The sequence below is a fragment of the Pogona vitticeps genome, chromosome 5 (assembly GCF_051106095.1).
Source record: "Pogona vitticeps strain Pit_001003342236 chromosome 5, PviZW2.1, whole genome shotgun sequence".
NCBI lineage: Eukaryota > Metazoa > Chordata > Lepidosauria > Squamata > Agamidae > Pogona > Pogona vitticeps.
The window spans coordinates 112,953,763-113,085,331 of NC_135787.1; the positions used below are offsets into that span (position 1 = coordinate 112,953,763).

The window sequence follows — 131,569 nt, forward strand, 5'->3', positions numbered from 1 at the left end:
CAGGGGTCCAATTTCATGAGTTTGACCTTTAAACAAATGTGGGATATGTTAGGGGTCAAACCCCTCAGGACCTCAATTTATCATCCTCAGGCCAACGGCTTGGTAGAGAGGTTTAACCGCACCTTGAAAGGGATGCTGAGGAAGGTGGCATTGGAGCATCCCAAAAAATGGCATATGTTCGTTAACCCCTTAATGTTTGCAGTCAGAGAAGCCCCCCAGTCATCAACAGGCTTCTCACCATTTGAATTGTTATATGGGAGACAACCGCGGGGGATATTGGACCTGGTACGGGAAAAGTGGGAGGAAGGCGAAGACGCATCACGGAATGCCCTGCAGCAAATAGTAGAGATGAGAAACAATTTGAAAGTAGCGTGGGAGGTGGCGCAGGACAATCTGGCGAAGGCACAGGGGAAACAGAAGGAGCGCTACGATAAAAGGGTAAAACCTAGGGAATTTGAGAATGGGCAAAAGGTGTTGGTGTTACTGCCCACGGAAACATCTAAATTTTTAGCTAAGTGGCATGGGCTCTACGAAATAACTAGGAGGGTAAGCGAGGTCGATTATGAGGTAGAGACCCCTGACCGAAAAAGAAAAAGACAAATCTTCCACGTGAATCTACTAAAAGCCTGGGTAGACCGTGAATGCTTCTTCGATGGGGAGGCCGATGATGACTTGGGGCCCGAAATGGGGGAAATGCGGGAGGAAGATGACATCACAGTAGGGGAGGTTCTGAACCCCCTTCAAAGGAAACAAGCCCTCGCCCTGAAAACGGAATTTCCGCAGGTATTCTCTAAGATACCAGGACAAACCACCTTGGTAGAGTACTCCATTGAAACAGCCCCAGGAGTGGTGGTGAGGGAGAATGGGAGAACGTGGCCCCACCATGTGACGGCACTTATGGAAAAGGAAGTCGAAGACATGTTGAATATTGGGGTTATAGAACCGGCCAAAGGCCCCTGGCGGAGTTTTCCGGTAATAGTGCCCAAGCCTGACGGGTCTTTGAGGTTTTGCGTAGATTTCAGAAAGGTGAATGCAGTTTCAAAATTCGACGCCTATCCTATGCCCAAGGTAGGGGATTTATTGGATAAATTGGGAAACGCCAGGTATCTGAGCTCAATCGATTTAACAAAGGGATACTGGCAGATCCCGGTAAGGGCCCAGGATAGGGAAAAAACAGCCTTCTGCACCCCAAAGGGGCTTTTCCAATTCGTTAAGATGCCATTTGGGCTCCATGGGGCCGCCGCGACTTTTCAAAGACTCATGGACAGATTGCTAGAGTCCCAGAGGGGCTGGGCGTCAGCGTACATTGATGATATCATTGTTTTCAGCTCTAGCTGGGAAGAGCATCTCTCACACTTGAGGAAGGTGCTCTGTGAGTTGAAAAAGGCCGGGCTAACAGTTAACCCCAAGAAGTGCTGGATAGGGTTAGACAAAGTAGAGTATCTGGGGTTCAAAGTGGGACAGGGGGAGATACAACCACAGGAAGAGAAGGTAACCAAAATATCTAATTGGTACAGACCCAAGACCAAGAGAGAGGTGCAACAGTTTTTAGGATTGATCGGCTATTATCGACAGTTTATTCCCCAATTCGCCTCCATAGCAGCACCTCTCACCGATCTCACAAGGAAGAGGGCTTCGGTTAAGGTCAAGTGGGGTCCGGCCCAAGAAAAAGCCTTCAAAACTTTGAAGGGGATAATTTGTGAGTTACCTATTAGGTTCTCCCCTGATTTCAATCTTCCCTTCGTATTGTTCACCGATGCGTCGGATCGTGGCTTAGGAGCCGTGTTGTCCCAAGTAAGGGAAGGGACAGAATACCCTATATTGTACCTGAGTAGGAAACTGAAACCTAGGGAGGAGAAATATGCAGTAATAGAAAAGGAAGCTTTAGCAATACGATGGGCCACTCATGCTTTAAAATATTACCTGCAGGGAGCCCCTTTTACTTTGGTGACCGATCATGCTCCCCTTCAATGGTTAAACCGTATGAAAGAGACCAACCCCAGGCTCACCCGGTGGTACCTTGCTTTGCAACCCTTTTCTTTCACGGTCCAGTACTGTAAGGGCTTGGAGCACTCTAACGTAGATTATTTCTCCCGGCAGGGTCCGTGGGCGCGGAGCGAGGAGGAGCGAGCGGCACTCTTGGATGGGGGGGTATGTGAGGCTCCCAAGATGGAGGCCATGATAGGAGTGCCGTCGCTCCCAAAGAGCACCCATCACACACAGACATCTCCCCTGCCATCCCCACCGCGACGGGAAGAGAAAGGCGTGGAGACCCCTGATTGGGGGAAAGAAAGCGTCGGATCCCTTACCCTGAATAAGGGGGTAGACACCCATGATTTGGAGGAGGTCATGAAAGAGTTAAGAATCACCCGGGAACCGGGACGAGTTCGGGCGGGAAACCGAGGGGAGGAGATTGAGGCTGGGGTAGGAGATATAAGGGGAAAACCGAGGGATATTCCAGGTGGTTGGGAATGGGTATGGATGGAGGACCCCTGGACCCATAAGTGGGAACAGGTCAGGGTTCCTCATGAGGAAGCAGAGAAACGCCGGCAGTTGGGACTGAAACCCAGGCCCTCTTATTGGGGGGAAACGGAGGCTAAGGAGTGGAGGAGAAAGCTTCGCGAAGAGAGAGAAGCCGTTGCCCGTGAACTGGAAAGAAAGAAACAATGGCATATCACCGAGCTGAGGAAACTGGGGGGTTACCCGGCCTCTGGGGTACCGATGGGGGAGAGGGATCCTCCTGGGATGGCTGGAGCGGCGACAAAGAGACATTACCCTTAATTTCTTTAGAAGAAGCTTTGGACCCTGGGCTGGGATCTGTGCCACCTACAACAGGTCCCTGGAACCCAGAGACAACGAACCCATTTGTAAATAATTTATGGACACTGTTGAAACCAAGTCATGTTTTACAAGAATCCCTGAACCCCTTTGTAGGGGGAAATCCGGTTGGAGTTAATATGGAAATAAACACAGAACCTTTTGATCTACCTCCACTGCCTCGTCCATTTATTGGGGAGAAAACAGCCCTTCCAAACGAACCCTCACAAGTAAGATCTGTTAAACAGGAGAGCCCATTAATTCAGAAGGTGGTGGACTCTCCAGCATTAGAAGCTTTTTAAGCAGAGATTGGAGGAGCAGATATAATTTAGCTGTAGATTTTCTGGGATTGGAAGACATTACCCTTTTGCTCCCTTCTAGTGCTGCAATTCTGAGATTCTGTGGCACCATCAACTGATTGCCAAAAAAGGTTAACTCATTATCTCTTACTTTAGACAACAGCAATCACTCTGCCCACCATGCAATTTTTTATGTAGAATCTCAGATACTTATTAATGTAAATTGCCATAGGCATATCATTTTGTCTCATTAGCAATGGCTAGATTACAACATGAATAAAGTTACTTTAAATTGTACTCTTCAGTCATGTGTGGGCGTCGAGTTGGGCCAGTTTGTTCAGTTAATTTTTTTTCCAGCTTTCCAGACTGATTAGAGTTGATATATAAATTGAGCTTAGAAAAAAGGAAAGCGATAGAGACATGGAGAAAGATCTGAAAGAGATCTTGAAAAAGAATGGAAGGATATGTATAAATGAAAACACATTATATATATAAAAAAAGCTGACACCAGCATCTTAGAAAAGCTCTAGGAGACATTTTACAGAAGGAGAAATTTAATCCCTTTACGTGCAAAAGAAAATGTATTTATTTAGAAAACCAAATAAGAAATCCAATATCAAATAAAACAGTCTTTTAGAATAAGACGACCGCATCCTGACAAAATAGCAGTACTATCCTCCTACTTAATAATAACTACAGGAATAATATATATCTTGAGAGCTGCATTTTGTCACAGACCAGTTGACTGCTTTGGCCATATCCATGTATATGCATACACATATATTCCATTGATTTCAGTAGGATTTACTCATGAGTAAACATGCATTGGATTCACAAAGGCATTCAATCAATCATTTTCTTTAAAAAGCAGGGTAAAAATATCTTAAGCAAACAAACTAAACAAACAGATTGATGGAGATCCTCCACTTAATCCATTAGTTGATAATAATAGTACGGCAGACCTGGAAGGAACCCAATAGATCATCAAGTCCTGCCTCTATCAAGGAGGCGCTGTGGGGAATCAAAATCCCAACCTCTGGCTCTGCAGTCAGATGCCTAAACCACTACCACTTTTTGGTTTAAACCAAGTTCCTAGAGCTAATCTAAAGATATTACATGTCACCTAAGATGTTTAGAATCAGATTTCAGTGAGACCAAAAAAAGAAAATGAGGCACTGCCTCTACTGCCTGAATCTGGTGCATCCTAACACTGTTAAGAGAACAGCCTTGGTCAGTCTAACAGCCAAAAGCCATTGGAAGGCAGCTATACACTGAGATCACTGAAGTTTTGCCTTCCTTGATGTAAGTCATTGGACTCCCGTGCACTTACAGTGATTTTTCATGGAGAATTAAAAAAAATCAGCAGTGTATTCCAGGACTGATGTATCTGCTAAATTAATATTTTATGCTCATGTTGAACTTATACATTATTTTAATGCTGGGTATGCACTATCATTTTTCCTTCGTTATCGCTGAGCATTTTAAAAATCTAAATGTGGTGATTGAAATTGAAATTGCATATCCTCTACAAACCGTTCGTTCCACAGACTTTATATCCATTCCACACTCTCTTGGCAGCTTTTGAAACTAGAGTGCATGTCGTATCTTTACAAACCAAAGTCTTGGTGGTTTTCTATTTGTTCTTCTAGGAAAGCAAATATTTTGCTTGCTTTAGTAAGCATGATATCTTTTTCTCCTGCAAGGGTGCATTATGATTCAATGGTGCTTAAAGGCTGAAATTTGGGTCATAAATTTTGTCTACCACAAGGTAAAGAATGCAGTATTAGCAGCTTGCTGCCCTTTTAGCACAGCTGGTGATTTCTCAGAGTTCTTACTGGTGACTTGATGTTAAGGTTCATTACAGAACATTAACCCATCTCTGAGCAAAACAGCACTGCTGCCAGAAATGAGCAAGCACCCTGGAACAGATGTGACAGAATGATACATTCTGTGTATTCTGTAAGCTGCGGTTTTAAGCTCAAGTTTTTTCTGTTGACCTTATGAAGAAATCTGGGAATGTGAGGAAGTCTTAATCAAACCCAAACTGAATGATTTTTAAAATCATTCTTCATTTACAAAATTCACATAATGTACCTGCCCACCATGTAGCTAAAGAAAAGGGGGGGATGTGATGAATACGCAAAATATTCCTTGGTCTTGGCAGTGTTACAAGACATCGTGATGGAACTTCTCCCTGCACCAGTGAAACTTCCCAAGTCCTATGTCTTGTATTTCTCCATTTTTCAATAATCCTTTTACGCAAGGTGTTGCCAGTTCTGTGTGTCTCAGTGTCCTTTCTGGGGAGTCCTATGCAGGAAATAAAATAATGGTCTTCTTTTGTGTGGAGACAATGAACATGTACTTTCAAAAAAATCCTGCAAGATCCTGAAAATCTTGTGCAGAAAACTCTCACTGGAAGGAGAAAAGAGGGATTTTTCCCTTCATTTCTCACTGAAAGGGAGAGTTTGAGATTCACATTCCTAATTAAAATTGAGCAGGAATTCAGAAAATGAGAATTGACAACTCTGACCCATTGCGGAAAAGTTGAGTGTAGAGAGATTCAAAACCAGATTCTTAACAGCTAAACATTCAAAGCTTATTTCTCCCACATTCAAATCTTTTAAATCTCATTTTTTTAACGTTGAATTTATAAAGAAATGGTGGATTTTGGAAAATTCCAAGATTGAAACAGTTTTTTAGCCATCTATGTATTTACACACACACACACACACACACACACACACACACGCACACACACACACACACACACACACACACACACACACACGCACGCACGCACACACACACTCAGAACTCTGACCTTTACTGTTTATCTGTAGGCTCAGTGAAATACAATACAGTGGTGCCTCGCTAGACAGTTACCCCACATGACAGTTTTTTCGCTAGACATTGACTTTTTGCGATCGCTATAGTGATTTGCAAAACAGTGATTCCTATGGGGGAATTTCGCTGGACAATGTTTGGTCCCTGCTTCGCAAACCGATTTTCGCTAGACGACGATTTTGACAGCTCCCTCTGCGCTTGCAAAACAGATGTTTTCGGGACCTAAGCATCGCAAGACAGTGATTTAAACAGCTGATCAGCGGTTCGCAAAGCAGCTTTCCTATGGCCAATCTTCGCTAGACAATGACGATTCTTCCCCATTGGAACACATTAAAAAGGTTTCAATGCATTCCAATGGGGAAATGCTTTTTGCTAGACAATGATTTCGCTAAACAGCGATTTCAGTGGAATGGATTATCATTGTCTAGTGAGGCACCACTGTATATGCTTCCTAATGTGTCAACCCATTACAGAACACTAGAATTTGATGTGTAACACCTACAATACATCAGTTCTCTGATTTAAAGGGGGATACAGTATTACTTGCTTCTTCGTGGAACTTCTGATTACGGATAGAATTTATCAGTGCTTAACCAAAAACTTCTTTTGATCTGCACAAATTGCATCTTGGTCTCTCTTCAAGAGGTGTGTGTCTTTGTGGGATATTTTTCTTCTTCCTTTTCTCCACCACACTGCAAAGCAGTACCCATTTAAGAGAACTATCAATGTGTGGGCTTCCCTCTTGACCTCTTTTCCTCTGTGCTACAATTGCAGTCGCCTTTTAAGCTTCTTTCAATTAGGGCTAGACAAAAAAACACAGACATCTATGCAGATCAGCTCTCTGTAAATCATACCATTGAATTGATTGGTTCCATTCTTCTATAAATACACAGCAAACAGATGTTGCTCACAGCCCTGCTACAAGTCACATTCAGCTGGCCTGAATGCCATGCCTTTATTCACTTATAAATCTTCACTTATGTAGACAACCGCCCCATCCTAAACTTTCCTGGCTCAGATTGTGCCCTTCACCACCACTTGACATTTTGCATAGTCCAGTCTCTTACTGTATAACCATCCTGAAATGCAGTAACAGGCTATCTGTCTATCCATGGAGAATTCACTTGGATGGTGTTGCTCTTTTGAGCAAGAATAAAAAGACGGGTGATGCAACAAATACCTCTATGTGAAGAGTCCACATCCAGAGTGGGTGTGAGTAGAAAATCAACCAGGAAGCCTCTTGACAGTGTATGTACACTAAATAGGTATTTATTTATTTATTTATTTATTTATTTATTTATTTATTTATTTATTTATTTATTTATTTATTTATTTATTTAACTTATATGCCGCCCACTCTACCCAAAAGTCTCTGGACAAGTTATAGCAAGTTGACCCCATTTTAATGGTCATGGTTCTGTCCCATGGAATCCTGGGATTGGTAGTTTTTTTATGGTACCTCAAATTATCTTCTGGAGAGTTAGTGCTGTCCTATGAACCACAGCAGAACATTTTAAGCACCTTACCAAATCACAAATCCCAAGATTGTATAGGATGAGACAAAGGTACTTAACGTGGATTTGAACTGCCATGACTGAGTCATGTCCGACCCTAGTGGGTCGGCACTCATTCCGTTTTTCAAGCCGTAGAGCCAGCGTTTGTCCGAAGACAGTTTCCGTTGTCATGTGGCCAGCGTGACTAGGGAGCGCCGTTTTACCTTCCCACCGAGGTGGCACCTATTTATCTACTCACATTTGCATGCTTTCAAACTGCTAGGTTGGCAAGGAGCTGGGACAAAGCAACGGGAGCTCACTCCGTCGCGTGGATTTGATCTTACGACTGCTGGTCTTCTGACTCTGCAGCACAGGCTTCTGCGGTTTAGCCCACAGCGCCACCACGTCCCCACTGCTCTAAGTCTCCCGCTCTGTTTGTTCTGTACTATTTTGGTCAGGGCCAGCTCTCAACATTTGGCTGCCTGAGGCAAAGAACAAGAATGCCATCTCCCAATTTCCTGTAGAGAAATCAAATGGATTAGTAGCCAAACATTTCTTCAATGCTGCTGGGGAAACTGTGCCCTTCACCACATGAGGACAGCAGCCCAGGTTCAGACAACAGATGGAGGTGCACAGCTCAGTTCTGCAACACTTTGCTGCTATTTTCCAGCACCTTCCATCTCAATCGACCACCTCCCTTTGCCTTATCTGGCCATGAAGTGAAAATACACGTCTAAATATCCTTTACGTGAATAAATAACTCAATGGCAGTAAGTATAATGATTATTTTTGGAGAGGTTCGTGCATATTTGTAAAGTGTGGCTGCATGTTTATAACAATTAGAGATGGACACAAATGCTGCTGGTCCTTTGGATGAACATGTTTCAAGCCCCACCTCCTCCAGTGGATGCCCCCTCAGAGGCTTCCCCCTGGCGTCCCTGTCCTACCTCCTCTGGGCGCTGCCTCTGAGTGGGAAGCATCGAACACCAGTTTGTCTGAAGGTCGAATCACTAAACCAGCAGTCTGTGCCCATCTCTAATAATAATCCTAGAACTGCAAAGCTGGAAAGGATCCTATGGATCATCAGATCCGGTCCAGAAGCTTGGGGAGAAATTGAACTCCCAACCTCTGTCTCCACAGCCAGATTCCTAAACCACTGAACTATGCAACAGTTGGTTTAGCTTTTAAAAAAGTATTTTATGTTTAGAATAAAATGTCTGTTTGTGGATTATTCTTGATTACAGTTTCAGGTTAAATCATCTGTGGACTACCAGGGATATGATTCAGTTAAAAGATAACCTAGACATCCTGAAACAAACAAATACCATATTTTTCCATGTATACAATGACACTTTTTTCCTAAAACAATTAGAGAAAAAAATGAAGGTTGTTTTATACATGGAAGGCAGCAGGAGGAGGCAGAGCCACAGGGCTTTGCAAAGTCGCTTTGACAGCCACTTCTCCTTGCCTTTCATGAAGCCACAGGGCTTCGTAAAAAGGAAGGGAAAAGTGGCGGTCAAAGGGAGCCCTTTGATCCCTGCTTTTCCATTCCTTTTGTTAAACTTCATGGCTTAGCAAAAGGAAGGGAAAGGCAGGGATCAAATTTTCTAATTTGGAGTTAGAAAAGGGAGGGGTCATCTTATAAACGGAAAAATATGGTACCTCATATACATATATGAAGTACTGTCCACAGCAGGACAGAAGAGTTGTTTGAACCAAATTTTTGTTATATTTCTAGGGGAAACTGGAGATAACCGCTCCACACTCAGTTCTTGGCTTCTTAGTTTTTACAGAATTCTGAGTGTAGCCTGAGCCAGTGTGTGTCTGGTACTTTAAAATTTCATACAACTTCCAAGGCACATTAAAAAAATGTCCTAAGGAAGCCATATCCCTGGAATGGTAAAACTGTAAGTCCCTTCTCAACACCAGGAGCCAGCTGAAGTGTTTGGTCCTGTGAAACTCTGAGTTTCTAAAAAGTGATAGAAAAACATAAAGATCTGCCCAATGTGTGTCTAAATCCTAACCCCAAAGTGACTTATTAAATTTCAATTTAGTCATTTAAATTGCTATATTTTGTCCCAATAAACAGGAGGGGATTAATGGCCAGAGAGTGCTGCAAGCCCTCAAAGCTTCAAGCAGTGAAAAGTCTCAGCCTATTACAGTAATGCCAGCCTTTTGAATATAAGACATCTGTGTGGTCTTCCAGACAACTTTCGATACTTCAACGAACATTCGCAAAGTAAAAGTCCATAATGGTTTAAAGATGTGGTCTGTCCTTCTGATCAAGCAGCGTGTCTTTGGCTTTGTGTAACTGAGAAGGTCCTTGTTTATACATCAAATCACATGAACCAATTCTGTGAGAAGCCCTAATCAGAAAAAAAATAAAACAGAGACTTCTCTTATCATTCAGCTTTAAAATATGCTTGTAGTAACATATAAAGGCTTTACGCATAAAATTATACAGTTTATTAAGGATTAATTAATCTAAAATATTGAAGATCTCGTCTTATGCTTTGGAATTTTTAAATCAATATTTATCATAATCAAGTCTGAGATAATTCAAAGATCACCATCATGATCCAGAAAGCTTTGCTCAAAAGGCAAAACACTGTAAATCTATACATCTCGAGCCCTGAAGGAACACACAAAAAGCAGATTATTATTTGGGTTTAAAAACAACAGACATTTGCAAACATGTGTGGAAAGAACTGTGTGGATGCAGCTTGTTCAAGGAAGTCCCAATCTGATTTTTAACTCTGCCTCCACCCAGCTTTTCAAATATTCCAATAGTCTTCAAAATGCCCCCTACTATAGATGATGGGTGGTGTAACCCAGGCCATCCAGAGCACACCAGCTAGAGAAGATTGCTCTGACTTAAGACAGAAGATAGTAAGAATCAGAATGCTAGCCAAATATTATCACTATTTATTACTACATTGAATAATAATTAAGTATATTGGTGCTATGTCAGAAGTCATTAAAAGATGAAAGTAATATAAGAATAAGTCCCACTGAACGTATTTTTGAAAGTAAGGGCTTGGTTACACAGTTCATTTGATGTGGGTTGCTGTGGACACTTTGTCAAGGGTTGCTTGAGGTTGGGTAGAGATGTGTTAGGTCATGTGGGGTGATATTGGCATGCAAATAGCATACTTATGTCAAGTGACCCTATCTGGCCCACCTCCATTAAGAAAAAAGCAAAGGAAAGGGGGTGAATCCTTTTTCTTGCCCTTCCTGTCTTCTCCCACTTCTGGGTGTCCACCTCTTCTTGGCATGCACAATATTTTTTTTTTTTAAATGCTACCTTTTAAACCCATCTATGGAATCCCTTTTGTAATCAGAGTGCACGACTCCTTAAAGACTCATTCCATAGTGAGTCTTGTGGGCATGGTACAGGGCATGGGGACAGAAGGAAGCTTTCAATTAAAAAAAAATCCTAAAAGGTACAGTGCATTAGGGCTACCAAAAGATCTCCTGTATGGAAAATTAATGCAGGGAAAGAGCCCCAGAGGGACACCACAGTTCTGATACAAGGATATCTGCAAGTGGGATCTGAAGGCTTTAGGAATGGACCTCAACAGATGGAAAATCCTGACATCTGAGCATTCAGCCTGGAGGCAGGCGATGCATCATGGCCTCTCCCAATTTGAAGAGACACTCGTTCAGCAGGCTGAAGCAAAGAGGCAGTCCCAAAGCCAGCAAAATCAGGGAGCTGGGCAGGGGACAGATTGTATTTGTCTTCAGTATGGAGGGGATTATCACTCTCATATTGACCTTCTCAGCCACACTAGACGCTGTTCCAAGACATCTATTCAGAGCACGTTACCATAGCTTCTCGAGACTGAAGGATGCCTACACACAATCAGCTTTAAAAACACACACACAACTTTGCTTCCTCGGAGGATCAGGTGAAGGAAATTTTTGATTTCTTAATTTTCCAGTATCATTTAGTAGTTAAGCTGTCTGTTTAAACCACTTAATGACATTGAGAAATTGAAACAAGTTGGGAAATGAAAAGCAGGAGGCTCTGCCTTGGTATGATCCCAGTAATTACATGTGCTGGAAACAAACAAAAACAGAGCGAAACTACGTGCATCTAAAAAAATGGGTAACCCTTGACAAGGACCTAGAAAGGAGCAAGTAGGAATACTTTGGGACTGGGCTGATTTGCTCTAACAATTATATTGTCTGATCACTGGAAAAAGAGTGATCCCCCAGCAGAAAAACAGTGGACTAAATGCCCATGTAGTCACCCTCTAACTTACTTTCATGCGGCTAACTCCTGAGAGCAGGATTGCCAGAAAAAGAAATGAGAGCTAAACTGTAAGTACTGCAGAGAAAAATGCTGAACAAGCAATATCTATTCTTGAACATAAAATGATTTTTAAAAGTTGATCCTGCAATATCAGACCTTGTTCTTCCAAGACAGAATGAGTACAGAATCCCATCATTACCATTTGGATAATGATTCTATTTCCTGTTATTGTTGTTGCTGTTTAGATGTTTAGTCGTGTCCGACTCTTCGTGACCCCATGGACCAGAGCATGCCAGGCCCTCCTGTCTTCCACTACCTCCCAGAGTTGGGTCAAATTCATGTTCAGTGACACTGTCCAACCACCTCGTCCTCTGTCTCCCCTTCTCCTCCTGCTTTCACACTTTCCCAACATCAGGGTCTTTTCCAGGGAGTCTTCTCTTCTCATGAGATGGCCAAAGGATTGGAGCCTCAGCTTCAGGATCTGTCCTTCCAGTGAGCACTCAGGGTTTATTTCTCTCAAAAGGGATAGGTTTGTTCTCTTTGCAGTCCAGGGGACTCTCAAGAGTCTCCTCCAGCACCACAATTCAAAGGCATCAATTCTTCATTGGTCAGCCTTCTTTATGGTCCAACTCTCACTTCCATACATCGCTACTGGAAAAACCATAGCTGTGACTATGTGGACTTTTGTCAGCAAGGTGATGTCTCTGCTTTTTAAGATGCTGTCGAGGTTTGTCATTGGTTTCCTCCCAAGAAGCAGGCGTCTTTTAATTTCGGGGCTGCTGTCACCATCTACAGTGATCATGGAGCCCAAGAAAGTAAAATCTGCCACTTCCTCCATATCTCCCCCTTCTATTTGCCAGGAAGTGATGGGACCAGTGGCCATGATCTTAGTTTCTATTTCTAATCCTTCAATATGTGATATATAGTGCAATCTCAGATACTATAGGAGTTAATCCAAAGTTAACGTCTACAGAGTGCAAGAGTCTTAATCATGCAGCAATACAGGGGTGCCCCAAACCATTTTGCTGCTTGGATTAACAAATAGATAATGAGCCCTCCCATTCCATGAAACAAAATCAAATGAACTATAAGTAGAACTTTTCCCATTATTGACGTTTTTAAGCCTGAAGGCATGCAGGCCTTGCCCTAATGTCTTACCTCACAACAAAGTCAGGCAATTCTTCAGGTTTCCACTCTGAGGGTTTGCAGAAGTGCTTTTAAGTGGACTCACTGGGGCTCCCCATCATTGAAAACTTTACAATAAGAATGTGCCTTGCGGCTTCTTGCTGTCAACTTGTGGGGGGGGGGGGAATCCTGCTTTTCTTCTTACAGCAAGATTTCTCTGTGTCAGTTTGTTTTGGGATTTGTATGATGTTTCATGGTCATCTGAATGCCACCAAAGAAACACTAATTCACTTCGAATTACTCCAATTCCAGCAAAGAAATTATAAGGTTCCCTGGAAAGGGCATTGAATGGCACAGAATTTGAACAGTCTCTTGCCTTAAAATGAAGCAAAAATTTAAAAAGGGGAAAAACAAAGATTGGGGTGTCCTTTGAGGTAGGATCTTGTTACAAGAGGACAGGACATCTCACTGGTTCTGAGGGAGGTCCCTGCAAGGCATCTCAACATAGCACGTTTTGGAAAATCAGTGGGAACAAGCAACGCCTTAAGTATTCCCTACAATTCTGCCTTACAAGCCCTTCTGTAGATCTTTGCACTGAACATACAAAAGCCTGCCTGCCTTCTAGATGAAAAGTGTGTGTGTGTGTACATATACATGCACACACATACATACATATATACATATACATAAATACATATACAGAGATAGATAGATAGATAGAGAGAGAGATAGAGAGATAGAGAGATAGATAAATAGACAGACAGACAGACAGATAGATAGATAGATAGATAGATAGATAGATAGATAGATAGATAGATAGATAGATAGATAGATAGATAGATAGATAGATAGATAGATAGATAGATAGATAGATAGATAGATAGATAGATAGATAAAATAATTATAAATATAGATAGACAGACAGACACGCACGCACGCACGCACGCACGCATGCACGCACATACATACATACATACATACATACATACATACATACATACATACATACATACATACATACATACATACATACATACAGAGAGAGGGAGAGAGAGAGAGAGAGAGAGAGAGAGAGAGAAGTGGGGCACCTGTATATATAAATAATCTCCTGAGGGATTAAAACACCTGTGGAGCCTTACCTCAGCATGGTGTCCCAGACTCTTCTAGTCAAGGATATATATACAGTACTCCAGAACACGAGCTCATCTACCAGTTATGATGACACACAAAAAAGTCACTGTTTTCATAGCTGGAAGTGTAGTGGAATGAAAAATAACCATTTCGTTAAATGAAGTCTTGTGATATGTTAAGCTAATTTAATACATGAGGAAAAGCCCTATGGACTGCTCTGAAAAATGTGGCCTTGTGGTTGACTGTGTATCAGGGTCAAGGCCTTTGTTATTCTGCATTGCTGTCTCTCTTCTTAAATCTGTTTCTAATAATGTGCAGAAGGGTTTAAATGCTGTGTGTGATGTAAAGAGAAGCCATTCTTTGCAATGTAGGAATTCTAACATGAAACTTCCACAGGAATGATGTGACATGCTTTGAAAACAAACTTACAATTTGTAAAAACAGCAACACCTACAAATTTTCCCCCACCCCAGATCACATGTAGGCTAGATCAGATTCAGTCCTCTCCAAAAATCATCATACAATGCCTCACAAATTTCTGTAGAAACACTTTCACACAGTATGCATAATGAACCAGGCCCTTGCGGTGCTGGGGTCTTGTACACATTCCCTGAGTGGTATGGGAGATATTTGCATAGAAGTAACATGTTTGACTAGGATAATGTTTAAATGAGTCAGTCCTGTGTGTATATGATATTCACAAGAATGTTTTTGACTATGATGACAATTTAATGTTTAAAAAATTGTTGGTCTTTTCAGTTTATTTGATCTGTTTTAAACCTGCAGGTTAAAAGAAAAGGTTGCTTATTTCTGCATGGGTGGGGGGGGGAGTCTTACTTTTAAAAAATCATACCTTGAAAACCCTTTGCCCAAATGTCCCCATAATGTTACAGAGCATGAACAGACTGTCTGCTACATCTTTGCCAAATTTAGTGGTGGTCCGAGGTCCAGTTTCAGAGTAATATTTTTTTTCTGAGAATACAATATTTTTGTTTTGTTTTGGGTACCCCCATTTTTTTACTTGTATAATGTTGATTTGCTCTGCCACACAATATCATTTGCTGCACTCCCACACAGCAATAATATTGCTGGATTCCAGTTTTCGTTATTTTCTCCTAGTCTGCCCAAAAGTCAGGGACAAATTTCTTTCTAAGATGCATGAAGATGCTTGTGCACAACTCTGATCCACTCCACACAGTTTTCCTCCTCATCCTCCAGGCAGCCCCTTTGATTCTGGTTGCAACGGAATCCCCTGCGCACAGGGGGCGGTGGGTGCACACGGGGGAGGACACGTGCTCGAGAGAGGAGACGTCCCACCCAGTGGAGCTGAAAATTACAGGGTGCATTGGTCAGGGATGATAGAAATCACAAAGTGTCCTCATCCCTTATTTAGACAGTATTGCCCCTGCACTGAAGGTATGCATCATAGATGAGGGAAGGCTTGCAGATGCTGGCCCCACAAGAGACGTGGGTGGCCAATACATATTTTACCACACTCATCCATCTCTAGCGTGGAATCTGATCCATGGCAGGTAAGACGTAGCAGACATGGAAGCTCCAAAACACATTTCTGTGGTTCTGCATTTAAGATAACTGTGCCTTTTAAGATAACTGTGCCTAAAATACAACCAGACTGTGGATGTCTTTGAAGAGCAGGAGGAAGAGGCTTTTGCAGAGACAGATATTTCCCACTTAACATTTCATGGCAGGAAGGAAAATGTAAACCATTTTGAAACTACCTTATAAAAATGCCATTGTGAATAGTTCCCTGTGTCCCTTATTTTTAGGGATGTGTGAAGAATTCAGTGTTTACGACTTCTGATATAAACCTGATCTGTACTTCCTGGACTAATGCATGGATGAGAATTAGTTATCCACAGACTTTTACACTTCCCAAATGGCCCAGTGTAATTCTTTACTTAATAAAATAAAATAAAAATTGAGAGAAAATGTTACTGGAATGGAAATGCATATTTTGAGAGAAATCACATTTTAAAATATGTGTTTTACTCTGTATAAGAATATGAGTCCTAATGCAGATTTTTTTAAAAAAAATACAAAGTGATATAAACTGGAAACACACACAAACATACACACAAACATACACACAAACATACACACACACACACACACACAGACACACAAACATACACACACAGAGACACACACATACACACACACAGAGACACAGAGAGAGAGAAAGAGAGAGAGAGAGAGAGAGAGAGAGAGAGAGAGAGAGAGAGAGACTTGTGTTAGCCACAAGAAAAATTCCATAATCCATGTTTGTGTCATAAAAGGATGCACATAACCTTTGCTTTTAGCAGCTCCTAATGTATGGGTTCCAAAGCTAGAGAGCCTGTCTCCCTTGGGTGGCGGTAGGTTCTTTTGGATTCCAGAAACAATAAGCAGTGAGGAAAAGTTTAAAAACTTTATTTAAGAGACAATGAAGTAGGAAAACCCATAACAGAAATATTTTACAGAATGAATGGCTATAAGATAATACAATAGCCACAGGGGAAAAAGGGGGGGGGGAGCTTTTTTTACCTTGCCCATCTAGTAGCAAGGCCACTACTCTGGGTGACTTACAACATCACACCATAAATAAAAGTCAGCAATAAAAATCAAATTAAAACAGTGAACAAAGAAAACCAAACCCATTCTAACTATAAATACAAGGTAACAGGTACAAAATAAGGAGGTAGAAGAGAGACAATTATCCTGAAAATAACAGGAAGTAATAATAATATTTATTCATCTCTTCGGCTTTTATACCACCCATCTGTCTAGAAGGGCGTTATGGACAGTTTACACACAATGGAACAATGGCACATTAAAGTATAAAACATAGTCAAACAAATCAAACAAATATAGAACATAATTATATACAAAAATCAAACACAAAATCAAAATCAGAGTGAAAACATCATCATCATCATCATCATCAACAACAACAACAACAACAACAACAATGGATGAGGAATGGCAAGGAAAGGACTCTAGGAGCCTACCATATCTTTGATAATTTTGGTGCCTGCCTCATCCAATGGGAGCAGCAGCACTCGCTCTGACCCAGCTGCAGTACTAAAGTGTCAGAGTGAGAGACAGATGAAGCTCCAGGAGGAGCAAAGGAGTGGGACACCTGTATCTCCTGCCCAGCTTTACTGGCTATCCTTGTAGAGCCTTTGATCAGGGCCAGGACTCCTCCTGCCCTCTCACTTTGCAAGACCAGTACCCTCAGGATTCCCTGTGGCTTTAACAGAGGACCCTCTTGAATGGACATTCACTGGGGGATTAGCACAGGGAACTCCACCCTCCTTCGCCCAAAAAACTCCCTCAGGAAGTTAAAGATGGTGCTCCTGATTCTGTTGGCTCCCCAGTGGCAATAAAAATGCTTATTGGTTGTTCTCCCAACCATGGAATTATTACCGGGAGATTCATCTCCCAAAAGTATGACTGGGGGTGGGACCAGCGGTGCTCACATTCAGACTACCATTTGTCAGGTCACGCACGAGGACATAAGAAGAGAAGCAAATCTCTAGTAAGTGTAATGTCTGCACAAGACTGCTGAAAACCTTCATTCCTCCCGAGGCAGCAAGGGGAGGCACTGTCCTCACCACTGCTTTACCTCCACAGCCGTGCTGCAATAGTCAGAGAAGAGTAAGTGGAGGAGAAGGAGGGAAAGTAGCAGTGCTTTCTTTCTCTAAACTCTTGAAGCCCACTTGGTCCTGCAACAACACTGTTTCTTAGTTGGCTATGAGGATAATGACAAGCCTTGTTAATCCTTGGGTCCAAGGCATTAGACTATGAGGCAGCCAAAACAATTGGCTAGCACAGCCCCTAAGATCACTTGGGTTCAGGAATTATTTCTGTAGTGAGCTGAAAACTGGAGACTGTGGCTAGGAGAAAGAGACCAGAAAGGGTGGACTGCTCAGGTAGCAGTAAGTGGATAGTAATAGTGGCATATATATGATATTCTGCACCTTGGAGCAAAAGAAGAGCCCAAAAACAAGATACCCACCAGATTGGACCTTCTTGAGCCATCATCTTGTTTTCCACAGCAAACATCTATCAAAAGCCTAGAGCATATGCGGGGGAAAAACTCTCTCCTGCTCATGTTCTCCAGTGGATGGCATTCACAGGGATCCACTAGGTGATTCCTGCACAGTGAGGCAGCAACCTCAGAAGTCAGATGCTAGAGGTGGAGTTTAAATCAATGGCATGGCATTGGAGGACAAAGATATGTTGCCTAGGATAGCACACTTCCTTTCATTTCGACTTCCTGTGGTACTGTGGATATCTCTGTCCTATGACCAGCATTCAAATAAAAACACTGTCAGTGGGGTGGATCTTGTCCTTTCCCTCATGAAATGCTTTGTTTTGCTCCCTCTTGAGGCAGGATCTATGGTTTAAAGGCATCCAGAGAGTTAAATGTTATCAATGTAGGGCGGCAGTACAGTAAGTGGCAGACAATAGAAGAAGATAGCTACTGTAAGCATTACAGGACGGAGAGAGAGGTTTGTCAAGTGGCCTGCCCTGGAGCCTCAAAGCTATTCTGTTGCTCTCAGGTGCAACAGGGGGCATATATGCTAACTATCTCATGTAGTCTGACCCAGAATTAGTGGTTTTCAGCACATCTCATGACACCATTTTCATAGCTCTGCTATGTGCTGTGTGAATAATTTTCTCTGCTTTGATTTGCCATAAGCATTCATTTTTTATTTGCCAAAAGTCCTTCTAGTATTAACCAGTATAAAGAATAAACTTAAAACAAAAAAATTGAGGATACAATTCTCAGAAACCAGCATTCTGGGCTCATGAAAACATTTTGTATCCCCCCCCCCCCGAAGTCTTCAGATTAATTGTGGAATACACCAACTCTGGTTTTGTACCTTTATTCAGATCTATGTCTTATCAACACAGATAAAATACCCAACATGCCTGTAGCATATCTGCTGTAGTCCACCCCAGCTATTATCTATTTTCATGCTGTGATGTAGCACTTAATGACGGTACTTAACTCTATGGACTCCATTAACCCCACTGAATGTTCTTTTGTGGGGCTGTGTTCACATTATCAAAGAAAAGGGGGCCCATAATGTAGTTCTGCACTTTGCCCAACCCTGGTCTAGACTGAGCAGGCTGGCATGATTATTTAAACCAGTAATTCCCAACCTGGTGCTCTCCATGTGTTCTTTACCAGAACTCTTGGTATCTGCAGCTGTTATGCCCATTGGCGGTGCCGGCTGGCAGTGATGGGAATCAATAGTCCAGGACACCAAGGTGGTGCACCAAGTTGAGAAGGCTCCAGACCCATCACATTCTAATGACATTTTGGGGTTGGGGTGGCAGCTCAATTGAAATGTATTGTTCAACAGATCTATGGAGAACAAAACATACAATACATATGCTGCCTTCTTCCCTCTTCCCTGAAGCCTCCATGGCTGCTTTCCACTTGGAGAAATAGTCTGGTGGAGGGGGTTGCGCAGAACTCCATGGAAAGTTTGGTTGGGCCTTTATTGCTCCAAGCCGTTGTGTGACTAATCCATCATGAACTCATCAATGACAATTTAATTTTAATATTTGCAACTCCAAGCGTTTTATGTTTATGGAAGGAAAATATTTCCTGATGAGCAGGAATTGACGTTAAATTCTAGTAATCATTCCATTAAAAGAAGAGCAATGTTTGCTGAAACAGGCTGATGCAGTTACCCTCTGGAATTAATCACCCTGCGTTGATGCTCATCGGCTCTTGTCTGTTTCCTCTTTTGCTTTTTCTCTCTTCACACTTCTTTAGGTGCCAAAAATGAATAAACAAACTTCCCGGCTGCTTCAAGAATTCTTCATTAGATTTGACTCAGAAAATTAAAACTTCTGAAAGAGAAAGAGAAATGGTAAAATATAACTTTAAGCTTAATTTAGATTCTCTCTTAAGGGGCTGCTTTAATAGCATGAGGGGCAAACTGAACACGAGAAAAACAGATACCTAACAAGAGTGTGTGTATGTTAAAATTTTATGCAGTCGCAGAGTGCCCAAACTGGGTCACATTCATGGTACTGTGGGAGGGTTTTTTCCCCCCAGTTTTCAAGTGTATCAGTCCCTGCTTTCCGTATCAGCACAATCTGCTGGTTGGCTAATAAGGGAAAGCATATCTTTAGGTAGCCACATTGAAGACATGAGAATTCTAGAGTTTGGCACCATGCCTTTCTGCAAGTGTCTTACTACACTTTTACCATCAGTTCCATCACTGCTTATATGTCAAATGGCTGCGGGTGTGTAGGAAGGATATACTGTCAAGATCTTTACCTCAAAGAATAAAATAGAGCTAGCCATGAAGCCTCTCTAATTCCCATGAAGGACTTATCACCACTTATCTCCACATTGCTTCACCTGAGGAGTAAAATTGTGGAAGTGTGAGAAATATTTTGATGTAGGGGCTGCTTGATGTAGGAGCAGTGAGACCATGTGGAAACCAATTTGGAGGGAGAAGCCCTGGTGGCCCAGGGTTTGAGTAGAGGGGGGCTCACATTGCAGGATGAAGCACCTGCCACTTGGCCCATGGACCACCAATGGAGAGACGGCAAAGGTTCTAGACTGGCCTCTGCCAGTATTCTCCCCTTTGCTCAATTCTGTGTTGGGATAGTGCAGGGGTATGACTCTTACAGCCTCCCACACTTGGCAAGAAACTGAGGGAGGGGGAAAAACCTCCCTGTTCTCAAAGAGACAATTCTCTGTGTCTCCTCCCACCCCCCCAAATTGCATGAGATTTCTTAGATGTTGTGTATTCCCTTTTTTCAAGAAAGGAACAATAATCTGTGTAGAATGGTTACAATTCCTGAGCAGAATGGGATTGTTCCTGTGCAAGAGTCCCTAGAAAAGGCATCCAGCTGCACAGAAGCTAGCAGTTTCTGGTGTAAAGAAACAAAAATGAGACAAAGACAGACATAAAGAGAGAGCGCCAAGAAATCTCATTGTTGCAGAGAGAAGTCTTGGCATGAAAAGAAGAGTTGTTGAAAATGAGAAATGATTTGAATATTCATCACATCCCTAGTGAACTAGGCTTGCATCCATGGGAGGACAGGATTGTGCTGAAAATTTTAAATCTCCTTACCTTTGGATTTTATTAAGATATTTGCAAAATGATAGTTCAATAGTTGCATGAGGAATTTAATTATGTAAATAAACTAACTCTTGTCTGAGATGCCTAATATGGATTTTTTTAACAAGGGAAGAGCAATTTAGGAGTGGACAGCAAGAGAGTCACAAATGTGTCCTGGGAACACCTTTACTTTTCAGTGAGTGTATCTGGAAAGAAACCAGGGTTTATCAGATTTCTAGCTAAAACCACACATGATAGTCATTCACCCACAATAGTGAGTAGGAACACAATTCTGAACCATTTTTTTCTTCAAACAATAAAGCGGGGTATGGAGGATGTCTTGCCAGAGGATGGTGAGGATTTTGTTGTTGTTCATCATGGATAGATTTGTGAGACTGATTTTTTGCACATTTTTGTGAAATTGAAACATGTGGTGGGTTGTCTTTTTGCATGAATTATCAATGATAGCAGCATTGGATGGGTTTATGAGTTCTTTTGATTACTCAGCCTGTCTTGCTCTGCCTGTTGTGTGTGTGCTTAGGGAGAGGGCATTAGATTTTTGCTACTCCATTTTGCACAAAATACAGTAAACATGTTTGTTTCATTCTCATGGCTGCTGAAGAATCTATGCCAGGTTGTCTCACCTTGTCAAAAGGACTTATTTTCAACCAGAAATGAGACACTAGGATGATTTCATGATACCCTCAATAATTGCATCCACTATATTGTGTTTAAGTCTCGAAAAAAGCTGTTGTAAGATTTGTATTTTAGCACCTTTCTTGGAATCCAGCTAATACAGAGCTTGGAGAATTAAGGTTACTCATTGATACCCTGTCAGAGACACACCCTTATTGTTATTGGCCAAGTGTAACTTATTGCATTCTGAATCGCAAATACATTGCCGTTATTGTTCTCCATTCCTCTCCTCTGAAGAAACCTACGGGAAGCTGAAGTCACTCCTACTGCTGAGAACCGACCTCTGTTTCCCTCCTTGTTTCCTCTTTTGTTTTGGTTTTTAAACTCACATTGCTCCCAACCCCCACCCCATTGTTTGAGCACAAATACAACACGTGTGGCTCCTCTGATAAGTGGCAAGTGCTTGGGAAAGCCTCTTGAAAGTACCATTGACAACACTCCCAGAAGCACCCACCCCCCACTCTGCATCTCAATGAAGAGCTTATAGACTGGGACCAACCCACCCTATATTCTTTAGGAAACATTCTGACACCCCACCATCTCTGCCCACAGGTCTGTAACATTATCTGTATATTTTCAGATCACCATTTTTTTAAAAAATCCCACAAATTGGGGGGGGGACACACCTTAATTGTGTAATTGGGCCATTCAAATCTTGTGCAACAATAATCCTGCTACAATCATACACAGTCAATCCTAATAACTTAATATTTCAGTATAGAATAGTAAACTAAACTTTGTGACAGAACAAAGAAGAAAATTGAAAACACTAAACAGAAACATAAGTCTCTCTCTCTCTCTCTCTCTCTCAACTTCAGTTTAGGCCCTCCCTTGTGCTTATGTGGTTGGAGTCTTGAGCTTTATCAGTGGTGGGTCAGCTGCCACTCACCTTCTCCTTTGGTGCCTACACTTATTGAAATTTTTTTTTATTTCCCTGTTCCTCAGTTTAAATCAATAATCATCTTTTAAATCTTCAAATGCTGTGTAGCATTGTTGTGATGTTGCTCTGCCTTGGGTGTGAAACATGATTCCTTATTCTGTGCTGTAGTCACTTCAGAATTGCACACACACCCATGTTTGCGCATTTTCCCGGAAACAGCACACACCCCTGATCTATATACCACTTGAATGTATCCGTCCTATAACTGTATCAGCGATACAGTACTCGTATATGTTGCAACTGTAAGCTTTCTAATGCAACATTCGAGTCTCCTAAAGCTATAATTATAAACCTAATCCAATAGACCAAATGTCAATACAATTAAACTACATATTTATAACACATTAGCTCTGAGCTCAGAACTAATCCAGATGCAAAAAGGAAAAGTGCTTGTTCATATAATATGAACTGCATGTGAGAACTATAGTAGCTGTATCTGAAAACATCTTCCAAAAACCGTTTAATAGCAACTTTCTTCCTCCCTAATCCACAGCCCTTGAGTTTGGTTTCACATCGCTTCAGAGCTAAAGTGGACAAAAGGGGCATTCAGGAGAATTTGAACTTCCAAAGGCACCCATGAATGACTTGTGAGATCCATCAAAGAGGATTTTATGCCCCATGTTTCTGTGCCACAGGAATAGTTCAGAGGCCAAGGCGATATATCCAGCTCCAGTCACCTGACACCTGGCTCTCTGTTTGCTCAGTCCTTCTGCTGCCTATATCCATTTCCTCGGCACATTGCACACCAGTGATTAGAGGCAACCAGGAATGCTTTCCTATCAGTTGACTTCTCCACGTCCTAGATAACATTGCCTTTCTCTCATGGGGAGGAGACTGTGTGCATGAATGGCAAGTTGTTCCACACTTCGAGGAGGCAGGTGACCTGGAACACTGCACAGGTCAGCCTGCATCTGCTTGCCAAATACTCCAGCCATCTGTCTGAATGCACACATTATGCCGAGAGGACAGCTGGCCCAACTGCTGTCCAGGAAGCTTGTCTGCATGGGGGTTGGTTAGGTAAGCAACCCACAGAGGCATTTTAAAGGAACACTTGCATCTAACCCCGCGGGTCTCTCATGAACTTGTGGCAAACACACTTTCACACTCAACTGGTCATTAAAGACTCTTGGCCAAGCAGAAATATGCTTTTGAACCTCAAGTGAATGGGGAGACTTTTATCTTCTTGTAACATATGTGAGCAGTTAAGCCTTGGTTGCTGGTGTGTTATTGGCACAAATGATCACGAAAAACCAAGGGACCAGTGCAATAAGGAAAGCATAATCTGCATAGTTTTCAAAAATAATAAGGAACCTTTTGGTTTTAAGAACGTACTGTTCTTTTAGACATTAGGTGTGACAAAGAAGAAGCCTCAAAGATTTGGATGAGAAATAAACTGGATACAGTTTAGGAGCATTTGTTTTATTAGCTAATACACAAATGTGTTCTATATTCATATTAAGAGTTTATTTGTTTTTAATGATTCTATGGCTGAACTTGGTTTTTTAAAAATCTTTTATGAGGACTGTAAGTCTCCTGGAGGAGTACCAAGTAATGAAAAGGTACAGGAAAAATGCAATTGATGATGATGGCATGTGTTGTTAAGTTGTTTCCAGCTTATAGCAATCTTAAGAATTACTGATCACCAGTAGTTCCTGTCAGTAGCAGCCTTCCTCAGATCTTGCAAACTAAAGGTGGTGGATTCTTTTATGTCAACTCATCTCACACCAAGGTTTTCTCTTCTCCCACTGTCTATTACTTTCCTAGCACTGTGGTCTTTTCAGAAAATCTAACCTTCTCTTTACACATCCACAATATGATATGCCAACACCCCCCCCCCCAGTCAAATTGTACCCTGAGGCCTAGTTTGAGGCCTGGTGAGGTCTGGCTGCATAGAGAGGACAACAGCCATCTTCCCAGAATCTCCTTGGAGCATAGCATTTGCCTGATTGGCCTGGAGGATCTTGAATAGGTCAATCCTGAATGCAGGCTGAGGGATGCCTTGTTCAATCAGGGGCAAGCTAATTGAGCAGATTGGAACCAGACCAGAAAGGAGCAAACCTCAATCTGGTCCACCAGAGAGGTGTTATTAGAGGCTCCTTTATGATTACCTGGTCATTATTCACTGGGCTTTCACCTACTCAACTTTCCCTTAGGCATGTTGTTTTTGTTGTGGTCAGTGCATGGGAAGGATGGTGTATGTAATAGGTTCTTAATCTGTGGTCTGTGGATCCACAGAGGGCCGTGATGCCCTCACAGGGGGTCTGTGAAGACTTGAAGAAGTGTTACTTTTACTTTTTAAAAAAACTTTATTTAGACTTATAACCCGCCCCTCTAGACAAAGTCTACTCGGGGCAGCTTACAAAAAATGCTAAAATACAATAAAAATATACTTACTAAAAACATAATAATACAATCAACTAACAGGTGGATATATACATTATCAAGATGGGGAACTAAAGAAATGAAACAGTTAATTGACTGGATGAAGGCCTGCCTAAAGAGCCAAGTTTTTAAATGGCTTTTAAAAACACCCAGCAAAGGAGCCAGGCGGATTTCCGTTGGTAGAGTATTCCACAGCCGAGGGGCCACTGTCGAGAAGGCCCAGTTTCTTGTTCTTTCTTTCCGGGCCTCTCTCAGCATAAGGCCCCTCAGCTGTCCCTGCTGACTTTGTCGGGTGATTCGAGTAGACTTAGGTGGGAGAAGGCGATCTGCCGGGTATTGAGGTCCCAAACCTTTGCAGTGTTATGCTCCTTTGCAGTGAAAGAAAGAAAGAAAGAAAGAAAGAAACAGAAACATAGAGAAAAAATTAATTTCCCTTGCTTGTTTCTGTAAAACTTGGCTTTTCTAACCTACCGCCACCATTAAAAATGAACAAAAGTAAAAATCAGTTATGAAAATAACTGTTTGATAGGCAATAACTGTTTGATATTTCTGCACATTGTGGGAATATGCAAGTGAATGATGCTGAGTGGCTGAGAGACAGCACGTGACATTTCTTGCTATGCATAGAGAATCAGAAGCCACAGGAAGAAAGACTCAGAGTCAATCAGTGTCAGTGTGAGTGTGTGTTTGGACGGACTTCACGATTATGTTTCTTCTTCGATTTCTGCTAATAAAACTGTTTGGTTATTCTTAAGTAAAGTGACTTTTTGATATTATCACAGTGAATTTCATAACAATACATTTTGGCTCAGCCTCAGGATGGATTGCTGGCTGTATCTGAAATGTAAAGGAACTGATGATGTTGATGAGGGTGCATCCTGTTCAAAGCACAGTGAATGTCAGGGATTTTCCTCGCGGAATTTCCGTAGTTTCAGCAGAGTATATGGCGGTCTAGGCAGTCGAGCAATAAAGACACGCAGTCCGGCAGCATTTCGTGCAGCAAAATGTATTTACAGCAGCAGCATAACAGGCATATGTGATCTCCAACCCAGTGAAGATAATACTGACTGTACAAGTCTACATATATACATTTCACTAACCAATCATATAACAGATTACATCACTGCATTACTTCATCTTGGGTTACATCATTCTGGGTTGCATCATCCTTGCTGAGTCACCCTGACTCATTCCCAGCACACCTGACAGACATGGTTGCTCATTACAGCATTTGATTCTGGTCAGGCCTATAATTTATTCTTGACAGTGAAGCTTCTTTTGGTCATCTTAAAAAATGTGTCACTGTTATAGCAAGGAATATCTGTCGATGAAACTCTTAATGAGTTAAATAAATATTTGATGCACTTTAGAGTTTTAAATTTTGAGTTAAGTCTTGGTGGTCTGCATCTAGAAAATATATTTAAAGGTGGTCCATGGTAAAGAAAAGGTTAAGAACCACTGGTCTAAGTTGTAAGACTGAGTAATGTACTCGTGAGGTGGTATAAGTACTGTATATATTCTTCAGTCATGTCTTCATATGGTTGGAATGGGAAGTCATTGGAACCAGACTGAAGCCTGTTCCTTTCTGGTCCACAGATCATCACTGAGGGAGATGAGCTTTTGGACCTATCCCAGGCTTGAGATGTCCCCCTGGGGTGAGGAGCAAGGGGGCTGGCAAGGCTCTGCTCGGCTCACATGTGCCATTTCAGCCTCTTACAAGGATTCCAAGGGGTCCCCTCAATGGTCTTGTACTCTTGGGGTAAACCCAACTTGGGATACCCATTCTTGACTACCCAACAAGAATGGTAAAGGTGTGCATCAGCACGCAGGTGGATCACCCGTTTCTGGGGTCTGCACTTCATACTGCATCAATTCTATTCTGCCATAACCAATTGAAGTTGGGACCAATTTAACCACATAATTCACTGTCCAATAACATGTTGAAATATTGTGTTTATTTGTGTTCACAGAGCACAAGGCAAGTTCTCTTACGTGGGTCCACAATCTCAGTTTTGTTATTTGAGCTTCTAGTGAGAATTCAGACTTGATTAAATCTAGAACCCAATTATTTGTCTTTCTGGCCATTCATCTTGTCTATGAAGCTCTCCTCCAACCTCTTTATACTACATTTCAAATGAACTGATTGTTTCCTCAGTTTTATTTACTGACTAACATATCTAGAAGCAATCAGGAATAATATGGTATGGCTGATCTTGTCCTTCATCTCCAAGGAGAGATCTTTGCACTTGGGGATCTTTTCTGGTGTCTTCATAGCTGCACGCCCATGTTTGAATCTTTTTCTGATTTCTTGGCTACAGTCTCCATTTGGAATGATGACTGAACCAAGACACAGAAATTTTTTTCCAATTTTTATTTGTTCACTGTCAAGGAAAAGCTATGTAATAGTTCTATAGCCATAATATTTGTCTTCTTAATATTTAATTGCAGTTCAGTATTTGCAATATCTTCTTTAACAATATTGTTCAAGTCATTGCTGTTTTTGATTCATTGCTGTGTTCTGCCAGTAATATGGTGTCCTTATTTGAAATGATTGATGTTTCTTCTATCAGTTCTTATTCCTATTTCCTGTTAATCTAATTCAGCTTTCCATATGTATTATTTAAATGATGATGATGATTGGGACAGTGATGACGACGATGATGATAAGGTTCAGCATTTGTTTATTGCAACACAAATGTCATAGAATAGTAGAAATTTATGTAAGGCTTGGTCCCCTTTCCAAATCTGTTCCTCACTCATTTGGGAATGAGGTGGCTTACTCTTCTGCAGTACAGAAATATTTTGTTGAATTCTTTCTCGGAGGAGCCTTTCATTCTGTGATTTTCAGGAGAGAGAGAGAAAGGTAGAAGGGAAATATTAGCAACCTATTATTAGTATGCTAATTAATATTGTAAGTAACTTATCATTTCTTGCATGTTTATCATCTCTATTTTGTGAATGATCATTGCAGTTATTTTGCATATACCCATAGTGTCTTTGTTTCTTGCATTTCATTTCTCTCTACTTTCACTGCTAATACTTTGCATTCTTCTTCCTGTGCTCAAGTTCATATATACCTGCCAACTCAGAATCACATTCTATGCTTCTGATAAAAAGGACATGAAACTTAAGCTATAATAAAAGAGTCTTGAAGGTATTATATGGCACCCTATGTGGTAAATAGCTCAACCTACTGGTAACTATTTTGTGGTGTTTAATTAATGCATACTTGTGCTCTTGTACATTAGCAAATGATCAGACAAAAAAAATCTTGATGCAGATTTTATCACCTTTAACATGCTAACTTGCTATCTGTAGAGTTTATCAATGCACAAGAGCACATGAATGTCAATAAAAGACCAGATACATATTTCTTGATGCAAATGAATGATCTCACTAGCTTTTCCTGTGGTATCTTACCAATACATGCATGCTTAATGGTAACCTAAACAGCTGAATAAAGCAGACAAATCAAGTGAAAAAAAATGGAAAACTTTGGTAAATAGTATTGATTGATTGATTGATTGATTGATTGATTGATTGATTGATTGATTGATTGTATTTATATCCCACCTATCTGGTCAAACGACCACTCTAGATGGCTAGAGTAGTTGCACAATTGTCTATACAGCTTGTGGCAATTTAAAAAAAAAAGACAAGGTTATTGATGATTCTTAATACATTTTCTTCCCTTTGGAGAAATCATTCAGAACTTCTGAATCTGTGCAGAAGTTTGGTTAAGTAGCATTTTGGAGCATCCTTATCTGGAAAATCAAAACAAAATTAGGATCTTCTTTAATATTTGTGCTTGAAGTATAATGTTTGGATTTAGCTGATCCAAATAAAGAGCCTTTGATCTGCTCTTTCACTGCCTATTATTAGCTGTTTATCATGATGTTCTTTCCTCCTAATCTCAATTTCAGCAAAAACATGCATTCTGGGTTTTTTTTCTTTTATGTATGTGAGATGCTTCCACTGCATTTTATTTTCCCCAAATGGAAATTGCTTTTTACAAGAAAAAGTTGTGTCTCCCAATAAAAACCAGAACATAAAATATAAAAGAGACAAAATGTGCAAGTAGACACGCAGACATTTCAAATGTTTGTTTGTGATATTTTCTGATTTTTTCCCCCTGGATTCTAGCATGTCTTCTATTCCAAGCCATGTCTTGCCTTTTAAAGTGCATTGTTGAAAAGGAGCCCTTTCCTTAAGCTACTGAATGACACTTGTATATAAACAGCCCAGCTCAGTGCAGAAGCACACATGAAGGCGATGTGGCCAAATTGGATTATTCCCAACTTCCTTGGCCTTAGTACACAACAGGACAAATGTGAAATGCAGTGGGATGAGGATGGTAAGGAAGAACTTTACATCTTCTCTGCAGCTGATGCTCACCACCTATTTTAGCTTTAGTTCTGTTTAGAACTTCCAATCTCCACTTGATGAAAATGGCTGGGAAGAATCCATTTCTAGGAAGATATGGTCAGAGTTCAACTATCCTCTCCATACAACCATGCTATTCTTTAAGCAAATCCCTCATTTATTTCACTTTGGGCTTGTTCAGATGGGAAATTGCTCTGCTGTTCAGTGGATTGTGGGGGCAGATTGGCTTGGTCCTTTTTTCAGTGACTGCACAACATAATCGCTGGAGAAGAATAATTTGCTGCCAGAGCACCTCAACCCACCAATTTTGAACCCCTATCAGGAGCTTCTGCTTTTTAAATGTGGGTTGGTGTGCTCTAGTATAATCCATTCACAGCAGTTGCAATCACAGGGAGTGGACTACCATTGGGCTTTGCTGCTGTCAAAGCTGCCAAGGCTCCTTCTGGTGTCAATTTCCGGTGTCATGAAATGGCTTGATAAGCTAGCTACTTCAGGATATCAGCAAATTGAACTCTTCCCCATCTCCTGTGCAGAGAGGCAGGGGAAGTGATGTTATTATTTTCTCATTCTGCTAGGCCACCACTATTGCACTCACTTAGATTAAATTTATGGGACGTGGTGGCACTGCGGGTTAAACTGCAGAAGCCTCTGTGCTGCAAGGTCAGAAGACCTGCAGCTGTAAGATCAAATCCACATGATGGAGTGAGCCCCTGTTGCTTGTCCCAGCTCCCGCCAACCTAGCAGTTCGAAAGAATGCAAAATGCAAAATGCGAGTAGATAAATCGGTACCACCTCGGTGGGACGTTAACAGCATTCCATGTCTAGTTGCACTGGCCACGTGACCACAGAAGATTGTCTTCAGACAAATGCTAGCTCTATGGGTTGGAGACAGAGATGAGGACCACACCCTAGAATCAGACACGACTGGACAAATTGTCAAGGGGAAGCTTTACCTTTACCTTAGATTAATTTTTTTCTTTGTCTTTGTTTGATGTGCTGATCAAAACAGTGGTTGTGGCCAGTTTCTTGATCAGCATTATACACAAGGCCAAGAAAAAATCTTTTAAATTTAATCTAAGCAATTCAGTGCATCAGCAATGGTCTTGTGCAGGGTAATATGATTTTATTTCTCTTGCATCTCCACAGGATCAGGGGTTCATTTGACAATGGCAGGAGCCAGGGGGTTGCTTGAAGTCGATATGTCTTTTGGAGTCAAGGTTTGCATCAAAAGGCATATGATCCTCCCCCTGACTTCAAGTGCTCTTACTTAGACTGCCCTTGTCTGCATTAAAAGGCCAGTGTAGATGAGGCCTTAATACCAGGGTGATAAGCATTTGTCTCTGCAGAAGTTCTAGATGCCAGTGCACACAATCTCTTATCATAGGCTATACTGACGTTAGCTTCTGGAGCTGAAGTCCAACAAACAAAGCATCAAATGATCCCCACTTTTGTTTTAGATAAAAGCATTACTACCCCATATTTGGGCACACAAATTGTGCCACTCCAGTATTAAGCATGGTCATCAGTGAACTGGGCTCCAATCCAGTGCTGAACACAGGAACCACTATGTTCCAAAATGACAAGGCCTGTCATTAAGTAGAAGGATTTTATTTATGTATTTATTTATTTAACTTATATGCCACCCACTTTACCCAAATGTCTCTGGATGGCTTACAATGATTTTGTGACTTCTACTGTAGGGGGAAAAAAACCAATCCACCCTCAATCAAGGCAGCCAACTTTTTGCTACAAAAATCTTTACCCTCTGGAGTGGTGGAGAGACAATGTCAGCAAGGAGAAAATTGGATGTTTAGAGAAGGAAACAGGTTTCTGGGAAATCAATGAGGAAACCAGTGAGGAACGTTGAGGCTGCATCAACAGGGAAAGTGCAGCCTTACCGGTGACAGGTGTAACTAGTCAGAATAGGTTTGAATGACATCTTGGCTAGCCAGCATCCCATTAGACCAGTATTAAGTGAAGTGGAATTCTAAAAAGCTGATGCTTGCATCCCTTGCAGTAAACCAATTCACAATGATTGCAGAGCAATGAGGAACACAAACATCAGCTCCTCAGCTAATGACATTCTGCTGGTGAGATTTATACCACTTGACTTAAAGTCAGGATGCCCCCAGAAGAAGAGAATGGTACTTTATACCTAGAAAACCCTGAAAAGGGTCTCCATAGAATTAATTTGACTGCTCACAATTATGTAAGTAATAGAATTCTGGCCATTGCAACTTCTTTTACGAGGAGCCTTCTGTATATATTTATCCAGAAGGGTAGCACACTGATTAAATTTAGAGATGGAAATGAATCAGAAAAATAGTCATTCATTTTGATTTGTGATTCATCAAGGTCAACAAATCATGAATTACAAATGTACGTTTCTTCCTGCCAAATTGATTAATTGATTCATCAATTTGCTTTTTTACTTTAAAACCCTATAAAATGGCCTGCAAACACCTCAAGATAACAGGGAAGCTTTCCCTGACTCTCCTCTACAAGCTCTGCAAGATTGGTGAAGTTTGGGTTTGGGATGTCCGGATTATACACCCACAGGTGTATAATTCCCCAGGAAAGTTCCCCCACACACCCAGAGGTAAACAAAATCACAGGGAATCTTCTACTGATGCTCCTCTACAGGCTCTCCAAGTTTGGTTAAGACTGGGTTTCATACATCCAAGTTATACACCAACAAATTAGGTCTCCTCAGGAAAATGCCTTTAGTAGTAGGCGTGGAGAAACCCAATTTTCACCAAACTTGGAGGAATTGTAGAGGAGGGTCAGTAAAAGCTTCTCTGTATTTTGGTCTCTCTAGGTACCTGGGGGGCATTTATAGCTAAACAAATCAACAGATCAAGAATCATTAAAAATTCATTGATTCCTATTTGTTGGGGCACTGATTTGTATGAATATGAATCAACAAATTAGCCATTTTTGAATGAATTTGGTAATTCATTTTTTAAATTTGTTCCCATCTCTAATAAAATTAAGTAAGCAAGCCTGGCACTTGTGGCCTTTTGGGATTGCCTACTCTAATTTTAGCTTCCTAGTAGAATACCTTTTACCAATTGGATCAGTAGGATTCTCCCTAGCTGGCTGGGAACCTACTTTCAATATTTTAAAAAGCTATAATAGCTTTCTATTATCTATTTCTGTTTCACTGTGGCTTGTTCTGGTGAGGAGATAGAACGTATTCATCTCTTTAAACTGCAGGTGCTGCCTGTTCCATATGTGACAGACAAAGTGAGCCCTACTATTTCATTCAAAGCAAAGTCTCAAACTGAGTATAATATTTGTATTTTTTTCAGCGCAGTTGTTTGTTTTGATGACTTTTCTCAAAAAGAACTGCAGTGCATTTAAAAAGTGCTTGTAAAGTTTTCAGCAGCAGACAGAAATAGCAAACCAAGATAATAAAGCCTATTATCTGTGTTTCTCTTGCAGATTTCTCTCTCTCTCTCTCTCTGGCTTTATCATAAGCATAGAAGCAAAATTAGGATTCTGGTCTTGGAATGGTTATTCCCCTCAAGAAAGGATTCAGCTGAATGGGTTCTTTCACCACATCCCTATAATTAAAGGTAGGTAAGATGGACTGTTTAAAGAAACAGTTCATCATTTCAGTGTCAAGTTGTAGTGGATGTGTTGTCAGCTGCAGAGCTGCTGTTGTGAGGTTGCTAAGGCACTAGAATGCAAAGCTGAAGGTCCTTGTGTTGAATCAACTGCGATCACAAGTTGAGGACAAAGATAATAATGTGCTCTTTCAAGCATCTGCCTACTTTGACCTTGGACTCCCGGTACCCACAGGCAAAAATCAGTGTGGCTAATAAATAAAACAAAACAAAGCCCCATCCCATGGACCTGTTGCCAGATTTAGCTGGGTTCCATGAGTCTTCTGTACTTGGGGAGTAGTAGATGACATAATGTTCACTTTAAACTACATATATAAATTGTACATAAAACTAAAACAACAGGATGTTGAACTTAAACTTCAAGCAGTGCATCATTCCACTGAAATGTACCACTTACCCTACATTCAGAGACTAGAATTAACTGGTTAAAAATTAATTACTTGTACTTTTTCTTCTCCAATAACAAAAGTTTAAGTACTTTATTTTATGGTTATAAAGTAACATGCAAAACGTGATTTTTTTTGTGGTGTAACTTGTATAGGTATGGGATATGGTTTTGTTAAACAGTGGGAAAGGACTATCCCAGGTTTCAAGTGCAGGATTGCGCTGTGCCTCACGCTGCTGTCTCATATTTTGCTGGTGGTCCTGAGGCAATAACAAGGTGGACAGATAGAGAATTTGCTTTGGACTAAGGCTAATGGCTTGGAACATTCAGATAGGCTTTTAGATAGCTAACTTCTCAGAAATGGACATGTCACTTTTTAGAAGTATAATAATGGTAACTATGTTTTTCAGGGCCTTTGGAAATATACATGTAACCAATTACTATTAAAAGTAACCTTCTAAATTCTAGCTGCCTTTGAAATGGTACAACCCATGTCTGGCTAGGAGAATGAAGTATGTAGAGAGAGATTCTGACTGAAATCTCCCTTTTGCCATGAATCAATTTGTAGATCAACAAATATAGCCGTAATCTCCAGGAAAAAATTCATATTAATACAGACAACCAAGTTCAACTTTCAGCTCTTCAAGACACTGCCTGATACATTTGTGCTTTAAATGTCTCCTCTGTAATTCTTCGCCTCCTTAGCCAGTAGCACAAAGTGCACATGTGGTGAAAGCCACATATTCAAAACTTTGAATAATAGCTCTGATTCTATAGAAATCATATAAACTTCCCTAGTTGGCACTATAAAATTTGAGCTGCTTTTTGGATGAGTGAGTGAGAGAAGAAGAAAAAATGAGTGAGAGGAAAAGAAGAGAAAGAATATAAAGAAAGATCTTTGATTATGTCAGCATCAGTCTTTTTCTACACAGATTAATTCCCTGTCAGGAATCCCAGTGTTGTTGTTTCGATTTATATGCTGCCCCATTGAGCTAGAGCACTCTCTGGGAGGTTTACAACATAGTTATCCAAACAGCACTTTGCTCCTTCTAAGCGAAGCAGGTTGGTTAATCATTTTACTGACCTTGGAAGGATGGAAGGCTGAGTCAACCTTGAGCCAGCTACTTGAGCCCATTGCCATCAAACTCAGTTTGTGAGCAGAGGCTTGGCTTCAGTACTGCAGTTTAGCCAGTGTGCTACAGGGCATTCACTGTGTGGCAAGTGCTCAGTGTAATTCATAGTCCTACAAGTGTGCTCCACATAAGAAGCCATTATTCCTGGCTGTAGCTTTATTGCTACTTTATTGTATCTATTTTAAACACTGTCAAAATGAAATTATGTAGGATGTAAGGAAAAATTGAGAATGGTATTACTTTTAGACACATGGTGATACATTTTTGGTAATGTTTAGAAATTCCCCTTTGCCAGAGAGGAAGGAATATGTGCCCCTCCAGACTTGTTAGATTTCAACTCCCTAGCCAGCATAGCCAGTGATGGGGAATGACAGGAGCTGTTGGCTATTCTACATATTTCTGAACCCTGGCCCAAATCTGCAAAACAAACAAACAAACTCAAAATATAAGGTGGGAAATAATATCACAGTCCGGGTGTCAGTGGCCAGGTTGTCTGGGGAATTCTGGGACTTGTGGTAAAAAAAAAAGTAACCATTTCCATCTGCCCTTCTGAGAGAACTTGTGGCCCCAACATTGACACTCGCAGCCTGTTCACTAGGATGGATGACAACGGTGACCAGAAACAATACTGCAGCGTGAAGTATTCCTGTTTGCCTGGCACTCTTTCACAGTACTGTATCCTGCTCCTTTCTAACAGGCATCCAGCTATTTGGCGGCACTGGATGCCTGTTGGAAGGAACATCTTCTTTTAATACTTCTTCTGCCTAAGTTTTATATATATGCACTCCTAGAATTCCTCAGGCAAAAGAAAGTTTTAATCCAAAGATACTTCTGCACTCCTATGTGCGCGCACACACACACACACACACAGACACACAGACACACAGACACACAGACACAGACACACACACACACACACACACACACACACACACACACACACACACACACACACTTCTTCAAACCAAGCATTTGACCAGCTCCCTACTATGCATGAGTTGGGCCCTTTTGCCTTTTGCCTGCATTAAGGACTGGCATTTGGAGAATAAGCTTACTATTCTGAATGTTTCTCTGTTTCTTTTTCTCCCTCTGTATTTTTCCCCCTGCATTTTTCTCAGTAATTATGTTTCTGTATTTTCCCCCACCCCTTCTTCTCCTTCTTCGTCTCTCTAATCTTAGCTAACTCACTCACTTAGCTAAGTTCTTGTTTCAAAAGTAATTGCATTTGACTCATGTTATTCATTTAATTCGACTGTGGATATATATATATATATATATATATATATATATATATATATATATATATATTTGGTGCCCTCATCTTCATGGACAGCAGTGAGGCTCACCATCCTTAGCAACTAACAACTTCATTTGGCTACAACTATTTGCACGGGGAGCTAACAAGCCATGAGGGATTTGGTGCATGAGTGAAAGCATACCTTCTCACATCAAGCCCATGTTTTCCTACAGCTGGCTTGCTGTTGTAAGGTCAGAGGCTGTAAAGCTGTGGTTACTGAAAGAAATTAGTCATGAAAACAGCCGAGCCCAGTGGGGATTTATAAAGACACGAATCAATTCCACTTTCTGTTTGTTTAAACAATGTTGGCCTAGAAGAGTCTTAGTGGTACCATCCCTTTTTTTTAATTGTCCCTGCAAGATGTGTCATGCAGGCTAACTTTATAGCATCTGACAATCATAAATGTTCAAAGCAAATTTAAGAAAATGGAGATACTCCCTTAGAAATGGAAAGTTAGCTGCGAAAGCGCAAAAAATGGTCTGAAGCTCAACATCAAAAAAACTAAGATCATGGCCACCGGTCCCATCACCTCCTGGCAAACAGAAGGGGAAGACTGTCACCATCAGACGATCAAATGTTTAAAGATGGGACTTGCTGTAGCATCAGCTGGGTGAGCACTGGGCCCATTCAAGTGCTTGCTTTGCTGAATGAGCTTTCATTGGACACATGCTGAGAAGCTCAAATCCAAACCCCAAATCAGTGCAAGGGTACTCGTCATGTTACAACAGGGCTTGGACATTTGTGATCTTCCAGATATTGTTGGACTCCAGTTCCTAGCAACCTCTAACAACAGAATGCTTCAGAGCTGAGGATTAGCAGACAGTGGCCAAAATCCTGTTGTGCAGTTATGCAAATGATGTAACATTTTAGAGCCAAATTGCCACAAGTTAAGAAATCTCCATAGAGACTATCTGTTGCAAGCTGCATTTCATAACCCAGCATGCAATAAGGTATTGTCTACAGAGGTTTCTAAACTTACAGAGACATGCCTCTGAAAGTTGTGTAACCATGCAAGAGGATTTTGGCCAACGACTGTGGTCGCTTGCAATAATAGGCTAGAATTCGAGCTTGTCAGGAATGAAGCAGCATGTTGGTGCACGGTAGTCAGTCACTGCTGGTCCAAGTGGAAGTGGCTGAAAAAGAATTTAGAAATGTAAGTTTTCTGGACTGCAATCGTGGGAGTTACAGTCCAAAAAAGTTTTTCCCCCAAGCTCTGTTACTATGTGCTATCAAGTTGCCTCTGACTTATGATGACCCCATGAATGAGCGATCCCCAACATGTCCTGTCCTCAACAGCCTTGTTCAGCTCTTGCAGACTCAAGCCTGTGGCTTCCTTTAGCAAGTCAATCCATCTCCTATTTGGTCTTTTCCTTTTCCTTCTGCCATCTTTTCCAGCATGGTACTCTTTTCCAAAGAATCCTGCCTTCTCATGATGTGCCCAAAGTAGGACAGTGTCAATTTCAATATCTTTGCCTCCAAAGATAGTTCAGGCTTGATTTATCCTGATAGTCCAGGGTATCTGCAAAGCTCTCTTCTAGCATCACATTTCAAATGATTTTTTTCCCCGTCACCTTTCTTTTACTCTAGGCTGAACAAATGTTGGACCTTGCTTCTCTAGGGGCAGCTTGCTAGTTTGGACATTCTGATCAACAAAGCAAAGAGACAAGGTTGGTTATTTTTAAGCAACTCCCGCTTACTGTAGGAGCCCTCAGGCAATGTGAACCCATTTGCTCACTTGTTCCTGAAAATGTGTTGATCTGTGAAAATATCCCCAAAGCCAGTCAGTCCCATCCTGATGTCAGGTTTCAGCCCAACAAAGGTTCCTGTCTGTGGCAGTAATTATACCATATGTCAAAGGGTGCAACTATTTAGCTACCAGAAATGATTCCCAAATTGAAATGAAGCATGCCCCTGAGAGTGAAACAAGTTCCCCGGAGCTGACAGTAGGGTTGATTTATAAAGAGAGAGACAAGGTAGAAAATGTGTGAAGTGTTACCATATGATAACAAAGAGGAAAAGGAAAAATAAATAATAGTAGTTTAAAATGTGCTTAAGATACAGAAGAGGATAGTTTCTTGTCCCCAAACCCATGTTGTATGGAAGTTTTAACCAAACACATGTTGTTCTTACATTTTGTTTAAGCAATGCTTCTGTGAGCATTTGTCCTGGCTTACAATGTGTGCATATAACTTCAAGTGATGTACTGGAATTATTCATATCTATCAAAAGTTGATGTGTCTTCCCCATCATCTTTATAAAACCAACAAATCATAAGGAAAAAAAGTGTAGCTTTAGAAAGGAAAAAAATCCGGTACAAACAGATGTTAGAACCAAAACAAAACAGCATAAAAAACACACCCACCCACCCAAAGTCTAACCAGGAGACTCAAATGGCTGAACAGTAACCTGAATATTACAGCACATTATATCCGGCAAAGGCTCGATTTTAATTGCTTTTCCAACTAAATTCATTTTTCAGGTTTTCAGTAAAAACAAATATTTTCGACAAGAGTTCCTTTCAAAGTGGGCTTGTACAAGCCATTTTATTTGGTATCTGTGGTTATTCTTCTTCAGCCCAGTGCAAATAGCCTTGCACATATCAACCTTACACTGGCTGTTGCAACGTGCCATTCCATTCAAGGAAGCAGATCCATGTGTCTCCTTTCCGGCATGATGGCGCCTCCTATCTGAATAATTTACAGAGATGAAAGTACTGAAAGATCAAGAAAAACAATAAATGTGCAACAAATTTCATGATAATTATTTTCAAATGTATGGCGGTTTCTCTCTCTCTCTCTCTCTCTCTCTCTCTCTTGTCCTAGCAGTGCACAGAACTTGGAAAGTTTAACTTTTTTGGATGACGGCAAGCATTGTTGGGATTCTGGTAGTTATAATCTTTTTTAAAAAAATCCCAAGCAATGAGATAATATGGTTCCCTTATTGGTAACATCAAGGCAGTTTGGAGGCAAATGTCCAGGGTCGTAATTAGAAGATGAAGAGAACGAGGACCCCTAAAAACAGGTTTGACACATTTTAAAGCAAAGCAAAGCGTGCTGTTTATATACTGTACTGCCCCATAGTGCTTCAAGCATTCTCTGGGTGGTTTACAATTTAATTATGCAGGCTACACATTGCCTCCCCAGCGAGCTGGGTACTCATTTTACCGACCTCAGAAGGATAGAAGGCTGAGTCAACCTTGAGCCGGCTACCTGGGATTGAACCCCAGGTCGTGAGCACAGTTTAGCAAATGCAGAGTGTATGACTCTGCATGCTAAGGATTGCACAAAACAGCTATGTGTTGTTGTTGTTCTTTTTTAAGTCCGGCCTTTTTATCTTAGATGCTTCAGATAGGTTGTTTGCATCTTTCCCACCAATTAGATAGTTATGTGCTTGCTATACATGTGACTGGTTATATCGACAAAGGGAAAAGGCACTAGTCTGATGCAAAGATAGTTTGTGCAAAAGGAGAACATTCTGATGGATGAGGGGGAGAGAGATACTTGTCTTATTCTTGTGTTTGAGCAAGAAATAGGCATCTCTGAAGAAGAGAAAGTACCTAAACCTGGTATTTCTCTAAATGTACATAAGTAAAAACTATAGTCATTCAACAATCCCTGGCTCTCATTAATAGACTTTGCCCACCACCCTTCCCCAGTTATTTCTGTGGATGCCCTTGCTTCTAGCAACTCATGAATACTTGACAGGTTGTGATTGTTACATACAGCACTGATGTTACCTGTCTGTCATGGGTTTGGAGGGAAATTTCCATCCTATGGGGAGTGGAAGGCGGGACATCAGGAGGAGGGGCTGTACTGTATAAATATGTGATGCCTGTGTGGTGAGAGGGAGATGCTGAGAGACACTGGGTTGTGACGAAGCAGCAGCTGGGAAGAAGAAGCTGTTGTGGGAGTCTGTGTGTCAGACAGGGTACTTCTGTGTGTCAGAGTACCAACCTGATAGGTTCAGGTGTCTGTTGGTTAGCCAGAACTGATAGGTTCAGGGTCTGTGCTTCAAGTGGAGGGTTCTGGGTGAACCAAACTGTGTGTATGTATGAGTGAAACTAAGCCACGTTACTTTATCTATTCACCTGATTGTTTATTTTTCCCTGTGTGTATTTAAAATAAACCTTATTCTTTTTATTGTTTGAAAAATCCATCCCTGGTCTGTGTGACTTCTTAAAGGGAATGGTTGGTGGCAGCTTAGTGTAACTGTGTGACATATCCCAGTAGGTCTGGGTTTGTCACATTGATTGGTGTCCAGCGTGTGGGATACGACTGGTCCAGTTGTCCAGTGGTCCAGCAAAGCCTTGGCAAGTGTGCCCAGAGCAAGGGGGGTCTAGTCAGGGACAGTCTGAGGCGCGTAGGTAATCTTCTAGGTGTACCTCACGGGGAGGTGCGCTAGTAGAAGAACGTGCCAACTGGGGAGACTTAGATTAAGGTGCTCTGAGGCAGCCTAGTTTTGGCGGGAAAAAAGCTAAGGCAAAACTGCGTAGTAACAGTGATCTAGCTTGCCAGCTGAGAGGCCCAGCAGAGGGGGGTAGGCTCTGACTTGATACTGTTGCAAGTTAGTGCTGAAGAACAGCAGCAATCTCTAGGGAGAGCTGGTTCTGAGGCAAAAAGGAAAAAAGTGGTCGTTTTATTTTGAGGCTTGACTTTTTAAAGCAGCCTGTTCTGAGGGGGGGTTATGCCCTTGACTCGAAGCCAAGTAGCAGACATGAGTGAAGTGAAAGACCCCCAGATTGACCAAGGTTCTGAGGATGAATTTGGCTCAGTGCAGGGTGACAGCACAGGAGAGCAGAACCCAGAACTCAGAAAAATGCTCCTAGCCCAACAGCATGAACTGAGGGTGAGGGAAATGGAAATCAGAAGAAAAGAAAGAGCTGAAATCAGTCAGGCAGAGGCAGATGCCAAGAAAAGGGGAATGGACATGAGGATCAAACAGATGGAACTGAAACTCCAAATTAGAATGGTACAATTAGAATTGAAGTTCCTAAATAAGTTCATTAACAATTTATCAGTGGAAGAAATGTCAAAGAAAGAAAAGTATGAGGCTCAGGCCAGACAAAGGGAGCAAGATCTTGAAAAATATAATCAGCAAAAAGACATTAAATTAAAAGAAATCAGAGATAAGACGGAAGAAAAAGTAAAAGAGATAAAAGCTAGGGCTGAGGAAGAAATTTTACAGATCAGGGCTGAGTTTGAGGCCAAGCAAAAGGAGCTGGATTTGAGAATAAAAGGAAAAAGCCAGCAAGGGGGAGGGGCCCATGGTGAAGGGAAGCCCTCAGACATGAAACTAAGACCTCAGATTTTGGAGGGAAAACCAAAGCAAGATGAGAGAGAATCAAAATACACCAGAAAATGTTATTTCTGTCAGGGAAAGGGTCATCTAATCTCAGATTGTGAGAAATTAAAGCAGCTAAAAGGAATGGTGCCTCAGGAGTCTAGTGGAACCAAGCCAAAAGCTGTGTTCTGTGTCCAGAAAGAGCAAGGCTCAGTCTCACTGAAGGAGCCTGTTGCCATGGCTACTCAGTCTGGAACAGCTACCGCTGCTGATCAGGCTGAGGAAAATGGTCCTCTTATAGAGGTAAAGCGCTGCTTGCTGGTGAAAACAGATTCTCAGTTGTTTGAGACAGCAGGGGTGGACGTAGGAATACTTGACCGTCAGTATAGGGGGCTGCGGGACACTTGTTCCCAGGTAACCCTGTGCCATCCAGATATTATTCCTAGGGAGTTTATAATCCCAAATGAGAGCATGAAGGTGGCAGGGATTGAGGGGCAGGTAATCTCTCTGCCAGTAGCAGAGGTACCTGTCAACTTTCAAGGCTGGAGGGGAGATTGGCGGATAGCGATTTCATCGACTCTGCCAGCAGCCGTGCTCGTGGGAAATGACCTGGCTGAACATGTGAAACGGGTGCTAGTGATTACACGCTCACAAGCCACCACAGGGACAGTTCAGGGGGGTAATGATGAGCCAGAGGCGGAAGCAGAGGGGAGTTCAGAAGCTGTGGTGGAAACCTTAACCACAGACAGCAGATTTGGACAGGAGCAAAAGGCAGACGCCACTCTCCAAAAGTGTTTTGAACAGGTGACTGACGCCCAGCTAACACCTGAAACCCCAGTGAGATTTCTGGAGAAAAAGGGGATTTTATATAGAGAAACCCTGAGGAATATCTCAAAAGGGGGAGATGGGATCAGAAGTCAGCTGGTGGTACCTGAAAAGTATCGCCCCATGATCTTACAAAGGGGTCACTCTGACATGTTTGCTGCACACTTAAGGGTGAAAGGGCCCCTTGATTTGATCAAACAAAATTGGGAGCAGATCACCCAGGATGACCCACAAGACGTTGTGACATACATAGACACCTTGATGAATGACCTAAGGAGAAATCTAGAGCTGGCAGCAGAAAACCTGCAAGCTCAGAAGGTCAGACAGAAAACATGGTATGACCACAAAGCTAGAGAGAGGCACTTTGACCCAGGGGAGGAAGTGCTTTGGCTTAGGCCCTGCAGAGAGAATAAACTGCAGCTCAAATGGGCAGGACCATATAGGGTCATTTCCAAGATGTCAGACCTGAACTACCTAATAGAGCAGGAGGAGAACCAAGCAAGGAGGGTGGTTCATGTGAATGCCCTAAAACCCTACTACAGAGGGGAACAGAGGGTTTTATTCGCGATAAAAGCAGCTGAGAGTGAGGAAGCTGAATTACCCTTCTGGGAGGGTAGAGGGGAAGTAAAATACAACCCAGAGGAGGTAAAGATCAGTCCTGCACTCACCCAAGACCAGCAGCAAGAACTAAAAATGCTGCTTAGTAAATATCAACAGGTGTTTTCCAACAAGCCGGGGATAGTGAAGGGAGTGATGCATCGGATCCACACAGGGGATGCACCCCCGCAGGCAGTATCCCCATACCGAGTAACGGGACCCTATAGGGACAAGGTGCGGAAGGAGCTGGACGAGATGCTGAGGGAGAACATAATCGTCCCCTCTTCTAGTCCTTGGTCCTCTCCGATAGTCCTTGTGGACAAGCCTGATGGGAGCATTAGGTTTTGTGTTGATTACAGGAAATTAAACCGTGTAACCACTCCTGATGCCTACCCAATGCCCAGGCTAGACAACCTGATTGAAACCATAGGGGGTTGTCGGTTCATCTCATCATTGGACCTGGTAAAGGGATATTGGCAATTAAGAATTGATCCCAGGGATCAAGAAAAGACTGCCTTTTGCAGCCCTTTTGGTCTTTATGAATTTCGAGTCCTGAGCTTTGGTCTCAGAAATGCACCAGCCACATTCCAAAGGCTGATGGACCAGACCTTGGCAGGGCTCAGTGACTTTACAGTGGCCTACATTGACGACATAGGGATCTTCAGTAATACCTGGGAAGATCACCTATTACACCTGGAGTTAGTGCTGCAGAGGTTAAGTGCAGCAGGGCTAACAGTAAAGGCCAGCAAGTGTCAGCTGGGTAGCCCAGAAATAAAATACTTGGGTCACATGGTAGGGGGAGGAGTGATAAAACCCCTGGAGGCCAAAATAGAAGCTGTTCGTGATTGGCCCAGACCCAACACCAAGAAAAAAGTCAAATCATTTCTTGGGTTGGTGGGCTACTACAGAAAGTTCATCCCGAGGTTTAGCGAGATTGCGGCTCCGCTGACCGATCTGACGAGGAAGAAGGCTGATGACCGCATCCCGTGGACCAGCGACTGTGAGGCGGCGTTCCAGAGGTTGAAGGAGGCGTTAATCAACTATCCTGTCCTGCGTGCTCCAGACTTCGACCGGGAGTTCATCATCTACACCGATGCGTCTAACAGCGGGGTAGGAGCAGTTCTATGCCAGGAGGATGAGAATGGTGACCAGCATCCAGTATCCTACCTGAGTAGGAAACTTCAAAAAGGTGAGAGACATTTGGCAACCGTGGAGAAGGAGTGTTTGGCCATAGTCTACGCGATCCAGAAGGCCAAGCCTTACATCTGGGGAAGACATTTTATTCTGTGGACTGACCATTCACCATTGCAATGGTTAAAGACAATGAAAACCCACAATAGCAAACTTATGAGGTGGGCTTTAAACCTACAGGACTATGACTTTGAAGTGAAGGTGGTCAGAGGGTCAGTGAACTGTGTTGCTGACGCCTTATCAAGAAGACCTGAAGAATGAAGACGGCGAAAGAATATGGACTATGTGTATATAATGATGACAAAAAGTTAAATGTACCTGGTTTTGAATTTGGTTTGTATGAATAAAGGTAAATTGATGTAATGTATATGGTAAATGTTTAAATGCATAATTGCTATGGTTAACTTAGAGTGTAAGGTTAAGTAAGTATAATATGGTATGTATAACTGTTGTTGTGTATTTTACCTAGGTTGTTTTTTTGGTGAAAAGCACGTTAGCTTTCCCCCTACAAAACAACTTATAAAGAGGGGAGGTGTTACATACAGCACTGATGTTACCTGTCTGTCATGGGTTTGGAGGGAAATTTCCATCCTATGGGGAGTGGAAGGCGGGACATCAGGAGGAGGGGCTGTACTGTATAAATATGTGATGCCTGTGTGGTGAGAGGGAGATGCTGAGAGACACTGGGTTGTGACGAAGCAGCAGCTGGGAAGAAGAAGCTGTTGTGGGAGTCTGTGTGTCAGACAGGGTACTTCTGTGTGTCAGAGTACCAACCTGATAGGTTCAGGTGTCTGTTGGTTAGCCAGAACTGATAGGTTCAGGGTCTGTGCTTCAAGTGGAGGGTTCTGGGTGAACCAAACTGTGTGTATGTATGAGTGAAACTAAGCCACGTTACTTTATCTATTCACCTGATTGTTTATTTTTCCCTGTGTGTATTTAAAATAAACCTTATTCTTTTTATTGTTTGAAAAATCCATCCCTGGTCTGTGTGACTTCTTAAAGGGAATGGTTGGTGGCAGCTTAGTGTAACTGTGTGACATATCCCAGTAGGTCTGGGTTTGTCACAGTGATGACAAGAATAAGGAAATTAGTGAGGATTTCTTCACATCTCTAGTTTGTGCACATATGTGTTTGTGTGTGCATATGACCATTAAGTCCTGTGTCTCAAATGCCACCTAGGGTCCTCTTGAGGAGAAAGGTGGGGCAAAATATTTTGAATAAATAATAAATATTTTAAATAAGTAAATAATAAATGGACTAAATGTTCTCTTGGTTCATTTATTGGAGCAGCACGACAGTGGAACCAATTACCTCGAGAGGTGGTGAGTGCTCCAGCACCGGAGGCATTCAAGAGAAACTAAGAGAGATATCCTTTGATTTGTATTCCTGCATCAAGCAGGAGGTTGGACTTGATGGCCTTATAGGCCCCTCCCAACTTCACTATTCTATGATCCTAGATCTGCTAGATTGTGCTGTGATTGGTTTCTGTTTGGATTCATCCTTCCCAGAATTTACTCTGTCAGCAACTATTTAACCTACTGGACTAGTAAAAGAGGCGAGCTCATGAAGCTTCTTCGAGTAGCTTCTCTAGGGACTGCTGCTGCTCAGTTGCTCCAATCTCAAGCATGGTTTTAATTCCCTTATGTTAATTTTCATCACAGGACAATCTGAAACAGCATTGGTTACCTGAATGTCTTTATTTTTCTTCCCTTCAATTCCCTTAGTATTTTTGAATATTACTTTCTGGACTATAAGCCATTATGTTAACTGGTGAACCAAAGGCCCCAGCCATGGGTAACCATGGTCTGGAATACACTTGGGGCTATAATAATATTTTTTAAAAAAAATTCATACTGGGTGAGCACAATCCCCTTTCAGATCTTAGCATCGTACATCAAAGGGAGGTTTCAGGATTTAATGCAAGAGGATCCTTACTTTGCTTCGTCACGTAGCTGAAGTTAACACACCAGGTCCACATGTTTCATTCCAATGATAGCTTGGCTGAGCTTCTGTTAACGAAATACCTTCCAGATGCCCTCATGGCTGCTGCCGACCTCATCCGAGTTTAGACTACCTTAAATTGGAGGGAAAATTAGCCATTGTTTAAGGCTTGAGCTAATCATTTGGGATCAAATTTTAATGCCATGTGTTACAGATATGCTCACTTCTGTACTGAAATATAAAATATAGAAAGCTAAAAGCTGCCTTTATTGCTTTTTTATGACGCCTTGATATGTGTTTTCACTCTTCTATAATTTTAAAGGCCGTTACTCAGGAAGCTCAAATTCTGTAGTATAGATTTATTGGGCAGGGGAAAAAAATCCAGGTAAAGTATTTGGACTTTTAGGAAATGTATAGCTTTCTAATAAAAGGAGAGTACAGTATAGGGGATTTATTAAAGATATAACAAGAAATAGTATTTGGGCAGTATTCTTTCAGTTTTAAATTTGGTTTATTTAAAAAGCACTTCCAGGTAGGGTCTTTTAAAAAAATTGTATGCTTCTGTGATAAAATATAGACTAGAGGGATAATTAAAGATAGAAATAAGAAATACTGGAGTGTCAATCTTTCACTCCAACATTATGTGGTTCTTTTAAAATACATTTCCTTACTTTTCTTCCTAGTCATGAGATGCAGAACAAGCAGGCACTATTTTAAGGTGAGAGAGTCCCTGCTTATTTGGATGTCATGCTGTTGGGGCCTAGCAGGGTGTTTGGATAGCACAGGACGGCAGTTGCTTTCCCTCTCCAATGACATGGAGTCTGCTGAAACCATACCTGGTCTTTTCTTGCTGGAAAAAAGAAGGCATCGATGATGGTGCAATTCCAGGTGGAATCTGGTTGGACAGGCAGCTGGGAAGGGAGGGACCTCTGGCACCAGTTGTGAGGTGGACCTGAGTCATGCAATCTCCTCTCCGGTCTACCAGCACAGTATTAAAAAGAGCATCCAAATTGGCCCAAGGAGGTTAAGCATTAAACTCAAACAAATAAACCCAAATCAAAATATAAAATTGGCAGGGATCATTTTTAAGATTGGCCAGCAGAGAAGTCACACTCTTCAAGGGGCAGTGTGTAACCAAGTGGTCAATAAGGAGGATGCAAAAAAGCTAAATTATGTACAAACAGGCACAAATTAGTTAACATGTGATAAAGACTTGAAAAAAATATTTAGTATTGATTTTTTACTATTTAAAAAACCCTCTTAATCCCATTCAGATTTAATTATACATTTGACAGCATCACAAAATACAAATAAGCCACAAAACTACTCAGATTTAATTGAGTTAATTTCAAAAGAATAATTCTAATTCAGTTTGCCATTGAAACAACAGAGTTCTAAATAAGGATTGACTGTACCTCTGCTTAATTCATTAGTATGGCTTCATATAATAAAAATAATTCAACGTGGCATTTAAATCTGCTTGCACTGGTAACAGGACAGATTGTCGCCCTAAAAGCAGAAACAGCAGCCATTCCAGGGCTTTGCAATCCTTGGAAAACCTGTGTTGGAGCTAGGAAGAAAATTATTCTTTGTCTCCAGCAGGAAATTGGAGAATTACATTATTGCAGGAAGAGAAGCAGACTTGTGGTTTGCCATAGAAAGCTGTTCTGCCAATTTCTAGTGAAAGTTTTTTTTTCCTTTAGTTGAGTATTCCTCAGGGGTTTTTTGGGGGGGAGGGGAACAACCCAAAAGCTTGAGAAGCTCCATGAAACCTGCAGGCCACACTTTGCCCATCCGTTGAAATAAAACAACATTTTTTCCTACACTACATTGTCTTATCCTATAAAGGACCTGGCAAACTTCCTTAGCCTTGAGTTTCATATCTGTGATTCTTCTGCCTTACGGACATTCAGCCACTACCTTTATCCCATTTGGTGGAGCACTGAATATCATATAGTCTCTCAGGAATGTTGGTGGTAGCGATGGGGACTCAAGTCACAGGGATCACTGTATAGTCAGACTTAAGTCACACCGGTGACTTGACTCAGACTTGACTCGTTGGTTTTTTTTTCTCCCAGCACCTCAGACTCAACTTGCAACTTGGACCCTTTTTTTTCCAAGTTGTGTTTCCAAGTTCCTCTTCTTTTAATGAAGAACACCGTAAACTTAGAAGAAGCTTTGCGGCACTAACAAGAAGATACAGGAGAAGCAGGCGATCAGCGGCAGATGGCAGAGAAGGAGGTAGTGATGGGAGGGGGAGGGGGGAAGTTGCCTCAGCTTTTTTTCCTATTGGCCATGATTCTGAGCACAAGGGTGGGTGAGTTCACAAACCTTGGGCCTCTCCACAAACCTCCACAGTACCCCCCCCCTTCTTTCTTGTGGGCGGGAGCTTGTTTTAACAGGGACTTGGACATGGTGTCTGCACAGGACTTGATACCAAAGACTTAGGCTCGGATTTGGGACTCGGACCCAAAGCCTTGCCAACATCCCTGGTTGGTGCTCCCTTTTCCCCATATGGATGCTGCCTTGCAGGAACCGAAGCTGAAGCATCTGTCAAGTGTGCCTCTTGATGTACAATACTGATGGACTATATTGTTAAGCCTGAAGATTTTGGAAATTATTCTTATGCTGGTCAATGACTATAATAAAGACTTGTTTGTTTGGATATTATTCTGTTGCTACCAGGTGCATTTGATTGCAATAGCTTGTTTTTGCTGATGAAACAGGATTAAAGAGTCTCAGCCTGTCTTGCTCTAGTCTAGCCCTTTTGAGTGGAACATCTTTACTGCATAAGAGTTCTTGGAATGGTTTCAATGCTCTTTATTATTTAGCAGTATGAGGCCTGTTACAGCTAGCATCTTGTTCCTGTGAAGCCAAGCCAACATAGGTTTAGTGTAGAAGGAAAAATTAGGACTGTGGAGTTTAACTTTCATCCCATCAGCAGCCCATTGCTAAGGGTGTAGAATAATGGGCCAAAAAAGCAGGGTAGTGATCTGAAAATTTGGAGGCAACCTGCTTGATTGTGTGTCCTGTCACTCCCGTGACTTGATTGCATGTTCTGTCACTTTAGTGCTCTGGGGGAAGACAATGGGCTGAAGACAATGTGCTAAAACCATAGTTTGCTACAAAGTGCCAAAAGAAGACAGAAGAAAATGGTGGGTCACAATCTAAAATGCAACATTCAGGAATTCTAGATCTAGAGGGAAAAGTGTGTTTCATTTTATCAATAACCGTTCTGGGTGTTCTCTTGGGAAGTTCAGCAATTTAAAGAAAAAAATGGAGAATAGTCAGAAAACAGGACTTGTTACCCAGGTAGAAAAGTTGGTCCCTTTAGGTTGAGGACTATTTCGGAGGTCAAAGGAATAAATAGTTCAGGTGAGTTGCTATCATGCTGGAGAGATATAAGCCAAAAGTAACTTCCATTAGACCCAAAAGTAAAGGGGAGATGAAGGCTCAAGATGTCGTATACATTGGGTTTACTGCACTTTAAAAACTGTCTAGCTTGTTTTGACCCAATTAATATGTGGCATTCTTCAGTGGCTATTCTGAAAAAGCCAAGAGGAACAATTCATAAGTTATCATGGCAATATATTCAGAGGCCATTAAGACAAGCACATTAAAATCATTAATCCTGTATATTATATATAACTATCTAAAGTATCTTTTTTCATTCTTTACAGACCAAATCCCCTCCAAAAAGTTGATTACTAGAAATCATGCCTTCCTGGCTGTGGTGCCATCTTTCTGGAGTGGAGTCCCCATCCTGTTTCAAGGGGCGTTCAGGGACATCCTCCTTGAGGTTAAAAGTTAGCTATTTTCTGTGATCTCACAATTATTTGGGTTTTCTTTTTAATTACAGTGTAGGATTATTGTGGGTTATTGTGTCTTGGTTTGTTGTAAACTGCTTAGAGTAGTGCACAGTGGTATGTTCATGCATTAGACAGACAGACAGACAGACAGACAGACAGACAGACAGACAGACAGACAGACAGATAGATAGATAGATAGATAGATAGATAGATAGATAGATAGATAGATAGATAGATAGATAGATAGATAGATAGATAGATAGATAGATAGATAGATAGATAGATAGATAGATAGATAGATAGATAGATGGGACAAAGAAGCAAAATAGACATACTCATCCTTATTTTTAGTTACGTCTACATTGGCTTGGGCATATTGTGAGAATGGCTGATGGTTGGATTCCAAAAGATCTCCTGTATGGAGAATTAGTGTAGGGAAATTGGCCCAGAGGGAGACCACAGTTGTGACACAAGGATAACTGCAAGTGGGATCTGAAGGCCTTAGGAATGGACCTCAACAGATGGGAAATCTTGACGTCTGAGCGTTCAGCCTGGAGGCAGGTGGTGCATCATGGCCTCTCCCAATTTGAAGAGACTCTTGTCCAGCAGGCCGAGGCAAAGAGGCAGTTCCAAAACCAGCAAAACCAGTGAGCTGGACAGGGGACAGATTGTATTTGTCTTCAGTGTGGAAGGGATTGTCACTCTCAAATTGGCCTTCTCAGCCACACTAAACGCTGTTCCAAGACCTCCATACAGAGCATGTTACCACAGTCTCTCGAGACTGAAGGATGCCTACTACTATTTTTAGTTACAGTTCCCAGATGACGGACTGAATAGAACACTTGATGTTATTATGCAGGAATATCGACTCACCCTTACTAAAAACTTTGGGGACCAACGTCTCAAGGTCAGGCTGGCCTATGAGATGCATGAATACAAGAAAATTGTAGCCATGGCAGCATGCACCTTGCTACTTAAAAAATCCAGTCTTTTGTAAAGGAGACTGTATTAATGTCCCCTCTTCCCTTTATTCCCTTCCAGAAAATAGTAGTTGCACAGATGAGATGCTTGTTATATATCTTTTGAAAACAGTGCCAACGGGTATTACAATGTGATATAAAAATATAGTTAGGTATAGTTTGAATGTTAATATCCCCCCCCCCCCAATTATTCCAGTGCCATGCTGGGATAAAAACACATAGTCTTGCCCACACAGAACTAAAGTACTAAGTTCGTCTTTCAACTGGATGTGTTTGAGATTTGTTTGGCTGTTCAGCATCTTATGAGTAAATGACTATAGACCACACAAAGGCACTGTGCTAAAAGCCAGTGTCGCTGACATATCAATAAACAATGGCTGTGCTGAAAATCCGAATATCTTGACTATTGTAAATAAAGCAACAGAGTAAAGTACAGCGCAGCAGCCCATTTAGTCTTGTCCAGAGTTGGTAGTTAGAAGTGGTTATGTGAATGGCGGGGATCCTTATGAGGTCTCATTAGTCACATTTGTGTACACAAGAGAAAAGCCTTTCTTCCGCTGCTCCTTGTCAAATAGATTAATCTTGTAATCAGCTACATATTTTGTGCAGTCCAAACACTGGACAAACATGGCCAACCTTCCCTGTTTGCTTACTTCTTGAGTAAAATATTCCAGAGTGTTAGGCGATTATGGCTGACTCATGCCAAATGTCCCTGTAGTAAAGCACAACGTTGGAGAAAGTTACTTTGTTGGGCTTTCAGCTGGTATGGCTACTGCGTACAGTGGTCAGGAAAGTTTGGGAGTTGCACTGCGAAAGAAAAAGAAAGAAAGAAAGAAAGAAAGAAAGAAAGAAAGAAAGAAAGAAAGAAAGAAAGAAAGAAAGAAAGAAAGAAAGAAAGAAAGAAAGAAAGAAAGAAAGAAAGAAAGAAAGAAAGAAAGAAGGGCACACAAGAATACTTTCTAGTTTCAAACCAGCATTCTGTTTTGGATGGTGATTAACAGACACTTCCAGTCTTTTAGAAAGGTGCACTCTTCCAGTAAGGTTGAGCAGGTTTTCCCTCAACATCACTATACTTTCAGCAAGAACTTCTTCAGTGTTTGTTGATGACATCAGTGTGAATATGAAATTAGTGGCTCTATGTATGGCTAGGGTTCCTGCTGCTGTTGATTCACAGATGTCTCTTTCCATAGAAGATGGGAGATAAGCTTCCATGTTTTAGGATATGCAGTCTGCCTCACTTAACAGTTTTCAGACATTTTGAGTCATATCATTCCTAACAAATTAATGGATGGTGGGGGTTGTGCTCTGTCTAGAAAAGGTGTGAGATTAGAGGAGGTAATTTGAAAGTGACCAAAACAAAAGACAAAAAAAAAAAAAAAAACCCAAACTCACACAGTTTTGACGGAGCCACTAACAAATGGCTCCTTGAAAAGGAACAATATAAGTCCTATAATTTGTTCTGGAATGATTTAAATAATGAATTAATTGTTGTTGTTTAGTCATTTGGTCATGTCCGACTCTTTGTAACCCCATGAACCAGAGCACACCAGGCTTCCACTGTCCGTCTTGGATGTCCCTGCACGGCATAACCCATAGCTTCTCTGAGTTACTCAGGCCCCTTCTCCACGAGAAGGCAGCAATCCATGAAGAGCTTTGAATATTAATGAATTAGTATTAATGAATTGTTAATGAATTATTAATAATGAATTATTAATGAATAACAAATTCATTATTAATGAATTAATAACACTAATGAAATGAATTACGGTAAGCATTTCAAGTTTTAAATGCTAACAGCAACAAATTAATTTTCACCTTCTACCATTTAACACTAATGAATTAATTTTTAATACTAACTTTCCAATCTCTGGTATTATATAGTGGACTTTTAGTATCTCTTTAGACAATAATGCATATTGCTTCAGACACCTCGGGCTCATTGGGCAGGATCTTTAGATGGCAATGTCTATCTTTTGGGAGGCACTGTGTAAATGGCAATGTGTGTTACTTCAGTTACTTCAAATGGCCATTTGGGAAGTGCTGTGTAGATGGTACTGCATATTGCTTCAATTATGTTTTCAAATGGTCTTTTAGGTGGTCTCATTAAGATGGCGAAGTATATTACTTTGAATAGTCTTTTGGAAAGAAAGGCTCTTCCAGTGCTCATGTGTATTACTTCTCTTACTTCAAATAATCTTACCTCTGAGATGGCAATAGATAGAATTCCACTACATTCAAAATATGATAATGGGCTCTCCTTCCCTTTTTGTGTACTGGGTCCTGAGCCTTTGCCTGAAAGTCCTGTATTACTGGTACCACTGCCTACCCTCCATGAACTGTACAACAGTTTTTAAGGCCAGCCATGCCAACACCCACAATCATACTGTGGCAGTGAAATCCTTAACTTAATTAGGCAATCTATGAAGAAGTACTTTGTTTTCCTCCACTGAATTCATTGACAATAAATTTTATTGACTGAGCTAGAGTTCTGGCATTTAAGTGAGGAGAGCGATGTAATGTGGAACTGTCTGAAACTTGGCAAAGTCACGTCTCCTGTTCTAGTGTTAGAGATTCATTCCCATAACCTTAGTTCTTATTTGCCCTCCTATGGCAAGAGGAGTGTGAAATGATATTTTATCATGCTTTTTCCTCTTCTGGCAGAGGCAATGTTTTCCTGGTAATTCAGGGCTGGAACACAGTTATGTATCTCAGTTATACCAGGAAATCCCAATTAACTCTACTATATGTGAGAAATCACAGCCTAAGTAAGTGTAGATTTCATCACCATCACCACCACTGCCATCATCATAAAATGCCAGAGCTAGAAGGGACTCCATAGATCTAGCCCATATCAAGGAGCAATATGCATTGGGTTTCTGCAGGGTCTGTGTGTGTCAGGGGCCCTCAGCACCCAGAATCCCAAACTTAGTGTAGACAAATATGCTGTGTTGTAATAATACATTTTGCATGCATATTATGTTAACACACCACCACGCACCCCCTTCACAGACTGCTGCCTTGTCATGGCGAAGGGACTTGAGTAATTCAGAGACGCTATGGGCTATGCCGTGCAGGGACACCTAAGACGGACAGGTCATAGTGGAGAGTTCTGACTAAACGCGATCCACCTGGAGCAGGAACTGGCAAGCCACCCCAGTATTTTTGCCAAGAAAACCCCATGAAGAGAAACAAAAGGCTAAAAGATATGGTGCTGGAAAATGGGCCCCTCAGGTCAGAAAACCCAACAGTGGCCAGAGGATTGGAAAAGATCAGTTTCCATGTCAATCCCAAAGAAGGGCAGTGCCAAAGAAGGCTCCAATTACCATATAATTGAACTCATTTCACACTCTAGCAAGGTTATGCTCAAAAACCTCCACTGCAGGCTTCAGCAGTACAGTCAACCCTCGACTTACAAACTCTAGTTACAAGCATTTCGACATACAAACCTCTCTGACAGAAAAATATTGACTCGACTTGCAAACTTAGATTTGAGTTACGAACCAAAAAATGTGTGGGAGGCGGGGAAAGCGCAAAATATGAATTTTCAGTTAACTGTTGGCCATTGAAAAGGGTGCCTGTCTGCTTCCTCGCTCTTCCCAGCGTTTTGAGAGTGGATTTGGAGACAGTCTTCGGACTGCCTGGTATTGCCTGGCACAGTGCTATACAGACTGTATTTTTATTTTTTGGCTTTTTAAAAATTTTTGATTTTTGGATTTTTAAAAGGTGTTCCCTCCATCCTTTGCTGCCCCCCTTTCCCCCAAAAGGTGCTTGTATTGCCTTGTCTTGATTGAAAAGGTGCTTTTCAAGGTGTTCTGTTGAAAAGGTGTCTGTTTCCTCCTTCCCTCCCGCTTTTCTTTCCTCTTTTTTTAACCTAAGTCATCTTAGGTTAAAAGGAATAAAAGAAAAAAAATTCTGCCCCTACTGGTAGGAACATATTAACCGGCTTTGCATTAGTTCCTATGGGAACTAATGATTCGAGTTACAAACCGCTCCTCAACCTAAGAACCAAAAACAGACAGAACAGATTAATTGGTTTTCAGTGCCTTCCTATGGGAAATGCTTATTCAACTTACGAACTTTTCAATTTACAAACTTCCTTCCGGAACAGATTAAGTTTGTAAGTTGAAGGTTGACTGTATGTGGACCAATAACTCCCAGAAGTACAAGCTGGATTTTGAAGGGGCAGAGGAATTAGAGACCAGATTGCGAACATGTGCTGGATTATGGAGAAAGCCAGAGAGTTCCAGAAAAATATCTACTTCTGCTCCATTGACTATGCAAAAGCCTTTGACTATGTGGACCACAGCAAACTATGGCAAGTCCTTAAAGAAATGGGAGTGCCTGACCACCTTGTATATGTCATGAGAAATCTATACATGGGACAGAAAGCAACAGTTAGACCTGGACATGGAACAACTGATTAGTTCAGAATTGGAAACGAGTACAAGAGGCCGTATATTGTCCCCCAGCTTATTTAACTTACATGCAGAAGACTGGAGGAATCCCAAACCGTAATTATGATTACCAGAAGAAATAGCAACAACCTCCGATATGCAGATGATACCACTCTGATGACAGAAAGTGAGGAGGAATTAAAGAACCTCATAATGAGGGTGAAAGAGGAGAGCGCAAAAAATGGTCTGAAGCTCAATATTTTAAAAAACGGTAAAATCATGGCCACTGGTCCCATCACCTCCTGGCAAATAGAAGGGGAAGATATGGAGGCAGTATCAGATTTTACTTTCTTGGGCTCCATGATCACTGCAGATGGTGACAGCAGCCACAAAATTAAAAGATCCCTGCTTCTTCAGAGGAAAGTGATCACAAACCTAGACAGCATCTTAAAATGCAGAGACATCACCTTGCCGACAAAGGTCCGCATAGTCAAAGCTATGTTTTTTCCAGTAGCGATGTATGGAAGTGAGAGTTGGACCATAAAGAAAGCTGGCCGCCGAAGAATTGATGCTTTTGAATTGTGGTGCTGGAGGAGGCTCTTGAGAGTCACCTGGACTGCAAGGAGAATAAACCTATCCATTCTGAAGGAAATCAACCCTGTGTGCTCACTGGAAGGACAGATCCTGAAGCTGAGGCTCCAATACTTTGGCCATCTCATCAGAAGAGAAGACTCCCTGGAAAAGACCATGATGTTGGGAAAGTATGAGGGCAAGACGAGAAGGGGAAGATAGAGGATTAGATGGTTGGACAGTGTCATCAAAGCTACCAACATGAATCTGACCCAACTCCAGGAGGCAATGGAAGACAGGAGGGCCTGCCGTGCTCTGGTCTATTGGGTCACGAAGAGTCGGACACAACTAAATGACTAAACAACAACAAATGCACCTCCTCATCCCCCCAAAAATTCCTGCACACAGCCTTAGCAACAAGAGAAAATCTCAGTGTGGTCTCTGGAATAAGCATTTCTCATTTATAAGTGTCTACAATAATACATTGTTGGCAGTGAATACAGTCTCTTTATACAATGTGTATTTTATTAAGTATACCTACATAATTATATTTAACTGACACAATACATGACTAATTTATTATAATGATCTAAATAGCCTGTTTTATATTTATAAAAAAAATGTATAAATCTCTGGCTGGGGCTATCACTTAGGAAGAACAAGAGGGTCCTAGATCTCCCCAGTTTATTATAGATTTAGATTTATGATTATTCCTCAGTTATATCATAACACAAAAATATACAAGATATGTGGGTTTTTCATATCAATAGTTTTAAAATGGTGTTTTGTTTGTGTGCCCATTTAATCCTGCATAGTCCTAAAGCTTGTCCATTAGTGTGAAACTGACCCTTCTCATTTTGAAGTGAAAGTCAAAATGGCAGCTATGTCTGTTGGCAAATGCATTTATGTCTGCATTTTGGAGTGATCCAGTCTGCTATTTTTGGATCATACCTATTTTCCCATACTTGTTTAGACTCTTAACATCCATTTCAACGAGAACGCTGAGAAAATGGCCAAATTTACATGTCTTTATAAGACAGATTTGTGTCTGAGTCCTGCACTTTTCTGTAGGTTAGCACAGCATGTCATTTTGCCATATTATTAGTCATGTCTGGCTGTTCTGCAGACTGTGATGACATGCATATGAAAAAAAAAACATTTCCCAGCTGTTTCATACATGTGTTTTAGAAATATCAGCATGGAGATGTAATACGTGGGGAGTCTACCTACAGTAAATATTCTGAATAAATATTGAGGGACAAGCCTTGCTCATAGATTAAAGAAATGGTGGAATTATACCTGGCCTCAAAGTTTTGGGGCGGTCTTGAAATGCTAGACAGACAGAAGGGCTTCTGGCCAAGGTAGCTGCAGTCTGCAGAGCCAGGTCCCCTGTTTTCTTCTTTTCCTTCATTTTACCAGCTGCCGGGAGAAAACGCCACTCTCAGTGGTTGAAAAAGTGATTTCTAAGGCAGGTACAAGGGAGTGAAAGAGTGAAGGGCTTCAAAGGGCCATGCCAGTGGTCCCCTTTGATTTCTTTTTAAAAGGGCAATGGGGGAGAGACTATGTTTCCTTCTCACCATCTGGAATATCACCTCATTCTTGTCCCTTTCTCAACCCTCTCTTCTTCTGTCAAAACAAGGAAGTTTATTCAAGAAAAAAATAAGCTGTTTCTGATGAAAAAAAAGAAAAAAAAATATATCCCTCTCTCCCATTCTACCTCACCAGGATAAAGAGCAAACTACAGACAGCTTTTCCCTGATTCTTTTTATTTAAGGAACAACAGCGTCCATCTGGATACAGCTGAATATCTATCTTTTTCACATGCAGGGACACAGAATATGTTTGTGTGGAGCAAGCGAGTTACATTTCTTGTGTTGTTACTTAATGTACTCCATATTCTGTGTTCTTATTCTGTTCATTATCTTGCTACTAAGTCGTTTAATTTTAGTGAAAGCAAAGTGTGCTGCTTATATACTGGCCCATAGCACTTAAAGCACTTTCAGGGTGGTTTACAATTTAATTATTCAGGCTACACACTGCGCCTCCCTCCCCTGGCAGAGCTGGTTACTCAATTTTCCAGCCTTGGAAGGACAGAAGGTTTGGTGAATCTCAAGCTAGTTCCCTGGGATTGAACCCAGGTTGTGAACCGTGTTTTGGCTGCAATACTGCAGTTTAGCCACTGTACCATGATGTTCCAACAGAATCCACATTAATGAAAAGGGAGTTCAACTTTGGAAAACTGCTGCAACACCCCAACAACCTTAATCTGGCTGTACTGAGAGAGGAATCCTGGAAGTTCATCATACTAGCAGAAATAATGCTCCCTGCAGTGTAGCAATTCTATATCCATCTGTGTATGTTTAAAATCCATTCAGTATGTAACAACTAAGAAAAGTGTGATCGAAATTAGTCAATCAACTAATAAAGCAATTGGTCCAGAATTACTGGCAATTTCTAGAATCACAGAATAATAGAGTTGGAAGGGGCCTGTAAAGCCATCAGGTCCAACACCTTGCCCAATGCAAGAAACAAAGTTAAAGTATATTTGACATGATTTTCTCTTGAATGTATGCAGCATTCAAGAGAAAACCAATTACCTTGGAGTGCTCACCACCTTCCTAAGATATTTGCTTCCATTGTTGCATTGCTCTAGCAGTTAACATGTTTTATTGATACCCAACTAAAATCTCACTTCCTGTCTCTTGATTCCATTATTATGTGTCCTGCACTCCGGGATGATTGAGAACAGATCCTGATTGTCCTTCGTATGACAGTTCTCTGTACTTCTGGTGTTCCATTACCATATAGACCATGACGAGAGCAAGAGGGACAAGGTACAATTTATAGTGGATTTGTAATGGGCATACTGGGTCTTGATGGTTAATACTGTAGCCCAGTGTGGTTACAGACTGTTTTTGTCATGTTCTGTCAATTCACTTTTGACTTATGGCAACCCTGTGAATTAGTTCATCTCATGTTAGCTCTTCCTTTTTTTCATATTGCCTTCAGCTTTTCCTAGCACAACTGGATTTTTTTCCCAAGTGAGTATTTTCTTCTCATGATACATCCAAGGTATGATAGCCCCTAGTTAGTCATGCTAGACTCCAGTGAGAATTCAGTCCTTGTGTGTAAGGATGAGACAAGTGAAGATTTGCCTCCTTGATGCATGCCTATTTTAGCACCAAAGTAAAGTGGTGGGTGGGAAGATTATAAATCACTGAAATTCCCTGTATTCTTTAGCCCACTAAAATATTGACATATGTGGTAGAGTGCTTGTTGCTGTCAAAGGGAATTACACCCATTGATTTAAGAAGACAGAGTAAGATATCTATTGGATTCAGGTCAAATTTTGAGAACTGTTTGAAATTCTTCTCAGAATCAGTGGTAGAATTGATGTTTCCATCGACATCATGTCACTATTGCTTAGAAATTGATTTAAAATCTACTGGAGGTCATATTTTAACCTAAAAGGATTCAGTTGGGCAGAATTATATGCTAGCTAACTAAGAACAGAGCCCAGAAGAGTTTAATGAATGGATTTAGCAGCTAAATTGTACAAAAAAGAACAAAGTTTGCTTTGAAGCTAGGATTCTCCCACGGCATCACCAACTTTTTGCCTTAACAGAGACTACATATGTACGACACATGATCAGGTGAAGGTGACTGGAAAGTATGCGTTGACAGGTCTGTGTCTGTAGAATAATGGCTTCAAGATGTACTTCTGTGTTTCTTTTATACTGTATTCCCCCAACCTTTTTTTTAATGCAGCTTTTGTTGCTGTCTAAAATGCTTTCTCTGTGTGACTTGCTCCACTTGAAAGTATCAAGGACATTGTTGCGCTCGCTCCCTCCCTCCCTCCCAATCTTTCTCTCTGTGTATGTCTCCTGTTTTCAACTGTAAAGTTATCAAATTCAAATGGGCTAGATGCCCACTAACACCTAACAGATACCCAGGAGGTGTATTCATAATGTATTACTGATCACACTTTAAAAAAAAAAAACTACTTTGGCTTTAGTTCCATTCAGAAATTAGCTTCCCTACACCGGTGAGAGAAGAGAAAAGTAAATCTCTGTTTCATTTTCATTCTATTTTTTCACAATCCCACTATGATTCTTGTCCCTCCAAGTTCTGTACTGAGTTGTGAAGATCCTTTCTGCTAAGAAATGTGTGAACATTTTAGTACATGTTTGTGTAAGATTCACATTTTATTCTCCTGTCACTAGGTACCTACATCTATTGTCCTCCTTTTCAATTCATCCTCCATGTCCTTTATGCCATTGTCCCCCTTCTCCAACCTTCCAGACTCTTCTAAACCCTGCATCCTGCCTTGAGCATATAGAGTCTTGTGGCTTCTGGAACGTTCCTTGTTCTTGAGTTTCTGATACAGCCTCTTCTGATACAGGAGTGTCCTCCATCTCCATAGATAACTCTGGCTATGATGTGGTGACCTTCCAGAGGCAAGGTAGCACCACCCTAAGGTTGGATAGGCAACCTTGGATAGGCTATCGCACAGAGCCGTACACACATGCTCCCCCTACAGACCACAGTTTAGGAAGGGAAAAAAACTTTCTTGGAATGTAGCTCTCCAGATCTCCCACCACTCTGATCACAATGCTAGATTTTCTGGAGCTTTAGTACAAAATAAAGTTTTACAAGCTGTATTTCAGACCTTACATTCAATCAACAAAAGTCTAGGAAGAACAGTGGTGCTGGAGGTGAGGCAAGAACAGGTATTCCCCTCACTTACCCACATGATTTTTGATCAGCTTGGGCGTGCCAAGATTTCACAAACAAGGCTTTAAACTCATGTCTGACATCCCTGGTATAAAGATTCACTGGTGAAAATGTCCATGATGTAAATGTGAGGCCTGGACTGGATTCTCTCAGATTTACCTGGGAGGAGGAAACTCTAGAGAGCAGTGGGTTATCTCCAGAATCAGCACCTGCCACTACAAATGGTCCACTCAAAGCTTGGTTGGTTCCAGAAAGGGGAGGAAATTGTCCTAACATTTCAGAGATCTGCCTGGAGCAGGAGGAAATTCCAGTATCCTCCTACTGCAAAGTAGGGGTATAAATACTTACTTCTCTAACTCATGAGAACAATGAATGTCAAACATTGCACAGGATGAGGGGAAAGCATCATCTTTCTCACACTGGGGACAAGAACTCTTGTGGGGTTAGCAGTTCCTGGACCAACTGTCTCAGCCACAAAAGAAAACTTCGATGAGAATTCTTCACAGCCTTACATTTAATCAGCTGCTGCTCTTGCTTCTGAATTTCTGTGATGGCTGATGTACTGGCAAATTTGGAAATCACTGCCAACGTTTGTCAGCATTGGTGGCATGTAATTAGACTGCAGTATAGCCTCTGATGGAGCCTCTTGGCCTAAAACAACTGCCCTTGTTTTGTGGGAATGGGGAAACATGAAATAAAAAGAAACCACAAGTGAGTTAGAGGGGACGTGGTGGCGCTGTGGGCTAAACCGCAGAAGCCTGTGCTGCAGGGTCAGAAGATCAAGCAGTCGTAAGATCGAATCCACGCGACGGAGTGAGCGCCCGTTGCTTGTCCCAGCTCCCGCCAACCTAGCGGTTCGAAAGCATGCAAATGCGAGTAGATAAATAGGTACCATCTCAGTGGGAAGGTAAACAGCGTTCCGTGTCTAAATCAAACTGGCCATGTGACCACAGAAAGATTGTCTTCGGACAAACACTGGCTCTATGGCTTGAAGAGCGGGATGAGCGCCGCCCCCTAAAGTCAGACAAAAATTGTCAAGGGGAACCTTTACCTTTACCTTTTTACAAGTGAGTTAGAAGGCTAATTAAATTTGGAAGTATTGCAGTCCAGGAAGTAAAATGTGCCTTTCAGGTAAACAGGTATGTTTATCAACATCTTTGCCTTTGATTCAAGATATATCTATCAACACCCATTATTCTTTCTGAGAAATGTGAAAGGGACAAAAAAATATGAATGAGATCTTTCTACAAATGAAGGTTGGTTAAAAAGGGGTTTGCTAACTATGAACCAACTGCCCCATGCTCTTGAAATGAAACATTTCAGGCCCGATGGGGAATACTTCCCGGAAAGAGATTATTTCAGCTCATATCCCTGTGGTAACCATAAACATGTGCTTGGCTGTAACCTAATTTTCTTGGAAAGGAAGAAGTTTTCAATGTAGAAAATACAACAAAATGAGATGCAGCAGATATATACAACTCACTATTTTGGGGGGATAGGGTGGGTAAACTTTTATAATCACCCTCCTCCTCCTCCTCCTCCTCCTCCTCCTCCTCCTTATCATCATCATCATCAAACTTTAGAGCTAGAAGGGATCCTATGGATGGACCATCAAGTCTAGCTCTTGTCAAGGAAGCACAGTGGGGAATCAAACTCCAAACCTCTGGCTCTGTAGCCAGATGCCTAAACCACTGAGCTATCCAGCAGTTCTATTTGTGAACCATTATCTAATGTTGCATATCCTTTCCCCTAAATTTCAGAAATTTGGCTGATTCACGGCTTGCCCATAAGAACACAGGGATAGGTCTTTGGACAGCTTTTAAGTACAGGTGTCATAACCCTGTCTAAGGAGGCACAATAAATTGCTGCAAGGTTAAATGGCAGATGCAGTGCATTAACTGGAAACTAGGTCATAGGAAGGAGCAAATGTTTCCACTAAGGAAATCAGATTTTGAGTGAGTGAGTTTAGGCTGAGGTCTGTGGCTATCTTCCAAGGGTGTGTTTCTGCTGATTCCAATGGGCTTTGGAACAGGTCCTACATCTTGTCACTGGGGAAGGTGCGTTTGGATTAAATATGGTATGTTTGTACATTCCTAAAAGTGAGCAGGGAATTCATGCTTGCTCACAGCATGTATGTGCTTAAAGCTTACATGAAAACCTCTTTTGTTCAGAAGAGATGAAGTTTCTTCACCTCTCAAAAACACTTGTTTTGAATATCTGGCATGTAGAATATGTCAGGAAATATTTGATTGCTACAGAGTGACAAGGAAGGAAAGAAGTGCTAATTCTGGCCATTTGAGGAGCTATTGATGCTGAATGCAGACTTTCAATTGATTTAAAATCCGGAAAATGTCAGTTTAAGGCTCTCAGCCTATTCCCAATAATATGGGTCATGTAATCATTTTCCCCCAGAAAAAAAGTCTGGCAACTAAATATAAGAACCTGCATTCTATACAATTTATATAGTTATCCACAGTTTGGCACTTGCTATAAATGCCCCATTTCTGATCAGAGGATTTGGGAGAGTTCCAGTTTTTTTGTACACACATCAACGAGAACATTTCTTAAAGCAAGTTTTATATGGAATAAGCTTTCATAGACTGGATTTTACTTCACCAGTTCCATGCATCTGATGACCTAGGGTGCACTCCATGAAAGATGATGCCAAATAAAACTTCCTAGGCTTTAAAGTGGCCCACAGGACTGTTTTTGCTGCAAGAGGCAATTACAGGTACTCCACTATAAAACAATGAATCACAAGTACTGGGGTAAGAATTGTACTCAGTATAAATGGTATGCATGTTTGAATTGTCCTTCCATGCTGTATAAATTTCAGCTGAATTGTCATTCTCATCCAGATTCTGGTTCAGATGAACTAAAGTAGGAATGAACATATTCTATAAAAAGGAGTACAGAATGTAGTACATTTTTAAACGAAACAACAAAATAAGAAACAGATTCCTTTCATATATCTAATCCTTACTGTTGTTGAGATATATAGTGGATTGGTCCCTAAACAAATGTTTACAGTGGAATGACTACGTGGTAGTCCTTAAAATGCCAATATGGCACATGTATACACATGTACTCACATGCCCACCCCAACATCTGACACTGTTTATGGACCACTGGGCCACGCTAACTCCTGACTTTATCTAAAGTCTGGGATGAATCAAGTGAGCAGAACAGAAACATGCTCTCATACGACAAAAATGTTATTTTTTCCCCCCACTGTACTACCTATGGTTATAATAGCATTCATTGTTTATTGTGATACAAGGAAGCAATTATAACTGGAGAGATTTTATATCATTTTGTTGAGAGGACAAAAACATTGATATGGTTTCTTCCCTCTTTTTAGATCTGGCTGATGAAGGGGCAGTGGAGAGAAGAAGAAGAGGAGCTTTTTTTAGGAGGGGAAGTCAGGAGACTTTGATCATTATTTTTTATTAAAGGGAGTTGCCTTGCATCAACAGGAGTAAAAATTCACCTAGACTTTTCCCACACCCATGACAATGAACAGTGTGCCATGTATGTAGAGGGGCTTCTGTGAGAATGTATAAGAAACAGTTGCTGTTTAATACTCGTTAATGAATGGAGGTTGTTAGTATCACCATAAGTGAAAAGTGACTTGAGGATGCCTAACAACAACGGTTAAATACAAAACACATTTGGCATTTATCTACATTATCTGCAACTGGCAGTGGACGATGAAAGGAAAGTACACAAAGTTCCAACATGCAGTGTCCTTCCACATTTCAAAAATGCTACTATAAGAGATGAAGCAGATGAAACACAAGGAGTGAAAATCACACATTTGCGGTAGTAAAGTGTCTCAAAATAACTTTCCAAGCAGCTATTTTTTTTTATTCGTCAGAAAGAGAAAAGAGGGGGTGGTGCCAGTGTCTTCTCCAACATATTACTAATTAGGGCTATTTTACTTAATAGAGAATATTTCACAATAGTTTGACTACATAAACAACTGCCTGATCACCATTTACCACACTGAATGAACTAGAGGAAGATTTTTTAATCTTCTTTTTTCTTTTTTTAATTAATTGTAGTTGAATTTCACCTTGGTTAGTAATTCACTGAGACACTGATGTACCAGAACAGTTATGTGTGTGATTAAACTGCAGTACTGCAATAAAGACTGCTCACAGCCTGAGTTCAGTTGTTAATTATCCAGAGGGTGTTTTAAGCACTATGGGACAGTATATAAGAGCACACTTTGCTTTGTTTTTGCTTTTTCCCCCCATAGTCCCTATACACTGCCCATGAAAAAGGGAATGCCCTCGACTGTATGTGTTTCTTGCTTTCCTCTACTATATTTCTTTTGTTTCCCAGTTTTTCCTGTCTCTTTTTTAAATATTTTTTAAAAAGAATTTTTAAAGTAATCATTAGAAATGTAAAATTGCACCTGCACACACATAGTACTGGATGCACATTGTTGACCTATCCTTTTCTCATTGCTGTCAATACAAACATGTGTGAGTTCTCGAGGGGGGAAAACCCTGAAAATAAATAAATGTAAATTCTCAAATGGATTATTTCAGGGTGGCAAAAGTGCTGTTTGGAAACAGATTGCCACTGGGCTCACAAAGCTAGGTTATGAAAAACAAAGACATCTGGTGAGTTTAATTTGCTGTCAAAGGAAAACAAAATCTCTGTGTGAAGACCTCCTTGCATTGTGATGGAGGGATTGTAGCTCAGTGGTACGGCATATACTTGACATGCCAAAAGCCCCATGTTGCAGAAAAGGGGTGTGTGAGAGAGACCTCTTGGCAGCATGACCTCTGCCTACAGCTCTGGAGCTGCATCCCTCGGCCCTATTGGGCTAGATGGACAAATATCCTTTGACATAAGGCAGATCCTTATTTACTGTATATATGGAATATCTGAGGTCCTGTAAAGTATATAAAATCCCTCCCTCCACAGCTTAAACAGGGCAGCTTATTTGATGAGGAATGCAAGATGTATTCCAGTACTGTACTATTAACAAGTGTGTTGCTACTATTGTATTTCATTTTTTATTTATTTATATGCCGCTTCCTTCAAAAAAGGATCTAGAGTGGATTATAGTATTAAAAGAGGCAATCTCAAAAGCTAATAGCTTATGATATTTTAAAAGAATTAAACAAATGTAATAGTAAAACCAGTAGATCCACCCACTGCTTCTTGCAATACTGGAATACCCTGATCGTCACTTTCTGTCCAGCTAAAGGATGTGACACATTTGTTATTTTTCTAGGGATCAACAAGGGAGTGGCACTGGATTTTTCTGTTGGGGTTGTGAAAGAATGGGAAAAACAGGGAGCATGCATGCTGTTTACAGGGTCAGCCCTCCGATGAGGTGGAATGGATTGCTTGCCTCAAAGTGCGAGGATGGCAGATTGCATCATCCACTAGGAGTGATCACATTGCCTCTTTTGGGAAGGGCAGTTCTCCATGGGAAGGGCTGCCAGAGAAGAATCTTCTTCAAATATGTTTCCCATTTCAGGGGCTCTCCAGCCGAAGCCTGAATAAAGATAATCACAAGGAGGAAGGTCATGGATGGTGAAATCATCCATCCATGGTGAACAGATTGTGAAGGTGTCTGTGCCTGTTTAACCTTCTGACAAGGGGGTGGGGCAGCACATTGGCAGAAGCCCAGGAGAAAAAGGCTCTGCACTTCTCGAGTCTGAGATTTCTGAATTATCCTTTGTATTCTCTGATGGATAAACCATAAAATGTGGATGAATTTAAAGCATAATTAATTTTATTTTATTTACAAGATTTTTTAGCTGCGCTATTACCGATGGTCTCTGAGAGAAGGTAATCTTAACCTAATCATGACATAATCCACGAAGGCAGTCCGATTTCAGCAAATTCCATTAAGTCATTGTTCCGACAACTTCTTACTTCAGTTGTACATGGCTGTTCTACCTCCAGCCTGTGGCCAAGCCTCAGTCTCCTGAAAAATAATGGCACTACTCCTTTACAGAACTCCTTCAAGGAGGAAACATCCCTCAGCATGATTTCCTCAGGTCTCTCCAGTCGCACTGCTTCCACACTGCAGGATTGCCCACCAGTCTTCTTTGGCAGTTCTTTTTTCCCTAAAGCAGAGACCTTAACAAGAGTTTTTCTGTTGTCCTGGGAGAGTGTAGCACTGGAGACTTATGTGATATATTTTGTCCTTAAAAACTGTACTTTCTGCCTTTATTCTTCACCACTGTGCCTCTCCTTCTCAGAAGCTGCAGGTATCCCACTTAGGGACCCCTACATACATGTGGCTGTACTGATGGTTGGGCAATGGGTAAAACACTGGCCTTATTTTAGCTTTTCCTTCCATCATGGCAGATGAGAAACTTTACACCTTCCAAGCTTTCTTATAATCCACACCACCACACAGCTTTTCCAGAATACTTTCCTGTTCATGGGGATGGGGAACAGCTGAGGGTGGGGTGGGGTAAAATGGTTAGGTAGAGATGGTTGAAAAGCTCAGTGGTTTACTTATGTGGATGCAGAGCACTTCTAAGGATTGAAATATAAGAGGCGTAGGACCAAGAGCAAATAAACAATGCAGAGACTAGTGCTTGCCATTCACATTCACCATTATGGCTTTTTAGGAAAGTAGAAAGCATGTTGTCGTGGTCTTTCATTGAAAGAAATCTCAAAGAGGAATTCAAATCAGCTATATTTAAAAAATTCCAGCATCTCTGACTAGATCTTCCATGGCAAAAGTCAAGTTAAAGGAAATAGGTGAATGGATGGAATGATGGATAAATAGACTAACATGTATAAGGAACTTGTAAAGATGGCTTGTCCAGCAGAAAGATAAACGGGCCCATATCTTTCCTCCCTTCCTCAGCTCTTTATGGGTGCCCTGGTTTATCTTTGGCAATGACATCATCTTACATCATGCCATTCTATAGGAGTTATACTCTTTGCCCCCTTCCCACGAACCTACAGGTTACCATTGGGACAGCCATAAACAATTGAGCATCACTGCCATTCCATTACCTATGCCAGATGGACAGTCATTCAGATGGTGGAAATGTTCTCTCCAGTGACTCAGAAAAAAATTTCCCCAGTCAGCTCATTCACCATGTCATGTAGGACATTGTGCCATTTGAGTGTTCAAATGATTTTTCTATTCCAAAAGGGTCACAGGGAAGCTAACTGTGAAGCTATGAGAGCATAACTGAGAAATGTATAAGATCTTTGGATAGGTTAGATCATGAACATGAATGCAGGGATACAGGGGACAAACTGGTGGGAGGGCCAAGGGCTTTACAGCTCAACAGCCACAAGGCACAATCTGGAGAATTTAGTTAGTTACAACAGAACTTCCTTGCAATGCCAATGACATTTAGGATCACCATGTGTAAGGCCTAATTCTGTGACCCTCCATGGGACTTAGATATGAATTAGGCTTGACCGAGTTGCTGGCAGGCATGAAATCAAACTTTTCCTAAGGAAAGCAACAACTCTGCAAAGGGAGAAGAGAAGGAGGGAGCCAGCTGTCAGGGCTGGCTTGTCTACAGAGATGTCTAGATGCTCTGTGCAGAGAGCTCTGTGCTTCATTCTGGGAGAGAGAAGGAACTGAGAGACATTTAAAGGTGCTAAGGAGAGATTTGACTCAAACCTGTCTGATTCATGGTGTGGCGTTCACTTCTCGTGCCCCTGCCTGACGCTCCAAACACAGAGCACACAAAGGCAAACTAATACTCCTTTTTACCCGCCGCCACCAGTTGATCACTAAATCAACATTAATTATGGAAGGACGAAGATGAAGGTCCAAACTTCACTGTCTTTTAAATAAAACTTGTTTATTGAATACAGATGTTTGATTATTAATCATAGATAACTTCTACAGGTTTATTTATCATCAATCTCAACCTTCTATTTGTCATAACAGTTCTTATTCACTCTTCACTCTAATCACACTTCAGATCTCCCAAATACCACACACTATCTCTCCACTCTCTCTCTCACTCCGACTCTGACTCACTGACTCTAGCTGACTCTGCCTCTTTATTACATTTCTCTCGGCTCTGCCTCCTGGCAACATTAGCCTACAATATGAATATGCATGACTACTTTACATATTAAGGATGAATGCTACACATGGCTTGAGGCTTCCTTGGACTGGTGCTTGTGTCTACACTGAACCTTCAAACTAATCTCAGTTTGGGATGAGTCTTCACCTGACAGACAATATATGAGGGCTTATTTTGGTTTGTCTGTTTTGGTTGGACTTCCTCTTTGGCTCTTAATGGACACTTTGCCCTCTAGCTCAAGCTAACTGCCCTCTAGTCTATGCTCCCTTTTAGATCCAAACATTCTCAGAATCCTGGGGTTAACATGGCAACAGGAGCAAACATGGGCTGTAGTTCACTGGTATTGCTTTGAAAGCAGAAGGTCCCGGCTCCAATGTCTGACACATCTTGTTAAAGGAATACAGTAGAAGGATCTGTCTAGGGAAAAAAGAGCTCAGCATTTTTAGATAATGACTGACAGTCAGCAAAAATGGCACAGGGCAAAAACGACTGAGTTGTTTTGAAGTAAAACCACATAGTTGTCAGGCTGTTCTTGATCACAAAGACTTCAAGCGAGTTGATGGTTAACCAGTTGTGAAGAGTATGTGGTTGCTTCTAGAAGCCTTCTCCCACAGCCTCACATGGAGGGCTATGGCTCACTGGTAGAGCTTCATAGGTGGACTGTCCCAGCTCCAGTGTCAGGCATATCTTGTTAAAGGATAACAAAGATTAGTCCAAGGAAAAGAAAGCTGGGGACTTTTAGACAATGTCTGAGAGACAGCAAACATGGCACCAGGCAAAAAGGACCAAGGCTTCAACCCCAGGGAAGGCAGCTTTGAAACTGCGCTCAAGAGCAGTGCACAAGGGCCTTTTCCCTTTTGTTATGGGGGAGGGACAGATTATTATTAAACATTAGACAATCAGGTTCTGGGGAAAATATAGTAAAGACTGAAATAAAATAAAATAAATATTTTAAAATACCCCATTTAAAATACAGCATCTAGAAACTGCTATAATCAGAACTGGAGAAAGAGAAGAGGGTCACTTGGTATTCTGAAGAGGTTGAAGAATAAGAGGGAGGACAAGACTGTGGCAGGAATGAATAGAGGATTCAAGAGAGAAACAAAAGACCACAGCCATGCTTCAGAATATCATCCGGCTAAGGGAGATCCATAAGAGAGCAACTTGTCTTTGGTAAGGCTGAGCAGCATTTAATACTCATTTCTCCTACATACCACACACCCAAGATGCAGGCAAGAGAAGGCTTAGGACTTCCACAACAAAGCATCTCACCAGTGGAGGCCACTGTAACACCAGGAAGAACCCCTCAGAGTATAAGAAGAAGTACACAGTCTCAGGCCTCAGTTTGGCTGATGCCTCCAAATGTCAGTGTTTCCATTCAGCCAGGAGATTTCATAATCTACTTGACCCTAGTAACAACAGACTGACATGGAGTTTGTAAGAATCATGACCAGATGTCATTACCCTGCAGTGCAGTCCTTATTCCCTCCAGGGACAGGGAACTAGCCATCAGGCTTGGGCTTCTTTGTCTGTACCAATGGCCTTCCCCCATGCAAGGCTTCTGTGGCGTCCACCCTAAGTTATGCATTATTCATAAGTTGTATGTTAATGTGTTTGTGAGGTGGGGCCAAAGGGGATGCTGGGAGGTGGAGCCTGGGAGAGAAGAGTTCAGTCAGAGACAGAAGAGAGAGGATAGTTTTGGAGGTTGGAGAGAGGGAGAGTGCCCAGCGGCGGGATATGAAATAATCCAGTGAAGCCAAAGTTTAAAAATGAATTTTCTGGAGTCGTGGGTATCTTTTAGTCAAAGGTCTGTGGTAAAGAGGCAGGTGACCTGCTCAAGCTTTTGTGGAAAAGCTTAGTGGTGGGGCTTCTAGGAAGCTAGAGATCAAGGCGAGGGCTGAGGACAGACAAATGGAATTAAGACAAAGAGAAATGGAATTTCAAATACAGATGAAACAATTAGAATTAGCTTCTCAAAATAACGATAATAACAACAACTCTAGTGAGGAAAATCTCTCAAAAATCGACCTAAAGAAATTTCCCCAATATAAGAAAGGAGATCGCCCTGAATCTTTCCTGATTTCATTTGAGAGAGTGTGTTGGGCTTTGAGATTAAGGATGATGAAACGATGATAGTGCTGATATCACAAATAAGTGGAAATTTAGCTGAGCTTTTTTCTCAGATGCCTCTGGAGCAAGCTAGAGATTTTGAGGCCTATAGAAAAATGGTATATTCTAGATTTGGCATAAATGCAGAACACCTGAGGAGAAAATTTCGTTCCCTTACCGAAAAGCCGGAAAAATCTTATTTTCAGTTAGGGGCTAAATAGGTGCAATGTTTGGACAAACTGATGGAACGTGAAAATGTCACTTCTCTAGAGCAGATGAAAAATGTGTTTGGGTTAGAACAATTTTATTCTATTTTGCCAGGAGAATTGTGCTATTTAGTCAAAGACAAAAATTATAAAAATGTATTACAGGCATTTGAATATGCTGATTCCATTAGTGAGATTAGAGATCCTAAGGTTGCTGAAGTAAAATTTTACAGGCAGAACTGGGACAACAGTAAGAAACCCTTCAATAAAAATTACAACAGTAAAATGTCAGGGTAAGATGGCCAGCTTAGTACCTCACCTAAGTTGCCAGGGCCTAGTCCACAGAAGTGAATGAACCCTGAGGAAAAGTTTAACAGATCTCCTCATTGTGATTGAAAGACTTATAGACAGTGTTATAACTGTGACGAGTTTGGGCATATTCAATCAAATTGTATGAAGAACAATAAAAATAAAAATGGAAAAGATGATAGATCAAAACAGTTTACTGTATAAAACCAATAGAAGCCACTGAAGGAGGCTGTAACAATGGTTCTGTCTCCACGGCAACTAGCACGACAGAAAATTCTGATCTGCCACAAGCCAGAGTCATTCAGTGCTTCCTCATAAAGGTAGTTAATATTTTACTACAGAACCCTGGTGAGAAAATTCTTAATGGTAAGTCTTATGTGGGGGTTGTTGATATCTGTTCCCACATAACCCTGTGTCATTCTGACGTGGTTCCTAAAGAATAAATACTTCCAAATCAAACTGTTACAATCAAGGGAAAAAGTTCTACTCCAGTGATTTTACCTATGGTTAAAGTAAAGATAAACTATAGAGACTGGGTTGGAATTTCTGATTGAATTCGAGCACCTTGTTTAATCGGGTTAGATTTCTCAAAGCATGTGCAGAGTGCTTTTGTAGTAACACATTCCCAGGGACCGCAGTTAACAATCCCTGAGGGGAAAATGGTATCCCTAACCTCTGAATCAAACCTGGGTACATCCATAGATGTTCTGGAGAAGGAGCTGTCTACCCTTTCCCCAGCTGAGAATGTGAAGCCACAAGCCAGAAAGAAAGCAGGCTTCACCCGGAAAAGCCGAGCGGAGGAAATCCAGTAGACATCAGAATGTCAGGTAACTGTCGAGCATCGGAAGAGAGTGCAGACTTCAAAACCAATCTTTGTTGCACCGGACAACAACTGGGAGTTTATCGTGCAGCTCTATGTGTCAAGTGTGGGTCTGGGAGCCGTGCTGTGCCAAGCGGATGACAGCGGGAGTCTACACCCAGTGACTCTGATCAGCAGGAGATTCTGATCTGGTGAGAGACATTTGTCTGCCATCAAGAGGGCATGCCTCTCAATTGTTTAGATGCTGCAAAGACTGAAACTCTACATTTGGGGAAGGAAAATTGTCCTTTGCATGACCCTTTCCCTCTGGTGTGGCTACAAACTATGGAATCCACTAACAGTAAGCTTGCAAGATGGACATGGAACCTGCAAGACTTTGAATTTGTAATCCGCAACATAAAAGGGACTCAGAGCATGAATGCTGATACCTTGCCTCGAAGGCCAAATGACTAATAGGTGGATAAACAAAGTTTGTAATGTTTTATTAAATGATCTGTTTATGTATAGTTATGAAAAAGGATTAAAATGCAAAGTTGGATGGTGATGAACTGAGAGGTGTAGAATGATGGTAAAAATAATGATGAGTAGTCTTATTGATGTGGAGGTAATGTAAATTGTATTGATGTAAGTAGTGCAAGAGGTTGGTATGTCTATTAATGCAAAGGTGATGTAATGCAATAGGTATTAATGTGCTTAATGCAAATGTTTTAACTATATTGATTGCTTTTAATGTTAAAGTGGTAAGTTTGATTTGGTAAACATAATAATAGAGAGATAATGGTATTATAATGTATGCATAAGTATTGGTAAGTTATTGTTATACCTGCATGTACTTAGGTGTTTATGAGGACAAACTGCTAGGTTTCCCCTCCTAAACAAACATATTTAAGGGGAGAGGAATGTGGTATCCACCCTAAGTTATGCATTATTCATAAGTTGTATGTTAATGTGTTTGTGAGGTGGGGCCAAAGGGGATGCTGAGAGGTGGAGCCTGGGAGAGAAGAGTTCAGGCAGAGACAGAGAGGAGAGAGGATAGTTCTGGAGGTTGGAGAGAGGGAGAGTGTTGAAGGAGTGATTAGTCAGAGTGTGACCTGTATTGATTAGGATAGAGGAGATTAAAGTAAAATATTGAAGCTTTGTGTAACTTTAAGAATGTGCTTAAGAATTATTCCTGAAAACATGTGTAATCAATAAACCTGTTTCCGTTAAAAAGTCAGTACTGAATGGGCCTTAGTCTTTCATAAGAAATATAAGTTGATAAAGAGATCAACTGGTGGCAGCGTGTCAGAGGTTGTGTTGAGATACCTTTGTGAGCTCTGTGTTGGTGAGACAAGCAGGGGTCATAGGTTAAACGCCACAGCTTCCTCCAACTGCCATGGGACAAATGTATGTGTAGCTCCCTTCACAGCCAGTGCCCGGCTTACAGCAGGTACCTCTCTGTTCTCCTGATGAAGGCCAGAGTCATCAGCACACCTTCAAGGATGGGGCCATCCTCTACTTCTACAACCACACTTTGACTCCCATCCAACTGGGAGGAAGGGGTCCCAATGCCACCGGCATTAAGCAATGACATTGTTTCGGCTGTTAGGGAGGTTGAACCTCAAACCATCAGGGCATCTATTCCCATCAGTGGGCGTGCAACTGAGCCACAACTCACTCAGCAAAGATGCCTATATCCCATGACCATCACAGGAGAAACCATCAAGTGCACTCTCTGAGCCTGAACTGTTTGCCAAGGTGAAGAAAAGACCCCCCCCCCATCACCAAATGAACAGGAACCATGCAAGAAGGGTCTCAAGACAAACAGTCTAGAAGCTGTAAAAGATCTTGCCCCAAGCAATGTGTAGGCAGGAGTGGCCCATAAAAAGATGAAGATCTCAGTGCCGGCTGTGATGGGGCCAAAGAAAGTGGCCCAGCTTTTCCAAACCAAAGGCCCTCTAGACAAATCCTGAGGAACCAGACCTTGAGAAAAAACAGCCACAAACTCAAAGCCAAGGGAAGCAAAGGTGAGTGCCATTTACCTGGCTCCAGATGGGGAAAGAAAGAGATCAAGAAGGCAGCTGAGGAACTCGCCAAGGCAATATCTATAAGCTGTTTGCACCTCAAGAAAGAACACCAGTTCCCGTCCTCAGCCCTCCATGGCCAGAACAAACCAGTGGAGGTCCACCAACAACACCCAGTCATCCACAGTAGTTGTGCACCATCCCATGGAGCCCCCTGCATCCCTCCCCCATACAAAGGTGACACCTTCATCCCATGGAGAACACCACCTGATGATCTGGAAGTCTCAGTGCCGATCACAGAAGAGCAATGCCCCACCCAGGAGATGATGAAACATCAGGCTCAGAGAGAGCTGGAGGAGGCAGCCCACTGGACATTGGTGGGGCAAGAGAAGTACTTTGTGGAGTATGAAATAGAAATAAACATCTCCGTTGCCTATGGCTACCCCTGGCGTTATTAAAAAGCCAGCACCTTGTTCTGTGAAACAAGGGGGTATTTCTTAGGGAATTAGGATGTGTAATTAGTTTAAATATTTGTTTTTCAGATGATAGATAGTTAGTAGCCAGTAGATACAGGTAGATATAGGCATAGGTGTAGATATACTGTACAAGCAGATTTAAGATCACATATAGCTGTGTTGACCACTCAGGTTATGGGTTCAATATTTTTAGATATATTTTTATAGGAGAGATATTAATGAATGAATGACATTGAATAGACAAATACAGCCTTGATTACCTGTAGAGATTTAACTAAGTATGTTATATTATTCTTTTAAGAAAACAAGTCTCATTTATTTTTAGGCTATTTTAGGTCGTGTTTATATGTAGATACATGGATGTCTATATGTGAGCTTGTTCACTAGTACTAGAAAGGAATTAATTATTAGTCTATGATTTTTGCATACTTCTGTAATAGATAAGCTATTGGCCTATGTGGCAATTGTTGCCTTTTTGCATAAATTAACAAATGTCTTGTTAATCCTTCAACCTATCTTTCTGTGTATGTGAACGCAATAGCCTTGCACTGGAAAAAGTGTTTGTCTTCCCACTCCCTCACTGGAAGCACGAAGTCTTTTAGGAGTTAGAGAACCCTCAATAGGCTCTTTTGTTGTGGTGAGAGAGCCTGTGCTGAACTAGAGAGGAAAAAGTGGTGAGATTTCTTCACATCTCTAATTTAAAGAGCCTATGCATGTAACACAGAAATGGAGATGCTAAATTGTGATTTTAGTCACCCAAAGGAATGCCCTGGCATTTTAAATTTAATTGGCAGTGACACCAGAAATTCAGAAAATGGTTTGGTAAGATAATAACAAATGCCAGTTGCTCTAACAATCTAGAATCTTATAAGGAGCATGATATTTCTTCTAGGTCCTATAATATTTGGACCTCTCCTTAACTGATTTTTGAGCTACACTGCTTTAAATGTGTATCTAGAACTCAAAACGAAAAAGTAGAATTAGTTGCATTACTTTGTTCAACATGTCTTCTTTTCTTTTGCAATCCCTGAGCCAGAATCACCACCACACCCTTACTGGGGTAAGAAAAACAGCAAATCTGCCATTCCCTTTGGACTGAGAGAGAATAAATTTCATGATTTCATCACAAAACTCTCGCTCCTTCAGTGATCCTCTTGGAAATTATCTGCAAAACATATGCTGTATAACATCCATATTCAAATACTTCCTTTGTTTTATTACTTCCTTCTTTATTGCACATGTGGCCGAATCATGAAAAGTCTTCTGGCAGTTTGTTTACCATAAAATTTGATAATATTAAAAGCAGTAAGATACAAGGATAAATGGAAAACAAAGTACAATCTGCAGCACTACAAAATGAGAACAAAACCAGCAACAAAGAATAAAACTCATGCAAAAGATCTAATAGAGATATTCAACATGTTTTGACAATAATATGGAGTAGAACATGTGAGGGTGCAACAAACTTGTTCCCCTGGAATTCATTGAAATAATGAGAATGTTTTTGAGGTATATTCAATGGACTTGGTAGCTGGATACAACTGTTTATTTCACAACCATCTGCAGAGGGAATGGAAGCAATCTCCTGGCATTGTGAGTATTATGTGTTGTGGGTCCACATCTGACTTTTAGTGATCTTGGTAGGGTTTTCAAGGTGTGAGCTATTTAACAGGCAGTTTTATTAATGCTACCTCCCCCTTCCATGAGTTTCCACAGCCAAGTAAGGATGCAAACCCAGGTCTCCTGAGTCCTGGTCTGTCATTCTATCTACTACATCACACAGAGTGCCATCTTCTGACATTACACTGTTTGAAAGCCAACACAACCGAGCTCCTGCCCTCTTTTACAGTTGAGTAAAAGGATGGGGGCTGCTCACCTCTCATTGCATTAACTGCAAGACAGTTAGAAAGCAGGAAGACATCTCAGCTACTCAAGAGTCCCCAAAATATTTCAGATGGAAAATCTGTCATTCTTTTATGCTTTTTTTTTTAATGGTTTGCTTCCATGGATAGTCCTCACTTTTCTCCATGCACAAAAACAAGGATGTGGATTCTTACTCATTTTGTTGCCAGTGCCAGTGTGCTTAGCATGTGAATTGTATGGTATGCTGATTTATTTCACACAAACACCAGTGGTTGACTTGTGGCTTGAGGGCTGGCTACAGGCTTGCACAATTCGTTATCCAGATTGAAACTTCTTTTGCTGTTATCTCTCATAGGTGATGGGAGGTAAAAGTCCTGGGGAGATATTTGATGGAAGTGGCCTCTGATTTGCAACCTGAGAAATTCTTGCACAGAGCTTACATCTTAGTAAATGAACATAAATTTCAGTTGCGATGTGTATATTTGATACCGTGTTTTTCCGAAAATAGACAGGGTCTTATATTAATCTTTGCTTCAAAAAAAAATCATTAGGGCTTATTTTCAGGGGATGTTTTATTTCACAGTCATGTCATCTTCTGGTTGCTGCACAGTGGTGGACGGTGGGGTTACACTTAACTAGGGCTTATTTTTGGAGTAGGGCTTATATTAGGGGCATCCTGAAAAATCATACTAGGGCTTATTTTCAGGTTAGGTCTTATTTTTGGGAAAACAAGGTAGAAAAATGTCTTAAAGTATGGATAAGTTGTTAAAACCCGCAGTCCACATTTGAGCAATCCAAGATGTTTTCTTAGAAAAATCTTTTCTTTATCTGCTGCAAAGCTCAAGAAGAAAAACACTATGACATGGTCAAGGAAAAACATTGAGCAAATTTGGATAGAATCCATGAATGGAGCTTGGAAAGAGTCGGGTTATTGCTTTGTTTTTCAACAAAGCTCTCAGAAGCCCCCAGCCAGCACAGCCACTGACAACACTGGCAGCAAGATTCTAGGACCTTTCTTGTGGTCCAAGAAAGTAACTTTTCCAAATTCTGATGAGCTTGGCCAAACACCAAGATGGCATTCCAAGTGATAAACCTTTTTGTTTTCTCCATTTCTTCAACTTTTGAATACTTCACTTTTTGTTGTGTTAGTAGCCCATTTTGTCCCATATGAAAAATATACAATTTATATACAAATATACAAAAAGTATACAAATTACCTCAGTCACAGGAAGATAATAAATGTCTTGCCATTGATCTGTAGACATGGATGCTGCATTATTTTCCCCCTGGGGTGGATTAGTTTCACAAGAGGAGGAGGAGAACTATTTTGTATTGTTTCTTCAGGAGTTAGCTAGATAGTTAACTGGACAGTCTTAGCATCACCCTTTGATTTAGACAAGTTTTTCATTTGGAGCCTATGCTAGATATGCTCCCACCCACCAGCAATTTAAGAGTCTTTCTAGATCAGGCCAGAGGACTCTTTAATCTACTCTTCTGTTTAGCAAAATGGTAAATACTGTATATATGTACCTCTAGGAATCCCACTAACAGGTGAATTCAGTAGTCTTTTCATAGTATTGTCCCCTGACAGTTGGCATGGAGAGTCCTGTTACCTCCACTCATGGAGGGAATGTATAGACACTCTGACAAGTAGCCACTTAACAACCATATCTGACCTTTACAGATTCATCTAATCTAGAGACAAGGGTTATCTGTCTGTGACCAGAGCAGACAGGCAGTTGAAGCCGCCACTGCTGAGCAGACAGGCAGTGGAGAGAAGGCCTGTTCTGTGATTCATTGGCGTCTTCCTGGTGTCATGTATTTTTTTTCCAAGTACATTTTTATTAATTTTTCATTCAAATAATTACATAATAATATTTATATATGTATATTCATTCCTGGTGTCTTGTAATGAGACACTTTAGTAAATAACATACTTGAATATCCCCCATTTTAAAGATCTCATCCAGTAACATTATTTCTCCTTCAAGTGGTTCTCTCACAGTGCTGACTGAGCCATTGATGTGTCCTGTAAGAAACATGCCTCTGAGACTATAGCTCCACTAAGCACATCCGCATAGAGGGGTGATGGTGATTGTCTCGACCCAGATTTTCCAAGTGAAGTGGCTCCTCATTGCTTATATCAGATGCCACCTTTGGCTGAGGTGCAGAGCTGACTCCCTCCATGCACTTCCCCCCCCCCCAGTCAGCGCCTGAAACTCAGCCAAGCTGTTATGCTGATGCTGGGGGATGGCAGGGGTTGGGGTGAAGGGAGGAGAAAAAGAAGAAAGAAAACAAGAACAAGTTTATCATTCTGGAACGGTGACCTTTTTTCACTTGTTCAATGGTCCCTTAGACTGAGCCTTCAGTTTTTGCTTCAGAATGATGTAGCCCTCTCTGTCCTGAAGGAAATCATGTGAATTTGTCTCAATAGCATTAGATTCTTCTTTGTGATTTTGCAGCTTTTGTTGTGCTAAGGCACATGGCAAGCCTGGCTGGAGCTTGTGGAGCCACGGAGCTAGGGAGCTAAATCTAAAGGTTAACAACATTGGGGGATCAGTTAGTATGATTTCGTATGTATGGTGGCTTTAAAGCCTGGACACTCATGTTCTCTTTCCCAGCTGTTGCTAGGATTCACCGTCTCTACTTGTGTTGTTCCAAATGGCATGACGGGCCCAAGTGTAAGAACTCAACAGTTTCCCTGCATCCACCCCCCTCCCCTCCAGGCTTCTTGGTGTCCTGATATTGAACTCCTCGTGACACTTGTGGCTAGTTGGAGAATAGAGCACTAGCACCAGTGCCACATGAACCTTTTCCCTAGCTCCACAAAGTCTCAGGAAAACCTCACTTCACATCTCTTGCCCCTCCTGCCTTTGTGGTGTTACAAGGGCCTATCTCCTTCTTTCAGGTTTTGGCCCCGGAAATGGTGGGCTGCTGACCTGAAAACTCTAATAGTGAAGAACGTTGTGTACTGCAATATGTTTGGAGAGGCACCTGTTCCCCATTCCTGTTATACATGCACTGGATGCTTGAAGTGGACAGTAGTCCTTGACTCACCCCTCAGATTGTGTGAAGAAAACATTACATCCTCAAAATGAATCTTGACATGTTGAGATGGCATGACCACTGTTTTCATGGGTAGCAAGTTGCTCTGTTAATAAAATGAAAATCAAGTTTGTGAACAAGGTAAAACCACAATGTCACAAGATGAATCTTACCTCCTATGATGCTTGCAATCAGTTCGCACCTTCAGGTGAGATGTAGTAATTAGGGTTTCAGATTCGTCGTTTAGTCGTGTCCGACTCTTCGTGACCCCATGGACCAGAGCACGCCAGGCCCTCTTATCTTCCACTGCCTCCCAGAGTTGTATCAAATTCATTCTGGTAGCTTCGATGACATTGTCCAACCATCTCATCCTCTGTCGTCCCTTTCTCCTCTTGCCTTCACACTTTCCTAACATCAAGGTCTTTTCCAAGGAGTCTTCTCTTCTCATGAGATGGCCAAAGTACTGGAGCCTCAGCTTCGGGATCTGTCCTTCCAGTGAGCACTCAGGGTTGATTTCCTTTAGAACGTATAGGTTTGTTCTCCTTGCAGTCCAGGGGACTCTCAAGAGCCTCCTCCAACACCACAATTCAAAAGCATCAATTCTTCGATGGTCAGATTTCTTTATGGTACCAGTGGCTTTAGCCTGGTAATTATCTTTCAATCTAAGCAGTCTCCTCACAGAATATAAAATAAGAGGAGACAGAATCAGGCAGGCTGTTTTTGAACTGCTGGAAGAAAAGTGAGATAGATGTGTAATATAAACAGGAGCCCATACCCCCCCCCCAACTGGTCCGCATTCCCAAAAAGGTTGGGGACTACTGTTTTAAAGATCAGTTTTGTTGACTTTTCTTTTTTATTAAATTGATCAATTCTGAAATTCTGCTATGTCATTATATAAATGTAACCCCCCACCACACACATTATTTCACGGTTGTTACCCATGGCAACTAATAGGATAATGTAGTACATTCTTCTTGTAAATGTTAATCTCTTATCATAACAAAGATATCATTAAGGAGAAAAATGTCCTTAATAGCAAGTCTACAGGATGTGATCATAATTTTTAGAGATTAAGTGATACACAATGCCATTTAATTAAACAGTTTTAAAGATAATGGAACTGTTTTATTCAGGATTATCAAATGGAGGGGGGCAAGGGGAAGAAAATAGTGTACAATTATTTTAGTTCATTATGAATTCTTTACAAGCTAAAAACAAGGGTTGAAATTTAGTTGTTACATACATGAGAACCAGTATATTGAGGAAATTAACAGAAATGTAAGTGGTTATTTTAGCAGCTACGAGATGTGTGACAAATCTCTGACTGGATCAATCACATTTTGTCATCATAACCACAACTGGGGCAGGGACAGGTTCTAGAGCTTCCACTCTGAAATACTCAGAAAATTGACCCAAAATTTAACAGTGAAGGAGAGGTGGGTTTGAGGATGCCCTGTAAAGTTTTTGAGATAGAAAGGGTAAAAATTATTAATTCCTAAGTTTGATGTTTGACCAGAGATATCTAGCAGCTTATCAAGTATTGTCTGGATTTTTCCTTCATTCTTTGTTGAAGTAGAACTTTATTAGCTGAGTTTTCAATGTACAGGAAATAGCATTTTTAGGGATAGGTTTGTTGTGTTAGGTTGAGAGAAAGTCTTGTGCAGGCTTTGGCCTAATAGCAGTGTAACATGTTTGTAGTTATTATTAAAATATAATTTATTTGGGCCCATTCTATTCAATTGATCTAATCTGCAAGCACACTCAGTACTGTCTTAGGGAGGGAACAGGAAGGAGACACCATGGAGGCCAGTGAAAACCGTGCATTCAGTACAAGTTTTAGTCTAAACTTTAAAGTAGCTATTCAAGTTCTTGACCAAATCTGGGTTAGAGTTTAACACTCTGAATAAATTCTAACAAATTTTATTTATTTATTTATTTATTTATTTATTTATTTATTTATTTATTTATTTATTTATTTATTTATTTATTTATTTATATCGATCCGTCCGTCCGTCCATCCATCCATCCATCCCACCTTTCTCCTTAAAAAGAACTCAAGGTGGCTTACTTCATTAAAAAGACATGTAGAAGCTAAAAAATAGTTGATACACAAATATTAAAAAAGAATTAAACAAGTATACATTAAAAACAGTAATAGAATCAATACTAAAACACTATTTAAAACAACAGAGCACAACCATTCATTTAAAAACCTCTCTCAGACCACCAGTTATTAAGGGAAGGCCTTCCTGAAGAGAAAGGTCTTTGCCTGCTTGCAGAAAGACAACAAAGATGGGGCCAGCCTAGCTTCTTGTGGGAGGAAGTTACAGACCCTGGGAGCAGCAACAGAGAAGTGTCCCCACCTGTGTCCCCAAACAAACATTTGTGGGAGTGGTGGGACCAAGAGAAAGGCCTCCCCTGGTGATCTTAATGCCCAGGCAGGCTCATAGAGGGAGATGCAGTCTTTTAGATAGCTCGGACCCAGGCTATTTAGGGGCTTATAGGTTAAGACCAGCACTTTGAAATGAGACAGCCAGTGGAGCTGTTGTAGTAGGGGGCGGTGTGTGTCAAATGAGCTCTGAAACTCACAGATCAAAACACAGAGTAATTTTTTTTGCCTCTGTCTTCCGAAGTGTGTAAGTGTAAGTGGCTGATAGGAAAATGGGAATTGTTTAGATGGTCTGAGACTTAATAAGGAAAACTGTCACTTAGTCTTCCCTTTGTGACTCATGCAATAGTTAACAAAATTTGGTTATAATTACATGTACTAATTATCAAGCATGTATACTAGATTCAAGCTTGGTCCCCTAGAGTCAGAATTTGTGGCCCATATGCCAGCTATCAGGCTTTCAACCTGAGATCTTAAGAGAATGGGCTCCAGAACCCAAATTCTGGAATTCATTCTTATAAATCTGTACTTTCAGACAGAAGTTATTATTATTATTATTATTATTATTATTATTATTATTATTATTATTATTATTATTATTATTATTATTATTATTATTATTATTATTATTGTTGTTGTTGTTGTTGTTGTTGTTGTTGTTGTTGTTGTTGTTGTTGTTGTTGTTGTTGTTTTTAATCACATATATTATTAATCACATACATTGTAAAGTTGTGCTAGAATTCACACCTTAGCAATTCATGATATAATCTCTACAATGTGTCTACACATTTTGCAGTTCTTTCTGAAGATTTCTCTTCTGTGACATCACAAAGGTCTTCCTCTGTAATATTACAAGGCCCTGCCTCATTCTTAGGAACAGTGGATGAAGCCCTAGAACTTGTTGAGTAGCAGGAACTTAGACATCATCTGCCAACGCCTTTGGGGTCAGGGTTCCCTCTCAGTTTAGCTGCAGTCCTTCCAGTAAATGGGAGAGAAATCAATTTTCTTGATATATTGTTTAAAGCAATTCCTACTGTAGTCCAAAGCATTGGAAGGTACAGTAGTTTGATCTTGACTGGGAAATTAAGAGGCATTAGCTATCCAAAAGACCGGGTCCTTAATTGTTGATATGCAGCCTGCTGTTTGGACTGTCTTTCTAGAGTGGGGTCATTATGGGGGCTGACAGGACAAAAACCCTTACACTTCCAAATATACTAAATTTATGTTATATTGTAATGACTGCACAGATTAGTAGCCTCACTAAATTGAGTGGGATGTAAGTGTCATAAATAAATAAATAAATAAATAAATAAATAAATAAATAAATAAATAAATAAATAAATAAATAAATAAATAAACAAACAAACAAACAAACAAACAAACAAACAAAACACACACACACACACACACACACACACACACACACACACACACATACATACATACATACATACATACATACATACATACATACATACATACATACATACATAGCTGTCTGGGAAATGAATAACTGATACCCTGACAACGTTAGTTCCAGGAAATATTCATGTTGCTTATCTTTCTCTTCCTTGTGCACTTCTGCATTACTGTTATATTTAGGTGGAAAATATATTCTTGTTTCCCTAGAAGACTAGATGGTGGTGCCTGATTATAGATAGACAACATTTTGATTTAGGATGGAGAAGAAATTTATTATCAAGGACTCCCAGAAAGTTTGTGTTCCAGAATCTGTTGTGTATTGTTGCTATCTGGCAACAATGGGTGGGATCAATGAGACAAAACACATCTGGATCAGTTTAATAATTCCTTTAGTTATAATAGGGATGAAGGAGACAATGGAGCAAACCCATTTCATTTGTTTACACACATATGGGGCTGGGCCATTCATAGTGTAAATAATACTTCAGCCAACATATTTCACATACTATGTATTTTTTTAAAAAAAGAGTCCTAGATCAAAAGAGAAGCTGCACTGTCAAAAATGAGAGAGTAGTGTGTATAAAAAGAGTCACATTAGGAAAAAATTAAGCTGCCTTTTGGTCACGCTGAACAAGGCACAATGCTAGTTTCTTGCAAATATCCATCCACTAAAGGGGTAGAATCTTATCCAGCTGTATCTGTGTCATGCTTACAATGTGTGCATTTCAAAGGCAAACAATAACAATGCAATCAGTTTAGGTAGACTACTATTCTTTGAGGATATAATTTTATTTTTGTGATTTCCCCTCTGTTAAATTACCAAGCAAATTTGATTTTCTCCTACATTATTCAAAAGCAGTCATGGTACTGTTAGGTAATTTTAGACTCTGGACTTCATTGTCTTACACAGTCCTCATCTCCTTTTAAAAGACAATGTGTATGACTGCATTTACTTCCAAATGGACAGCATTTGGGGTCCCTCCTGTACCTTCTGCTGAATGGGACCCTGGTCTGCTGCCGTCAAAGTCCTGCCCTGATGGTGTTACTGAAAAGCACCTGTGACAGACAGGTCAGGAACCACTCCTGTCCATCACAATGGAACCCTGATTCAGGAGCCAATGGCTGTACAGAAAAGGTGGGACTAGGGATATATAAGAGAATGGATGACAGTTAAAGAGCAGTTAGGCAGTTAGTTAGAGAGGATTTCAGTTAGAGTTAGGGATGAGTTAAGGATATGAGTTGGAGAAAAGCAAGCAGTTTAGGCAGTTAGGACCAGTCTTGTGTTAGAGAAGAATAGGGAGATAAGGAACAAGGTAAGAAATGAATAAATACCTTGAGTAACATGATTATACATAAGCACATATAAATGTTATCAGAGCACAGTTGATTAAATGAATAAAATAAGACCATTCATGATTAACTTTATATGATTTAATTATGAACACTTAAATAAACATGGTTTTATTGAATAACACTGATTTAAGAGTCATATTTGATGTAGTGAGGAGTGACTCCTTTGGTGGCAGCGGAAAGGGTTGAAAAGTAAATGTCTTAACCAAAAGTGAACCTGGGTTGGGTGGAAGAATACAGGGGAATTAAGGGTGCATGACAGCAACCATCTGTGATTATGTCTTCTAGCAGTTTAGAAACATCTGAGTCAGTCTCTCAATATCCTTTTGTCTGATGAGATCCTCACACCTATTCTGTAAAGCAGGAGTCCCCAACCCCTGGTCCACGCCCCGTTGCTGGTTCATGGGCTTCCTGGAACTGGGCCATGGAGACAGATCTCTGCCCCCCCCCGCACACATGCATGGTGGGCGTATTGTGCTTGCAGCGGAGCATGTCGCACTCGCGGGTGGGTGTGTCGTGCTTGCAGGTAGGCACATCCTGCTCATGCGCACAAGTGCAACACGCCCACCCGCATGCTACATGCCCACCCACAAGCACAACACGCCCCTACACAAGTGCGACATACCCACCTATGAGCGCAACACACGCACCCACAGACGCGACATGCCCCTCTACAAGCATGCCCCCATCCGCCCACACATGGAGCCCCTCCAACTGGTCCGCATGGTTTCTAAAGGGCATAGTTTCTGAGCCTGATCAACTGTTACTTAATTCCAAGAATTCTTTCTTGTAGTCAAAGAGTAAGCTTTGACTTCATTAATTTCTTCATGTAAATGTTTCTGTCCCATTCCACACGCCATTCTCCCTTTAATATAAATAAAAGTGAATAAATGAAAGAGGTTCTATGGTTGAAGCAGCCTCATGGCACAGTGGTTAAACTGCAGCGTTGCAGTGAAGACTCTGCTCAGGGACTGAGTTCAATCCTGAGCTCAGGTAAGGTTGACTCAACCCTCATCCTTTTGAGGTTGGTAAATTGAATACCCAGCTCTTTGGGATGGGCAGAGCAATGTGTAGCCTGCATAATTAAATTGTAAAAGTACTCTTACCAAAGCAAAGAGTGTTTTAAGCACCACAGGGTAGTATATAAGCAGCACGCTTTGCTTTGCTTTGTTGTGAAAACATGCCCTGTAACTATAACTGTAATTTTATATGGAGTGAAGGTACATGTTTGTTAAGTTACCATCAAGGTGTAGTGTAGTTCTTTCTTCATTACACAAACAAGCAACAACCCAGATTTTGCAGAGTTCTTGATTGTGTGTAAAGTTTACATAAAACCAAATATTACTCCGTTTCCACCATTTAGTGAAAACACGCCTTGTAACTATAACTGTAATTTTACATGGAGTGAAGGTACTTCTTTGTTAAGTTACCACCACAATGTAACGTAGTTGTATCTTCATTACACACAAAAAAGGAGTCAATTGCAAGTAGCTCATTATTTGCAGCTGGTCACTTCAAGCACAGAAAAGAACCCGGTTTCTACTGACTTCTATCAGTTCTTCACTTTCAAAATGTTCATTTGCTTCCTGGTAACAATGTTTCTTGCAGTGAATCCCAACAATATAGTGCTGGTTATTTGCAGTGTTTCTTATAATATAACCTCAAGTGCAATCTTCATTTTCCCTTTTCCCTAAATGCCCTGGTGTTTTTAACTGGGCCACACAGAGATAGCATGGCCTCATGCACTTCACAGAGGAGAATCTTGTGTTTGAAGAGCTGTCAGGAGACTGTCCTCTTTGATGACATCTTTTATTAAGCAGGGTCTGTTCAAAGGGCTGTGAAGTGCAGGTCTGGTTTAAAGATAAAGAAGCTGAAGAGAGAGCAAAGGCCTTGATCTTGTCCATCAGTTCTTTGCACCTGGGCAATATATGGAGCATGCACTGAAGTCGCTTGATCACATATTCTTTCCCATTACTCAGTGACCTACTGTATATAGTTTGCACCAATGATTCCTATCACAGAGATAGAATAAATATGAAATTTAGATATCCCCCCCCCCTTTTTTAGGCTAAAGAAGTATATATATTTCATTGTCTGTTTTGGTCATGCTTTCCCTCATTCTTTGGTGGTAGTGGAACTTGCTAAATAGTAAGAAATGTTAGTCTACAAAACACTAGAACCTGAGGTACATAACATATTTCAAGCGAATCACTTCATCTTTGCACTCCTTCTGCCTTTTGGCCCTTTTTAGAAAGCGCTGGGATTTCAAAATATTTTCTGGAGCCATTTTCTGTTGCTCAGTTCATCTTCACTATGGGGACTATCTGTTGGCTCCCTGCATTTTTGGCAGAGTGATTTAACATGAAGATTCAGAATCCCACTTCAATATTTTGAAGAACTGCTTTGTGGACGAATGCACCTTCTCAGTTTTCTTCATTGATAGCATATGAAATATATTTGTGTTGGATTTACTGTCTCTGTCTATGCCAGTACTGTGGGTTCGAAACACGTACATAGCAAAGTTGTACTAACCTATGGAACAATGATTAATACTGCTTCCAAGTCTTAATTTTTCCTGACTAATGTTTGATCAGTTTTCTTTATCTTCAGCATCAGTTGCTGCTTTCTCTCCTTTATTTATGGACGAACACCCTTCCCCACCCATGAACAAAACAAAGCAACACTCGAAAGGAATAAAATGTTGAGTCAAGAGGCGTAAGTGGTCCGTAAGCTGCACAAGACCTCAGCAGCATTGTAAGTCTGTGGTGGGCTTCAGCTTTCATTATCCTTGTACATTCTTGTCCATAAAATCTCACTGTGTTTGTGTGCTGCTGCTACTTAGATCATAGCTGAAGTGTATCATGTTTACTTTTGTATTTCTCCTTGAAGCAGAATAAGCAAAACTCATTGCAAACTAGTCCCCCTGCCCCACCGTCTTTCATAAATGTATGGCGTGTAGGTTATGCCTGAGTGGACTTTCCATAGATTAGAACGGATGGTATTTGTTGTTTGAAAAACCAATAGTTACAGATTCAAGACCCTCCCCAAAGAGTAATTAACATCTTAGCTAGTGCTTCAAAAAGTAGCTATAATATCCCTTCCTAGTTACTATTACAAAAACACACACATGCAAATATTGCAAGCCATTGCCTGGTGGTACAAAACACATCATTGTAGTCAGGCCACACAAGCCCTGTAATAATAAAGGTAACTAACTTCATTTACAGCTCTACCCCTTAAAAAGGTGTTGAAGTTATCCCTTGCTCCAGCAAGCTTTTCTGAATGTTCAGGGGAAACACTAAAAAGGCCTGTGGAACTTTGAGACAAGTGGGAGGGCAGAAGGAAAGTCCAGTTCTTCTTGTGACAGCAGCTTTGGCTTTGGTAGCACGCCGATCACATAGCAACATTCGAGGAATATACAGTATGCAGTTATATAGCAGCCAGGATCCTATCCCTGATTTGTGCTTACAAATGGCAAACCAGATATTGGTGAAAATCCTGTAGCTTAGTGTAATAAATCACATTGATTCAAAAGGGCCTATTCTAACTTTAACTTACCTAAGCATAATAAGTTACAATTATAGTACGCCTATTTGAAAATTATGGAGAAGATGATTTCCTAAATCCCCATTGATTCAATGAGCCTACTCTAATGTGATTTACTCTACTTAGCAACAGAATTTTGGCCGTTGTAGCAAATTGTGTCCCATTAATGAAGTACTAATTCCATTACTGGGTGTGTACCCAATCCTGTGGTTGGACACATGCTTAGCAACAAAGTTAGCACATCATTAAATAAGCAGCAATTTGGCACTCAGACGTATGTGATTTCCTTTATGCAAACACAAATTGGCAATATTCTGGCCAGTAATGCCTTTTGCATGCTGAAAAATGACCAAACTGCTATTTGCAATATTGATGCATTTGGGTGGCTGTTAGCTATGATAACGGTAATTACCCAGAAGGCAACAATAAGTCTCACCTGTCATGTAAATAAAATGCTGTCTGAAAGGCCCAGCAGGTTCCTTATCAGTGAAAGATAAAACAAGGCCCCTTACCCTTCCTGACGTGACTGCTCCTGGAACTACTCTAAGTATTTGTGAAGTCTTCTGCCCATGTGATATACAGGGGACAATTTACTCATTCTTCTTCCTTTTTTTACATTATTAAAGGAAAATAGCAAATAACAAAACTAACATAAAGTACATGTTCATACACAATACAAATTAAACCTTCCCTACTTGTGCCACCTTCAACCTTGGGACTAGGTAACCAAAGGTATCGTTTTAGAACTTTTCACCCCATTCCACTCCAAAAATATATAGATTTTCTGCTGGCCAATAACCTTTCTCTTTCAAAAAGACATACTCCAAATATAAATCCCGTACATCTTTGAAATCATTAGACTTTGTCATTCCCCTTCTTATTTTCATTTTTCATTGGTTGCTAGGCTCCATATTTCTTTATACCGGTCTTCAAGATTCATTTGTTTGTCACTTTTCCAGTTCTTTGTAAATATTAATCTCGCTACTGTGACCATTATGACAAATAACTCTTTCTGTCCTTTTTTAAGATGGTCACTCTTAATAATATTTAGGAGGACAATTTACTCATTTTTCGGAAGGAGAAGAAGGATCTGAAGGATTCACATTTGCATTGTTGTTGCCCATTCATTTAAATGCACAGATGCAAACCTGGGGACATTTACTATCATTTCAACAATATGTTAATGCATTGCGCCAAAGTGGGGGAAAACAATGGCCAGGTGACCTGCATGCCTCTTGAGTGTGCTGCCCCAGTGCTTGGGATGTCCAACTACAAGGTCCTCTTCTTTCTAATCATTCAAGAGTCTTCCAAGTAGAGGATAGCATCAAACAGAGGACAGTCCTTCAAACAGAACACATATCCTCAGTAGGACAAATGATCATTAGGGGACTGAAATAATATTATCAATATTATTAAGACATTTTTAAAAATGATTAGCCATGTACCAGTATGATTTCCAGGCACCTCCCTGGGTTAGTACAGAAGCTGATACTTGCCAATACTGAACTGCTATCCCAGTTCACCTCTGTTGCAGAATTTCGGTAATTACAGTGCAAGAATCCTGGTCTCCCCCCCCCCCCGAAACTGAGAAGCAGCTACTTAGTTTCTAAATCTGCATAAAAAGCTTGCAGTCCTGGCCATGTGATTGTGCATCTGTCAGATTGAGACCTGGGATGGGTGGAGAGCACTTGGCCAGAGACTGGGAACTGATCTTGGAAAAATCATTCTTGGAAAACTGAACACTTTTTCAGAAGTTTTCCATTTCAATATGACTCTGGTTTCCTTGATTTCAATTTGGACAAGAAGACTCTGCACTCTCGTAAAATCCCACCAGTGATGCATTATACCTAAGCATGTATACTACAGGAATGCTTTTCATTGCATTTCAGAGAAATGTGGCAAAATGGGCTTCAAACTGATGGCCAGCTATGATCAGATTTGAGAAGAGAGACCCTAAAGGAAGATTAAACAAACATGGCATATGAGAAAAGCATCTCCAGTTGCTTTCCTCATTCTATCTGACATCCAAAATTTTTATTCTATTTAATATGCTGATAAACTGGAAAATCTATATTGAGTAAAGATGTGTGCATTGTTCAATAAGACTTTTATATATGGGACAGACAGCAGTGAATCTCCCCCTTTTTGCCTAATGTGTCCCTGCCTTTTCATTCTTCACATTCGTAAGAAGAATTAAATTCAGCTGCAATGAGCTGTTATTCCAGCACCCTTAGGCCATTAAAAAGCTCACTAAATCTTAACAATATATCAAGAATTGACTACTCATATTAATAGTTTGCAAGAGGAATGCAAAATCTTTGATTCTCCTTTAATGCAATACAGATGTCAGCCCAGATGCCTCATTCATTTTGAAGGCACATGTGCTTCTTCACATTAAGCAATTTCATACACATATATTATGAACATGACAGTAGTTGCTCAGTGCAGAATTTGGACCAGTGAGTTTTTAGTCGGCATGACTTTTCAGCAAATTGGACTCTTCCGTGCATTTTTTCCATCATTTGTTAACGAAGTGGAATCTAGAGCTGATATGCCCAAATCCACTTATCAGTTTCCAAGCAGGTATCTGTGAACAGATAATAAAGCATTCAGCTCCTTTTTAAAAGGCTTACTCAACAGATATTGCTTTATTCTATGGAAGGAAATTGACTTTAAAAGCACAGCAAGAATGAATGTGGGAATCAAGACTGAAAGGTAGGAGCTACTTTGTTCAATGAAACCCTTGCCATATTTCCACTCATTTCACATACATTAAGGAGATTAAGGAGAGAAATGCAGGAAAAAATTCCTATTTTTATGTTCTGGCACTGTATGTAAGGTATATGAAGAGGAAGGTGTACTTTCCTTAATTTGGAATAAGCTTCCAAAAATTTAGTGGGATAGATTTTCCAAACACATTTCCACTGCAAGTTTTGTTGTACTTATGTGGTTATCAAGTCACTTCCAACTGATGGTGAAGCTATGAATTACTGACTTCTAGAAGGTCCTATTATTAATATCTCTGCTCAGGTCCCGCAGACTCATGGCTGTGGATTCTGATACTGAATCAATCCACCTGAAATGTGGTGTTCCACTTTTCCTGGTGCCTTCAACTTTCTCTAAAATTATTGTCTTGTCAAATCAGTCTTATCATCACATGATGTGCCCAAAGTACATCATACCTGGTTTAGGGTCCTCCCCCCTTCTAGGCATAGTTCAGACTTGCTTTACTGTAGACCCCACCTATTTGTCTTTGTGATGGTCCCTGGTATCTGTAAAGCTCTACTCCAACACCATAATTTGAATAAATCTATATTTTTTTCTGTCCACCTTCCACATCCATATATAATTATTAGAAATATCATAGCATGCCTTGGTCTTGATCTTGAGTGAAATACCCTTATATGTCCTTTCTAGTTCTTTGTGGCAACCTTTCAAAGTCTCTGTTTCTTCTATTTTCTTGGCTGGAATCTCCATTTGGATTGATGAGGGGACCAGGATATAAAACATCTTTAATGGCAGCCCTTAATGCTCTCCTAAAAGCCAGAGAGAAATAGCTGCCAATTAGGGGTGACTTCTAAGTATCGGGAAGGATACTTCTCAAGCTGGTTTGGGGGTTCTGAGAGAAGCTACAGATTTTTGATAGGACTAGTAATATTTCACAGAGGAAGCTGTACATCCCGTCCTCTATTGATGGCACATATGAGTACCAGGTTCCTTACTAGAGTTTCTGCAGTATGCACAATCCTCTCCCTAGTGTTCTTTCCCTTGGAGAAGAAAAGGAAACATGCAGACATGCATGTGCACGCAGAGAGAGGTAGTAGTAGAAGATGTCTATAAGGACTAATGCAAAACCATTCTTATTCTTTTGTCTCCTCTTGTTAAGAATGCCACAAAATGCCTTACCCTCTTGTGGGTGGGGGTGGGTGGGGATAATGTAGCCATTTCCTAGGTGCACACGCAGGACAAGCAAGACATGACATCCCTAATATTTAATTATCTCATTACTTCAATTACTTCAGCTGGTCATTCTCTGTGTGATCAAATGAATGCGTTGGGAAAGAAGGGGAGAGATTGGCAAGCTAGCAATTAATGCCATCTATGGGTTCTTCCTTTTGCAGTGACACCAATGAAATCAACCTTCCCTTTGTGTCAGGCTTTGGAGAAGAGAAAGCTGTGGGAGGCTACCTGCTACTGTTTTCCTTCTCCAGCATGAAGTAATAGAAGTCTATCTCCTCCACTAACTTCCTCTGTTTACCTTCCCATAGAAAACAAACATAAACAAAAAAATAAACCCAGGACAGGAATCAATTTGAGGGGTCTTTCAAAATTGCTTTCTTGGGTTGGGACCTCACTTGATAGAGTGCCAGAAAAGGAAAAGTCAGGTGCCTTGTTCATTTGGATCCCAAAGCAAGGAATGAAAGCTGAAGTGAATCTCAGTCTGTTGCCTGGAGGTCAAACTATACAAGATGCCAGCTTTGCAAGTAGAAGTGGGTAGACGTCTCCCTCAAGAGATACAATTCTTTCAAAACTCCATGCCTGAACAATCAGACTTGCAGAGGATGCCTATGTTTACCTCCTGATGACCAACTACAAAACAAATGTTGATTTGCAACATGCAGAGAGGAATCTATTCTTTTTTAAGCAGTCTGTATGAGTAAGGAGGCAGTTTTTGATGAAGAATAATCCAGGGTTCAACAGCGTAGTTACACTGAAAAAACTCGTAAATCCTGTGTATGACAGTAAGAGATCCTCTGATGCAGTTCATCAGGTGACATAAAAGAGTATGGGGGGAAATGAGGAGAAGACCCATCACCTCAAAATTTGGACATTAGAGTTGTATTGGATTTAAATTGTTGCTCCCAATGAAGACAGCAATTAAATCAGATTAGGTGATATATTTGAACTAGAGATGGGCATGAACTGCCAAAATGGTGGTTTGTCTTTGTTTGCGGTTCATGTAAGTCCATGAACCATGAAGCACGAATTTATGAAATTTTCCTGAATGAAACAAATTGGGTTGTTGGTTCATTCAGAATTTTTTTTAGACTGCCCAGTGGCTGTCTAAGGCAACAACAACCTGGCTGCCTTCCCACCCCCACGGTCTACTCTCCACCCCCTTGCGACTGCCCCTGTTGCCTCCTTACTTTTTCCTGCTATTGCCTCCTCTTCCTCTGCTGCAGATGGTCCCTGACCAGCTAACTAAAAATAAAATAAAATAACATTTTAAAAATTGAAAAAAAAAATATTTTAGTTAGCTTAGCTGTCACCTGGCCAGGGGCCATTTGCACATGTCGCCGCCTACCAGCTGGAGGCAATGAACCAGAAGGTTCGTAAATCACCAAATATTCATGGGTTTGGGAAAAGTTTGGGTTCTTCATTTTGGAAGAACCTGAACCCATCCGAATAAATGAATTAGTGATTTTTGATGAATTTCCTGATTTAATGTTGTGCCCATCTCTAATTTGAACTCATCCAAGGATTCACCATTGATTTTGCTTCACTCCTTCTCCTTTTCATTTGGCTTTGGGAAGTTAGCCAAGCCAGCACCGGTGATTATTCCAAGTGGATCCACGCGTAATGCTGCAGGTGCAGTCTGATAACTTAAAAAACTTGGCAAGATAACTACCAATGACCTAGTGTCTTGAACACTTTCCTACATGCTCACTTTCCCTTGCTGGAATTTTTACTGAACTTTGAGATTTGGCGGAGAGGTAGATGTTAATTTCCTCTTTTCCACATTTAACATGGTCTGCAATGGCTTCTAGTAATATGTTTGAAACATGTACACTCATAAAAGACATGCATTTGGAAGAAATTCGATGTAATATACTTTCAGAGAGGGTTTCACAAGGAGCAATGCAGGAAATGACAGGTTTTCATAGGTCTAAGGAATATATTTGAAATCTTCGTCAACCTGCATAAGGGGAAATAAAAGCGCCAATTCTGAAAATGACCACTGTGGAGGAAAGCCTACTCACCTCTTTCCAGGGAACATAAGTTTATTTATTTTATTTATATCCCACCTATCTAGTCCCACGGACCACTCTAGGCGGCTTACAACAAGCATATAACAATATAATTAAAACAATTTTAAATAAGGGGAAAACATTAGACAGGATGGAACCAGCACTAGGAGAGAAGAAAAAGGGAGGATCAGGAGTTAGCTGAGGGGAAGGCCTGCTGAAACATCAGTGTTTTTAATTGATTTTTGAAAATAAGTATCTTCAAAGAGGTATGTGCCTCTTCCTTTCATTTTCAGGGATGTGACTTGTATTGTTTCCTCATGGAAGTCTTCAAAGGCAGACTAACAACAGGCACTACTTCAAAGACAGTGATGTCTCCGCAGACTTGCATCAAGATTTTCACAGTAACCAGTACAATTTCACCATGGATCTGAAATTTCAGGATGAGCCTGCTTCACTTTGGACATCCTCCAGAAAGACCTGTTTCAATTCCAGTATTGAATATTCTTGACGCATCCCAATTTGAGTCAGTATGTGCCAGGCTTGGCAAAGCTTTTTTTTTTTTTTTTTTTTTCTGTTACAACTCTTGGAGTATGCCAGCTAACAAGGTCACTGGCCTTGCTCTCTGTAGGATTCTGGGAGCTGTAGTCAACAACGAGCATCTTGTCTTTTCAAAGCTCTTTAATAATGCAAGCTAAGCCCATAAGCTGTGTGACCTCTGGCAGGAAGTGACATTCCCTTTTTGCTGTTGCTTGGGCCTTATGGCTTTCATAAAGTTTCTGGGGTTTTTTTGTTCCTTGGGGGCTTAAAAATATGGGAAGCAGCAATATACACCAGATGTCTGCAAATGCAATAGTTATTTATTATAAATTACTGAGACATAAAGCAGTGATATTTGACTCTTAAGAGAGTGGAAGCATAAGCAAATGAACAAATGTCTCCTGGCTCGTGGTATGGTCATGTAGGCCCAGGATTGTCCTGATTTCTCAGGATGGAGGCCCCAATTGCTCCTATTAGCTTCTACCCCATCTGCTCATTTGACACGGCCTGCTAGCCATGAGGTCTTCTTGGCCTGCTTCTTAAAAAGGGTGCAGTGTGAATGGGTCTGTCCTTGACTAGACAAGGAGTGAGCTTTTATGAATGGGTATTTTTAGATGAACTTTTCCCCATCTCTGTATGACACAAAGAAAAATACACTCTCCTTCTTTGTATCAGTCATTGACTGAAATCCTGTTGCTTAGCATAATAAGCCACAACTAGAGGAGGCCCATTGAATTGATGGAACATAGAGCTCGGTTTCATTACAAGTAAAAATGGGATTTGAACCAATTCTAGCATGTTTTAATTAATTTTTTAAACATGTCTTCATGATATAAAAGAAAGCTTGCTTCCCCCCCTCCCCCGCCCCAACACACACTGACTCAAATACTTCTCAGTGTTTGGATCCATTACTACCATGCGACTTTAAAGTGATTTCAAAAACCCCAAACCAGTTCCTGCTTCATTTTCATAGTATAACTCCACCCTTAAAGAGGAATGGACTCATCAAACCCCCACTGGTTTAGTGGGCTTGCTTTGTGATTTACTATGTTAACCATGAGGATTGTAGCCTTTGTTTTTTTAAGGCTATCTACCAGAATGCCGATGATGATCAGCCATCTTTATTCTGGTTAGTTTTCACTCCACTGCTCTCCTTTAATTCCAATTGCATTTTTGCATTACATGACAAATAAGGTTGTGTCACCTTAGTCTGAGAACAAATAACTTACCTTTGCTCATGCCTGTTTTCAGACTCTTTCAGCACTCCCATCCTCCCACTCTGCTGCCCAGCCATATCGTTATTTATGTTTGTTTTTCACACCCCTTCCTGCTGTTAGCCAGTTTCATTCCCCTTATACAGCTGTTCCTTCACAACACTGAGAAGCTCCACACTCTCCTCTCATGTCACACTGCCTTGGGTGTTATTTCATCTACCATGCTTACAGTTCCTCTGGTCAGCATCCCTTTGCTTTGGATGAGCATTCCTAAAAAACCAGCACATGATACCATACTATGAACTGAGATACAGCCTGAGGCATTACCTCTCTGCCCCAGCCCCTCACCTGCAGCACGAGGGATAATAACTTTGGTCAGCTTTCTTAAATTAATCCTGATGCTGTAAGGATTGCTGAGACAGAGTTTGTGAATCTGCTAAGTTGTGCATTCATGCTGACACAGATGCCGTTCTTTGTTGCCTGTATAAAGGCCATGATTTCTGACTAGCTATGCCGTCACCTCTGTTTTGTTTTACACATGCCACAGTCTCCAATTTACACACCTAAAGAAATACATCATACAACACTGTTTTCCTTTCCTAAATCTACACTGTGATTTGATCAAGACCAAAGGCTTGAAACCCACCAGCTAGGTACCCACAACAAAAAGAACTGCCTGTCGTTCTCTATGACTTGTCAGTCTGGCTTCTCTCTCAGCTTAGCATAAAGCTGCGAAATCCTCTGGTTGTGAGGTCACTGTGCATCGAAAGGAAGGCTTTTCAGTCCTGCTTGTGCCCTTGGCTTTTCAGAATAAACATTAGGATACATCTTTACAAGGTGATAAATGACAGAATTGGGAGCCCATTATGTTTGCATGTAATTGCTGCTTATTGATGTACAGAAAACCTGGTTTGAAGCCAGTCGTGGCCGTCAGCCATAAAGCATACCGTATACACTTTACTGTCCACTTGGCTGGATGCTGAGTACAATGAACTAATTTTTATTAGGACTTAATTCTTAAGGCTTAAGAAAGGGACTTAACCCAGCTTTAACCCAATAAACATACAGTGGTGCCTCGCATAACGTTTTTAATTGGTTCCCAAAAAAAAAACCTTATGCGAAAAAAACTTTATGCGAAACACCATTTCCCATAGAGATGCATTGGAAACCGGTTAATCCGTTCCAATAGGCACGGATTGCCATCCTTAAGCGAAAAAACCCATAGGAAACATTGTTAAACGATACAATGTATCCTCCATTGGAATGTATTGTAGCTGACTCAATAGGTTTCAATGGCTTTGCGAAGTCAATTTTTGCAAAATTAAGTGTGTCATAAAAGGGTCAAAAATGGTTTTAAATGCTTGCATTAGCTTCTGCACCCTCTAAAATGGATGCAAAAGTTAATTTGGCTTTGATCTGACTTTTCGTTAATTAATGGTGATTTTTTTCCCCCCAACTTTTGACAGCTGTCAAAATCTGACAGCTCCATTATTTCCTATGGGGGAAGAAAAAATTCACAAAAAATTAATGAAGATGCAGCAACTGTTCTAAATTCTTGGGTTCATTAGAGGACCCCCTAAGTTGTGTGCAAACCTGATTTGGCTTTGATCTGAACTTTCGTTAATTTTTTGTAAATTGTTTTCTCCCCCATAGGAAAGCATGGAGCTGTCAGATTTTGACAGGTCCATTGCTTCCTATGGGCCAAAAAACAAAAATTCACAAAAAATTAATGAAACGTCAGATCAAAGCCAAATCAGGTTTGCACATGACTTAAGGGGTCCTCTAACGAATCCAAGCATTTAGAACCGTTTTGGACCCTTCTAAGACACTTTTTAAATTGAAAACAAAAAAAAACGTTAAGCGAAGCATGGTCCCAAAAACGCTATGCGAAAATCGCCCATAGGGAAAAACGTTATACGAAGCACAATCTGCCTCTGAAAAAATAAACGTTAAGCGAAAAAAACGTTAAACGAAGCAAACGTTAAGCGAGGCACCACTGTATGCACTACAAGGTTTACACTAAAGAATCATACCTTGTTTTGGAAGCCTAGATTCATATCTTCTCAGCGTTTGGATCCAGTACTATACGGTTATGTCTCACACTAAAGAAGCTTCCAAGCCCTACAGGTTATTAATCTGTTGTCTTATCTTTATTGTTGTAATTTCAACAGTTGTATTACTGGAGAAGCAACTCAAAGAGTATTTACACTGGAACTGTTTCATTGGGCTTGAGAGGGGTGCATAACACTAGAATTGAAACAAAGACAATGTCTGTATATTTCCAGTGAATTTTTCCATATAACAAAAGTTACAAAAAGAGGGAAGATAGAAAAAGAGATTTGCAAATTCTGATGGATTCCTAAAAAATCCTTTTCTGTCTGCACCAGTCCAAATTAATAGTCTATTTCTGTTTGTGGATTGGACATGGCTACAGCCACATCCAATCCACATTGGTCCAACAGCTGGAGCACATACTTTGGGTTCAGTTACAGGCACTGCCAAAGAGGGCTGGGAAAAGTGTCCTGCCTGAAACCTTAGAGAGCAGCTGCCATTCAGTGTCACTAGTATATGGCTAGCTGGCCCAACAGTCTGACCCTCTGTGAATCAGTTTCTTTTGTTGCTATGTTCCCTTCTTCACCATGTACACATTCTCAGAGAAAAAGATGGCAATTTGAATTTAGCACTACATCATTGAATGTGTAGGAATTCAAAACAGACTTTGAAAAGTTACCTTTCATTTTCACTTTGCCCCACATTTCTCCCAGTGTGTTTAATCTCTGGTTCTTTCCACTCCAAATATGGAGATATTTGTGAAATTCCTACCCAAAGAAACAGAATTCTTCCTATTGCAAGGCTGGACAAGGAGGATACTATATAACTGTCAGATTAGCTGTGGTGGAGTTGCTTTGGTGAGGTTTCTTCATGTGGTTCCACTGGCATGGTGGGAATGACATTACTGCCAGCAACATACTGTAACTAATTAAAGAGTTCTTTCTTAATTTTTAGGTCACACGTGAGTTATGTACCATGAGATGAAGTCATTCGCAACCCAAAATTGAAGCAGGAACTCATTAATTAGTAGCAATCTGTTGCAGCTGCTGACATCACTTCTATTACACTAGCAGGACAACACAACAGTTTTTTTTCCTTATCTTGAATTGTGTGTTCTCTCCATCTTGCTTTCATGCTATGCTGCTTTACATACTAGTGTGGTGTAAGGGAAAAGATACTGAATTTGGTTCCAGAAAATCTGTTTCATGATCTCTGTGGGACACTAAGACTTTCCCTTACTGTCAGACCCACATCATATGAATACTACGGGAATATTAAATAAGTCATTAAGTTGTTGTGAAGAGAAACAAATACTGCAAATATCCTGCATATGATAGAAATCATTCCTATTTATTCCTCATTTCACACGACAGTTTAAAAAGTGGGAGGCAGACTCATACAGCTGCACAGGACTAACCAGGCATACATCCAACTCTAAAGCTCTGGTTTATGGTTAGGCTCTTTGCCATTTGCATTCTCTTATGGACCCAAATATGGTATTGCCAGTGTATTATACCTTAGCTCTTTTAAAGTAGAAAGGAGGTACATACTCAGTATTTCTCTAATGACTGTGTTTTAGTGCGCTGATGTGGCTGTAAGGCTGGTTATATGGCTGGTTGTGATTTATGATGGTGGAGATTTCAATAAATTAGGGATAACAGGTCTATTAAGTTCATTTCCATGCACTTCTTCCATTACCAACCTCCAAGAAGGGGTGTGCAACTATTGTCTGACCTGATTTGTATCCAAATATTTACTATACAGATCATGACCAACCTATTTCAAGCCAGTTAGAAGGCGACCTGAACTGATTTGTTCTTGGTTTAGTACAGGAATTTGTATGTTTTCAGATAAGGCAAGGGACTGACGGTGGGGTAAACAAAGGGCTACAGCCCACTTTGGGAGGCATTGTATAACACAATCAATTTTCAGAATATGGTGGACCTCCAATGTGTGGCCAAAATTCCTACCAGTTTGCTTGCTTCTGTTCCCACTAGCAGCTGGGCATTCTAGAAAGGTAGCTAGGTATTCTGTGAGCACAGGCAGAAGTTTCTTCTGTACCACTTGTGTGCTACATCAAACAGTAAAAGAAAATGATGGAGGAGAACTGAAGAAAATGTATTGGGGGGTGGTGGAGAGGATTTCCCCTTAGTACTCCTAATCAGTTGGTAAATAATTTTTGAGACCAAAAAAAAAAAAAGCCTTGGCAGAGCAAATTACTGGTTACTTGAGTGAGGCATGTGTCTTAAATTAAACTACACAATCCAGTCAGGTGTTTCCCTGCATTTCAGTGGAAGAGAGTTCAGCCTCTAAAAAATCAACGGGAGAATTACGTGTTAATTTTGGCTAGATCTTACTCGATGATACCTCTTATTGAAAACATTTTATTCAGCTGTCAGTTTTCTGGAGGACTCCAGCTGGAAGTTGCAGAACTCTGAAGAGTTCCCTCAGATGGTTTCTGATGAGATAAATCATTTGGCACTTGCTTGAAAAGAGGTTTACAGGACATAGTATGGAAAGTGAAGATGATTTCACTTGTTGGCCTGCTGTTACTGCACCTGAAGTTACTGGAAAGGCAGAATAAGGTTAGCAGTAAAAATCACTCTTGGATATGTGCTAATATTTAAGCAGAAATCCAGTAGTAAGCTGCAGCTAGAGTAGGTCCATCAAATTAATGGAATTTAAATAGGTGTTGACTCACTAAATCTCCATGGATTTATTGGATCTACTCTGGTTGTGACTTACTATTGGACTTAGATGACTATTCCTACCAAATTCAATGGAAGTATGCATGTTCTCCTATCACTAGCCCTGTATATACATTAATAATAACAATTGTGTGTCATCAATTCTGACATGGTGATCCTTTTCAGAGTTTTCTAGGTAGACAGTACTCAGAAGTGGTTTATCATTCCCTTCTCTGGTGGTGCACAGCTTGGCCAAGACTACATAGGAGGCACAGTGGGTAAATGAACTCCCAATTTCTGGCTCCATAGCCAGATACTTAATTTACTGAGCTCTCTCTCTCTCTCTCGCTTGCTCGCTCCCTACATATATCTATATCTATATCTATATCTATATCTATATCTATATCTATATCTATATCTATATCTATATCTATCTATCTATCTATCTATCTATCTATCTATCTATCTATCTATCTATCTATCTATCTATCTATCTATCTATCTATCTATCTATCTATCTACTGTATCTATCTAGTTGCATGTGAAAAGTAGCATTCATAGTCTGCTTAGTATGCTCAGGGAGTTGTATGTCTTATATTCCACATCAGGAAAGAGGTGGAAATTGCAAAACTTCTATAGTACAAAATCACATTCTCTTGTTTCAGGATCACTGTCTGAAGTAATTTGGCATGGGGTTTCTGTTTTTGAGTGTAAAAGGCATTGACACCCCTCATAGCTGAAAAACATGCTTTCTTCCCTACTACCCTATTTATTCCCTGCTGCTAGACAGCACCAAGCACTGTTTATACGGATGTGGAACTAATTGTATTCTGGCACAGAATGAGACATTTTTAATAGTTTCCTTTGCAGGGAACCAATAAAGGTTATAATGCCCTCTTAAACTGGAGAAGACTTCATCTTTGTAACCGAACGTAACAATAACAGAATATAGAGCATTATGGAACATGCCAAGTCAAATTGAAGGTTTTGTTTTAGCCATGTAGATCTTGAAAGGTTCAGATAGGTGAGCGGCTGCCAGCACAGTCAACTCTCAGACTTTCAGTTGCCTTTCTAAAAGAAAAATGTGACTCCTTGATGCAAATCTTGGCATGAACTTTCGTATTAAACTGGCTTTGGTGTGCATGTCTGGTATAAGATATGTGAAGGACTGTATCCTTCTGAAAAAAGGTTTGGCTAGGCTTTGGAGTCTCCAGCAGAAGACCTTCTCCAAAGATCTATGTAAGCACTATTTATTTATTTATTTATTTAAAATATTTTTATCCTGCCTTCATCCTTGAAAAGGACCCAAGGTGGCTTACAACAATGAAAGAGAGTATTTAAAGTTGAAAACAATGGTAGCAATAAACTTGGAAAATCTATGTTGAACCAACACACAAGCAGAACTTCTCCTCTTCAGACTTAATCTTGCTCATACAGAGAAGGTGATGATGGGGAAGTAGTTAGATATGCTTCTCTGTTTGTGTTGATAAGGTAATGACTGGAAAGAATTTCAGTCTAGTCAGCTTAGGGAAACATTTGGTAGAGACTAAGGTTTGCTTTAGGTTTGGAGTTTATCTGGAAAACCAACTTAGGCAGAGGCATTTAGCCATCTATGAACTGATCTGGAGTGAATAGAGGAAGTCTATATATTTGAATCTGATCTTAGCTTTCTGAAGCACATAAATTTTGGGAAGAGATTTTATATATTAAATATGAAAATTCAGAGGATAGGTAACCCATTTGGCACCATCGAGATTCATTCAAAAACTAAAAAATACTATAACAAAACCAGGAAGCCCAAAGCAGAAGCAGATTTAACAGCTAAAACAAAATGGAAAGCCCATGCTCTCCTGGAAACCTCAGTCATAGAGCCCCTGGAATGATAAATTGCTATTTGCACTACTTTCACTGGTGTAGATATATGATGTGTAGATTTCATGTTTCATTACACTTTAGAATTGAATCAGTTAAGTATCTATGTGAATATCCTATGGATGTCATGAGTGTCCTATATAGGGTAGGTTGCAGTGGTATGGAAAATTGAGTGAGCCTTGAGCTGGCTACCTGAACCCATCAAGATTGAACTGGGCAGAGGCTTGACTGCAGTACTGCAGTTTAACCACTATGCCATGGGGCTCATATCATAACACAAATACTGCTAAGTTAGCATAGGTTTCTTCTTATTTTGAGATTTCATAACTTTTCCTATTTTGAAATTGTCTTGGAAGGGAAACATCTTGTTAAACTTGCCGAATTTTTGCTCATGTACCCCTCTGTTGAAGGTTTCACTAGTATGGTCAGGGAAAAAATGCTAGCAACATCAAATTTAGAATATATTGTTTGGTGCTTGTTAAATTCTCTCTCTGAAAAAGAATAAAATGTTAAGAGACCTCTAAAATGAACACTTAACAAATCTGCCAAGTGTGGGGCTTTACAACTAATCTCCCTTTCTGAAAACCATCCTGAGATATAAAATCATTTTGCCACTGAGTTTCAGACTCTGAAGTATTAGAAATCTAAAATGGATTGTTTCTCCCCGGATTTAGTTATTCGGTGTGCTTAGTTTAATGGTTTCGTAGCATATCACTGCAGCCATGTAGTGTTTATTCCAATCTTGACCTGTTTAAAGATGCTGAGAATTTTTTGCTGTTCAGATAAGAAAGATGAATGTTCTGAACATTCATATCAATTCCATTCATTATTTATAAGAACAGACTTGCAAATACTGTAGCTGTTCCATTGCAATCCTGTAGTAGGCCACCACTAGGCAGCAAAGCATAGAAACATATTGTGACAACTGGAAGGAAATTTATCCTGTAAATCAATATGGGGCACCATGCATAAACATTTAGATAGCTCATGCTAAATACCGTGGCTCCAAGCTCATGATCAGTGTTAAAATCTCAGGCATAAAGCTAAACTGAAGTTCAGTGTTATAAAGCAGGCCTGGGGTTGTAATCTTCGCCCCCACCCAGATATAGCCACAATAGTGTGAAACTTTCACTTCCCTTTTAAACTAATTGCAGCTTATTATGATGTCCTAACTCAGACAAAATTGATATGAGTGTGGCCATTTCAAGCAACCCAATTTCAGACCATGAATTGCAAAGCTGGGTTGTTTTCACTAAGGGTAGTTAAGATCAGTCCACAGTTCAGACCCAGAACGTAACACAAAACTGTGATTAAGCAGAAACTGAAGCAAAAACAGAAACAGTGCCAAGAACAAGTAAAATGGAAATGAACTCTCCTTTGAGTCTCCACCTCAAGATTGCATTGTAAGAAGAGAATGAAGTAGGGAGTAAACACTCCTGAGGGTCATGCTAGTTGGAAAATGGAATACGCATTTCCTCCAGTCAACATGTTTTCCCCTGCCACACCATGGTTTCCCTCAGGGAAACATGCCTTGGCAATCAGACTAACAAATGAAGCCCATGTTTATTTTCCAGTGACCAATTATAAAACAACCATTAAAGGAAAAGTACAAAGGGGAGGAAAATTATGTGCCTTTCACAACTTCACTTCTTCTAAAAACAAATTGCCTCAAACATGTCATCTAGTTTGACCCTATGCCTGGTTATGCCCATTTTTATAGAACAAAGCCATGTTTTGCCATGACATGGAAACTGCAAAGCCTTGTAAAGGCTTTTTGCCCTCCTTGTCGTGTGCGTTATTAATAGTGCAGGAAGCCATACAGTGAGACAATCCCTGGAGGCTGGGATTCTGTAGCTTCACTCTAAATATATAACACCATCTCACGGCATTCTTCCACACTTCCAAAATGCCCAATTATTTAAAACTGGTAGTGGCTGTTCAGCTATTTCTGATTTGAATTTGGCACACACACTCCTCCCAAAATGTCCCATGGGCCTGCCAAAGGTGGTTGCCCCTGCTCCACATGAGTGCATTAAGAGGAGCAATCAGAGGTGACACTAGTATGAAATGATTGCTTCAGGCTCCTGATAGCTACAGTACATTCCTGTCTTATTTGTCCACTTCCCTGTAAAGGTGGAGACATCTTATCAGTCCATAAACCAGTCATCAATTAAATATATTTTCTACACTCTCGCCTGCAGAAAAACTTTTCTTAAATTTTGAAAAATGGCGCACGTTAATAACATTTATACGCATAGCCAGCTTCTGCTGTAAACATGAGGGAAGGGTGGAGGTTCACTCTGAGTTCAGTCCAGGAGAAAGCATTATATCTCTAACAAAACATGGTAATGGCATTTCCTCAACAGGTTTGTGAGGCTGCTCAAATTATTTACAATTTAATATCCCTTTAATCCAAATTTGGGGGAAATATAGTTATTAATTCAGTATCCACAATGTATTTGTTCAAATCCACCTTTTCCCAAATCCTTTTTCTGTCTTGACCTCCCTGTCTCTTGTGCTTCCAATTCTTTGGAGGCTACTTTGTCATCTGGTAAACTTTATTGCCTTCAGAAGTTGCCTGGATTGATTGATTTAAAAAAAAAATATGAGTGCACTTTGTGTGTTGTTTTCCTGCTCACTTTGGCCATATTCTCTTTAATCAGTTTATATAATTTTCTGAATTCTCCCCCAAAACTGAAAAGCACTCCCTGTTATTTGCCAGATGTATATATTTATAAATGATTTCATGAGGAGAGAAAAGTATGTTGAGCTTTTTTTTTAACAGAGAGGTCAGAAAAACTCACAGTGGCATCAATGTTTTGTCAGTGACAGCGAGAGACTGGAGTAAGGAGATATTCCTATTTCAACATGTCCTTTGGGGTTGGATTCACATAAATAATGGCTATTATTTGGTCAGACCAGCTTGTATGTATCTGTTAGTGATTTCATGAGGAGAGAAAAATGTGTCAAGCTTCGTTTTCTGCAGACTGTATTAATTAGCTTTGATGTCTTTACATGACCAGGGCACCAGCTCATGGTCAATTTGTAAGAAGAATCAAGTGGCCACTACATTTTTAAAGGGAGGGACTTTGTGGTTTCTGCTCAGAAGAAGCATCCCTGGAGTTTCAAGCTGAACAAAAAGTGCTGGAAAAGTGAGATGCCTCAAGGAGGTTCAGCCCATTTTTGTGGTCCCACAGAAAACAGGCCCAAGTTGTGAATCAAACTAATTACAGCTTATTGAATGACCTTGCCAGTCACAGTGGTACCATTTACATTTCGACAGTACTAGGTAGCCTTATGGGACTGATGAGCAAACTTTCCTCAGTAAAGGAAAAATTCAATAGGGGCCTCAAAAAAAAAAGACCTAAATTTTGCCCAAAGTGGAATTTGAAACTGCTTTCAGAATTTTACTCTTCAGGAGACAATGGAGAGGGAAATGAGTAGTGTAAGCCAGCATGACGTTATTTGCATTTTGTAAGTATATATTTCATCAATGATTATGTTTCAGGGGGGGAAATGGGCATCAAATTTCTGAGGTTGGATCCTGTTAAAAACCAAATAAATGAGATTTGACTGAATCATTACTAAAAGCCCCCTTAGTTTCAACGTGTCTTCAGTTAGTAGGGCTAAGTCTGAAAGCAGCCTCCTTAAGAAAAAGTTTTACATAACTGAGGACCATGGATGAAGGAACTGAGCCATTTCCATAGAATGTTACACAGATGTGCCCTGTTCATAATAAATACATCTGAACTCCTCTGTGTCCAGGGAATAAACATAATTTAATTATTTTAAGAGACACCAAGGAAAAACCTGGACAATTGATTACCATTAAAATAACCCTGAGATCTCTGTGTCAAAGATAAGATTGCACTTATGGAATTATACTAGTAGAAAAGCTATTGTGGGCTAATTGCATTCCAAATGTTTATTGAAAACATATATGGTAAATATTGAATTCTAGCAAGCATGTCACAGAATGGTATCTGTTAAGTGTCAATGAAAGCTCTCTTTTGAAAACAATCAGCCAATGGAATTTCATATACAATTACTGCCAAGCTGTATATTAGACATGCTCCTAGTGTGACCGATTCAACCCATTTACTCTCTACAAATGGAGACTGCTGCTCTTTTTTGTCCTACAACAATGCACAGAAGTAAGAGTTTTTTTAAAACCTGAGGGGGCAGAATTGTTGTAAAATCACTTAGAGATTCTAAACTGGGATGTAGTACGATGATAAGGCACTACTGACTTTTAGAGATGGGAAGGCCTTGGGGGGAAAAGTGGAAAAATTGGGAAGAAAACAGCCCCCCCCCCATTTTTCCAAAGCCATTTTATATGGCTTCAAAATTCCAGATATTTTGCATCTCTACATACTGTCAGATATAGTCCATTCTTTAAGCTTTAAATACCGAACCGAGAGCCAGCTTCCACTAGCAGCTATTTATGAAAAAGCCATCATAGGCCTACAGAATTAGTAACAGAAGGTTTTAATTGGCTGGGTAGCATGGTTGCACTCATGATGGATATGCCAGGGCTGAAACAAGGCCTCTTGCCCAGAGGAAGTTCTTTTCCAGGTCCTATGTGGAGCTACCAAACCTTGTGCACCATAGGTAAAGGTAAAGGTAAAGGTAAAGGTTCCCCTTGACAATTTTTGTCCAGTCGTGTTCGACTCTAGGGGGCGGTGCGCATCCCCATTTCCAAGCCATAGAGCCAGCGTTTTGTCCGAAGACAATCTCCTGTGGTCACATGGCCAGTGCGACTTAGACATGGAATGCTGTTACCTTCCCACCGAAGTAGTCCCTATTTATCTACTTGCATTTGCATGCTTTCGAACCGCTAGGTTGGCGGGAGCTGGGACAAGCGACAGGAGCTCACTCCGTCGTGTGGATTCGATCTTAGGACTGCTTGGTCTTCTGACCCTGCAGCACAGGCTTCTGCGGTTTAGCCCGCAGCGCCACCATGTCCCCCAGTGCACCATAAAGGCTCCCAAGTCTCAGCGCTGGTGTTTATCCTAAATGGCATGATGAGTCAACATTTCTGCACCCACTAGCTCCATTCCCAGCCCCTTCTCCCTCTTGCCTTTCTGGCACAAAACCCAATGCACATCAAAACACCTTTGAGCTAAGTCAGTGAGTGCTGCTGTAGGCTGGGAACTGAGTGGAGGCAGGTGCCCATTTTTTAAGCCACCTGTCACACAAAACTCACATTTTCTTTTCCTGCAGGCCTCTACCTGAAGACCCAGGGAAGCATAGTAATTTGTTGAGATCTCAGCTATTAGCCTGTGAGTTGACAACCCTATCCAGAAGTTCTCAGCCAGCAGAATCAGTAGCCACGAGGGCTTGGGGATTCTGGGAGCTGTAGTCTAAAAATACTAATTTTGTTGGCCTGTGATGGCTTTTTCATACTCTACCCATTTCACCGGCTGGCTGGATAATTCAGTAAGTCAGATATCTGGCTGCTGAGCCAAGGGTTGGCCGTGCAGTTCCCCACTGTGCCTCCAGGGAAAAGAGTCAGCCTGTGTAGCCTTGGGAAAGCTGCACAGTCCCAGGATGCCCCCAGAAGAAGGGAGTGGTAAACCACTTCTGGGTACTTTTTACCTAGAAAACCCTGTAAAATGTTGCCATAAGCCAGTATTGATTTGACAGCAACCCATTTCACACTACTTGTCATCCTTTATCTCAGGCACCCTAATAATAGAGCCAGCCATTAATAATATGCTCCTCACTTTGCATTTATAACTAGCAGACCTCCTTCCTAATCTATCCCATAATAAATTCAAGCCTTCACTGTAATCAGATCAAAAGCTGTGGGATATCACATCTATCCTGAGCGGCCTTCTTTTTGAAAGAACCGTTGTTTGGAATGTCTTTGGCTCTTACTGCTTCCATGGAAATCTCATCAAAACAGTTCTACGAAGTGCTAAGAAACCTTCCCAACCTAGCTAGAGAAATAGCCCCATTTCCTCTAAACAGATAAGGTTTTGATTTGAACAAAATCTCCTTTGGGGAGAAGGTTGGATTTGGAGTATATTTTGACAAGTGTTTTATTAGAAATGTCAGAATTATGCGAAGCTGATGAAAAGGAAGGTGATAAGATAGGTATGGCTTCACCTGCTGATTCTGGCAAACAATGATGAAATGCACCCTGAATTAAGAAAAACTGGCATGTAGAGGGCAATAGACAAAAAGGGTGAAAATCTTCTGGGAACGAAAGAAGTCAGAATACCTTTAATAAAGTTGTTGCTTTCCCTGTACATACAACCGGAGTCAGGAGATTTATATGAAGGATTAAGGAGACAGAATATTTTTTACAGAATTTGGCTAGAAGGAAACTAGTCTCTCCTAAGTCAAAGGCAGAACTGCTCAACTGTTCTCCTGAGCTTCCTCTTTCCTTTCTATCCTAAATTCTTTTTCTTAAAATAGTGGATACCTTGTTTATATTCTAAATACTGTTCTCCATCTTGAATTTGTTTTTTGCAGAAAAATATATTTGTTGATGGTATTGTTACTCACTTTTAGACCAGATGGGCGGGGTATAAATCAAATAAATAAAATAAATAAAATAAACAAAACTAAATATAAAGTCTAGGATTATTTCTCCTCCTCCCCCCTTTTCATATTTGTCTTTGTTGTCTTGCATGTGTATATATGTACACCAGCAACTTGTATACTGGTTCAGTAACCAGTCTTACCCTCCCTGCCATACCTCAGGTGAACTAAACATAGTGTAATTTTCTTTTTAAAAAGCATCACAAGTGAGTTTTCACAATGTATACCCTTATTTTCTGCTGAGTTAAGAATTATTAAACATATTGAAAACAATAACAAAATATACTTCTACATTGTTGTTGAAGACATCATAGGTACTATCCAATAGAACCATCCATCACTAGAGGGTTTCTCATTGTTCTATAAAGTTGAGAAGGGGTGGATTTAGGAGAGCTGGCCTCAGGGAAAGAAAATTGTTCCTGTGAGCAGATAACTCCACTACCAGTCCAGTACAAACGAAGCTTCGACTTACGAACAGAAGAAAAAAATGCGGGGAAGGCGGGGAAAGCAGGAAATTTGAACTTTCAGTTAACCGTTGGCCAGCAAAGAGGCTGCTTGTCTGTTACCTCACTTGCCCCAGTGGTTAGAGAGTGTGGATATGGAGAGAGACTTCAGACTGTCTGGTACTGCCTGGTACTGTACTGTATGTACTGTTTTTTTTCTTTTTTTTTTAAATTATTTGTGGATTTTTGACTTTCTTTTTTTAAAACAGAGAGACTGCCTGTTCTGGGTGAATACACTGTATTTACTGTACAGGGGTTTTGCAGCTTGGGTTTGGGCTAGGTGGGGGTTATGTTTCTGTGCTCTGATGAGTCTTGCAGACCCTTTCTGCAAAGGTCTGTGCTGGCTGGTGTGCTTTAAAATGGATTTTAGTCTTTTGGTTTTAACATCAGGAAAAAAATTGTAAGGGGGTGTGCTGGCAGTTGTACTCTAAAATGGAGTTTAGACTCAAGTCTCTCCCCCCCCCAATTGTCTTCCTTCTCTCTCTCTCTCTCTCTCTCTCTCTCTCTCTGTTCCCCATGTGCTTGGTTTGGTTTAAAAGGTGTTTGGTTGAAAACGTGTTAGTGTAAAATGTGTGGATTTAGCATGTGTGGGTTTAAAAGGTGTTTTAGCCTCCAAACTCTCCCCCCCCCCTTGACTTATCTCTCTCTGTCATCTCTTTTTGTGTTTAAAAGCACAAACCTTTGCCTGAGGGGTCTGTGTGCCCCAGTGATGACCTTCTTTCTTTCCTCTTTTCCCCATTGCTCACTCCCTCCCTCCTTTCCTGGCCTTTTTTAACCTGTCATCTTAGGTTAAAAAAATTCTCCCCCTAGTGGTAGAGGATGGATTAACCGGTTTTGCATTAGTTCCTATGGGAATGAATGCTTCGACTTACAACTGGCGTCTCTACATACAATCAAAAAACAGCCAGAACGGATTAATTGGGTTTCAATGCATTTCAATGGGAAATGCTGATTTGACTTAACAAACATCTTGTGGGACAGATTAAGTTCATAAATCGAGGCACCATTGTATGAACCATGAGGCCTAGGTTTGAATCCTCATCTGGCCAAGGAAACCCCCTCCCTGTTCGTGTGTGTTTATTAGGGTCATAAACTGAATCCCAACTCACACAGAGCAATGAGAAGTGGAGAGCTTTTGTTTAGAAGTATTTAGGATTAAATCAGAAATATAACAAAGGAAATCCTATGGTTGTGAATATATGACATCTAATGGGCTGGTGCAATTTCTGAACCTAGGGATTGAAACATTTTGTTTGTTTGTTTGTTTGTTTGTTTGTTTGTTTGTTTACAAGATTTTTTAGCCATGCTATTACCAGTGGTCTCTGAGTGGCGTACAGCAATATTAAAACTTTAAAAACATTAAAATCATTAAAAATAGGCAATATTATAATAATATCCTATATTAAAAGCAATCATTAAAACATTAATATTAATAAATCCTGCTGCTCATATGGCCAGCTAAAGAATACTATTTAATTAAAATGCTGGCTAAACAGAAAGGTCTTTGCCTCGCACCGAAAAGCCAAAAGTGTTGGAGCCAGGCGGATCTCTATAGAGAGGATGTTCCAAAGTTGGGGGGGGCAACAGCCGAGAAGGCCCTATTTCAACATGCCATCCCCATCACCTCTTTCAGGGATGACACCTTCAGAAGGTCCTCCTGGCCTGATGTTAGAGGATGGGCAGGCTCGTATGGAAGAAGGCGGTCCTTTAGGTAACCAGGTCCTAAGCCATTTAGGGCTTTACATATCAAAGTAAGCACTTTGAATTGGGCCCAAGCAACAACCGGCAGCCAGTGTAATTTTTTCAGATCTGGCGTGATATGAGTCCATGCGGCGGCACCACTTACCAGCCGTGCAGCCTGGTTCTGTGTCAGCTGCAGTTGCTGGACCGTCTTCAAAGGCTCCCCCACGTATGGTGCATTGCAGTAGTCCAGTCTGGTTGTTAACCATGCATGTGTGATTGTTGCCAGGCGCCGCTCATCCAGGTAAGGGTGAAGTTGATATATTCTCTGCAGCTGTAAGAAGGCACCCCTGGACACTGAGTCCACCTGTATAGGATAACGTTCAAGCTAGAATCCAGCTGTAATCAGGCATTAGCATTCTTCTCTCTGTATTGTAATAAGCTTACAACTTTTATAGGCAAATGTATTTTGACACAAGCTGTGATGCTTTGATTCAAAACAAGAAAGAAAGAAAGAAAGAAAGAAAGAAAGAAAGAAAGAAAATCTTCAGTGACCAAAGTATGCTTTCCATCTAATGTGTGGCTCGTCGGTTTTCCAATTATCCTATAAATAATACTGAGTTAAAAGATAATTTGTGGAAGATTTGGCTGCCAGTCCAGTAAGTTTTGTATGCAGATTTGGGGATAGGGTGGGGTCAGCATTTTATTGCCGATCTAGGCAGCAAAATATCTTGGACTGCCCTAAGGAAAAGCTATCTCCATATGTTCATTTTCGACAGCAATAAAGACCACCCCTACCCCCACACATATAAATGAGAAGGAGAAGTAATTGCATCCCAGAGATTTATAATTGCTTAGAAAATACCACTTGAATTTCTGTTCTTTATCTTTTATTTCTAGTTTTAGTTTCTACACTTGAATATGTGTCTCTAAACAGCGTTTAACATAGGAAATTGTTGACTAAGTGGTTTTTGAAAGAACAATTTACTAACAATGGTTTATGGGCCACCTGTTCCCCTTGTATTTGACAGTTAGTAAAATGTAAGGATGCCGAAAGGTACAATGACTTTTTTTTTATTGCCTTTGCTTTGTCGATTTAATACACAATGCATTTCATGTGAAGATTGATGATGAGGGACAGCTCGCAAAGAGCTAAATCCAGCAGCACCAAACAAGGGTGGGAGAGGGAAAGAAAGAAGAAAATCTGCTTTGAATCCTTTTTTTCAGAAAATATCATATTTGGGAAGATATACTGTATGTAACAGAAAAATGCCAGAAAATATCCTTAAACGTAACTCTAGCCAGAATATTTGTTTACACTCCCAGGAACATTATTTAACCAGTCAATAAATAATGCATACCAAACAGTTGATCAAAGTGATGTGCACCATAGGTATTAAAAAGAAAAAAAAAACAAAATGGAACCTTCCCATGCACAATACATATTTTGTTATTCTAATTATTCCCATGCAATTTTTTTCGGAATAGAAGCCCTCTGGTTTTTATTCTAATATGCAAAGCAAGAGTGTGCAAAAGGTGGCCTTGGACTCGATATGCCCCAGTCTGGCCACCCAACTGGGGCATATGCAATCCACCATAGGACAACACTTTGAGTGGGATCCCAACGGCAGATTGTGCTCTAGAAGGCAACAGAGACTCAACTTGCCATTTTTTTCCCAAGTTTATCCCAGGCCCATTTTTGGACTGAAAAGCATTTTTAAAAAAAGTTAAAAGGGAAGGAAGGAAGAAGTGATGGGTCACACTTTGCCCACACTTGCCTCTGCTGTCTACCTAACACTAGATATGTGCCCTGTCTTTTATTTCAACAATAACGATGCACTGCAAATGAAGTTTCTCTCATTGTAATTAAAAAAAAAATACCACACACATCCAGGCAATGCTTATTTAGCTACAGGGAAGTCCCACAGACATCAACATTGTACAAACAGATGCCTCAACTGCTGATAAAAATAAAAAAAACCAAAGAAAAAAAATACTTTGGCCCTTATGAAAATGTAATGCCCAAATTTCATCACATAATAATTGAGTTGGAAGGGGCCTATAAGTCCAATGCCCTGCCCAATGGACAAAATATCATTTTCTTGCTTTTCCTTGCTGGTATTGAAAGCACCACAAAATACCCCACCCATGCTTGCAAAGATTAGACCAATGAGATTTACATCCTAGGGCACCCATTATGTTGAACCTGACTGTACACTATGTATTCTATACTCTTTATTTTTCTTCAGAGGGAACTGAGGTTTATATCAGCCAGAATTAGAGAGAGAATAGAGAAAAACTGAGTTAAAGCCTGTGTCAGATGTGTGTTTCTAAAGCAGCCTCTGGCTTGTCAAAACCTGTCAACTTGTTTAAAATAATCCATAAATCAAGAACTGTCTCTCCCTTGTTGACTGTTCATAAAATTTATTTGGCAAAGTAAGCTTAAGTTGCCATAATATGATCTAGCCATTATTTAAGGAGCTGATAGTGTCAGAATACAGCACTTTGAGGCATCTTTGAATATCAGCATATGGTGCATATGTGCACCATGATGTGGATAACCTTTTTCAAGCAGACTACCTCAGCAAAATCCTTAACATGTTTTCAAATGAATGAAAATAACTTTTAAAATATAATATTCAGTTAAGCATTTCTAAAAAACATTCCTGTTGCCATGTTTTGTTCAGGTATGTAAATAATGGGGCCTGGGGGTATATATTTCACCCCCATTCATTCCTCTCCTGAATTCTCCCTATCCATGGGCACAGAAAGGAACTGTAACTGCATAAAGCTAAACATGGTTACCGAAGTTCACATACCTATAATCCCTGACAAGGCAAATCAGAGCCTGATGGAGCTAGAGATACACTGGGTTGCATCTAAATTTGGTCATTCTTAAAACAAATGCACTAAAATGCATGGGAAAAGTAAATCATGACTAACTGCGGTCCCCTAAATGGATCTCATCTAGAGATAGACATCTTCAGAGGTACACAGGCTGTATATTCCTACTCCTGAACATTGGAGAGTTTACACACATGCTCCCCACACACAAAAAAATCTAATTAGTTAACTGAAAAAGGCCTCCTTTTAGCTTTAATAGCATCCCCCCCCCCAAGAATGTTAGGAAAGAGTGGGGTGGTGTCTTGTCAGGGTTGATAGGTTCTTTTAGATTTGGAGACAATGAACACAGTGATGGAGGAATGGTACAAATGTCATTAAAGAGATGGTAGAATAATAGAAAGCATGAATGGCAAAGTAGCAAAACAGATAGAAAACCCAAACCCCTTCAGCTTGTTGGAAGTCCCTGGAGAGCAGTAAGCAGGTGAACTTTGGACTCAGGAGGTCTGCATTTTCATGTTATCTAAGACTACACTGAGGCTTTTTAAAACAAAGGCACCCAATTTTTATATACTTTCTATTGCATAGCAATTGAATGCATTTGTTCAATAAGTGTATCTGTGCACAGCCAACTTTTCATATGTTTACATTTCACTAATTGGCAAAGTGGTTACAGAACCAAAAAAACTAAGCATAGCTACTGTCCAGAGCTGTCCATCCTTGGTACATTTGCATTCTGATGGCTAGCCGGGCAAGACGGAGGTCCTTCGGGTGGGTGCCCCAAACATCAGTGGTTTGGAAACTCTCTTTTTTGGGGGGAGGGGGTAACTCTTACTACCAAGAATGAGCTTTGTAGTTTGGGTGTACATCTGGACCCGGCGCTCACCTTGGAAACCCAGGTGGCCTCAGTGGTCCATTCCGCACACTTCCATCTTCAGTGGATTGCCCAGCTGTCTCCCTATCTTGATGTGGGGGTGCTCACCACTTTGGTCCATGCGCTTGTAGTCTCAAGATTAGAATACTGTAACGCATTCTACATGGGGCTGCCTTTGAGACTGACACGGAAACTCCAGATGGTGCAGAATACAGTGACCAGACTTCTTACAGGGTTGAAAAGGTACCAATGTATTTCCACCACACTAGCCGCCTTGCATTGGCTGCCCATTCGTTTCCATGTTGATTTCAAAGTCCTAATTTATTTATTTATTTATTTATTTATTTATTTATTTATTTATTTATTTATTTATTTATTTATTTATTTATTTGATTTTTACCCCGCCCCTCTAGACCATGTCTACTCGGGGCGGCTTACAAAATAAAACAGTATAAAAATATATAAAATCATAAAATTACAATTACAATTTCAATTTAAAACAATTAATTTAAAGAGAGGATTACCAAGATGGAATAGCAAAGAAAAGAAAAAAGGAGAAAGACTTAATTGACTGGAGGGAAGGCCTGCTTGAATAACCAAGTTTTTAACTGGCTTTTAAAAACACCCAGTGAGGGTGCCAGCCGAATTTCGGTAGGGTGGGTGTTCCACAGCCAAGGAGCCACCGCCGGGAAGGCCCGGTTTCTTGTTTTTTCCTTCCGGGCCTCTCTCGGCGTCACACCCCTCAGCTGCCCCTGCTGGCTATGTCGGGTGATTCGGGTAGATCTGGGTGGGAGAAGACGGTCTGCCAAATATTGAGGTCCCAAACCGTTTAGGGCTTTATAAGTGATCATTAGCACTTTGAAGTCTAACGTTGACATACAAAGCCCTAAATGGTTTAGGACAGTGGTTCTTAACGTGGGCGGTAATGCCCCCCAGGGGGCGATTTCATTTTTCAGGGGGGCGGTAGAATGAAAAGGGGCGGCGTGGGGGCGCTGGAGCAGAAGGGGGCAGTAGGGGGCGTTGGAGCAAGCCAAACCTGTGAAGATGGCTGCAGCCTTTTTACAATGTGCATGAATATATATTTTCCTCCAATCTTAATTTAGTTTCAGAGATTTCATCTTGAAATTTTTAGTTCCTGCATTGCGATTTGTTTTTATGCCCTTTTTATATTTCTTTTTGCATCTTAAAATTCGCTTGCAACTAAATCATTAAATGTTACTTTTTGGGGGCATTTCATTTTCTTGGAATTGAATTTTGTTTTCAGGGGTCATTGGATTTAAGTGTCATAAATAAATAAATAAATAAATAAATAAATAAATAAATAAATAAATAAGATATCATCACCACGGGGAGGGGGGCGATGATAACTTCCTCAATGGCTCAAGGGGGCGTTTCTTTCAAAAAGGTTAAGAACCACTGGTTTAGGACCTCAGTATCTGGCAGAGCGCCTTCTCCCAACCAGTTCTGCCAGAGTCACTCATTCCAGCCAGGCTGGACGGCTGAGGGGCCTAATGCTGAGGGAGGTCCGGAAGGAAAGAATGAGGAACCGGGCCTTCTTGGCAGTGGTTCTTCACCTCTGGAACAACTTGTCTGTGGAGATCTGCCTGGTTCCCTCTCAGGGTGTCTTCAGAAGCAGAGACCTGGTTATTTGGGCAGGCTTTCCCTCCTGCTGTATCTTACATTCACATTTTATCATCTTGGATTTATAGTGCATGTTTATTGGTTTAACTGTTTTTAAATTTGTAATGCTGCCCAGATGGCATTAGATGGTCTAGATGGGTAGGGTAGAAATCCAATAGATAGATAGATAGATAGATAGATAGATAGATAGATAGATAGATAGATAGATAGATAGATAGATGATAGATAGATAGATAGATAGATAGATAGATAGATAGATAGATAGATAGATAGATAGATAGATAGATAGATAGATAGATAGATAGATAGATAGATAGATAGATAGATAGATAGATAGATAGATAGATAGATAGATAGATAGATAGATAGATAGCCTTTGAACTTCTGCTCAGTACATCTGGAAGAAACATCTTTGCTTTTGCATACGGAGATAATGAAGCTATGGGGAAAAGAAGGTAGCAGAAGCCTATAGAGCAGTGGTGGCGAACCTATGGCATGCATGCCACAGCTGACACACAGAGCCCTCTCTGTTGGCACACAAGCCATAAGTCGCCATAGAGAAATACTTACCTGTCCGCCAATCCTGGATTTCAGCACTCCCTTCTGCTGGTGCAGTGGTCTAGCAGAGGGGTGCAATGGCGACCATTACCAGTCTAGCCCAATGGGGAATTGGAGGACCAGTAAGTATTTATTTGTTAATACTGCCCACGGGGGGGGGGGGACAAGCATTTAACCTTTGCAGTACAGGAGCAGTTGTTTTTTCTAAACTAAAACTTCAGCATTCGGGTTTTAATTGCAATATTGTCACTTTGAAATAAATAAGTTGATTTTGTGTTGCAGTTTGGGCACTCGGGCTCAAAAAAGGTTCATCATCACTGCACTAGGCACTCAGAGGCAGCCACTATCCTCAAGCAGCAGATTTTGCAAAACCAGTGTATTTTTGCCATCTATCCATAGCATAGATCCACATGAATTTTAATGTATACTCATCTCCAAATCATTGCCCATCTCCATTTCCTTCGTTGTGGCACTGGCGTGAGAGGTTGGACTGGAAGCTTCTTCGAAGTGGCATATTTTCTCCCCATTTGTATTCTGCAAGGAGCTGTCCATGGAGTGCTCATGGTGTAGATGATGAAGATGAGGCTTGCCAGGTCTCAGAGAATGAGCTGATTTGCCAGGAAATGGCTGGGCTCCCCTGAATCTCCAGGCTAGGCAAGCCAATGTGAGGCACAGTGGTGGAAGGGAAGGAGCAAGTTTCGTTTATTGTTATGAGGTGGCCATAGTGTTTGTGTAGCCAATTCCAAGCCTCTCTGAATGGCACCAGGGCTCACTGGCTTCCTGTGTCTCTCCAACACAACACATAATATACTTGCTTAGGAGGTCAGACAGGGAACCCACAATGCCTAGCTCACTCCCTCATACATGCATGAAGAAATATTATGTTCCCACATCCTGTGACATCACAAGGCCCCACACCATAACTTCACAAAGACCCACCCCAGGCATTGGGCCCCAGATATAATGAGGGGTTGGGGAAGATAATCCCGTGCCAGCCGCCGACAAACAAGACAACACTTCAAAACCATTTTGGGAAATTCTTTTATTGGTTTTGGAAAAGAGGCTAAATGGGTATCCTCAGTGGAGACAATGGCCTGGTTCAGCTCCAGCAGGACGCCTGCCTTCTGGTCCTTCGCATCCCCCTGGGGAAAAGGATGTATCAGGCCCTGCAAGAGAAAGAGAGAGAAAAAACAACTAAGGGGCAAGCTCGTCCACTGCCATCAACTGGCTTCAACCCAGGCGTATCCACTGACCAATGTTCTGGCAACTTCATCATGAAGTTCCGCCTGCCAACATCCATTGGTTTCCACCAGGAATATTCACCCATTCATCTCTTCCACTCTGCTTCTGAACCTAGCCTCCGCCAGCTCCCAAATGCTTGGGTCACAAACACGCCCCGGTGACATCCCCACGGAATACCAGCCAGCCCATTTACACACACATTCACACACACAGACACACACCAGCCACCTCCCCAACACACATACACCTTCACTCCACCAGCCACATACCCAGGCTTCCATCCACCGATATCCACCAAGCTTCCGCCAGCTGGTTTCAGGAGGCTAACGTCCCCTGGCTTCATCCGCCAACCTCTGCTGATCTCCGCCTTGCAGCCTCAGCCAGCTTCCACTGGGAGATTCCACCAGCTTCTGTCTGCCAATGTCCACTGACTTCCCCCCAGTCCATCACTGACATCAGCCAGCTTCAAGCCACGGATCTCCACCAGCCTTGAGTGTTAACTCGCAAGCCCACTTAGCAAGTTCATCTGCTTTCGCAAGAGAACTTGCCTTGGCCAGAAGGGCTGGGTCCCCTGCAGCCACTGCCGCTCTCTCTGCTGGACTGCCCTCTGGCCACTGGCCTCCCTTCTGGTCTCCTGCCCTGCCCAGCAAGCCCCTTTTATCTGCCAGCAGAGAGGTGGGGCTCTGTGAGGTCACAAAGACCCAGGAGAGTGGGGTTGGGTTCCCAAGGCGGCAGCAGCAGCACCCTTGGGATTGGCTGAGTCCTGAAGATGATGTCAACAGTCCCTCTGATCATGTGATTCATCCACAAAAGTTTGCATTTTGCATGTTTTTTTTAAATTTGTGGCCTATTAATGTATCAAAAAGTTATATTCCTGCATTTGCACCAAAAGGAACTTTCCTAAGCCCTGAGCTAGGGGGGAAAATGAAAGTAATAAATGAATAAGGATCGGCACACTCACAAAAAAAAGCCTTTGACCTTTGTTTGCCTTTTTTTGGACATATTTTTCTTGCCCTTGCCATGAAAAATATAAGGAGCCTGTTAAGAAAACAACCTAAGTTTTTGAAACACATACGAGTATTTTAACACCATCCATGCACTATCAAAGATGCAGCTGTGTTTTAAAGACTCTCCCAGCCTTTGGAACTCCCTCCCACTGGAAGGCAGATTTGCCCCACCAGTAAGTATTTACAGTGGTGCCTCGCATAGCGAGGTTAATCCGTTCCGGATTAACCTTCGCTATGCGAAAACATCGCTAAACGGGAATAAAAAAGCCATAGAAACTCATTGAACTTCGTTCAATGCGTTCCTATGGCTTTAAAACTCACCGTTAAGCGATGTTCTGCCATAGCACCGCCATTTTCGTGCCCTCGGTAAGCGAGGGCAGGGCGCGAAAATGCGGTGCGGACCTTCCGGCGGCCATTTTGGAACCGCCGATCAGCTGTTCTCCCGGCTTCGTTATGCGATATTCGCTAAGCGAAACGCTTAGCGAATATCGCAAAGCGAAAAATCCCCATAGGGGCCATCGCTGAGCGAATGCTCCAGCGATGGCCCAGAGCGCCTCGTTAAGCGATTTCATCGCTCAGCGAGGCGCTCGTTAAGCGAGGCACCACTGTATTTGTTAATACTGTCCATGGGGGGGGGAAGAGAAGCATTTAACCCTTGCAGTGCAGGAACAGTTGTTTTTTTCTAAACTAAAACCTCACATTCAGGTTTTAATTGCAGTATTGGCACTTCAAAATAAATAAGTTTGGGCACTCGGACTCAAAAAGGTTCACCATCACTGCTATAGAGCGAAACCTGAACATGGAGGGGAATATTGATACATGTCACTAAGCCTCCTTACATGATGAATGTCTTCCTCAATGGCAATAAAGGCAGTGGTGGGCTAAAATAAGGAGACAATTTTCCCAGGACACATTTGGAATTTTTGAGCAAAATATTTGTTTTCATTTTCAAGTGGGCTTAGGGACATATCTGCATCTCTGAGGGTTATATGTGGCTTTGGGATAATTCTATTAATAGTATCAACTGGAATAGCCTTATCAAAACTATGGAATTTACCTAAGTGTAGACTCACTAGTCAATAACGGCTTCTTACTCTAGTTGTGAGAAATAACAAGATTTAGTCTGAACTATGGTAAAGTCAGGTAACCTTGAAATACCCACAAGTGGATGGAGAAGGATTTCAAAAAGGAGCCCGTCGGATGTTCCAAGGAATGTAAAAAGTGTGTGTTATACTTGGTCGTCTGTTGGGTTTGGACCAGATTCAAATCCCATGGTCTAACCTCCTTAGGTGAAGGACTGCATAACTATAGAAGAGCTAAGGCTAAGATTATATGGATCATGTGTGTAGGCCCATGCCAGTAGTATATTTCATTCTTTACTCAGAAAGCATAGCTGTGAACTATAATAAAAGGTATTAGTCACCCGCCAGCAACACCGATATCTCTTTCCAAGTGGTTCCATGTGTTATTGATAAAATATAGACTCCTTCTCCCCATTTAGTAATTTGTAAGCTAGAAAAGGGTTACAGATCCGGCTTGTTAAACAGCCATTTTTCTGTATGTAATTTTTATGTCCATACAGAGAGAAATCTCAGGCATTATAAATAATACCCCTTAAATAATTCAATAGGCTGGGTAAACTAGCAATTGATGATGACGTTCATGCATACCTTTGAAATGCTGCATTTCCCTCTTGTTTGAAAATAAACAGTTTCTCCTCTTTTTTCTGCAGCATTGCTAAACATTTAGGGTAGACCTTACCCTGTGTAATTCCTCTTGGGTGAAAAGAAGAAGAGGAAGAGGAAGAGGAAGAGGAAGAAGAAGAAGAAGAAGAAGAAGAAGAAGAAGAAGAAGAAGAAGAAGAAGAAGAAGAAGAAGAAGAAGAAGAAGAAGAAGAAGAAGAAGAAGAAGAATTTTAGATCAGCAGCACTGTCAGAAAGATTCCTAAGGAAAAAAAGTGTCTTGATCTGTCAGATCAGCTTTGATTTGCATTGTGCATTGAGCAAGGCATTGACCTTATAGGCTTCTTCCAACTCAATTATTCTGTGATTCTATGAAATTTGGGCATTACATTTTCACAAGGGCCAAATACTTTTTTCTTTGCTTCCATCATTTTTATCAATAGTTGAGTCATCTGTACAGTCTTGATGTCGGTGGGACTTCCTTGTAGCTAAATAAGTGTTGCCTGGATGTGTGTATTTTGGTTACTATGAGATAAACTTCATTTGCAGTGCATCATTATTGTTGAAATTAAACGAAGTATATATCAATTTTTGGATGGACCTTGGCTAATGAACTTCACTTACCCCAAGCATCTGAAAAATATTTTTTTCATTTCATCTATTTTTAAAACATTCCCCAAATTTTTCCAATTTCTCCATTGAAAAAGATTGAAAAATTGTAGATCGTAGATGGAAATGAACCTTTTGTTCTGGTTTTTTCTGATCTTTTCCCCAGTTCTTTTCTGGACCTTCTAGTTCTCTACTCTAGAATTTATTTTTATAAACACTGAGTATAGCATAGCCCACTTTTCTCATCAAACAGCCACTGAAATAAGATGGACTGTCTCAAGTTAACAGCAATGGAGAAGTGAAGAGCCTTTCAAAATGTGTGTGTTATCACTTGAGGCAGTGTTCTAACTCCCAGTTGCGAAAACCACTAAAAAGAATTAGGCAAATAGACATATACTTGGAGGGCAGTGAGCTTTCAATTAATTAATTAATTAATTAATTGGACTTATATACTGCCCCCATAGCGCTACAAGCACTCTCCGGGCGGTTTGCAATTTTTAATTATACAGGCTACACATTGCCCCCCCAGCAAGCTGGGTACTCATTTTACCGACCTCAGAAGGATGGAAGGCTGAGTTTTATTTAACTTATATGCCATCCACACTACCCAAAGGTCTCTGGTTATTCTTGCACACTCTAAAACTAAAGGCATCACAAGACTGAAACGTGCTCCATTTTTAATCCAGAAAGAAAAAAGTGCCACCTTTAGGAAAGATGTGAACTGTTATTATGCTACTGCAGTTCAAAATCTCATAGCATTGGGTTACAAAACAGCATAACCTTTGTTCATGCTGTAGTTCGGGAGACCTGTAATTACTTCACCTATAACACTATCAATTGCATTTATTATACTTTGCCGTGGATTACCTTTTCCTCTGATTAATTGAGAATTGGTTTGCTTTCTTTGGCTGCTTTTCAGCACCCAGTTGCTCCTGCTAAGCCTTATCAAAATAAATGTGGGCCAACAGATGTGGAACTGAGTGCAGTTCGTACTCATGAGCACTGCATTTGTCCATGCTCATGGAAGACTCCTCTGGAGAGCTCCTATGGACAGAGAGAACTCCTTTCAAGCCAATGATGCTTGAAAAAACAAAGTTTTACAAATTTCTCACATTGGGGAGGAATATGTGGATCTACCCTGAGCTATCTACTGGATTCTGCACCTCTTCCCAGTACAGTTCTTCTATACAGAAATCTGGAAATATTGGATTTCTGAAACATCATAGTGCTGAAGCACTTGCCACAATCTCTTCATAAACTTCTTTAACCCGTGGTTTGGGTTAAATCTGGACAGCATCTTGAAAAGCAGAGACATCACCTTGCCAACAAAAGTCCGAATAGTCAAAGCTATGGTTTTTCCTGTCGTGATGTATGGAAGTGAGAGCTGGACCATAAAGAAAGCAGACCGCCGAAGAATTGATGCCTTTGAATTGTGGTGCTGGAGGAGGCTCTTGAGAATCCCCTGGACTGCAAGGAGAACAAACCTATCAGTTCTAAAGGAAATCAACCCTGAGTGCTCACTGGAAGGACAGATCCTGAAGCTGAGGCTCCAGTACTTTGGCCATCTAATGAGAAGAAAAGACTCCCTGGAAAAGACCCTGATGTTGGGAAAGTGTGATGGCAAGAGGAGAAGGGGACGACCGAGGATGAGATGGCTGGACAGTGTCTGCGAAGCAACCAACATGAACCTGACGCAACTCCGGGAGGCAGTAGAAGACAGGAGGGCCTGGCGTGCTCTGGTCCATGGGGTCACGAAGAGTCGGACACGACTAAACGACTAAACACACATTGGGAGAACATATGCATTTAAATTCATATTTGGAGGATGTTTAGGGAAAAAAAGTAATATGGAAAACAGAGGAGAAGTTACAAAGTGACACAGACCAGAAACAGAGATGCACCCATTCCTAATCCAATTATAACAGCACTAATTAGAATACTGCCACCAACTGTGGTATATCTCTTACCTAGGAGCTACTTCTAATGTATCACCCTTGAACATGATGGAACTGTGGATGGATATTCAGGATAGAAATCCATGTGGCATATTACATCCCAGCTTGTATATGGCACCTTTTTCAAGGGTAAACACATCCTATAATGTTATATTTTCCCTGGGAATAAAGATATTGTAATAAAATAGTACTCTTGTTGAAAGTTCTCTCTATTTAGTGCTCCCATTTCTAAGAGACAAAGAAAAGTACAAAATACGTATATTATGTGAAAGCTGGACTGAGACATCGTGAACATTTTGATTTACCAATTTAAAGTCTGGGGAGACAGAACAGTGTACAAAACTTTTTAAAATGTTGTCTCATTTTGTAGTGATATTTAAAAAGGAGAGAGAGAAAATGCTTTAATAAATATGGAGTAAATCTGATTGTTAGACCCAGCTAGAGTAATTTGGTAGTAATCAATGCAGCTGGAATCTACATAAATGTTGACTTAACAACTTCCTTTCGTTTAATGTGTCTACTCTAGCTGAAACTTACAATTCGATTTAGCCACCAGACTCCAGAGTCCTGCACTCTATAGTTTTCTATTACATCTGTGATTAAAGAAGTTCCCTGATGGGAAATGGGTCACATCAGCTCAGGAGGGAACTCACTGTTCATTGTTAGTCGTCTGGCTGTGATTCAGTTAAGTGACCCATGTTCAGTGTAATGAACCTGTGAAGCACCAATTTAAAAAAATTCAGTTTCCACCACTTTCCTGAGTGCAATATGAAATATACACATTCATGATTTAATATAGTTTAATGTGTTTTTGTGCCAAGTGGTTACATCATGCAAATGGTTCTACAGTGTGATTATTAGGGGGGTGGGTGGGAAACCACAGTGTAACATGACCCATGCAACTGGATATTCCACCCAGAATATCACCTAACTACCAACCTCTTAAACACTGTCTAGCACTGTATAAGTTATGCCATGTTAATGATTGCTTTCCCAATATAAGTCTGACATCAATCTCTGTTTTAAAATAGGACCAGTTATGTCAACTTCAGATGCATAAGGATTGCAGACTGTCCCCATTTTGAGAATTCATTCTTCACAATCTGTTAAATGTAAAATAAATCAATAGTTGTTGTTGTTTTTCTTTGCAGGGGGGAATCTATAAAGCACTTCAGGGAGCAGATGTTTCCCTGATAACAGTCGCAGAACACTTGAATTTGTGGACTTAATTAACTAAATGTATATTGCAGACTTGAATTCTGATGATGACTGATTAAAAGCAGGGTCAACTACTAGCAGATGCCATCTGCCTTTTGAGTTTAACCTCAGTTACTGTGCAATTTTTAATCGTAGCTATCTAAAAGACTCCACAGCTCTACTGAGCCACTGAGCTGCAGGCATGGGAAAGGATCCTATACAAGGTCAGATTGATTCTCTTCTTTCTTCTCCTGCCCCACAGCCAACCACAAGCTGTGCTGGTGGGTACACTGGAATGTACCTATCAAGTACTCTGAACAGAGAAAGCAGCCCTAGCTGTGTTGCTTATAAGATGATTTCCAAAATCCACACTGTGGCAATACCATTCTTGATCCAACCAAAAGGGGACAAAAAGCTTTAGGGGCCTCCAGATCTCTTCAACAGATATTGCTAAAAGTTACACAATAACCATCAGTATTGAAATTCCAGTAATTTGATAAACAGGCGCTATTAAAGGCTCATTTCCAAAAACTTTCTCAAGATGCCCTCCTATTTATCTGTTGGAAAAAAGATGGGACACGTAATGTAAAATACAAAAGAAAAGAAAAGGAAGTGTTTGTGTGTGTTTTTGTTTAAAAAAAGTTTTTTGCTTTCTAATCCATAGGAGCAAATGGGATTCTGAATATTGGTAATTATTATTACAGATATTTGGAACAACCAAAAGACCAGTGTAATTTACAAAAGGTCAATTAACAGGTATAAAGTGATGCTTAGTGGAACAACACTGTGCATATTTACTGAAATGGCAGTCTTATTGGCCAGTATTTATCCCTATAGATACATGCATGTGAGGTTTCAGTTGCAGAAGCTAGAGTGGTGATTGTGTGAGATGCCCAATGCACACGACCAGGTACGCAACCAACACTTTGTCAGATTGCCACATCAGTTTTTGCAGCTGGAATTCCACAGACATTTAAACCGAACAGGATACCAGCCATTATCCTTAGTGGGTTTTATTTTCTAAGCATGTTTAAGACTGCAGCCCTAGTAAATCACATGCTTTCGGTAAACAATGTTTGGATAATATAACCTGTTTATAATGGCTTGATGGGCAGATGAAAATTTGATGGAATGTAGGGGGGAAGTGTAATGAAACTAGACCATTAGAACTTAGCTGACAGTTGTGTGAAAATGTTTTTGCTGAATCTGAGAGCAGCTGTGCCTAACAGAGCTAATTTAATCATTCATTCTCTCTCTCTCCCTCCCTCACTCCCTCCCTCCCCCCCTCACACACACACTCACAAACATAGCAAACCATTTTCTTCAGTCCTCTCTTACTAGTACAGGAAGTTGAAGATTGTTGTCTTTGGACATGAGAAGTGCTGTGCAGTATCACTCCGTATTACTTGGGGAACGAGATTAATCTGATCCACAGAGTTAATGTTTTGCTCTGAGCCTATGTTCTTTCTGCTCTTTTCCCTGCTATTCTTCAACAAAATGAGAAAGTTCCCCTAAATACTCCCAGAGCTGCTAAAAGAGGAGATATTATACTTCCTGTGGCTGACAGAAGAATGGCTTTAATAGTTTCGATATCATGTAAGGTTATCTCCTGTGCTTCATTTCTGTTGTATTCCCATATCACTCTTCAGTCCTCTTTCCTCTTTCAAAACACTCTTCTTACCTCTAACTCTAATCTCTCACTATTGAAATGAATTATATTTCAGACTCTTGCATGAGCTTCCCATGCCCTCCGGCAAAAAGCACAGTCTTTGTCTTCATCTGGCAAGCTTTCCATGGAGTTGCTCCATTTACCTTTCCTTATTTGTACCCTTCCTGTGAACATTATCCCTCTCATTTTACAACATCACAGCTGTTATCTTGTCCTGCTTTTTTCAACTTTTTTTCCCTTCTTTCTGGAACTTGCTTTCAAAATAGCTAGTGCAGTAGCAAAGGAGATAGGTCCTGGTTGATAAGAAAATCTACTTTTAAAGAAGAAGATAAAAGTAAAGTATCTTCCAATGGTAGCCAGATGTCCAACAGATAAAGATGAGGGCTTTGGAAAACAGCCTTCGTCACTTCCAAATTACAGGAATTTCAACACTGATGGTTATTGTGTAAATGTGCAGAAAACCAATGGGTCAGAGACATGAAGGAATGAACACAGATTTTGAGAATTCATATTCCGGGTTTACAATTATTCTTATCTTCACATTAATTTCAGGGTTGTTTGTAGAGATGGAACTGGGATACTGAGAATTCGCCTTATTTAGTATTGAAATGGCATCAGTAACAACATGATGGCTGAAATCCTGTGCAAACAAATCAGTGCTGATTAAAGGCTCCCTTTGGCGATTCTGGCATACATATGACTTCATTGCACTATGTATGAGTGACAGGAATCCCAAAATTGCCAAAGTAAGTATTTGTATGGAGAAGGAAGGGGAGAAACTTGGGTCATCTTTCCATCAACTGCATCTGTGGTAAGTTGCCACTGCTGATGACATCACTCTCATTATGCATGCAGAACAATGCAACAGAATTTCAGCTTAGACCTTGTAGTCTAGGCTGAATTTTTAAAGAATATATTTAAATAATTAAAATAATTTTAATAATAGTACTTTGTAAGAAGGAAGGGAATACAGCATAATTAGCTAGCTCCTCCTTCCATTAAATCTGTCTTCCATTACCACAGGTTCAACTCAAATTTGCCTCTTCTTCCCATTATCTGTACCGTTCTCTACTCTCGTTCCCATTCAAATAGGCAGTCAGCACTTTTATTGCTGTCACAGAATAGGTAAAGGTAAAGGTTCCCCTTGACAATTTTTGTCTAGTCGTGTTCGACTCTAGGGGGCGATGCTCATCCCAGTTTCCAAGCCATAGAGCCAGCGTTTTGTCCGAAGACAATCTTCCGTGGTCACATGGCCAGTGCAACTTAGACACGGAACGCTGTTACCTTCCCACCGAGGTGGTCCCTATTAATCTACTTGCATTTGCATGCTTTCGAACCGCTAGGTTGGCGGGAGCTGGGACAAAGCGACGGGAGCTCACTCCGTCGCGTGGATTCGATCTTATGACTGCTGGTCTTCTGACCCTGCAGCACAGGGTTCTGCAGTTTAGCCCACAGCGCCACCACGTCCCTCTTCTGTCACAGAATACCTTACTTATTTAGAGTCTTAGAACTGCAGATCTGGAAGCACCCAATGGATCATTGAGTCCAGCACCTGTCAAGGAGGCACAGTGGGGAATCGAACTCCCAACCTTTCGCTCTGTAGCCAGAGACCTAAACCACTGAGCTATCCAGAAGTTTTGCCCTGCTATTTCCACCCCTACTTCTCAATCTTGGGAAATGTGCTAAAAAGAAGATGTGTTTAAAAATAGTATACTCTACACAGAACAAAATGTTATACTGTTCGTGTTCACCATGCAATGGATTTAATCAAGCTTCATAAATCCTTCACGCCAGTTATATATTTTCTACTTTTTTTTTTTTTTTTTTTGCTCCTCAAATTTCAGACAGGCCAGCTACTTAAAAAATAGCTGCATTATGCATTCAGAATCCAAGACAAAGTCATGGCAAAGCAGCACTGCAAGTGGCTGAAACAGGAGCTATTGCCCTTTATCTTATATACAGAAGCTCTGCCTGATATGCTCCTTTAAGGCTTATCCCAGTAGAAAGCCTTAATACAATCAGGAGGAACATGAAGCTATTGTATGAATTTGTAAATGTATTATATTATTTTAGATTATCACAAACAAACAATATCATCTAAAACCTAAAGGTTAAACTGATATTATTGCTTTAGTAGTGATGAAAAACTGTCAGATGTTCTTATTATTCAACAGAATTGTACTGAATATTATCTTTTCTGGATTTCTGGGCCTGAAGCCCATTCCAGTCAGGCTTCAGGCCGTGCCATGGTACAGAAACAGCACTGGTCACCCTGCAGGATGACTTCCTGAGGGAGGTCGACAGGGGCAATATGTCCTTGTTGGTCTTCCTCGATATCTCAGCAGCCTTTGATATCATCGACCACGGTATCCTCCTGGCGCAGCTCTCTGAGCAGGGGATTGGCGGCCTCGCTTTGGCATGGCTCTGTTCCTTCTTGGAGGACCGTCCCCAGAGAGTGCAGCTTGGTGAGATGACTTCCACCCCATGGATCCTCAATTGTGGGGTTCCACAGGGGTTGATCATCTTGCAATGCTATTTAATATCTATATGAGGCCACTGGGTGAGGTCATCCGGAGTTGTGGGGCTCGGTGTCATCAGTATGCTGATGACACCCAGCTCTAACTCTCCTTTTTTCGAACTGCAGTGCATGCTGTTCTGTCCCTTGAATGCTGTTTGGGGACTGTTCTGGGGTGGATGAGGGCAAATGGACTGAGGTTGAATCCAGACAAGACAGAAATCTTGCGTGTGGGCAGCCCTGGCATCAGTGGGTTGGGAAACTCTCTTCTCACAAAGAATGAGATTCGCAGCTTGGGCATCTGTCTGGACTCGGATCTCACCATGGAAACTCAGGTGACATCTGTGGTCTGGGCAGCCCATTTCCATATTCGCAGGATTGCCCAGCTGCGTACCTATCTAGATGTGGGGGCACTCATGACTTTGATTCATGCACTCGTAATCTCAAGAACAGACTACTGCAGTGCTCTCTACATGTGGCTACCCTTAAGGTTGATGTGGAGACTACAACTGGCTCAGAATTCGGTGGCCATATTAATAACTGGGGTGAAGAAATTTCAGCACATCTCCCCCATTCTGGCCACCCTTCATTGGCTACCGGTTCGTTTTGACATTGGCTTCAAGGTTATGATGATAACATTCAAAGCTCTAAATAGTTTAGGACCTTGGTACATAGCAGAATGCCTGCTCCCAGCCAGATCTGACCGTAATACCCATTCCTCACAGGCAGGGCAGTTGAGGGCCTTGACCCAAAGGAGGCCTGGAGGGAAAGAATAAGAAGCCAGGCTTTCTCGGTGATTGCCCCCTGCCTGTGGAACAATCTGCCCATGGAGATACAGTACGCCTGGCAGCCTTGTTGCATGGGTTTAAATGAGCATTGAAAACTTGGCTCTTCCATCAGGCTTTCCCTGAGCATTAAGTTGCTGATATCTCTGCATCACAGTACTACATAACTGACTAGTCTGTAAATATCAATGAAGGCAACAGAAGGCCATTATGAAAGCAAGATAGGGCAGTGGAATCAAACAGTCAAACCTTTTTCGCAGGTATTTACAAAAATCATCCAAATCCGGTAAGTTTTTCAATACCACTGAAAATGTTTCCAAAAACACTCAGCATTTAACACAAATTCTAGCAGGGTAATCTTTGTTGTTATGTGTCGCCAAGTCAGCCCCTGAACCATGGCAACCCTATGAATGAGAGATCTTCAACATGTCCTGTCCTCAATAGCCCTGCTCAGCTCTTCTAAACTCAAGCCTCTGGCTTTCTTTAGGGAATCAGTTCATCTCATAATTTGGTCTTCCGTTTTTCCTGCTGCCTTCCACCTTCCCCAGCATATTTTTTCCCAGAGAATTCTGCCTTCTCATGATGTGCCCAAAGTGGCTATAATCCTTTAGGCTCTGCATACAGAAGTCATGTACATATACAGAGCTTAGTTTTTATTTCCATTTAATCACTCTATAAAACACACTTTTCCCCTTTAAATTTATTTATTTATTAATTTTTTTACCACCTGATTAGTGCTAGGCATAATGAAGATAGGGGTTTGATGGAATGCCCAAATGGCTGAAAGTATGTATGTATGTATGTATGTATGTATGTATGTATGTATGTATGTATGTATGTATGTATGTATGCATGTATGCATGTATGCATGTATGCATGTATGCATGTATGCATGTATGCATGTATGCATGTATGTACCCCTTCATCTTTCTACTAAGAAAGTGGCTCAAGATGATGCTAACAAACCTCTCTGGACTAATGGTTATTATGGGGACAAAGCACCCACGAATACATTATTGATATACAAAGGCAGTCACAGTAAAAGCTATTTCCTTGTGGTCTAAGCAGTGGTTCCCCGGTTGTCATTGGATTTCTCCTCGCAGGAACCCTAACCATTGGCCATGCTGGATGGAGCTTCTGAAAGCAACATCAGGCAAACCTCTGCTCTGCAGCTACAAATAAATCTGGCCTAGGTCCCGCTAAGCTTAATTAGCGCCTTGCCATACACTTGATTTAGGTGTTGCCCTCTAAATGGAGGTATGGGATATGAATTTAGGTGCTAAAATATAGAGTTTATGATGCTCCCACAGGGAAGCATATACAGTATACATAAATTTGAAAGGTGCACTGGAGTCGTAGATAAGGTTGATAAATTTAGCTTTCTTTGTTCAAATAATACGAGACCTATTAGTAAATCCAGCTCTTAATAACCTATTATCATCTCATGCTGCTAGTTATGCCATTTCATGTTTTATTGTTCAATAATTACTGTTGTTTTTTTCTGGCCCTTTTGTTATGTGCCCTAGCTACTTACCCCATTCCAGGCAATATTTCTATGCTTCCCTAATTCCCTATGAGAGGTTTCATTTTAGTTGAGCTGTTTCTTTTTATAAATGTGCTGTTATGTTTCAGCTGAGCTTTTTATCATGCTAATTGCAACCAATCCATGTGCATTAATATCTGTCCCTATTGTATATACCATGTATAGTTCTTGTCAGCTGCTTTAATTGATGATTCGGAGACATGTTCTTTGAAAGACCCCACAGGTTGGAGAAATTAGCGTTTACAAAAGGTCTGCCAGATTTTACTGATCTCTGAAGTGGCATTAAAGACTCCATTCATAGTTCCTTGATAATACGATTGAAAATGTATTGGCAGTAAAACAGATTAGCTTAATTCGTTGAAGTGAAGGGGATAAAAAGAGGCTTTCGGGCTCCCATACTTCTAGGAAAGTTCTCCATAATGTAATTACATTTTTGAAAGTGCTAGAGAATTAACTTTCTCCTCCCCTTTAAATTGTTCATCAAAAGCCCTCTTTGATACATGGCTTCCAACAAAAAAATCCTATATCCTAATCTTTTAAAATAATCTTTTAAAAAATACAAACAGTGTTTTAATATGTTG

General features: G+C 40.9%; 2 long non-coding RNA genes across 2 annotated transcripts; both read left to right on the forward strand.

Moving 5' to 3' along the window:
• The first annotated feature begins 32,154 nt into the window (after window positions 1–32,154).
• Window positions 32,155–121,656, forward strand: LOC144589506 (uncharacterized). The gene is made up of 2 exons (XR_013545661.1): window positions 32,155–33,040; window positions 120,766–121,656. It is a non-coding gene; the product is annotated as an uncharacterized LOC144589506 (long non-coding RNA).
• On the forward strand, window positions 59,144–64,486 carry LOC144589507 (uncharacterized). Its single transcript, XR_013545662.1, has 2 exons — window positions 59,144–59,177; window positions 63,589–64,486. It is a non-coding gene; the product is annotated as an uncharacterized LOC144589507 (long non-coding RNA).
• Window positions 121,657–131,569: the final 9,913 nt, after the last annotated feature.